We start from the raw sequence: 112,513 nt of genomic DNA, 5'->3' as shown, positions 1-112,513 counted from the left end.
GCTTCCTTCCCCCCCCTCTTCTTCTTCTTCTTCCCAGGAGGAGAGTGGCTAAGCTAGGAGCGCTGACCAACAGATTTCATGGGGCGTGGGCACAGACTTGTACCAGTCGACAGAATAAAGGAAAGGGTCACCGAAGAGACCAGATTAAAGGATTTGGTAGACGATGAGGGCTGGAAGAGGAGGAGCAGGGCTAAGGGTCAAGGGTGTGGCAGCAACGGTTAAGAGAAGCTAAGGGGAGCTAAGAAGCGAGCGGCGCCATCTCTAATCGAGCCTGATTAATCTCACGCTGTGCGTGTCGCATCTTTATGCAGGCGATGACTTTTGAATGGCTAAACATCGCTCAGTACAACAAAAGACGTCTTCATCTGGGGAAGCCACTGCAGACTTTTGGAGCTCAGAGCCTTTTTTAAGACTTTTGGGGAAATAATTAGAGTGTACCTGGGGTAAGATTTTCAACTTTTCAGTCTCAGAAACTTCCTTGTTTTTTCTGGAAATTTTCTGAGAGAAAAATAGTGTTTTTCTAGCAAATTTGTAAGAAAAGTCTTTATTTTTTGACAGAAATGTAATCTTCTTTTTTCATTTTTCTTTTTACAATAATGTGCCTCCCTAAAGATGACACATGAGGAGGGTGATAGCTGCAAGCACAGGTGCTGCCCCCTTCTGGACAGGTGAAGCAGAAAGAAATATTTTTTTTAATTATTTGAGTCATTTAAAATGTATTAAGATATTTAGAAGGAAATAGAGAAACACAGAGACTGGAACCAAAAAAATCACAGTGCACATCACCTAAAAACCCAAATTTGCATAAATTTAAGCTAAAGATCAGCATACATTAACCAGATGCACCAACCAGAGAATAGCAGGGCTTTAAAGGGATTGTCACGGCTGCTTATTCGTCCCCACACATTAATATTCAGAACCTGATGTAAAAAGACTGCAATCCGTGACCCTGCACTCCTTTGGTTAATGTATGTGTCGGCCTGCATCCACGGCTCTTTGTTCCTAAATACAAATATGTGTTAGTATGTGCATAAATGTGGGTTTCACCCCATACCAAAATCCAAATACCAAGGATTTTTTGGGTCTACATGGTGCTGCATGCGTGTGACTAATGGGTGGCGGCTAGAGGAATTGTTGAGGCAGGACGACGACAGAAAAGAAAATGAGACAGAGGGAAAGTGATGAAGACAGACTGGAGACCAGCTCCTCCAGCAAATGTAATTAAATGACTCTGAATCACTCAGGGAGACAGAAACACACACGACATTGACCTTGTTCTTGGACACAGACACGACACTGACATTAAGAAAGAACGAAATAAACCAGCTGCATTCATTTAAATGTAGCAAGTCTGTGCCTGATGCACTGTATTTTGGTGTGATGTGTGTTTTTTATAGTCAATAGTTGCTTTCTAGAGCTTTTTTAAGTCACAGGTTTTCGATATGTGCTGCAAGTGCAGAGGTCTGTAAAGACAAATGCTGTTCCGCACAGACTCTCAGGTCCAATTCCTTTAGATAAAAGATTTCTGAGTTAAACTGATAACATTGTGAGTTATGACTGTCTGTCTCCCTGACTTGACTGATTTTAAAGCAAAGTAAGCTGAAGACTTTTACTCCGTCTGTCCATGTTTCTTTCATTCGTTACATCCCCCCAAAAAATTAGGCAAATTACAAGTAAAGTACAATGCTGGAAGTGTGAATTTCATGCTAACTGTCTGGCTAAACAAGATTACCAGACATGGAGGTCAGTCTTTAACCTACATACTACACGGTATTTGGGCTGCAGCCGGCTGGTGGCCAACTGATTTACCCCCCGTCTCTTACCTCTACTGAGGAGGAAATGGAACAAATGTCTCAAAAAACCTTTGGCTCTAATCCTCAAACAATGGATTGTGCTGTTTGATTTCTGTTGGGGGGATTGATTCAAGCAGTGGAGCTGAACTACACTGAGCTCAGGTAAGCCTCCAGATTTGGATCCACAGTTAAAACATTTCACTGCCAGTTGATTCGTAAATAACCATGTTTACTCAAGTAGAACAAAAGGGGAAGTGGTGTTATTTAAAGAGGAATTAAATGGCATTGAATGTCAGCTTGGTTTTAGTACTCTTTGACAATGATAAAATACAAAACTGCTGAATGCTACCTTGAACACTTTGAACTGCAATAAAGCATGAAACCATAAAACCATACAGCAACCAATTGTGGAACAACAAATAAATGTTACATTTTGTCAAACGCCATAATCAAAATCATCAAGCAAGCATCAAATATAGTGATCAATATTCCAGGCAGTAGAAACCAATCACAGCTCTAAACAGGCAGGGTTTCAGCTTTGATTTTAAGGAACTCAGTGTTTCAGCATCTTTTCAGTTTTCCAGAAGTTTGTTACAGATTTGCTGGGGATGCAGAAACTTATGTGGACGTGTCTTGTCCTGCTGTTTGTTTGCATATCTATCTTTAACGATATAAAACCACGATGTAAACATCTTCGTGAGGTAAAAAGGCACATTTTGTAACTCGAATATAGACACATTTTTAGGTCAACCACAAAGAATGCAACTATCCCGGCTCAGAAAACAAGCAGTCTCTGGGACAAAGCTCTGATAAAACAAAGAGCTTTTCCTCAGTGGGGGGAGGTTGTTCAGAGGATGAGCTTGTGCTGTGCATGTATAAGATGTATAAGGGTTCACTCCCCAGATTCTCCTCCTCTTCTGCAGAACAACGCTGCAATATGAGAATGAAAACTACAGGTACTTGTAACAAAAGCTCTCAGCCTTGTACTGCCTCTGAGGTGAAAGCCTGAAATGCCCTTCGTTCGGCTTTTTATTCAGTGCTTCTCCAACACAATCTTTTTTTGTGTCTATTGTGGCCTGATGAGTACAGGAAGAAGAATGAGAAGAGCTTTTTATTGTGATCCTGTGGGCCAGGATAGCATGAAAACAAAAAGGAAGGAAAAATACTGCAATGCTTACCACGTCTGCATAATGTTTCAATCTGAGTTTTGCATTATGTTTCACTAATTTATCAGAAAGAGCAGTAAAAATGAAAAATATTGTTTGTCACTTTACTCTTCTGAATAAGAAAAGTATCTTACTGAAGCTGTATTTCTGCCTTTATGCCACCATAATGTCTTGGTTTTGTACATTTATCCTCTAATAAGAGCTGAATTAGACAAACAAAACCAAAAATCTAAAACCCTCCAATGTATCTTTACTTAACGGTAACATGTTAGGTTTCACTTCTCTTGACATTACTTTAAGAAAGCCCATCTTCTATTTCTATTTCCACGCATTTGATGTTTATATCATTAATAAAACTGTTTAAGTTTCAGAAATATTGGCACATTATTTCCTTCCAGTGCCACCATCGCATCACTTGGGAAAACTGTGTGTGTTATCGGTCTCTGTGCTGTAAATTAAAGATGTTAAAACAATGCTTGGCAATGAATTATTTAGATGCCAAACAAAAGAACAACACAAACACAGTCTGGTCATGTGAAAAACAGACATGGACTCCACATGCAGCTGATGTTCATCTGAAATTGGATGTAAAAGCCATTTATCGGAAATGCAATTTGTAGACTCATTCGTCAAAGAAACACCGATTACCCTGTAAAAACACACACACTTATATGTCAAAGGTCACTGAAATTGATTCCTATGAAATCTAATGTGCTGACAAAGTGACTTTTAACCACAAATAGCCAACTGACTCTTGTACTATAACCTCAAGTAGATTGTACAGTTCACATGTTTACAGTAAACGCTCCAATGATCCTACAAGGTGAATTTTTTCTTTAATCCAGTTTTGTTAATACTACAAGCTGACAGTAAAGTCTAACCTCTATATATTTATTTGATAAAAGTAAAAGTTTTACTGTTAAAACCAGAAACTCTTGGTATTTACAACATGGATTAAAACGATGTCTTGTCTGACCTCGACATTAAAAGTTCACTCTCAGTCCGCTGTCCAATGCAGTTTTTCAATATGTGAAATAAACTTTTTATTTGGATCGCTGGTGATTTTCATAATATTAAACCAGAGTCTGCTCTATCTGCTTCTATCTTTACATATTATTTATTGTCTGAATCCATAAAATGGGCACAGATAAGTCGTCATAACCTTCATTGGTTAAAACCTCAGGCACAATATTGCATTTCAGCCTTTCGTTTTAGCACAGAGTTTAATCCCAACATTAACAATTCTGCCACAGATTATTTTAGACATCTCAAAAATTCATTTGAACTTGTAATATGGAAAATACATAAATAAAACAGAAAAGTAACATACCCGGTCATGACACTGCAGCACAGTGTGAATCCAACATCTTACATGAAACCAAATTTCTACATATTCGGACCAAAAAAAAGTGTTTTTTAAGACACCAGCAAACATGGCAGGATATGAACCAAGTGACAGCATCTTAAAGGTAGTTTATTTGAATTTAATTGAACCTGACTGCAGCATGAATTAATAATCCCTCTAATCCACGAAGCTAATACTCAATGGGGGCAAAACTAATTCTGATTACATTAAACAAATAAAACTTTGATGCAATGGTTCTGAAAGTAAAAAATCACTTTCTTTAGCACTATTCTAGTAAATAGAGAACTTTAAAATGAGTAAAGTCGAGTAAAGTGGTAAAAATTACAGCTTTGGTAAAGCATTGCATCATCTCTTCACATTTACCTCACAATAATAAATTTTTATACTTAAACTTTGTGCTGAAAGAGTAAGTAATGATGAAAGGTTTCAAATGCTTAGAAAAAAAACCTCTCATTTACTTTAAATGTATTTATTTATTCTTGCTGCAAAAGCTTGTATAATTTAACCAAAGTAGATCCGGTGGAGTGTAATGTAAAACCGACTGTACCTGTCCACAAATCCAAACATTTACAGACATCATATATGTATAAGACATCAGATCTGAGCTACATTAATTACCTCGTGTCAATTGTCTGTCTCAAACAAAGGTAAAATGCAATTAGTTTGTGGTGTTGTAACCTAATTCTTTGCATTGCGGTGGACCGGCTCCACAGCAGATGGTGCTATCAATTATTGAGGCTGTGAAGACGAGCCTGCCCTCAATCAGATTAAGTAGATTATGCCAACATGAACTCCCTCCTGAACCAGACTCAACGTCTAAAATAAACACACAATGAAGATGCACATTCCTCAACATTTACTTTTAATTGGGCCCTTAATACAAATCAGTTTACCTCTCCGTCTACCAAGTAAGGATCCCAGCTTTGAGTAAAACATCTTCAGGATCTATTTGTCTGGTTAGTATCTGCAATACTTAAACGTACTAGTCTTCTTACGCAGTCATAATGGAGTCCCTGTTAACATACCCGGCGTTCCACCCAAACCAAAGCATGTCCCTTTAATCCCATCAACCCACTCCTGAGTGTGTGAAGAAGCTGAGAGAGTGGGAGAAGCCTGCGGCGACTACGACATTGTACCCCTCCACCCTGCTGAGATCTAATTGAAGAAACAAGTACTCGGTACAAAGTGAAGCCCCACAGCTCCCTGGGACATTAATACTCGACTGGTGTGAAAAATACTTGAGAAAAACCTGGGCGATCCGCGGTGTGTAAATCTGAGAAATAGGATTTTCGGTGTGGGGGTGCAGAAGAAGAGGAAGCACATTTTAACAGCAGCTTACTCTGCATTTGAGGGAAGGTTTAGCAGCTGCCTGCATGATGAATCATCTGATCTACAAGCGTGGCCGGCAAACTGAAAAACGACTCAGCAAATTTCTTTGTTTACTTCAACTTTGGCTGACTAATTATTGCATTTATATCTTTTGAGATTAGTTACATTTCTTTACACTGACATAATTTGTCTTCACCAAATTTAGAAAATGTACATTTTCCATGCTATAATTGTACATTTTGAAAGAAGTTTTCTACAATAAGGCCTGTCATTCTCCACCAGTATTACCAACATTTCTTTGCTTACCAGTTTAATAGAAAATCTGCAAGTTGCAGCACATCAAGTCAAATTTATATTGTTAAAGCTCACATGTGACAATAAAAAAAAGTCCTGTGCATTGTGTTTCTACTTAGACACTTTAACCATAATCATAATCTTTTCTTAATTCCTGCTGATGGCTTGACTGACTTGGATTATAGTCATTAGCATCATGTCTGTACTGCATTGTGGACCCAAGCAGATGTGCCATGTTTCTTTTCCAGTCTTTTAGCAGAATTTTGAAGTGTTTTTCACTCAAAGCACCAATTGTTTGAATGAGAAGAGTGCTTTAGTTGTTCTGGTGTCAGACCGCAGAAGCTGCTGAGGACAGCTTCAAGAGATTTCCACCAAAAATAAATTGTGAGTTTCAAAGTGTGAGGTAAATTTAGGTAAAGGTAATTTTATTTATATAGCACATTTTCAGGAACAAGGCAGTTCAATGATTTAGCCTCATTCTGTGTTTACAACTGGAAACAAAATACATTTTAGACTGTGATGCAACCATCTAGAACGAATTTGAAATTTATTTTTGATGGTTGCATCACAAGTAGACAACTTTGAGTGCGTTTGAAGACATTTAGCAGGACATTTCATACTTTGAAATAAGTTCAGTTTTTACCAATTGAATATTAGCTAAAATGAATAAATACTTCTTCATATACTCATTCTTATATTAAAAAATGAAGAAATTTTGATGAAAAAGTCTAGCAAAGCCTCTGGTGTTAAGGCATCCAGAAGAAACATGTGAGAAACCGGATTTCTTTTTGAAATACATCCAGGTATTTATATAAACTGTTTAACTCGACGCTGTGGGACATTTTTTCATACTTGGCAATAATTCAAGTGCAGAACTCCTGGGAAATCTTTAAAGTTCTCTCCACCTGCAGGATTTGTGAACCTCATAACCATTACAACTTCATATTTCTGTCCAATCGTACAATATTTGTGAAACACTAAAAGAAAAAAAGTTCTTCTTATATATAAAGGACAAGCTACAAGGACAGAATTATGTCATTTTGTTCTTGCAGAATACCTGGCAGAGAAAACACATTTCTCTGTCTTTCCTTGGATTATGTTTTCTTGTCTTTCCCAATCTGAAAAGTGGTCTGTAGAAATGGGCCTCTGTGAAAACGCGCATTACTAAGAAGAAGTTTCTAGAAAATATAATCTGTATAAAACTTCAAATACAAAATAGAAGTATGTTGGTGCATTTATTTTATACTGTCTGTTAGAATTGTCAATAGCACAATTATTACCCTCTCTAATTCCAGACACTCAAATTGTGGGATTAAATCACTGCAACAAAGACATATATTATCTACAGCCAATAACTGTGCATTCAGATGAGATTTTTTTCTCTCACTAAAAGCTCTTTAATTTTAACATTTTCCAACTGAATAACGTAAGAAACTCAGACATTATCTTTTGATTGGTTGGGGTTGTGGGACACAGAGATGTGAGGGAGGAGACTGAGTGAAGCATCTGTCCCTCATATTCATCTGCTTACTGGTTAGAAGACGACCAAACCGAATCACAGAAAATCAGGAGAGGTTTTTCTCTTTATTCTTTTGAGAGTTATACCTAAAATAGATGCGAGGAAAGGAAATAAGATGTTCCTTGAATACTGCATGAGATTAGTGAATGTATTATTGAACAATGACAGAAAATATATAAGTTCAACCCTGGCTAACCTTTCATGTGTGCAATTGAAGTGAGTGAAATCCCTGGCTTGAAATGCAATCAAAGGAACTTTAAGTCACATAAGGTTGACAAGTGAACTGTTTTCAAATACAACATAAACGCCTAAAACAAAATTTCTCAAGGTGATTTTCTGTCTTTTATGTGTTTGGTTCAGAAAGTTTTGGCTCATTTGCATGACATGATTTCTGGCAACAGCACAAAGTGTTAATAGTTTAACAGGCTAATAGCTATTGGCTTAGAGGAAAATGCTAATTAGTCCATCTACAAGCCAAATAATGTGCAGAGCTGGAAAAATACAGAGGAGTGTAATTTCTCCTGTGTTCATTCTGCTGATTTTCTAATACTTTTTGCTACTCATCATTTTTGTTTAGGCATCAAAGCTTCTAGTAAGTCAAGACTAGAACTGTAGTTTGTGGAAAACATTATGTGAGAATGAACTGGCTATTCTTTTAAATATGATCTATTTTTACTGTTTAATTTATCTTTATGTTTTTAAGCTATTCAGCAAAACTGTTTAATTTGGTGGATACGATGAAAAATGCTGGAAAACAATAACGGCGTGCAAACATTTAAATGATGAGCTAAATTGTTCATATGTATTGTTTTGCTTTTTGAACTTATAATGAGAAAAAAAAAAACTTTAAATGTTCTCTCTTTTTAAGTTGGGGATAAATCTGAATCTGCAATCAGCACCAATGGTCTCCTGCACTAAAAAAAAAAACACCAAATCTTTCTAAAGATTTTTGTCTAGTTTCTACTGAAAAAATATTTGCATTTGAAATAAGTCATAACTAACTTACAAATAACTTTTCAGCAAGATATTGGAGCTTGTTTTTAAATAAATAAGTCTTGGATATAGATTTTTTTTAAAGTAATAGTTTCACTGGCAGATTTTTTTCACTTATGGAAAACAGGCTGTGTAGAGAAAGAATATCTGTCTGTCTGTCTGTCTGTCTGTCTGTCTGTCTGTCTGTCTGTCTGTCTGTCTGTCTGTCTGTCTGTCTGCAGTTGAGTCTGCCACATTATTACTGTCAGTCTGCTAGCGCTGAGTGGTTTAATATAACTGAACAGCTCTGTTGTGGCTTTAACTGTGTTGTGGTCAGAGTGGGAAAACAGAGTCAACATAAATTAAGTCCTTCTTGTCGCCCACTGACTTTAACCGGTGGTTTCTTTAAGTCTCAATTTAAACTGACAGGCTTGTTTACTGCGGCCGCCCTTCGGCTAAACAACATGGACTTCTGATCCGGTTAAAGGATTGTGTGGGGGAAACGGACCCAAACATCACCAGAAGATGTCAGGGGGTTTTACATCGGTTTGGTGAGATGCCTGCTGTTTTGTACACCCTACTGTCAAATAGTATCTGTCAGAGTGTTGGAATTATTCGGTCTGATTGTGGAAGATGTGACAACATAATAATGTTCTAATGAGAATGGTGAATGTTGTACACCGTATTAAAGTTTTCTCGGCAAACAAATCCAAGAAGTTTGCTCCTTAACAATAAACCATTGTTTATTGTTAAAACAATGAATGAAGCTGCATTTGGTCTGTTGCTGAAATTCACTTGAGATGCAAAAATAGTTTGGGCATCAACTGTGACAACAGCAAATCTTTTTGTCCTACTAAGTTTCACACCAACCCTAAGTTGCTGATCCATAGAGAAAAGCATTTTTATACCAAGAGGTTCTACAAACTTCTAATTAGTAATTATGAGTTATTATAGTTTCCATAAGTCTTTTGTGCATTTATCAAATCCTTCTCAAAATTTGCAGAACGTTGCATTTATCAACAAAATTTGCACAAACATTTTGATCAACATGACATCAGCAAGTGGAAATGTAGGAAGAAATTGAGAATTGCATATAATCACTTGCATGGAAGTACACAAGTATTTGTAATTTGTCCACGGAAATGAGCAACAACATTCTTGGTGTGCGCAAGAGAGAAAATGATTTGGAGATTGAACACATAGTTTTGAGAATTTCAATTCTGTTTTGAGAAATGCACCAAAGCGACTGAGAAAATCTGCAGTTATTCACTCTGCATGTAAAGACCCACTGGTCTGGTCTCCATGTTGCATCCATTTACAGTAACATTATTTTCTAATTTCTGTTGTTAAAATATAGTTTTACCAAAAGTAACAACCCCTATTTACTCCACTTACATTCAATTAATGTAAAAAAGTGCTTTTCACTCACTACAAGCTGACTTTTCTTTTTTACACAAAGTAAGCTAAAGTCATTAGACCCACTAAATGTCAAATTACATATTTTATTCATCATGTATGCATATTTCTCTCCATGTTTCCATCCATTTCTTCTTCTTTTCTGCAAACAAGCTCTGAGCGCCTCCAACTCCCAGAAGGCGGCCAAGCCCAAGGAAGTCGGCTTTTGGAGGCGGGGGGCGGGGTGACGGTGGTGCTGATGGGGGTGGAGGGAAGAGTGTGAGGAGAAGTGCTCTACCAGAATGTCAACACCCACACACACACACACACACACACACGCACACACCTCTACATTATCACACACACACATGCATGCATAGCAGATAAAGCAGACATCCAAACACCATACCCATCACCACACACACACCAACTCCTACATGCTGCTGCTGCCAGGTTTTCCACACACACCCCCTCTGAGGCGACTCCACGGTTTAATTGGTGTAATTATATTTGCATGCACTCACACACCCAAACACACGCACACTCCATCACAGACGAGTTTTAATCGGCAGGATAATTGAATATGGTTGTCCCTCTTGTGCCCTTAAGGACTCATGTATATGGAGGGTCATGAGCTTTACGTTTACTCAGAGAAACAATGGCACAGCTGCAATCAGCTGAACTGCTGATAATGAACTTTAAGTACTAATTTACTTAATGGTCTAACGTGGTGATTTGGAGTCGTATTTTATGGCGGAACAAGAGAAGTACACTCAGAAAACGATCATTTTGTGATAATTTAGGCTGGAGGCCAAAGTTTTTACACACTTGTTCCCATCAAATCCTCATTTGGATTTTCATTATCCTTTCAGATAAACAGACAGCTTTAAAAACTGGAATAGAGACATGTTAATTAGAGAGAAACTAATAAAGTCTGAGTCTGAAGTAGTCTTTCTAATTGTGATTTACAGTGATTAATAACTTAATTATAACTAACCAACTGAAGATCGTTCTGTGAAATATAACTGCAAATTATTTGCATAAAATCTGCCTATTCTCACATTTTATGGTTGAAAACATCTAGGATATTCAAAAGAAATGAAGCTTCACAAGCTGAAATGTCTAACTTGACGCGCCATTGGCTGGCATTGTCAAAGCAGCCAATCCAGGAGCGCCGTTCATTTGAGCAGGTGCTGATTGGCTGAACCCCAAAGAGTGGGAACAAGAAGACTGTAGATGTAGATTTTCTGCTGTAATACATAACATTTATAGTTTCATTTAAATACTATTTGGTTTGTTGTTGAGATGCAAAAAAATATGAAACAGATCAATGATTATACAATGTTTGGCACAGTTTATTTGGGAATCTACTAACCTTTTGAATTCATGTTGAATGGAAATATTTATAGCTGATTACTAATTATTTTCAAGCAAAAAGATGCTCACTTGCTTTTAGAGGAAGTGCAGTACTAGTCAAATAAAATGGCAGAGAGTTTTATTTACCTCCCGCTCTGTTTTGTAGAGCGATGGAAGGAGAAAAGCTTTCAGTATTGAAGGTGATCCCTCTCAACCCTTCAGAGAGCTGTTTAACCTCCTGCCATCTGGAAGACATGATATCGACAATAATGTGCAACAGCTTCAATCTTCAGCCTCCAACTCAAGATTTGACATTTCATTGCATATTTTTTTAACTATTTGAATAAACAATGATCATCTTATCTCATTAAAATTTGCCCGTCTTGTCCACCTCAGAGTTAAATCAACGTGAATTCTCTGCTTTAATGATCATCATGTCGTTTATTGTTTTAAGCTTTTTGTCTTAACCTCTCCTATTTCTTCATCATTTTTCTCCTCTTTCTCTTTCTCCTTCTGTTTCATTTATGAACTTGTCTCACCCACACCATCCATCCACCCCTCCCCCCGGCCTTCCTCACCAGGTACTCCTCCAGGTTTTTCCACACACACCAAACCCCCTCGCCTATGAAAAATGAAATCTGATTGTCCTCCATCTCCATCATTCATTCTCTCTTCTCTCTCTCTCTTTCTCACTCTTCATGGTGGAAAACGTGGAATCTGGATCTTTTGTTCATCCGCCGCCTCATGTGGCCTCCTCCGGTTGCTATGGCAACCCGGTGTATACATTCTGCTCCGGGAAAGAGAGAGAGAGAGAGATAGTAATGGAGGAGAGAAAGGGATGCAGAGGGATGACAGTCAGGAGGGATGGATAGAGACCAAAGAAAACAGGATGGCGATGGTAAAAAAAAAAATGGAAGGGAAAGAAATGTAGATAAAATTCACTACAAGACTAAAAGAAAGACAAACAACAACGTATTCAGAAATTCAACAATTTCTGAATTAAATGGTTCAGTGGAACCAACTTCAAGCCAAATTTGCAGATAAAGTCAAAGCCACCCCAGCATTTCTTAATTTTAATCAGATACAGCAAAGAAGTGCAAAATTGTAATTTAATCATTGTTTTTTAATCATTAATCATAATCAAATCATTTAAAAATACATTGCTGCAAAGGAAACAATTCACCCTGGTTTTAAAATGTCTGCGTAAATAACTATATGAGGACTTAACACCTGGGAAATTCTAACAATTTGTTTACCAAAGCATAATTTAAAAAAAACTGAAGGTGAGTGAGGAGAATTTTAATTTCTCCTGGGTCTGAATTACCATTAAAATATAGCAGAAAACTTTTATGTATGGAAGCAAAAAGAAAACAGTAAGTAAAAACTCCAGGGATGAATCGATACTGCATCAGAAAGGAGAAATTAACACACAGAGAAACAATAAAAACCCATCATCCTCGTCATGGTAGCATCTTCCTCCACCCAGTTGTCTGTGTTTGCCGTCTTAGAAATTCTGCAGGAATCCAAACCCTGCAGACAAGCTTCCATCTGCCATCTTGGCTCCGGTCCAGCGCTGCTCTTTGGGGCCAAAATGGAAGAAATGCTTCCAAAATCACTCAAACAAGACATGTTTCATTACATGGCGAGGCATATTCAGCACACGGCCAGCAGTGTATCATAACTGGGTGGTGGTCTACCCAGCAGGAGGAAGTTGGTTAAGTTGTATTTGGTCGGTTGTGACAGCACAGACAACATAAATAATGTGAAAATACAAACAATTTATGATGTAGATATGGAAACTGTCTATAGAATTGAAGACTCAATTCAAATCAGTCATCTTTTGCAGTAGACAAAGTGTTTTTGTCAGCAGATGATTGAAAGGCTTTAAGTTGGTGCAATCAAGACAAAAGATGTCTTCACTCTCGCATTGATTTACTGCCTCATGAAGATCAAAGTTAAAAATCAGAAAACCAGAAATTGTAGGATGTAGAAATCTCATGACACTACATCTTGCTAAGATAAGATATTTCTCATCAAAGCAAAGTCTGTATCGAGGTCCTTTGTGAGCTTCTTACTTCATCTGGTTGTTGGTAATTCTAATTGACCGAAAATAAGAGAAGTCTGGTTTGATTTATCTTCAGTGAGGAAAAAAAGTGTGTCTTTTTATGCAACGCATGTAAACATTTGATTCTAACTGTACACGTAGCTATAGTCTATGCTTAAGGAGCTACACTATATTTAAGTAAGCTTCCTCTGCAGCTAATCTCTCATGTGTCCCATCGAGGACACATAATATTAACACTACTTGACATTTCTGTGGTGCCACAAGATGAGGGAGCAATTACTGTGTGGCCTTTCTGGTTTGGTGTTCTGAGAGCATGGCTGGTGACCTGCTTAGCAGCAGACCGATTGGCTGAGCTGGAGGCTGATAAGCGAGCAGAAGCAGTGATGAACAGGCATACAGGGAGGCTGACAAGATATCACTATCAGAGCGATTAACCATGCCAAGCGCACATACATGAATGAACATCGAGAAGAGCAGAAGGATCATTACATGATACTCTGATCTCAGACTAATGCAGACTCCTTGGCATCTTTCCATCTCTGCTGGTAGTTCTCCATAAAATCAGCCTCTGCTCTGTGTCTATGCATAAAATTATCCATTTCTCAAACTGCCAAAATGAAATCTTAGCTCTTTAAATTAAAATGAGACTTTGCTGAATGTTTTCCTGCCATTATAAAATCTGTGTCATCATTATATGTCCACCGTTCAACAATTGTTTTAGAATGAATTACTATTTGGCCACTGAATACCCATCTTGAAATAATCTGACATGTTTGCTGTCTTTTTGACAAAAGCTAAAAAGAAACCTGACTGAAGCTACAAAGGAGAGACAGTGCAACACAGGCAGCCCTGAAGCAGCCCAAAGGCAAGATCAGAACTGAAAAACCAAAATGAAAATGAGTCAATGTGAAACAACAGAAAGAGGACGGAATTAGAAAAACAGAAATAGGTTGGCATGGTTTAAAAAGATTTACTTTTCATACAGAAATCTGCCTGAAGCATTTCACTGCCATTTATGTTTGTAATCACTGTGTAAACATAGTGATGATCTGGCTTCTTGTCCTTAGAATAACCTGCATCTCCCCCTCTGACCATTGAAGATTGCTCCATTCTTTTGTTTTTAATTGTTGTTGTTTTTTTTAGCCATTGTCCTGCTTTGCAATCTAAGTGCACTCGAGTTTAAGGTCACCAGCTGATGTCTGGACATTCATCTTCAGGATTTTCTGCCAGAGAGCAAAATTCATGGTTCCATTAATTATATGAAGTGGTTTAAGTCCTGAGGCAGCGAAGCAGCCCAACATCACCTCACAACCATCAAATACAGTTACTATTTTATTCTTAGTAGTGCAGAGAATCTTTACACAGCGTGTTTTGTTATTATTGAATCACGAACCATGACTTTAACTGAAGTAAGTGGGGTCTGCAGTGCTTTAGATGTCTTCTAGGTTCTGTTATCACCTCCTGAGTGAGTTGCTAATGAGCTTTTGGAGTAATTTTGGTGGACCAGCTGGTTTCATTTTATTTAAGTGGCCCTCACCATGGTTTTCTGGAGTCCCAAAAGTTTAGAAATGTCTTTTTTAATATATATTTTCCAGACTGATAAGATGTGAGCCAGTGTGTTTACCGTCTGTCCTGAACTTTTAAACATTTCAGGCATAATGTGATGCTTCTTCAAATCTTTTAGCCTACTTCATGTTGTCAGGAAAGTTCTTTTTAAGAGATTTCTTAATTCTGTTGATCAAGTAACTACATTTTAGCCAAATATGCTCAAAAATCAAATTTTTGTGATCACTCACGTTATATTTTTCTTATATTAAACACAGTTTAAGTATCTAAATTACTTAACTGCAACTAAAGAGAAACAATACAAGACATCTGACTTTTTTTAAGCAGCAACCAACAGAAATTGTGGGAAGAAATCAATTTGCTGACAACTGTATGTGTCAGGTTATAAAACAAAGGAGCAATGTCCTTTTGTAAACCACAACAGATTTTTATTCAAACACAATTTGCTTTTTTAGTGCATTTATTTTACTGAAATCTAAGAACAAAATAAAACCCAAACCTGCAAAAGTAAAAATGCAACAGATTCAAAACCTAATCTGAGCAGCATAATGTTTACTTTTACAGACAATGCTAACCCTGTTTGTCTCTGACGTGGTTTAAGCAGCAAATACAGCATACATCCTTACCAGGTCAGAGGGATTATGCTTTATATTAGTCCCATGTCCAGTGTCTGTTTAATCACAGATTATATGTGATTACATAGCCCTCATAAACATCAGAATAATCCCTATAAACGTGGTTCTTCTAACATGCTATTGTTAGATGCTATTGCATCTAACAATAGCATCTAACAAGTCAGCATGTTTTCTTCATGCCTGAGATGGATGCAAATTAGTTTGTACATAATCATGGTTTAAGTAGCTGCACTTCAGACTGTGACTATCTAAAACAATGTTTCCTAACCCTGGTCCTTAAGGCACACTGTCCTGCATGCTTTAAGTATTTCCTGGCTTCAGTCCAGCTGATTGCAATTGATGACTGATTAACAGGCGTTTGTCGAACTGCAATCAGTTGAATCAGGCACATTAAAGCAGGGAAACCTCTAAAACTTGTATAGTAGGGCTTGAGGACCAGGGTTGGGAAACACTGATCAAAAAGAACAACATGTTAGCATCCGATCATTCAGGGTTCAGTCCTGCATGTTGGATGTAAATGTGCATCTGATCATGTGAAGATATGCTGCACATAAGGCAACATGTGGATGTGAGTTGTTTTGTTCACGGTATCAGCTGGTGTCATGGGATGCTCTCTCTGTGAGAAGATTGTCACATATAATAAAGATGTGTGTGAGTGTGTGTGTCCTTGGTGAGTAATCTACCATCTGATGGATTACTGCCTGTGGACTGAGATTAAATTTGCTAAGCAGGAGTTGATCATGTGGAAAGACAGATTACAATCAGCCTGCATGTGTGTGGTCTGGTTCTGTTTCTGCTTCACATAAAAGACAGGACCAGACACTGAATATTATACTTTGCAAATGTTGGTTTGCAAAGTAACCAACATTACTTTGGTTGTTGGCCTGTTTTTGTGAATAAAGTTGCAGAATTTGATCAGAAATAAATTATCTAGATTAATAATGTGAACTTTGTGTCTGAAGGAAGTAATCAGACTGAACTGACTGGAAGCAGCACTTTGTGTAATTCCTAAAGTTCACTTTTGTCTCTTTGTAGACCTGAATATCCTCTTGCGAGACAAAAAAGACTGTTTCTATTCTATTCTACTGAAGGAAAAAGTACATCTCTGTCAATGACGCCATCCAGTTGGATGACAAGGTTAGACTCTAAAACACTGAACAGAAGTACTTTCTGTGGAAAGTGAAACAAAGAGTATGCATGAGAAACAAAGCACATAAACACACCCAAGAGGAGATTGTAGTCAAGTGCTTCATAACAGAATGGAAAATCATCTGGAAGCATATAAACGGATGACGAAACTCAAAATGCAGGCTATTTTAGTGTTGCTTTCTTGAGTATTTACACTGTAGATTGCTTCAAGGATTTACCAGGCATATAATTTAGGCTGCAGAAAATTGGACTAATCTCTGAAAAACTAGCATTTTACGATTCAAAACTCCATCAGAAAGATTTTTGAAAAGGGAATCACAAAAAAAAACTCGCATTTTATTTTTATTTTTTCCCTGCTTCACAATTTATCAACAGAAAGTGTTGGAAAATCATCAGTATCATTGTTCTCAGTAGAATAATAAAAAAAGGCTTAATTTTATTCATTTGGTCCATCTGCAAATGCTTTTGGACCACATCCTGCTACCGGCTGAAGCCTCCAAATCACTCACACTCTTATCAAAGCCCACAAGCAATGATGCTCAAAAACGCAGCCCAGAAAATATTCTGAGAAAGAACATTTGGTTTCCAATTTTTTTACAAATCTAACAACAACCACATGGACACACAGAGAAGGACTGATAATCAGATGCAAAATTTTGCAAGAAAATTACCATCAACAGCATTTATGGATATTTTTCCAACACTGAAAAGAAAATCATTAATAGTTTTATTCATTTATGACTAAAAGGAATTTCTGGCCATTTTCAGCAAATGTTTCCACCCACTTTCTCCTCTCTTGCCAAATATCTCCTTCACTGTCTGTTGCACACTGAAGTCAACACAGTTAGGTCTGACCTTTAAATACACTGTCAGGTTTTTGTATTGTCTATATTTCATTGTTGAGACAAACAAAATCTGAAAATGCCTGCGGGCTTCTTCTCAGAACCTCACAATCAATGCTTCCTGACATTTGGAGGGGGAAGGGTGTGTGCATCACTAAACATGCTTTCTTTGTGTGTGCTGGAATCCCATCATATACATACACAGGCTGGGAAAAATATGTTGATTACTAATCTTTTCATCAAACATATTTCACCATAACACATTTCATTAAGGTGGGAAAAACTGGTGAAACTGTCTAAAAAGGCCTAAAATGAAATTGTCTTTTATAGCAGCAACAAACTCAAACACTGTAAAAAGGATAAAAATATTACCTTTCATTTAGCACATTAATTAAGTGTTCAAAAATAGTTGTTTTTAACAAAATAAAAAGTGTTGAGTTTTTTTCACCTCAATAAAATTAAGCATTGTGCAGTTTTTTTTACTCTGTGATGCAGTTCTCCACAGAGAAGGCTGATTAGGTGGCTGGTGAACCACTTTATTGTTCATTTGATTACATATTTTGTATCACTGTCCTGAAAGACTTAACTGTAAAAGTTTCCCATGGCCTTCTGAGAAGGAAAGACCCGGAGCATGACAGATCTTCAGTAGTGTGTTTTTTCTGTTTATAGCTCCAATGATAGTCCAGTTAGCATTGATCAAACTCAACATGTTTATGTTTGTGATAGTAGGATAGAAATACCTTTATTTTACTGTAAATGCCTCACAAACTACTAGACAAAGTATAAATCGTGTTTAGTGATTGTTATGGATATTTGGTGACCCTAAGCTGCTTCTCAGTGCTGCAGTCCTCAGAATTGAACTTAATTTTTTTGTTTTGCTTTACCATTAAGATTTAAATGCAGATTTAAATGCCAGGAAAAAAGGGAGTATAACTAGGAAAATTAATTTATCGTATAGATATGTAACTGGTTTAGGATATTGTACTGTTTATGTAATATCTGCAAACTGTTGGAATAATAGAAAAAAAAATTGTTGGATTTTTTTGCTATTTCTTTTATTTCAGGGATTTTTACACATGTTTACCAAGCACACAATAATTGTGGAGAATGTTGTATAAACCTTTCTTTAATCCAACTACTAAACAAAATTAGTTGACCAAAAAAAAGTGCATTATGTGAGTCATATATTAGTGTTTTTGCCATTTCTAAGTAGAGAAACCTTGTGATAACACAGAATCACAATACACACAAACATTCTCTGTTTAATGCAGAAATCAATACACATCTGAACTACAAATGGAGGGTAAAATGTATGGAAAATAAAGTGAATCAGATTATTGACTGTATCTATGCAATACCACCGAATCAATAACCCCTTCTATAGTCATAGATATACATGAAGATAATAATTAAGGCAACAAAAAAGCAGCATAATCTCTATATTGATGTAAACCTCCACAGAAAAAGACACTAAAGGGCTTTCATGGTGACCTATTGGGAAATTGAGTAGGTCTTCTGAATAGTCAATAACACAAAGAACTGCAGAGGAAGCAATGTCAATATGAACTCTGGGCTGCACAGATGTAGAGAATCTGACGGGTCCATGATTTCCTCAGCATGGTCACCGCTTCCTGCTTTTTGTCTTGGATTCCTTTTTGTGAGGATGTTGCTTCTTTTCCTTGTTTTCCCTCTAAATGAAAAATGTTTGTTGAAGGCCCTTTCAACCAATTATCCACCAGGCATGATTGGATGTCAGTCTGGTAAAGGCCACTTCAATCAGCAACATCCCATTAGCTTTTGTTTGCGGTCACAACCCTCATGACTGCTGCTTGAACTGTTGGCTATTTATGTCTGTGGCGTCCTGCCTGTTGTGGGTTTGTCACAAGAAAAGCGAATATTGTTAATCTCCTTGATTTATTGTGATTATGCAACATGATGATTGCAGGCTGTAGTTTTTGATGGTTTATTCATACCAAACACATGACATCAGGTTAGCATTTATTTATGAACATAATGGGATAGTTTTGAATGTTTTCACTTTGCAGTAGCAGAACTTTATTTTACTTTTTAGTAAGATGACACATGAGTGCTGTAGCTCACCCTGCAGAGTGCATAACTGTAAAATAAAAGAAGACAAAATGTCAGGTATCACCTGTGCCACAATTGAGTCTTCTATTGATTGTTTCCATGTTTTTTGTGGAAATAGGCACAGTAGGAAGTTATGGCCATAAATCACTGCAGGGTTATAACAGTGAAGTTGGAATCTCATTTAACTTCACCCAATTTTAATAGTGTTTCAACATGATCGATATTGCAATATTTGTTACATTTTCAGATGTTTAGCCATGTCAAACAATGCAAATTAATTGAAAAACCCGTTCACCTCCTGTGGTGGCGCTGCACCAAGAACCATTGAAAGCAACGACGCAAAAACCTCAGAAAAAAAGCACTCAATGCCTTTTTCTCAAAATGTAAAGAAAAAAAAGTGGCATTAGATTTTAGCAGTTATAGGATTTCTCTTCAGTCGTTGGCAAAAGACCATGAGCCATTTCTTCCATTAGCACTCGAATGGTGCGTTTGTTTTAGTTGAATTTACCCAGAATGCCCTCCACTATAGTCCCCATCCTGCTTTTGGAGTGGTCTTTGGTCCACTTGACATCTACATATTCCATTCAAACTGTGCCAGCGCTCACGTCAGCCAAACTAAGACTGAGGTTTGCAGATGGACCGGAGTTCAGTTGGCATTCACACTTCCCCAAGCGAACCGAACTTTCTAGACAAACAAACCAAAGTTTGATAAAAGCGGACAAAACAGGTCCAGTGTTAATTCACCTTCAGTGTCCAGATAGTCTTGGTATTATTCACTAATCTCTAGTTTAAAATGCAAAATAATTGCATTGGTCAAACATTAACTGGATTGCCTAAGAGAATTATTAGCTAAATTGATGGTCCAGGCTTTGACTGGGCCATTCTAAGATAAGTTTTAATCTAAACAATTTATTTTTAGAAGCGGTGTTCAGTTGAAAGCACAGCCTTATGTCTAGCTTGTTTTCTTCTGCTATGTTATATATTTACCATCCCCACAGCATAATGGTAGCTGGTGAACCATTTGTTCTGAGGTTTCTAATTTGTGATAACAGTTTGACAATTTCTCCATGTGATGCTCAAAACTTGGGATATCATTTCATAACCTCAACTGTCCTCTGAACTTGTGTTTCTTGATCTTCACGACAATGTTTGCTCTCTGATATGTTCTATCTCCTAGCAAACATCTGGAGATTTAAGTGATGCTCTGAGTATTTCAGAAACTGTAGATCTACTGGTATTTTCACACAATCTGTGGAAATTTATGTAAACTTCTGAGTTTGAAGAATTTAATTAACAAATAAAACATTATTCTGGCATTTGGCAAAAATAATTAGTTCTGGAAATTCTAGCTGACCTGAAACAGAAGAATTTGGTCTGATTAACATCAAGCCATGGCAAAAAAAAATAAATTATTTTTTATTTGGGGTAAACAAACTTGGTTTCAACTGTTTGCTGCATGACCTGATATAAACACAGCTGTATTCTTGTCTTTCCTTTTGTAAAGGGTCCTATAACTCTCCCCAGGCTGTCCTCTGCATAGGGTAGGGTTAGGAAGAGTGGCCTGTTAAAGGTTAGGAAGTGCTCTGGGCCTGAAAGGAACAATGAGAGGAGGTCGGGGTGCAGGGTCCATCTGAGAAAGTTGATATTGTCTTTGCTCCCCTGTCATCTCACCCTTTGTCTAAAAATGTATTTTTATTGGAACAACAAGTTCATTTCACAGGATATAAGAGATTTAATGACACAGTTGTTGATGCACTAAAGAAACATTGGTCAAAGTAAGAAAAATCTTTCATTCCTAAGCCTGATTGTACCGACTGCACTTTTTGATGTTTCTCTTTGGTCTTGCAATCAGATTAAGTAGAAGCAGAGGAAGGTTCTGGTCTCTGGTCTAATACAGAAAACATCTGTAGTGAGTTCCTGCATCAATGTGATCAGTCTCCAGCCTTCAAAAACATTTGGCATTTGGATAGACGCTTGTTTTGATACTAACCCGTTTCCTTTGTGTATCGCCTTTTGCAGAACTTCAGATATTTTAGAAGTTGGGAAAATAAGTAAAGATGACAGTGGATAGAACTTGACACATAAAGAAGCAACAATTCTTTCTAATGCTAAGCATTGGTTTTGTTATTTCTACATCACAATGCAGCAGCTACAGGAAGGAAAGGATGTGTTACTCCACCATTCACATCTGATTCTGCAGCATGTGTAATGTGAACTTCAGCTGAGCCAAGCTGTGACAATATTTCAGACATGAGAGTTGCCACTCAGATATTGTCAAATGGACGCTGAACATGTTTGACACCACTACAAAATTGACCACTGCACTGAACCCCATTTGAAACCTCATGGTTATTCCACCAAATCTTGATTTGGTGGAATCAATATTTGAGTTAAAACATTAGTAGTGTTTGTAAATTAATATAAACAATGTTCATTTTACTCAAACATAAACCTACAAAAAGTAAAATCAGAGAAGCTGATCATTTTAAGTTTTCTCTTTAATTTTTTCAAGAGCTGTATGTGCCGACAAGAGAGCTTAAATTATCTTAAAGCGATCTGCAACAGGTTAAACAAGTTGACCTAACTGTGTTGTAATTTTCCTCTTAATTGAAAAGTTGCTTATGATACATACAACTCATAATTATAATTATTATTTGTATCAGGTTCTGTAAAAACAGATAAAATCTAAATCTTGCGATGTGGAGGGGTCACTGTAAACTGGATTACTGTAAACTTCTGAAATCCACATCACTTAAAGATTTAGACTTAAAAATATATTGGTGTTATAAGTGCTCAAATCTATGCAAATATGTGTTTTTCCAACATCAGACACAAAACAAAAAATAATGTCATCTGTCTAGACAGTCACATAATCACACAAAAAAATGCACTGACCCCCAAAGCCAGTCAACTGAGAAATGTTGATCCTTTTTAAGCCCCAATGCCCAACAGCAGCAAAAAGAAAACAAATGAATAGCCAGGTTCAAAGACCTGTTTGTAATCCTCCTTCTTAGTTCAAAACACAGTAATTATCTCAATCAAACAAACGCTGCTTTTAACTTACGTAGGTTTGCTCCCCAAAAATCATTGCGTCTTTAAGGGAACGTTTAAGAGCCATTAATTCTAAGTAACAATTACATTGTGTGGGACAAACCATCAATACTGATATTTGGTTTTCATTAAGCAAATCAAATGTGAAAACGAGAATCTATTTCAGCCTTTCACCCTGTGTTTAGATTTCTAACAGTACACCGTTATCCCATAAGAGCCCCAGCTGTGCTTCCCCAGATTGGATCAATGGGGTGGATTTAATCCAGAGTGAAGGCATTTGATGTGTGACAGGCCTTTTAATCTAAATTAGATGGTCAAAATCATGTCACATATGGGTCAAGGGCATCCAGACAGTGGGTGTTTATAAAGAGATTATGGAAAATAAAAAAACACTACTTTTAACTGGGAAGATGCAGTATTTCAGCATGTATGACAAAAACCTGGCAACACAGAGGAATTCAGTGCACAGTTTAAGAAATTTAAATTTTTCAATAAATTCTTACTTTAGAAATTATCACTAAGTGTTATTAAAATTGTGATGCTCTACACAAGATGCTCTTGATTTTACTCTCTTGCTGTAAAATTTCTATGTAACACTAAGTACAGATAAGAGATGTTTTAATCTCATTCAACAGTTGAGATTGAATATAGCAAACAATCCGTCATCCCCCATTTCCACTCCATCTACTTTCATAAAAACACATGATTAACGAACCTCAAGAAAAGGCTTTGGTATGGAGCTAGGACTCTTATTTATCCATGGACTGGTTGAGCTTTTGCCAGATTATACTCCCAGGAATTACTATGCCAACACCCTTCCTCCTTTGGATAGGTGAACTCAGCCTTAGAGATAATCACTTAAACATCCCAACAGGTGTTGCTGTTTTACTCTTATAACATTTATTATATAAACCAGAAAATATGTTGTCTTTAACGAGACTGCATCTGGTCAGCAAGCCCTTTTAAAGGGGCAGTATTATCTATTTTCCAGTTTTTATAATAAATCGTTTGTTAATCTTATCATTTCTGTATTTACAGCCTTCATGTGGACCAATCAGAAACTTTAACTTCTTGTCTTTCTTTCCTTTAGCTTGAATTAAAACATATCCATCCACATGAAGAGAAAAAAAATTCTACATCAAATAGTCCAAAAAGAAAGCTGCTGTTAATGGATGTGTGTCCATCCTTATCGCTCTGATGGCTTCGCCTCAGGGAAACAGCCAGCACACACCAACATGCAGCTCAGAGTCTGCTAATATGTTCTGTTGGGCAACAGTGACATCTGCTAACTCTATCCCTGGGTCACTGATGGTGTGATTGTGTGAGTGTTGGGAGGTCCAGCTTGGTTTGACCCTAAGACAAGAGTTTAATCCCCAGGGAACATGCCTGGCGCTACAAACACCACCTACATAAACACACTGCTGGCTGATCATGAGACACCCCCCTACCGAGTGGGAGCTCGTTTGACAGCTGACAGAGAAGCTCTGAGGTGTACAAGTTGGTATTATTGTTTTTTCTTGTCTCTGTGTGAGTTTGAGACCCTTCATTGCCTGCTCAGTCAGCTGCATGCCTTTGATCGTTCATTATTTCTGCTTGTGTGTGTTGCTGTGTATGCTGCAGAGGGGAGCAATAACAACGATATCACTTCAGACTCAATAAACCTCTCTGTGCCTCCCACTGGGAAAGGAGTGGTGGGAGCACAGAGAAGAAAACAGGGGTGTCACAAATGAAAGATAGGTGTGTTTGTGCCTGTTGAGAGATGAGTGTGTGAAGGAGGGAAAGGGGAGAGATTAAAAGAAAAGAGGTCACAAAACTAAAGGGCTATTCAGTGAGAGGTGGGTGAAGGTAAATGAAAGCTGAAGAGAGCAGGAGAAAGATCAAAAAATGTCTTCCTGTGATCTGTTCTTTCTCAAGGAGTCTCTGTGTATATTGGAAACATTCCTGCTGTGATTCTGTGTACAATAAACAAAGACCCCCTGTTCAGAGATGAGAAATGCAATCATTATGGACTTGATTTAGGCTATTAGTTTTAAATCATCCTGATTAAAATTAATTAACAGTATTATTCTGTCAAAAGATTGGACATAAGCTACTCCTGCATATACTACAGGAGTAGCTTAAAAGGAGAGATTAAGTCCTTTTAAGGAGAATATAGAAATATGAAATAGAAGATAAGCATTTTAAAAGGTCATCAGTGACTTTTTCCACTTATCTTAGCTCTGATAAGATGTTAACTAGCTGTTAGCTTGACTTTCATAAGATGTTAGCTTGATTTTCATTAGATGTTAGCTTGACTTTCATTAGATGTTAGCTTGATTTTCATTAGGTGTTAGCTTGACTTTCATTAGGTGCTACCTTGGGTAAAAGTAACTGTTAGCTTGACTTTCTTTAGGTTTTAGCTTGACTTTCATTAGATGTTAGCTTGACTTTCATTAGATGTTAGCTTGATTTTCATTAGGCGCTACCTTGGGTAAAAGTAACTGTTAGCTTGACTTTCTTTAGGTTTTAGCTTGACTTTCATTAGATGTTAGCTTGACTTTCATTAGGTGTTAGCTTGATTTTCATTAGGTTTTAGCTTGACTTTCATTAGATGTTAGCTTGACTTTCATTAGATGTGAGCTTGATTTTCATTAGGTTTTAGCTTGACTTTCATTAGATGTTAGCTTGATTTTCATTAGGCGCTACCTTGGGTAAAAGTAACTGTTAGCTTGACTATCTTTATCTGTAAAGCAACTTTAAGCTGCATACCGAATGTAATACTATACACGAATGTGTAGCAGCATTACTTTACATCTCTTAAATTCTATTTTTTAAATTTTGAATCCTGAAGATCAATAAATAATGATTTCCTAAATCTGTAAATATCCACTATGTTTCCTTCATTTCCCAATGTTCCTTTAAGACTCCATTCCTGTCCTGTCTGACCATTATTCACAATTTCTCCCTTTCAGGCTCATATGTTTTGCAATTCATTAATACATGTTCCACATTTTCTTTCTTTCCACATCCTTCATATTTATCATTATTTTTCCTCCCTATTAGACATAAGATGTAATTTCAATAAGTATGACATACTCTCAATCTCATCATTATTATTTCTTCCCTTCTGTAATATCTGAAAAAAGGAATATTTTTAATTAATACAGACTTTTGTACTTTATAAAAAGATCTTCCTTTTTTAGCCCATCAAGTCCTATCAGGGGAAGCTGAAAGAGGACAATTCCTCATAAAACAATGATTGTTTTGGCCACAGGAGTGGTAATCAGGCCTACCTTCTTCTGAAAATGACTTTTTTTTCTGTCCTCTTCTTTCCCATTTCTGCTCTCCCTCTATGCTCCGAGTGTTTGAAAAAATCATCTGAAGTTATCAGAAATACATTGCGTTACCTTACCAGAAAAATCAGCATTTACTGCTGTCTTCATCAATTTGTCCACCTTCCCTGCTTTACATGCTGTAAGTAAGCCAACCAGAAAGCAGAGATGTAAAAGTGTGACCCTTTCTGTCGTGCAAACTGCAAGGATTCTCAATTCTTTGCTTCCTGCTTTAATGCTCTATCTTCCATTTCTACTTTCTCTCCTCTCCACTTTTTTTCCCCTTTCTTCCTGCGCTGAGTCTTTTATGCTCAGATCAGAGAAGCTTTCCACTTATCATAGGAGTCTGGAGAGGCTTTCTCCTAAAAGCTGGCATTATATGCCTGATTTACTAAGGCAGACACACAAAGAGCGCTCTATCTCCCTGTCTTTCCCATCCATAGGATATCCCCCTCTCTTCCTTTTTTCAAATGTATTTTCCCCATACTGAAAATAACGCCATACTCATTCCATTCTGAACATACACACACACTCCAGCATATTGGTAGGCCTCCGCTCTTGTTCTGTCACAATGGGATTAGTGGTGTGATTCCTCCACTCCTTTTAAGTGGGCGCACCACCAATCCACTTACGATAGACTCCACTGAATACTGAATGGACTGAAGAGGAGGGGAGGAGAAAGAAAGAGAAGTGCTGAAAGGGGGAGAAATAAAAAGGAGCTAAAAGAGGAGGATGGAGAAAAGAAGTCACTCATGGTTAATCCTGAACTATTTTAAGATTAAAGGCAAAATGTAAATCAGAAAATGAAGAAAGGCAAAAAAACAAAAGAAAAAAAGCGAAGGATAAAAGAAAACTGGCAGCACACTTCTTGGCAGAGTTGATGTATTGACTGCAAACCTGTTGCCAGGGTGACCAGAGGCAGCAGTGGCCTCACCTTCCCCGTTGTGTTTCACACAGTAATGTCATCAATTGCTGGCGGTGCCGGTCAGGACCTCAGCCAATTGGACAAAGGCACTGTAGGGCGCAGAGTGTATTTTTAAAAAAATATTCTTTATACTCTTTCAGATTCTTCTTGCCATCAGCTGCTCTCTCACTCACCCCCATTTGTGATCAGCCTGCTTTTCATTTTTACTCACTTAAGCCAGTCAGCAGGCAGCCTGACAAGTTCGGTCTTCTGGGTTTTCTTCTCTGATGAGAAATGAAGTTAATTTTACCGGCATGAAGAATAAGTGACAGCAGGATAGTTTACAGTGAGTGCTAAAATCTTATGCAGGAAGCCTCTGAAACAGGAGCTGTTTTCTGTAAATGTGTCAAACTCAAATCTGTCCTGCCGTAGTTTTAATGTGGCCCTCTAGATTCAAGACTAAACACTAAGTGTGCTTAAAAATGTTATTAATCAAATCAGTGCAGTTTTTATCTGCTTACTGCCAAATTACATCAATCAGTCCCTCTGGTCTCTTAACAATTATAGTGGAAATTCACACAAAATCTACAAATGATGCAGATTTTTCTCAAAAATTGTCAAAACTTTCTTACTTGTACTAAAACGTTGCCTCAACCTGAATTGATGTCAGATTATAGTCCATCATCTATACCTTGGTTTTGGAAAGAGTGACCTTCAAAAGTGACCCAAAAAAGATATTCTGTTGGTCGTGTTTTGGGATTTGTTACAATTATTAATCTTTTTTTTAGGATTTTTCTTTTGTTCAGTTTTCTTCAGTCCTAATTACTTTTTAATGTAAAATCACAGTAAACTATGATCCATTTAACCATTTAATTTTCTTTTGTTTACCTAAATGGACCAAGAGAGGCAGTAGAAAAGCTATCCACCTACTAAGTGGCATATTGTGGGTGGATAGCTATTGTAGTAGCTTTCTAAACCACATAAACTCACATGGGGCAACATTTTCAGATTTAAAAGAAAAGCAGCAGTGGTTTGCTAATCTGCTAATACTGGAGCTAATTTATGCAGATCATGTAATTCTATTGAAATGCCATTATTCTATTCCACTATAATGTTTGTTTAAGTTACCAATAAATGTGGCACCAGCTGTTTTGTTTTAAAAATGGGCTCTAGATGTTTTATACTTTATCTGCAAGACTGTAAAGGTCTTAATCAGTCACTGAACTCACAGACAGTGAAGGGAGATGTTTCCTTTTTGTTTTTCACTGCTGCCCTTTCCCTCTCCAGGGATAAATGCCCTTTTCCAGTTGCATTTAGGACTTCCCAGTTAGTCTTTATTTGCTGTCAGAATCTGAAAATATCTTGCCAGAAGACATTACCTTAGCCTGATAACCTTCCAAAGAGTCCTAAATAAAAGATTAGGAGGTTGATTTTGTTCCCTTTTGTATACATAAAAACATTATTTGTTTATTAATTGAGAAAAACTGAATTATTATGGAAATGAAAAATTAATAAAAAGTTCCTCTCTTTGTGTTATGTGTCACCTTTGGAGTTTAACGTTCATGCTCACAATCCCCTGCTTCTTCATTATCCCGTTTCACTCCAATATGTCTGCATTAATCCTGTTTTTGTTGTATTTCTGTGTGTGTGTGTGTGTGCGTGTGTAGGCGTGTGTGTGTGTGTGTGTTTTCTGCTTGCTGTAATTTCATTTCATTGTGATGAGTCTCTCTTCTAAGCCATTACCTCGTGTTTCTGCCATCCTTTTGTCACAAGGGAGACGAACAGAAAGTGCTGTTGTGCTTTCTTTGCCCAAAGCTGCTGCCTGCAAGGACGCTTTGTAGCTGATAATAGCTTTCTGCAGACAAACACAGACATGAGTAGATTAGAAAATATAATTTTTAGGTTTGATGTCAGTTATGTAACCTGGGATGTGTGTGTGTGGGTGTGTGTGTGCGTGTGCATGCATTCTGTATGTGTAATGGCGAGTGTGCAGCAGGTCAGTGAATGGAGCCTCTGAGGCGAGACTGATGGCTAATTATTCTGTTGGAAATTGGCAGCATGTGGAGAGTAGGTGAGATAAATGAAGGGCCAAACTTACACCAGAGGAACCGGCCTTTCTGGAACCACACTTAGTGCACAGATTTGAACATCTGTTTTAGAAATTTGCAACTCTGACATGCATATTATATGCCAGCCACCAACTGAAGATGCAAAAAATTATCATCTAGGATTTTTTTTTATTCTGCATACCATTTTTAACTCTGAGTACATCTGCTCAGAGGAATCCTGTCTTCCTGCTTGAAAGTTAGCAAAAGGAACGTCATGGGAACTTTCTCTTTCTTGCTTGCCTGTCATCTGCTTATATTTATAGCATTTAGTATGAAAACTAGCTAAGTTCATGCTAAGGATATAAAACAAATAATTTCAGCAGTAGGAAGTACAGCATTTAGTCAGATTTAACTCTGGTTTCAATTTCAGCTTTACAGGCACCTCTGAAAACACTAAAAGTGAGACTTCTGTAAGTCTGCATATCATTGCAGGATGTCTTCAGAAAACTTTTTATTTAAATATATTTATACATTTGCTGACCCTTTTTAGATGTAAAACCAGCCATTTGTGATCATAAAAATTAATAAAAATGAATGTGTGGTTTGGTTATAGCAATTTGTAAAAAATAAGTTTCAAATATTACTTTCTTACTCAACTTTGTAGCCCAAATATAATCATTAGGCTCCAAAAACATCAACATTGCAGGGATTTAGGTTCCTCTCTAGATAAATTTGGCCATCTATGTAAATTTGACACACTTTCAGGCATCACCTGGTTGCTTCACATTCTTTAACTCAGTAGAGGCTGAATTTTTAAACAAATATGTTGCTCAAATAGTCAAAACATTGAAAATGCTAAAATAGGGAGAGAAATTAATTATGAAATGCTGAACAATCATAAAACAAGCAGCCAATGCAAAGCATTTTACATGGTTTGTAGATACATTAGAGGAGCTTTGATACTTCAAGGCTTGAATCTGTAAAATTAATTTCTGTTTGCTGTCTGTTAAACCTACATTATTATATTATTTGCTTTACAAATCACTGCAAGAGTGTATGCATGCTGCAGTCAGGAGATGAGTAAGTAAAAAATTAATTGGAAAACAGATTGACTGTCTTTTTTTGTCTGCTGGCGTTCTTTATGCCAATTCCACAGATCCTTGTATATTCATATGCTCAGCCAACACAGCAGATCTCATAGACAAGGTCCAGTGAGCCAAATCAGAAGACTTTTAAATAGAAATATCCAACAAATAATCACTCAAGTAACTTCCTTTTTTTCCTGACTTTATAAAAATTACTAGTTGGACTTACAGTTGACTTTGCAGTCCCAGTGGTTTGCACTGCATTTTAATAAATATTCAGACTTTCTGCAATCCATATAGAGGAAATGACTGGCCAGACACAGCCTATCTTGGGAGGTATTGATGACTGGAAAAGTGCTGGAAATAGTGCATGAGCTGCACAAAAACACCCAAAGAAAAAGCCAAGATCCATCTTTTTAAATCATTTAACCAATATTCACTCATGTTTGTGTCATGCGGTTGCAGTGCTTTCTCTTGCAGCGCAGTTGGCAGAAGAAATTATATGAAGAATTATTATATATATTTAGAACTGTTTTCACTTTGCAGATCTGAAAGGTTGAACAAAAACAGCATCATGTGATGGCGCATCAGCACCCAGCTGCAATCAGGGAAGACTGAGTTCAGATGAGATCATACGACTCAGTCCTCTTTAAAAATGTATAAATCTGTTGTTTTAAATTACTATTAGTGCTGACTATTGAGTAAAAATATTTTTAATTTATTTATATTTTAAATTTTTCTCTGTTTTTTATTTACATCCTTTTAAACAAAATATTTCAGACCAGATAATAATCACAGACAAAAGTATGCAGAAATTACCGTGTAGCTTACCAGGTTTTAACTGCGTTTAAAAACTGAGTTTCAGTGAGATGTTTAATAATAATTAGCATGGGAAGTATTGTCAGTAATTCTGGGCATTTAAGGATGCATTTGAACATATTTTTCCAGAGGGCATGATCAAACAGCAACTAACTTTAACAAGTTTCAAAAACAAGAAGTGCGTGCACAAATTACAAATCCCATTGATTTTTTTTTGTCGTTTCAATCTTGATTACCTTGAATAATTCACCATCGAAGCATATCTGAAACAATAAAAAACAGTCATTGTTGTGGTTTTTAAGGCAAAAAGGAATAACAGTGAAAAAAACTTTCATTATTTTACCAACATAAACATTTAACAAGTACTGATAGACAAGCTAAAAACTGATGGGAGAAATTTGTGAAGCACTGCTAACTCCTCCAGTTTTTGCAGCTGTTTTGCACCAACTATTTGTTTATTTTAATCACTTGATTCAGTATTCAGATTGCCCTCAATACATGCAGTAACAAACCTTCCCCTCATACCCAGCTGATAACATTTGTTCCTATTTTTGCGTGGTTGTCCTCTGTGCAGCATCAATACAGAAGATGCAGAAGTGATCAAAGAATTAAAAACTATTTCCTCATTGTGAGCTTCAGGTTCTCCAAACTAAACACTCAAGGCATTCCTTAAAACTTTAGGAGCAACAAATGGACTGAGTCCTGCAGGAATCATGTTCAGAGTAGCATTTCTGTGTGAAGGAGATTTTTTAAATGTATCACAAAGACTGTAAACAGTAGTAAGATAAACAAAGAAGACAAGCTTGCTGCATGTAATCTATACAGCAATGTAGACTTCAACCTTTGATACAATGATAGTTAAAAAGAAATGTTTGGGGGGTTTTCGACCAGGAGAATGCCCTGGGTTTTTGCTTTGTTATAAAGAGAGCCTTGGTAAATTTGTGAATGCTGTGACATGGCTGCTGAAAGGTTTTTTTCACAAACTTAACTGTATTTTGATTACATACATATAAACAGACAACAGTTCACTACAGTGCTGCTTTGGTCTCTGGTCTTTTAGTGTAAATAATGTTCAAGTTCGGTCTCTCTCTCTCTCGTGATTGAAGAATTACACATCCTCCCACTCACACACACTCATGACATCCAGGATTTATGATTAAGACAAAGACCCAAATCAGTTCTCCATTAATGACTGGAAAAACTAAATGTCCAATCAAGTGATTTTATTCATTCTTTTTTTTTTTCTGTTTCTATGACAACTGAGACAGAAAACGTTTGAACAACAGTGAAAACTGAAAATAATGTAGTCCATTAATACATACTTCATCCACTGCTAATCAAGAGCATGGTAATGGAGCTTTGACTCCACCATTTAAACGTTTGGGAGCGAATGAAGCAATGAGATGATAAATAGTGTAATTTAACATGGAATGGCAGCCTGAAGTAGTCGTAATTTAAACCTCATATAAATATTCGTTTCAATGGTGATGAAATTATCTCTGTTGCAACTAGATCATAGAAAATGGATTCTGGGTTCTCCTAGTAATGTCAGTAATATATGGGACCCAATAGAGAGGAATGAATTATTCAGAAATGCTCCTTTTGTAATCATGTTGTTGCAGGCTGTATATTCAAATTATTCTAATAATATCTTCTTGTTATGCAAAATTATTTCCAGCAAGATTTCTGGATCATTTCGAACTGGAAGTAGCTTTCATCATTAAGTTATGATTTAGGAGATGGTCTAAAGTTTAGCCACAAGGTTTATCCTGATTAAACAAATGCAACAAAATTGGGTTTTGTTTTTTGTTTTTTTTTTTTCCTACTTCCATTAACCCAAGAACAATAATACCACAAGACTAACATCTTTGAAGAGCAAACTTTAAAATAAAAGAACTGAAGAAGACATTCACCACTGTTTTTGTTTTTATAAGTTACTTCATTAAGCCAAGCTTTATGGTTACACTTATTCTGTAATTTGAATCTGATGTGTGTTATGGGTGAAAGGGTAAACTGTAAGGTTGAGGAAGGAATGAGCATCTGCTTCCCAAATGAGTTTTCTGTTAATCAATTATATATTCAGGCAATGTAGGGCAGCCTTTCTGTGGTGGAAATTCCCTGCTTTGAAGCCTTAGTAATACTGAATGAGGACAACAGGCCTGTTGGAGCAAAGGGTGTGTAGAGATGGGCTTGTTGGTAGTAAAAGGAGCAAAAAACCTGGGTCACTCAAATGTGATTGGCTGAAGTACCAGGAAGTAGAAATAGACAATAAAGAAACTGTCTGGTCTGGTTCAAATACAAGATGAAGCCTTGAAGTTAGGAATAATGTGTTTGACATTTTTCTCTCCCATAATTTTACATTGAGTTTTAAATTTTTTTTAGTGCTGCATATGATTAATGAAGAACATAACCTGATTTGTTAATTTGTTAATTAGTTTGTCCTGATGTCGGTGGCATCTTGATGCCACTGCTGCTCTGTTGACAATAACTTGTTGTCAAGTTATTGACAGCAAGTTGTTGTTGGTTTCAACTTGTTTTCAACTTATTGTTTTCAACTTGTTGTTGAAAACAATACATATATTTGAGTCAAAAATTACCATTCAATCCTTTTCCTGTGTGCAGATATGTGTGTATCGTTCTGTGCTTTGTGATTTCAGCTCCACGGAAGTTTCCATCTTTGCTGAGTGCAACAAATTTTATTTTTCTTACTTATAATGATTTTTATTTTTGTTATTTTTACTGGCCAAGACTGCCTCCACACGTGACGAATCTGACTTCTGTTTTTTGCATTATCACTTAAACAAATCACTTCAGAAGAGTTAAAAAAGGATGAAGGAACAATATGTAAATGCATTTGTAGCTAATTTTAATTTATTTATAAAGAAGAAAAAAATATGTTTGGCTTGGCAGTGCAAAAATACTTATTTTATTTCTGACTACTCTGACTGAGGTGTTCACTGTTTTCATCAGAGACGGCCTGGAGGAAGAAACTGTTTCTGAGGCGCCAAGTTTGGAAATATGAGTTCTGCAGTGCCGACCTGAAAACAAGCAATTGCAATTGGTTGCTGACGTAGTCTTGGACTGCTACTCCAAACATAACAATAAGAAATCCCACAAATTTGGAGTTGAAAAAACTGCAGAAATGCAAAAAATATTGACAAACCTGAATTACTTTTATATCAGGACGCATAACTGAAGAAAAGTAAATCTAGTCCACAGACTACCATGCTCACACTCAAGAACAATGTAGAGACATCATTTCATATTGATGTATTTGAACTGCGACAGGAAGCTGGAGTACCCAGAGAAAACCCATGCATGCACAGGGAGAACATGCAAACTCCATGTTCAACTGCACCACTGTGCAACCACTTATTCACATCAGTAATATAAAAAAGAGAGATAGCTTTATCTCTTCTTCAGCAACTAACCTGGTTTTGCAGCAATTTTGAGTTAAACTTTAATGCTGCCTTGAGAAATCAACAACTCAAACAATGTTCTGTATTACAGTCTCCCTTCTCTTTTCTTTTTCTTTTCATTTGTTTTCCACTCTTAAAGAAAGAGTGCTCAATTGCTTATATCCACCTGCTGAGCTTCCTCAAAGGAAAAAGAAAAACCTGAACTCCATCATTCATGAATCTTGTGAGGAGGGTTGAATGTGAAGGCAGCCATTTGGAGAGCCGGATTTCCATGACAACAGGTCACAGGATTAGGATGAAGAGCCCAACATGCCAGAGAAATTTTCAGAGCACCTTGATTCAGCAAACCATTTGAGCTTAAAGGAAAAGAACAGATGATGGAGTGGAAACAAAGACATTTGGAGTGGTTGAAAGGATCAAGGCAGCAAAGAAGAAAGCTGCACAAAATTGTCCTGGAGATTGGTTAGCCCTACTAAAGATATATATAATTGTTAATTTGTACTATAATAAAAATTGCCAAAATTTTTAGATTAAAAAATTTAACTGAATTTTGGATATCAGTTATTGCTGCTTAGGTTATAACTTTTCTATCTTTATTATTCAGAATGTAGGATTTTTTTTAATCACTAACCCATAACCTCCTGTTTTCCAAGGATATAATTACAGAACGGGTCAGAGCCCCATTTCCCTTCAAAATGGGAAAGAAAGGAGAACATATCATTGCCTAACTCTATTATTAAAGAACTGAAAGCAAGTCATCACAACAACAACATTATATACCATCTACATGCAAACCAGTTGTTTGTGAGTGATGTGAGGAAACAACAAGTATTTTTTATCCTAATATCACCAACAGAAAAAGTCCAAAAAAATTTGAAAATGTTGTCTTTTAGCAGGATGAGAATCCAAAACATATGGACAAATCAAATCCAAAGCAAACCAATTTCATTCTCTCAGACCCACTTATATAGAAACCTCATAAACACTCACACCCACACACACCCCGCACCACCACCACCCCACACACACACACAAACGCACGCACCCTTACATGCAGAGAATTTCATGATAAGGTATTTTTGGTGCCAAAATTGTGCAAATTATTCATGGTCTATTAATCAAAATGTGAGGCTGCAACATTTTAGTGCCAACATTTGAGTCATGAAAGGAATTCATTCATTCAGTTGGAGAGGGAAGAGAAACACCTTGAAGCTCCTTCTTCAAAACCAACATGCCTACAAAAAACTGTCAGCTGCAGAAATAAATTCAAGGACTCGTCATGTGCCTGGAGGAGACTGGCAGTAAGGTAAAGGAAGACCATAACATGTTAAATTTGAGTTCCTTTTGCTTCATCTAATCTTTCTGGGACAGGAGGAGCAGCTCCCTTCAAAACGTACATCTCCCGTTTCAGGAGAGAAATCACCAGATTTGAGCAGATTGAATCTGGTTCCAGCTGTGACAGTCTGACAGCTTCGCTTTTACATACATAGAGATGCATGGATCTATTAATATAAATCTTTTCAAATCCATAGAAAACTGACAGGTCTTGGAAATGTGGTAGTGTGTATGCCTGATTCATTTGACACTTTTAAAACTGTTTTCAAATATGATTGAAGCCTCTCCATAATTAGTTCCTCCTCCGTTCCTGATCAGAAGTGACGCTGTTCATCTCAGAACATCTGCTTATTCTAATTGGAACTACAAAACAGTACCACTAACATCTGGCTCAAGTAATGTGAAAGAAATTTTGCAAATGTCCACGTCTATATCTGCAGGAGCTGCAAAAAATGGTTAAGAAACTGGACACGCTTGTCACACTCAGCGCCAAATGAGTCTTTACAGATTACAACTGGCGTTTCTACAGTTTCCCTAAAGATGTTTCTGAGAAAGAGAAAGGTATTGAACTCAATAACAGGGAAGAGACAGAATCAATGAGAAGTGAAAAAAAAAGTACAATGAAAGACAAAAATCAAACTAGTGAGGGCATCAAGAGGACAACAGTTAGTATGAATTATTCTCAAATTTGATCCTTAAAATACAAACATTCCACATGACTGTATATTTTGGACCATCTGATGATGTAATTCTATAATATTAAATGATTAATGTTTTGACCAGGCATTCATTTGAGTGACCTTTTTGCCAAATACTCTATTTACTCTCACTTGCGTAATTTCTGGGATGGCTGTTACTTTTTCTTAAGTAAAAATATGTTGAAGTAATGTTACTCGCATTGAGGACATTTTGTGGGTTCTCTAGCCACCTCTGAATGGCTCACCCTGCAGCCTGGAGACGACAGAGTAGTGTCAGAAACACAAGGAGGGATCAGTGACATCGTTACCATTATGTAGTCAGCTCTATTTTCCTCATGCATACAAAAGACAGCAAGAAGAAAACATGTTTACAATCGCAAACCATGTCCTGCTTCCTTGACGTCTTCATCACTTTGGTCAACAGTTCTTATCAGTTGTAAGCTTGATTAAGAAGTGAGGTCAGTGATGTAGTCATCAAGGCCAGAACAGACCTTTAACACCATCAATCAATTGATTTTATGTTCTGATTTGCAGCTGGTCAGCAACTTACAGCAAAAGCTTCTAGAAAGAAAATAAGGCAAACAAATCCTCCTGGCTTAAAGGCATTGGCATGTCAGTCCACTTCAGCTGGGTGAATCTGCTCCCTCTGCAGCAGCTTGTCCCTTTTCTGACAGTGGCACAAGGAGATAAGAGCAACAACAGGGTGAATTGTTGGAGGAGATGAGCCATGCAGTCCTGTTACTGTACAGAGCCATACAAAGGAGACAACCAGGAGGCGCTTTCTGACATCTCAGCATCACATATGGTGGTGCAGGGCACAAAGAGGAGCTGTGTCCTTTGTTTCCTGCATCTGCAACACGAGATCAGAAGTGACACTGTTTGGTTTTACATCTGCAAAACTTCTGGGATGAAATTATACCTTTCAGTCTTCTTTTACCATTATGAGGCAGTCTTGAATTTAAGGCACATGTTTCAAAAAAGCAAATTATATCAATTTATTTAGTGATAAACTGAAATATTTTGTGAAATATTTACTACTTTCACCAAATTCTGATCTTGTGTTTTTATTTCAGATTTTGTATCATGTCAAACTCTTATTCAGGTTAATTAACCCTTAAACTTTTCATGCAAACTTAAACGCATTTTCTTCAATTTTATGATAGCCTAACTCAGTGTAGTGCTTAACTGTGAAAGTAGAATATGCATAGTCTTTGTCCATGTTTAGAGATCATTTGACTATGTGTGGGTGAAAGTTCAACTGTATGACTGTTTTTAATTGGTAAAATACGTCTTACTAATAAAGTGCATCACTTGGAGCCACTATAAGCATTTGGCATGCCGAGGTAAGATAATCTAAATAAACACAGAGAAAGCATTTGCATTGCATAAAGTGAAATTACATAACATTACTAATGGTTTGTTGCTGTAACATTGTAATACCACTGGTCAAAAATTGTTGAACTAGTACATATGTTTGGTACATATGGCAAGAAGGGAGTCGTCGTTCAAAGAAAGCCGTACGAGTTTGCCCAAAGATCTTGTGGGAGATTCAACAAATTGGTAGAAGGAGATGACCAGAAATTTACTTTTTGGTCAGTTTTGGTCTTAGTTTTTTTTTCCTTCATGCAAAATCTATTGAAGAAATGTAACTCTTAACGTTACACTGATCATGCTATCTCGGTGGAGAAACATGGTGGTGGCAGTATTGTTCTGTAGGAACCCTTTAACTTCAGAAGAGAGTTAAATGGTGAGTCAGAGGCAGCAAAATACTTGGGACCACACAAATCTTCTATATTTAAAACCTTCTACCTCAGAGTTACCTACTTGCTGTTAGTGTGTCACATTAAATCCCAGTAAAATACATTGAAATTTATGATTATCATGTAATAAAATGGTTAAAAGTTCAAGTGGCAGGATTACCCTTTTAAAGCACTGCAAAACTGGTTCAAATAAGGTGGATGTAAAATGTGTGAAATTATATCAGGAGCACTAAAATGTCCAAAAAATCCTTTTTGATCACACAACCTGTCATAAAGTTATATTCTGTTAGTTAATGGGGCCATGGGAAGGACAAAGGATGAACCAAGTTGAATCATGTCATGCAACTGACACCACTTACCCAGGAGATAATCATGTTCTGCCGAAGATGAGTCATGTATGCTCTCGAGGTCTCTTGTCCTCAGGGATTCCTGTTCAGTTGGTGCATTAGGAACACTGACTTATTGATGAAGCTGCAATCACAAGACCATCAGGAGCTTCCTTTGTTCTGGAGACAATCCTTTTCAACTGAGAGGAACCTCCCTTTGGAAGGAAGAAGAAACAGTATGAAAACTATGATGAAACAGGAGACGTCCCTCGATGATGCTGCAGTTTAATCAAAGTAAATCAGCCTGACTCCGGTATCATAAATAGGAAATAAAAAGGTAGTAACATCAATAATTCCCATCATCTACATATTAAGAGAAGAGAAATGTTTTCTGGCTGCAGACCAGTGAGAGTTCTCCGTTTGTTTTCGATCTGAAAGTGGAAATGTACTCAGAACTTCATCATCTTAATAAGATTGCAAATTGATATGTAGTAGTTAATTAAATCTGGTAGTGGGCGAATGGTGGTTGATGTCTACATGTTGAGTTTGTAAAAGCTGGAAGAGCACAATAAATGTAGCCACTAATACCCATTTGCTTTATCAAATTTGTGAAAGCTAATTTTAGCTCCATCTTCTCAACAACTGAAACAAGTAGTTTGCATACACTCATCATGAACATAAATGTCACACCAATTTAATTTAACCAATGATACAACTTCAATTATTTTAAAAACCAACGGATAGAGGCAGAGGTTTAACGCTGATGGAGATTTTTGGTGTGCCACAAAGGATCAAAATTCTCCAAGGAATACCAATTAAATACACACACACACTTTTTATTTGGTACATTGTGTCTCCTCTTCGGTTCAAATTTAATCACATGCTTTTTAAACCATCAACGAGCATCTGGAACAAATTTGTCTGAGTATTAGCAAGTCTTCTAGGCAGAATGCGTGGAGTTCCCTTAGACTGGTGGGTCTCCTAGTTCACTTCCAGCCTTTAAGCCCAGACTATGAATTCAAAAGGGCTAGCCAGGGGTCTCAAACTCCAGTCCTTGAGGGCCGCAGTCCTGCAGTTTTTAGATGTGCCACAGGTACAAAACACTGGAATGAAATGGCTTAATTACCTCCACCTTGTGTAGACCAGTTCTCCAGAGCCTTAATTATTCTATTCCGGTGTGGTGCAGCAGAGGCGCATCTAAAAGTTGCAGGACTGCGACCCTTGAGGACTAGAGTTTGAGATCCCTGGGCTAGACTAAACCCTCTTAGAAGACCATTCCAATAGCTTCGTGTTAGCCTTTTTTTAGTCATTACAAAACTAGTTAAGAGATCGTTTTTGTAAATTTTTTGTAGATTTGAGGAGAAGAAGGGTTAGATGAAACCCTATTTCCATAATGGGAGAAGAAGTGGAGGCTGTAGATCTTTTATAAGTCTGTTGTTGAGATCTCTTACTGTCATCTGTTGGGGCAGCAGCATCAAGGATTTAAAAAAGTTCAACAATCTGGTAAAGAAGGCTGGTTCTGCTCAGGGGACGACAGTTTGAACCTCTGGAGATGATGATTCAAAGGATTCCTCATAAAAATCAACGCTGATCGTTTTCTTCATGACATTGTCTTGGGAAAACAATGTCTTTACTCAGAGGGTTCTTCAGATTCGCTGTAATACAGACCGCTACAAGAGAGCTTTCCTGCCAGCAGCCATCACTATCTACAACAATATAATAATCCTTTGAAGACTTTGAATTAATATAAGTTATACATTTAATTTCCCTTTGTGATCAATAAAGTATTTTGGAATTTGAATTTAATCAAATTTGAAAGTTTCAACCGCCCTGAGTCGATTAAATCGAAGAATTTGGAGATTGTCCACCTCTGGCAGCAAAACAGTTCACATCATGATGCTACCACCACCATGCTAGGCAGTTTGTATAATATTCTTAGTTGTAAAGGAGATGCTTGACTTGCCCAAGCATAGTTCTTGTCACTATGAGCAAACAACTAAAATGTTCTTATCTGAATGCAAACCTTCAGGGATTTGACTTTGGGCTGAAGGTTTGTTAAGAGCTTGAATCTTGGTGGTTCCACAGTTGTTTCTAACCAGCATCCATTCAACTGTGGGCAACACTAGGTCCTCATTTAGACATTGGCAGAGTGCTGGCACATCTGAAGAACTGTAGTCATTTCATCTTATAAAAAAATGGGTCAAAAAGACATTTAAAATGTTTCTACATCTCTAAGTGCTCTAGATTTAAGCTCTATAATCTTCTGTGCTAATGCTGTCATTAATCTTAAAATGTTTAGGGTATGTAGAGCTGTAGGAAATGTGATGACGCCTGCAGCATACAGTGTGGTACTTAATAGAGACAAAGTAGAAGTAGAAAGATATTACTGGGTCATAATGAACATCCCGTTGAAGGTGTGAAAATAACATGAAGTCATATTATTATTAATGGGAGATATCAATCTGTTTACATCTGGTCTACAGCCAGTATTATTTGCTACTAGTATGAATCATCATAAACCAATAAAAGAACCTGCTTCCCTGCGTAAACTATTTTCACACATCTCAAAAGACTTAAAAGGTTTCAAAGCTCCAAGTCAAATATTATTTTGGGATTGATTAATTTCTGTTGTAGAGTTACAGCATTTTTAAAAAAGTTCTTCATATTAAAATGTTGTTCTCAGCTTTAACATATTTACAGCATAACTATATTTAAAGATTAATTCTTTAAAACCAATTTCATAATTTCATATAAACCTTTTGTAATTTCTTTATTAGACCCTTTAGGGTCTAATAAAGCGATGGAGTTGCTGACATCTTGTTGACATTGTTGTGCCTGGTCTTTTTATTCCTCAGTCGAGTGGTTTGAACTGCAGTTACTTTTATTTGCTGGTTGTTGGAAACCAGCAAACAAAAGTAACTGCAGTCACTTGGAAACAAACCACCCACTTCTGTCTGCTGCTGGTCACTCTGGAGTAGCTCAGCGTTAAAGTCGTGTACTTCGATTCCCAAGAGCCTCTTTATTTCGAGGTAGGAACTTATCAGAAGTAGCCAAACAGAAACTTTTGTGGAATTCAGTTTTTCTGAACCGTTGCCTTAGCAACCAAGGCCTTTCCCTGGAGGATATTCAGATTCTCGACGGGGAAGAAATACCTGTCTCAAATGTCTCAAAGTCAAACACAAGGCCACCAGATTTTGGCTTGTGTTTTCCAGCAACAAACAGCCAGTAGAGGGGAATAATTAGATCAACACAAATATTGCTAATTACTGGAGATTTAGAGAGAAGATAAATTTTGTTTGAATGCTCTGTTAAATCTGGCTCACAGCCAACTTTGACCAAAGATCTAATATTTAATCTTTGACCACTGACCCGACTTTGTTTTGGCAGCCCTATGTATTTGATTTCTTAGACTTCAAATGCATGCTGTACACTTTGAGATTCCCCTTTTTTATCTCAGCCTTTTGACACACTGTTTCTTATGAAAAATGAGTGCTACTCACTTCTAAAGGTGAGAAAACAAAGGATAGTTTTGTTTTGTACCAAGTCTTGTCATGTCTTTGAAGAATTTGTGTAGCTTTTGATGTGGTCACACTGAATAGGACATATGTAGTATTCTTTGTGTTGGACTTTGACAATACAGGCTGCGAGTTTTGCCTAAACAAAATCACAACATATTTTAAATTTCATTCAATTAATTCAAACTACAAAGTTAAAAATTTCTCATAAATAAAAAACTTCTCTCACTAAACAAATAAGAAAACATCGGCATAGTCAGAAGTCATTATTTGTAAAGTTAAATAAAAAGAATGGCATCCATAGAATCTAAAGTTTTATCTACCTCTGTGGAAAAGAGCAGCTTTAAGGACAGGATTAGCTTCATATCACAGTAAAACCCCACAGTAAACAAATCTGGCTTTGCGTTCCAGAAACACGAGCAAAAAACATTCCAGGAACTCATTTTCCCACCAAGATTAGTTTTGAAACACAAAGAATTAATCTCTACATTGAAAATATACACACACACACATTTGTCACAACAGGAGTTATTTAAGCACTCACAGAGAGAACAAAGTCCTAATCATTCTAGTTTTACATATTTTGTACATATAAAGTGTTTGTTTTTTTACTGTATTCCCAGAAATGACTGGGAATACTCACCTGTCTCCTGCTTTCCTTTTAAATTCTTGAGTGTGTTAAGCAAACCTTTGAAGTAGTTCAAAGGCAGATTTTGTTTCTAAATGACTGTAGCAGCAAAGGGGTATTGTATTGGTAAATATTAGTGTTCATAATTAATTTTCCCATCTAGATGTGTATGTCAAGCAGACCATAACTATCATCCCTGTGAAAGGCTTGTTTTTGTTAGTTTGTTTACATATCTTTTACATAGTGGTTCGTGCTCAATAAATAATGACAGTTGGTGAGAAAACACAGCCCTTTCCCGGTTAAAAGCTCTAAAATAAATAACTCTTATTGCAGCAGAATGATCCTGCATTATAAAAATGTTGAACTTTGGTATATATTTTTTCTACCTCTGTCCTCATGGTGTGCTGTGCCTGGAGTTTGAGTGCAGCTTTGTTTATCACTGTATCAGTAATTTTATTGTTATTTTGTTGTGATTTATTTTGTTTAATTATGCCTCTGACTGTAGATTTGGGTAAATTTAATTGAATAGTAGTTTTCCTGTATCCATGTTGTGCTGTGTAAGTAAATTATTTGAAAGTGCTACTACACTGCCGACCCTCTAAAATCCGTGTTTGAGTATTTGTTCCTGCAAATCCAAGTCTTAACAAGGTGGGCAGAACAAGTCATTTGACAATGCAATGAAAAGAAACAGGTCAAAAAGGTGGTTCTTTTGGGATGTGCTGTGGTGGTGCAGGGGTTTAGCACAACCCATATAAGGAGCCCTTAGTCCTTGATGCGGCCGTCGCAGATTCGATTCCTGGCCTGGCGACCTTTGCTGCATGTCTTTCCCCTTCTCTCATTACCCACTTTCCTGTCAATTAACTATCAAATAAAGGCCACTAGAGCCAATAAAACCCTTAAAAAAAAGGTGGTTATTTCTGTCCATTTTGATTATTTTTCTTTATATTTTGTTTTGAAACATGAACATATTTTTCAAATTTTGTTATAAAGTAGGTCAGACTGGGAAATAATTTTTGAAAATTGATGGTGAAAAGATTCAATACTGAAATGAGGTGTAAACCAACTCTGTATAAAAAGTTGCAAAACTACATTTCTGTCTTTCATCAGCTTCTCACTGGTCTTTAGTCAAAACTACCTGGATAAATTCGGGGATTTTCTAATTTCTTGCCCTTTTTCAAATCCGAAGGAACTGAACCAAAACTTCTGAAGGCGGAAGAAGAAAAAAACTGGCTTGACTTGAAATTATTTTCCTCTAAATCTCTTACATTTTTAAAACTTAACCAGACGTAATATTGAAAAGAGTGCTGGAATTCTAGAAGATGGGGTGGAAAAAAGCAACTATTGTGCAAAATAATCGCTCAAACTACTGGGCAAAGTTTCCACCAATCCCCCAGAGTCAATCAGAGAGAAACGGAGGATTAGCTCACTGTTGTAAAGCTCCCTTTGACCCAGAAGTATGTGTTTGTCACAACTAAATTAGAAAGCACATCCACAAGTGCATTTTATTATTTGAGTGTGAGTTTGCAAAAGTGTGTCGGTGTGTAAGAATGATTAAGCTCCAGTCATATCGCAGCACTTAATCCTTTTTACAGAGCCCTTGAATTTGGGACTGAATGTTCCTCATTCGTTTCAGTGGAAATCCAAAGAGTAAAGGCCGAGTATCCTGCCAAGAATCATGTGCCTGAAATACATGTTAGAGATAAAAATAGAGCATCGCGGTCTGATAGGAACGTTCTGAGAGGTGGGTGAATGAAAGAAAGAGGAAACCTGTAAGAGGCAGAGGCATGATGAGGAAAAGGAAGAAATCAAGAGAGGGGTGCACGCACGCACGCACACACCCACCCCCTCATGTAGAAATGTACAAGGCTTACATTCAAATCAGCACCAGTGGGTAAGAAGGAACATCGGGAAATGGTTTCTGCCAGGTGCAGAGAGTTATCTCCCAAAAACAGATGTTTATGTTCCACATGTCTTCATGACAACTTCATTAACCCCAGCAAAGCATAAACTGCGTTCAGAGGGTTTGTGACCATGCAGCACTTCAATTACAAAATCCCTTGATACCCACTCATATTCATCAGCAAAGTTTTCCTCACTGACACTGATTAGATTTAGATTCTGCAAGCAGATTGTAAGGTTTCTATCTCACACATATTCAGCTGCTGTGAGGAGTAGAAAGCACTTCAGTCAAGTAGGTCAACTATCAGGAGCAGATTTCCATATTGCTCTCTTAGTCTGCTGCAGTGACTGGCCTCTCATTGATCTTTTCCCTCCATTCATCTGAAAAGATGAAAGAAACCAAACAGATGGGGCAGAATAAGATTCAAAAGTACTTTTTTTCCCACAACGCCTTACTCTAAAAAGCTACAGAAATTATTTTTATTTACAAATCAACATAACTGTTATTGGTGTGAACTTTTTTGATGGAATGACAGCCTCCAAAACGTCTTGATGCAATAGACTGGGAGTTAAATCTGAAGCCCCACAGAAGTGAACTGCTAAATCAACGTCTCATCTAATGAATTAGCTTCATAGTTTCTCATTAAGCTATCTGAAACAACGATCCACAACTACACTTGGCATTAATAGTAAAGAAATGTGTATATATTTTCCCCTTTATTGTAACTAAGCAGTTGGAAATCGTCTTTATCTCCTCTTAAATGGTGCCACATTTGTGGGCTGAGCAACAGTGTTCAGTATGTAGGTTGCACCCATGGATAGACTTGCCAAAGCCTCTCTGTGAATGCCAGACAGCTTCTGGTGGAGGCAGTTTGATGAAGGGGGTTGAAATCTCTCTTTCTGGAAAGCCAAGTCTTGTCCTGACTGGAATTAGTGTTATTGTGGAGAGATGCAATGATCAGACACAACGTCCTGCTTGCAGACCTCAACCACCGTAAGTCCTTGTGGGATCAGGCAGGGTGAGCTGTTCATATGAGAGAAAAAAGCCACAGCAGTGTGCGACCAAGCTAGTGACAAGCATGATGAGAAAGTGCCATGCTGTTGTGGTTGCTTATGGTTCTTCCAAACACCAGTCAGGGCCCTGTTTTTGAGTGACCTACTTGGTGAACTTGGTATGTCTGGTTCTTCAAACCAAAGTGATCCAACCCAATAAATGACACCAAGCGAAAGTCAAATAGCAGAATAAACTGTTTGACATTGGCAAAGAGGATTTGGTAAGTTTTTCTTGGGGCTGCCCCACATTCTCAACTCTGTTGTTCAACCCATAAATCCTTACCCATATTCAACCATTTAGAGGGAAATAAACACATCCCCTCACTTTAGTGCTTAATTTAATTAATTTGGATTTTTTTTTTTTATGTATATGTGTATTTGCTGTCAGACTGATTCTAAGTTAGTTAGAGATTCCTAAGTTGTTTATAGCAAAAATAAAACATATTATTTGAAATACTATTTAAAGACAAATGAGAAAATTTAGGAGAAATGTCCATATTCCAACACAACTTACTACTAGATTACAGTAATACAGTTCCGGTGATTGCTGACCTCTATATGAACAATGTACTCATAGCAACCAAGATTGTTTTAGCTAATATTGAAGTACTGAGTATTGCTATCTAAATTTCTTTTCCCATCTTACTTATATTAAGGCATTATGAGGTTTTGTTTTAGAAAAATGTAAAAAAAATAAAGTAAAGTAAAATAAAAGTGCCCTCAAGTTTCCTCCTATTCAAACAAATAAATCAATTTTATTAAATAGTTCTTCAGCATGCAATTTTTATATTGCCACATAGTTCTTCTCAAAACAAAAGTTGCCAATCCTTTGTGCCAAATTGTTTCGTTTTTATTTTTACATGTAAATAAAATATCCCTGCTATCAATTTGATTAAACTTTGCAATTATGTTTTTATTTAGAGATATAGATAGAGAGATATAAATATTGTAGATATTAACTCTTTAAAAGTTTTCTGCTGAATATTGTTTTATGGTAAATCTTTGAAAAGTTTGATCCCTAAGTAATCCCTACCCACATAATTCTCTAAATTTCTTTTTACTGGCTCAAGCATTATATTTCAGTCGTAAAGAACGGGATATAACGTAAAGGTAAGTTTAGTAATGTTACAGAGAGAACCAAATGAGAGGTAAAGAGTTTTCTTTTAATAAATTACAAGCGGGTGTTAGCTGATGAAGCTAATTAGCATACCGTTAGCGCTAGCAAATGTTAGCATGCTATCTAGGGAGATTTTAGGTTTAAGATTGCAGTTAAAACTTTTCGATTTAGTTGCTAACATTTGTTTTTGGTGCTATCCATATATAAAGTGTTTAGCTGTAGCTCATTTAACAGTTCTTCAATTTACAAGATAAAGGAGAAGTAAGTTTATATAACAGTTAGTTTAAGCTAATGTTAAAGCGAGAGAAAGAAAACAGCTAAGCCATTAACTATCAAACCTGATTTTAATAATAACATATAGCTTCTAAGTGTTTATACATTTTAATTGTTGGCATCACCATTGTTTTGTTTCTGTTTTTGGTGCTTTATTTTGATAGAAATTTTTAGTTTAAGGTAGAAAATATCTGCATTCACTAGGTACAATTGAAAAGCTAAACATACTTCAAAATAATTTTGTCTGAAAGTAGAGTAAAATAATTTATTCCTTCAGTTAACACAAAAACCAGTTTAAAGTTACCCAGAAACACCAAAAACAACTTTCTAAAAAAAAAAACAACAACAAAAAAAACGGTTTTCTAGATATTAAAATTAAAAAATGATCTTTGTTAGTTGTATATATTTTAAAGTAGAACTTTTACTCAGCCAAAAGGTAACTATTGTCCAGCTACTGTACATATTATTGACATTGTACCATTAAAAGCAGCAACAGCAAATATTCTGCCTTGGACAAAAAGAGGCATTTATATTGCTTTATTTTTAAATTATGATATCAGGACAAATGTCATTTCCAGTATTTGATGGACACCAAATTTTGTATGCGTTAGTTAAGCATAAACCTTATTTAAGTCTGGTTTGATGTCAACTACATGTAACAACAATGATAAACATCACATAACAGAACATTTGGGTTTAAATACACTGGTATTTGCTGTCAGTTAGTTAAAACTGGGTTTATCAGAGCTCAAATGAAAAAATCTGAAACTGCAGCTGGCAACAGCAAATAAAAACCTGTTTTTGAGGCAATGATGCAGCCATTAATGCAAATCATGAATTGAGTATTTGGACCAAAAATCCCAGCCACAGACTGAGTGATTTTAGCATGCCTACTGTGAAGGTTTTGCATAAACCAGCCAGAGAGACATTAAAAGAATTCCAAAATATAGTCTTAATTTATTACAACAAAATCCCAAAATAATTCAAAAATGATAAATTGGGTCCAAAACTGAGGTCAACATAACAAAGTACATACATGTATGTATTATGCTCTACTGTGAAATTTTATCACCATTTCCCAGCTTGTGAAATTCAACAATACCCGTTAAAATATAAAATGAAAAAATCCACTTCAATCAACAGCTGCCTAATACAGGCATGCCTGCAGAGGCTATAGATCTCTGCTGGACTGAATCTGATTACTTTTTCTTCACAGAAGAGTAAAAAAACAAAAAAAACAAGATGACGCAAGTGGAAGGTGTGAGGGTGAAAGGTGTTTGATGTGGTCGTCATGGGTGGTTCAGTTTGTTACAGAAATTCAGTTGGAAAAAAGATTGTGGGAGCTCAGTCTTTTTGGAGAATATTATCTGTCAGTTATTTTCAGTTTGATCGCTGAAGTGCTTTGTTAGACATGTTCTTAACTGATGATGACACAGCTTGGTAACAAGAAGTAAACTACCTTGAGATATTCTTCATCCAGAGTTTATCCCAACTTGCCTCACCTGGCCATTTATTCAGCTTAGTGTGAATTTGTTTGTTTATGTTTAAACTCTAACAAGCAAATGTTGTCATAGAGACTCAGGGACATATTTAAGGCAACATGATGAAACAAACGTGAAACTTGAATACATAACTACTCTTTGTCAACTATTGCAATAAATGTAACCATGCTTTGGACAAAAACGAATTATATTCCTGCTATTCTTTATGCAGTTTAAATGCTCTCCTTAAATGCACATATATTATCCTTGCAGTCTGGTTAAGATGATATATTATTATATTTTTGTCACATTTTTTGGTGTGTTGTGTACATTGTCTTTCAGTAGCCCATGGACAACAGGAAGAGGCAACCCAGTTCTTCCAGTACGGGGAGTTTGGTCTTTTGGTCTTCCTTGTTTCCCCGTCAAGCAGCAAGGGTCCTGATTGTGGAGGCATTGCCCCCCGGTTGGTCAGACACTTGCTCTGTGGTTTGTGATGCCCTGGATAACTTCCTGTCGCTGGCCTGCAGCCTGGATGGACCCTGCAGGATACCCCTACTCAGCCTCTACGCCATCAGCAGGCAGCAGGAATGTCTGCTGCCATTTGTGGTTAGCGAACATCACAAAAGCATGTTTTCATGCCTCTCTCTCCATTCGCACTCAATCTGGCTGTTTTCTCTTTACAGCAGGTTCGTGGAAATTTAGCCAGGCTGCATTCCTGCGTCGAGGAGCTGAGGTCTATTCCAGGTGAAAGTTGCATCAAAAGTGCAGCCAAAGGAGGCGATCTGCTCCGACAGGCGGTGTTGGACAGTCTGCAGCAGTTTAAGCAGTATATCAGACACACCAGCACAGGCAACCAGGCCTGCAGCAACGCATCTGTGGAGGTACATAAAGGCTCTTTTAGTCTTTTTTTCCTCTGAACTGGAGACTGTCTGGAAAAGGCCAGGTGTCTAGCAAAGTTTTTGCAGAGGATTTATTGAACTCTGAGTGTACTGCTGGCTAGCTTTAATTTCTCAGATCAGCGGAGGAAAACCAGTCAATGAATCATACTTTTGGAAAAGTCACAAGTTCAACAAAAAAGACTTAGAAAAATCTTAGAAAGAAACTTTGTTGAACTTAACTTTTAGAGCTGGAACTGTCGGCTCTGTCCTGAAGGCCAAAGATGTCGCTCTGTCTGAAAAACATTTTGCTCCAGCTCAACATCATGCTGTTTTTTTTCTTACCCTTCTTTGATAAGGACTGGAAGTGAAACTGATTTTATCCCACAAAATTGAGGAAAGGAAGAGGTTTCTCTTTCCTCAATTTTGTTTTGACAAACTTGTAGATAGATTTTCATCGTCTTGAATTAAACTACATTTAGTTTCAGACTTTTATTTTTCAATCCAATTCTGCAGGTCGTGATTTGTGTTTCAAGATGGCGTATAACTACTGAGAAAAAGGAGTTGGAGATGCTGGGGATTGAACCCAGGACCTCATACATGCGAAGCATGCGCTCTACCACTGAGCTACATCCCCACTCTTGCTATCTGAGCATGTAACACTTTCAATACAAATGAAATTTCCACATGATGTAATAATTGCAAGCGGTGCACTGATTGTAGTCTTTCGGATGATCACCAACCTTTAAAAAGCTTGACATTTTGATTTATTTATTTTTGTCTGAAAAGGTGCTAAAAATAGCAAGAAAGTGGCTTTTTGGGCAACAGTGGGATGACTGTTGTTAACTGCTCACATTCGTACTGACCGACCTGGCTGGAAACACTGGCTGTTTCCAGACATTTGCGGAGGTGTAAACGGGCAAAACCATTGTAACTATAGAGTAAAATTATCCTCGTTCATCAAGCCCTGTAACACGCTGCATCAATAAACCATTAGAAGCGCAGCTTATTTCAGTAAACTCAAAGCTCTTGATTGTGATGATGTTTGTATAGATGTTCTTATAAATTGCTAAAATTGCAAGTTGTTAAATGTGGAGTTAAAAGTCAGTTGAAAGATGAACCAGTCCCATCTGTGCTTGTTAAACTTTAATGCTTTACAGACTCCAGACACAGCGGTTTGTGGATCAGGAGTTTGTGGATGACACACTGGGACGTTCTGTTCCTGTCATCAGCCGATATGAATAGCTGCTATTACCAGAAACAGAGGCCTAATAACCCTGTGCATGATTGTCTGCACGCCTGTTGCTAATCTCATACAATACAAGTTTTGATGAAACCAGATATTTACTCGTTTTGTATAAAAAGACTTATGACCTATTTCTCATTTTCTGACAAAAAAACAAAAAATGTTTTCTCTTCAGGAATGGAATAATTAGCATGAAGATGTTTTGGAGTTTTATTTGCTTTCTTCTTTAATTGCAGAAGTTCACATTCATTACTTTAGTATCTAGTAGAGTTCATTTTTAAGTGTCTAACTCTAACAATATCCAGAGTGTTTGACTTCAAACACTGAGAGCAAAAAGGTAAACAGTGTTAAATAAATATATGAGCTATAACTAACTTCTTTAAACTCATAATAATCTTAATAATTTTGATGCAGTTGGTGTAGACAGAATCGTTACCATTTGGTATGTCACAAGTACTACAGCATTTAAGTGTAAAATGTTTACGATTTTCTTTTTTTAAATAGAAGAAAAAAATTATATTTGGAGTTTCTTCTTTTTTTGTTTTAATGTTTTCACAACAAATCTAGTTTGAATTGTTTCTAAGTACGTTGCTTTTAATCGGTTCGTCTCCATGTTTTCTCAGGTTACCGTGGTGACCAGCCAGCCGGGGCGCAGCCTGATTCATCGGTTGGAGAGCGGGCTGAAAGAAGCTGACCTGGTGCCACTCAGGCGGCTTCTGGTTGTTCAGATTGTTGGAACGAATGACTGGAGCCAGGACTCCCACTCACCTGAAGCCACAATGACTGAAGGTAAAACGCATAAAGAAGGATTTTCAACTTGAAAATAGGCAAGATGAGTTGTTTAAATGTTGCTAGCTGGTGCTGCTAGCTGTAAATGTGTCTAAACCTCTTCCATTCACACACACAATTCTGTTTCAACCCATTCATAATGTTGCATTACTAATGTTTTTACAGTTTCAGCATAACTGATATTATCACAGTTGGTGAGATATTCGTACTGTCCAATTATTTCCCTGTTGTTTCACATAACCATCACTCTTCTGTTCTGCTTTACTGACTTGGAAATATTTTCAAGGGAAGGAAAAGTAAAAACAGAATTTTGAAATTGAGTGCATCATGAGATGAGGAAATCATTGAGATGAGGAAGTTTGTTTTGTCCCAAACTTTATGTGATGATAACCATCACACTAATGATGTTGTGATGTTTTTCCTGCCTGACACAGTTTGATCAGAGATGGAGACTTGCTGTCTCCATCGCTGCTTTTTACATAACATCTGAAAGAAATCGGTATTCCTTTGTCCCACTTCTTGCCATTAAACCTTTCTGTTGCTATAACTAGCAACAGCGTTGTTTGGGAGCGTCAACAGCACAAGAGAGTCAACGCAAAACCCAAATCATAATTCTCCTACGACTTAAATAAACCCACATTTTTATTTATTGTATCAGAATATTTACATTAGAATTGCTGAGTTCTTTTTCTCAGTCAGATAAATCAAATTTATTTGAAATAACTGAAGTGGAAAATGGAGATGGACTCTGGGTTTAGTGGAGTTTACAGTTATTTTTTCTGGAGTGGGTGCTGGGATTTTGTTTGAAACCACATCTACCTACATACACTCATACATATATGTCTTTATTGGAAATATTCTTTCTTGATTGTTGATAAGGTATCTTGTAGATGCACTGTTAGAAGTTTAAAGGTTGTAGTGATAGATTTATAGATTTGATAGATACCTCTTATGTTTTCTGTCCCTTTTGCAGGATAGAAGCAGTCATGGTAAAACTGAATTATAAAATAGAAGTCAATTCATAAAGACCAATTTGATTTGGGTATCTTTTTTGTTATTAAATTAAATTTAATAATTTCTGCATTTACCCTGCCTTGACTTCCCAACAACTGGCACCAAGTTCTTGAGGAACTGGCAGTGACTGTCTTACATCCCTGTAGAGCAGTGGTCTCCAACCTTTTTAGTACAGCGGACCGGGCCAAGCCTTCGTAAATTTCCTGCGGACCGGGGGGGGGGTGGGGGGGGGGGGGTGCGTGCGTTGTGAAGATCGAACGGGGCGCGTTGTGAGCTGGCGCATGACTCAAACCTCGGCATCCGGTGTACGATTTTCAAAATAAAAGCTCCTCCATACTCAATACATAGAACGGACATATTTAATTATTTCTTGCGCGGCCCGGTACCAATTGGTCCACGGACCGGTACCGGTCCGCGGCCCGGTGGTTGGGGACCACTGCTGTAGAGGAATTTCTCCCACTCTTCTTTGCAGAATAATTTTACCTCAGAAATGTTTCAAAACCTTTGTGCTAATTTTTTTTAAGCCATTCAGAGGTGGGCCTGTTTTTTTCTTTGCATTGTTGTCCAGCTATATGAAACTAGTTTGCTTGACCTTCAGGTCACAACCTGATGGTCGGACATTCTTCAAGATTTTCTAGTAGAGAAAAGAATTTATGTTTTTAAAACATCAGTTAGAAAAAGGTTTAAAAAATTACCCTCAGGCTTTTCTAAAACAATTTACAGTGCAGCTTTTCTTTCACCTACATATAATAAAAGCTGACTTATTACATTACAATATACTTTTTAGTGCCCATGGTTTGCAAAAAATTATCAACTCAGAATTTTTCACCAAGTGACTGACGTCCAAAAGTAAAAACCATGAAGAACAAAAATGTGAACATTTTAAGAGAACTATATAAATTAAATAAGATTGTTTTTCTTGTGCATGTACAAAAAAAAACTTAGAAGATTAATTTATTGCTTTTAGCGTGAAAATTAGAATCACGATGTCAGTTATGGAAATTTTGTAGTTAGCTTTTTCTTCTGAAAAGGAATCTGAATTGTCACATTCATCCCAGATAAAACCCAAGAATGACGCCAGCTGGAAAGAAAAGGCATTTTAAAAATGTGTGGTGAATCTTTTAGAAGATAAAACATGTGACATTTATTTAAATTGCCAATAAATCTTAATTACAAAATGTGAGTTTTAATTTGAGACGAAGTGCAGAGCATAAAATGGAATAATAAATCCTGCATGAAAAAAATTCTGCAAGTCTTGAAGCCTTGAAGGCCTGCATTCCTGACTACAGACTAAAAAAACTATAAATCCTGGTCCATTGTTGATGTTACGAATCTTTGCACAAGTCATTGTCAGGGCTGGAGGACATCCACAGCAATGCCGTCACACTGACAGGAACACTTTCCGGGGCAACAACAGTGATAAATTTCTTTTGTCGGATTGCCTCCAGAGAGCACTGTGGCCTTGGGAACAGGAGCAAGCTTAAATGATTAATGAGTTTCATTCCAGGCTGAATTTTCTTGGGGAAGCAGATCTTTGGTCTTAACAATTATCTAAAATCACCACTAGTCTGATTTGCTTCATAGATCATTGTTGGTTTCTTTTCCTCCATAGCAGACAGCAATTTAGGAGGAGACCTGATGCATTGTGAGGTGTTTTTGTTTTTCCTGTTAATATTTTAATTATAGCTTCAGTCGAATTGATAGTTTCTGCAAAAGCATACTGACCAGCCATAAGGCTATGAACTCTGACACCTAATGAAAGCTCATCTTGTTTTCTGAAAAAGTTTTCCTGAGAAAATCTAATTCTACCGCCGCAGGTTTGTTTGTATAGTTCATGTCAGCAACAGGCAATTTGAGGCAATTTGATTTAAAGGAACTCAGTGTTTCAACAGTTTCACAGTTTTCTGGAAGTTTGTTTCAGATTAGAGGGGCAGTGAAATTAAATACTGTTTCTCCATGTTTGGTGATTGTTTTCAACAACCAGTTATTACAAGTAGGGGATCAGTTGTTTTTTTAAAATAAGAGTCAAAGTGTTTTGTGCAGTTCTTTTAATTCACGATAATAATCATTTGTGTTTGTTTAAGGTTATATTTGTCATATATCATAATTCGTTTCATGATCTGAAACGTTTGGTTGTGACAGTAAAGCAGAAACAGGAAGAAATTGTAAGCATATTTTATCATTGTTCTGAAATTCATCCATTTCAGCAGGCTAACTAAATCTTGCTTCCTCCTCCTCATACTGTATTTGGAAAAAATGCTTATTCAAAACAGCTTTTCCAAATCAGCACTCTGTCAGATACATTTAATGTTTATAACAGCTACATTTACATTTAGCCCACAGATGAATGTGCCTAATCCAAATTAAAAACACACTCTTTGATCTATTTACGCAGCCTTCATAGCGGGTTATCTTTACATTATGTATTGTTCGTGGATCAGCTCTCCATCAATGCATCCATCAGTCTCACATGAATAAACTTGTTTGATTTAGTTGGAAGGTAAACAGTCAGCACTCAGACAACAGGAACTCGAAGAGAACGGCTCAGATATGTTCACATGCATTTAGAAATGACATTTAATCCTATATAAATTGCTCCTTTTCCTAATTTGTTTGATTTTTCAACATCAGTGAGCTGGAGTTTATAAAATGTATGTCACAACATTTATAAAAACTTTAATGCTGCGACTCTTAACTGTTTTATCCAACGTTCATGTTCAGAATAAACTTTATTTAAATTTTTGGTTAAAATAAGCAGCAGATCCATGTAGTGAATTAATAGCTGCAGGTAAACTTTGACTTTCTAGTCAATGAGTTGGAGATGCTGGGGATTGAACCCAGGACCTTATACATGCAAAGCACACGCTCTACCACTGAGCTACATCCCCTCCTGAAGAAACCTCAGTCATAACTTCCTAATACCTATCTCTGCCAGTAGGTGGCAACATTAAAAAAGAAAGTGAGAATATTGCTATACTGCTTACCCTTTATTTTATATCTGCCTGCTTGCACCAGATTACTGTTTTTTAAGGTTTTTTGTTTTGTTTTGTTTTAAGATATTTGAAAATTTCTGAATATTTTAGTTTTTAGCCACCCCAGTAGTCTATAGCTGGGGATTAAACGCAGGATGTCGTCCAAGCAAAGCAGGGTCTCTGTGCTGGGTCCCATCTCTGTAAACCAGTAATTTGATTGATTACAAAGTGTTTTTGTTCTGACAGATGAATTATGGCATTTATTTTTACTCTTTTACCACTTTGATAACTTCTGAAGTTGGTTTGAACCGGGTTTTATTTAGATGCATCAGAGTAGTTAAAGTTACATACAATTGCAGAACTAAATTATTTAGATTTTGAATAGTCACACCTTGTATCATTTCCCTTTCACTTCATTATAAATCACATAAAATCCCAATGAAATACATTAAAGCTTGTTTTTGCAATGTGACAAAATGTGAAAACAGATGTGAATATGCAAGACAAACAAGGAACAACACATTATAGCTCTTCTGGCACAAACTTGTTCACATATCAACAGAATAGCACAATCTTTTGTAACAGGTTGGAAAGTAAACACATTTACCATGAAATAAAGGTTTCTAATCGTAGAGATTTCCCCTGGTTTCACATATCAGACAACAACACTGCAGCCTTTATTCTTTTACTCAGGGAGTTTCACAACCATTCACACCTTGAAGTGTGATCGGCTTGTTGGCTTTTTTCTGTAACATCCCACAAGGGCAACAACTTCACCGCAGTGTAACTTAAACCAGACTATTTTTGTCAAAATATACAAAACAAGAATTTCTATACCACGATCACAACTGAAGTGGCCTTTTAATGACTTCAGAAAAGTAACTTTTCTTTTGTTTTACTTATTCCATAAAGACATTCAGTCTTTTTTATAAACAGATTTTCCTTAGCTTCATCTTCTGACCATATTCCCCTCAATTAAATTTCGTAAACTTAGGGGAAATGATTAATAAATTATCATGAAATCCAGAGTGCTATTTCACCCTGATGCTTTACCAAAGAAAAATTGTCATTTATGTCTGCAGTTTGTGTGGATTGCTGATCCTAAGGACTTTGGCACTGTATTTAAAATTAAGGTAATCACATTTTATGAAAGCAGTGGTAATCATTAATGCGTCTACTTTATTATAGCAATTAACATGGGGACTTATAGTATTTCTTTGAAAGCTTTGCCTAAAACCTCTTAGCGTTAAGCAGAAGCAGTCACATCTTGGATAAATTTTAAGCTGGCACTCTTTAGGCGATTCCTGGATGTGTCCCTCCATAGAAGCGGATTGTTAGCACATTATATCACCTCTAATCCTCTCTCCTTCCTTTCCATCTCCCTCTTTCATCCCTTTCTTCTCATTTTCACTCCTCTCAACCCACAGCACTGACTCACAGTCACTTCTAGCATATTTTTTCTATCTCATATGGGTGTCCTCCATACATGACTCATGATTATCTCTTTTTCCACATTTTCCCCTCTCTGTCTCTCTGTGCTGAGATGTCAGAGTGCCATATGAAAGTGTGGTCTGAGCCAATGCAATTTTCTCTCATGATTTTTCACTTTTTCTGCAATCAAACCCCACTTCACAGCGTGCACAATTCTCCATCAAGCCACGGCAGATTCCCTCTCTCTTCTCCAGCTGTCTAATTACTTTCTCCTTCTCCACCTCCTCCCGTTTTGTGGGTCTTTTCAGGATAGTTCTTTTCCGTTACGTCTCCCCCTCCTTTCTTTTATTTTGCGGTAAAATATCTTAATTTCCTCTATCCTTTCATCTGTTTTATCTCTCTTGTACTACCACAGATTCATAATGTTTTAACCTAGATTGATTGTGCTTCATTTTATTATCTAGTTTTAGATTTTATTTCAAATTAAACTCCCTATAACCCAAAGTCACTTTGTTAGTCTGAAACTGGAAAGTCCTTGATGTTTAAAATAAATTACAAGCGAGAATTGGTTGTTTCATAAATAATAGAAAAATATGCAGTCACACACCATTTTACTTGGCACACTTGTTCAATTGCTTGTTAAAGCAAAGCAGATTGGCCAATCACATGGTGAAAATGGTCTATTCAAGCTCAAACTGACCATCAAAATGAAGGGGGAAAAAACAAGTGGTCCTGATAGATTGCAGTTTCTTGTTTATAGTTGAAACCAGGTATTTACATCCACTGAATAAAAATGCAAAAAGAGTTTCCTCACTGTCTGAAGATAAATCAAACCAAATTTCTCTTGTTTTATGCTGGTTAGTTGAAAATACGAGCCTAAAACAATCTTTGTTTTAGGACTACACCAAATCCAAACATGCTGTTCTGTTGTCAGACACATTTGTGGAACATTGAGCCTTTCTACCATTGCTCACCAATCAGCTAATCCCAAATAGATTAATACATGTGTATATTTTCATATGACCTCTAGTGTTCCCAAACTCCACTTTGTAAAATCTCTGAAGATTAATGCTAATATTTTTTATATCTTATGTCAGTTGTAGTTTCGGTGAATTATGTTACACTGACAAGATAGCATAAGATTCATAGGATCTGGTTCAAACAATGGGAAAAGTTAGGAATTTATGGATGTTGAACATAGTTTCCTTTGTATGAAGGCCAAGAAAAACACTTCTAATAAAAAAAAGCTGATATAAATCTATTTTCTGAAGACCTATTATTTGTTGAACTTTGTAGATTTAGATGACATAACAACCAAAAGATTATATTGTTTTTAATACTTCAGTTTACTGAAATACAAAGCTGTTTTAGGAAGATTTACTTCCACATTTTTTTAGATGTGCATCCTTCCTTCTACCCACCCCCATTGATTGTCACAGCATAAATTGCACCCTGCCTGACATTATTCGGACATTATCTGAAGGAGTCAAATACGTGGATGCAAATATCCATGATAGACTTTAGCTTGTCAGCTCATGAATGTCAAGTGCTGATGTGTGAATGGGCTACTGTGGACTATTCAATACGATTTTAATGAGCTGACGAGTGTTATCTCCTGGAAGACTAACAGATACAATCAGTTATATCCAACTCTGAAGAATCCAGTTTGATCCTAATTCACAGCAAATCAACCCATTTCATTCCAGTACATCACAATCATGTTGTCAGAGATCCAGTTCACTTTAGACTTTAAAGCTACATGGTCAAACTGAGTTTAATGTAATTATCTCCTAAACTAGAATACAGCTTAGGAGATAAGAGAGAGGCTGAACTATAAGATTTTATAGTTCAGTCTTAGGAAAGAAAGATTCTCTTATTGATTAGTTGTTTTGAGTCATCCAAATTATTAAACTTTTTATTTAGATGTATCAGATTTGATCTCAAGAATGGACAACACTATAACAACTTGTAAAAAGTAATACTTTATATACACCATCATTAGATTCTACGCTCCACTTTTAGCCATGCTGCTTCACTTGATATATATATATAAACTTTTTTAGAAATTGGTTTGTGTTTATTTAGAATATAATGGACACAGAGACGAAAAAGAAAGGAAGAAAGATGGAGAAAAGGTTTAAAGGGAAAGACTGAGATTGTATTAGAGGAGAGAAAGAAACATGAGTCAATACCCTAACAGTCTGCCTCTAAACCTGCGAAAAGAGAAAAAACAAAACCAAGAAACCACAACAATAAATAACATATACATATATTATAATAACAATTATAACCTTTCTGAAAAGTACACAGCACAAGGTAATACGAGATGTTTTTAGTGGGAACTGCAGCCTAACTGAGAGTGCATCTGACAACCCAAGTGTGGAAAATGTTCTTCTTGCCTTTAAACTTAACTGAAGAGAGAAAAAATGCTTGAATTCTTGTGTGTGTTAAACATTACAATGTTGCCACATCCTAATGCTTTGGAGTAGGATAAAGGAAGAAACACTGAAACATTATCATCTCGATACCATGTGTTTATTGTAGTGTTTTAAAATTTCTAAATTGTTTGTTTGGGATTTTCTTTAACCATTTTTGACATCTACTAAAGATGGATGAGCAGAGTTTTTAGGCTCCAATATATATCAATAGGAATTAAGTGAGACTTTTGGTGACAGGCGATGCTGGGCTTTAAAGCAGGATGTACATGCAAAGCTTATACTCCTCCACTGAGCTACAAGCCCTTTGGCATAGGTGTCATCATAAAACATTGAGTGAACTACTGTTGCATTTTCAGTACTTTTTAATAGGAAATCCACTTGCACCATCAAAAGCGCTTTTCACTTGTCAACTTTGCTGTCGGTTAACGCTGGTTCCCACTATTTGATGAATGAATATTTACATCATTACTTGCGTCATCATGTGTTGTCACGGTTACTGCGTTCCAACATCTTTAAGGGACTTTGCTAAATCCACTCCTAAACTTGAACCTTTTTACTTCATCTTGAGTGAATCCTCTTCCTGGGAGGTGCTGATTAACGCCGTTCTTTTGTCCAGCTCCGTGTTAAATCATAATTCCACTTTTCAACCAGCTGCTTCCCTTTCATCTGCTCTTGCAGCCGCACACCGGCAGACATTTACCTCGGATTGGCTTCTCACTCTCATTTGGTTAATTTTCTATCACAGTGAGCTAGTTCGCCACAGTGTGTGGTTGCACAGAGGCAAATCCCTACCCAGACGTGCTTATACACACACACAAACACACTTACTGTATGCTTGGCTAGATATCAGGGAGAACAAGGGTTTTTTTTCTCACTAACAGTAATTAAATTATTTGTTGCGTGCACATTCGGTCAGTGCCGAGGTTAGGCTGTTCACACCTCTGCATTAACAGAACAGCAGGTGGTCACACAGATGGAGAGCAGCGTCTCTGTTTGCACCAGATTTCAGCCTGTCACTGAAACTGGCTGGCTGCTCTGCGTCATGACGAACATCCACATGTCCTCTTCTCACCTGTGTCAACGCTTCAGCTGTCCGTCAGTCTGTTTTGTCTTTTATATTTTCTGCTTGGCACACAAGAAAATATACATTAGAGTAGAATATAGCTTAGGAGATAAGAGAGGCTGTCTGACACATGGTGAGGTGTCAGTCGTAGTTCAGCTGGCAAAGGAAACAGCTTCGATTCGGTTCCTGCTTTACACTGGGGATGGGACAGATGGTTGGTACAGAGACAAACCAAAATGTTTCTCAAAGAGACTGACAGCTATAAAACATCCAGAAGGTGTAGCTTTAGTGTCTGCCTGCTATTCTCTATTTGCGTGAGCCGGTCTATTTCAAGCTCACGTAAATAGTCTTTTGGTTTTAAGATTTATGAGGCAAAATGTCAAAAAATTAAAAAAATCTGAAGTATTATGAGGTTTATTGTTTTGGAAAACTGAAGGAAAAATGTTCCTCTGTTTTCTTCAGGATTGTTATTGAAACTCGCTTTGTCCAAATCTTCTGTCTAACTTCTCTTTTAGTTGTGCTGAGCCCCTTGTTTTACTTATATCAACCTCTCAAATACTAACATACAATCCACTGTGATCTCTTGTTGATTCTTCTAGGTAGAGTTTGTAGACATCCGGTGGTTTCATTAAAACTGAAGTGATTAATTTCCTCTGTTAAATTAAAATACTTTCCATGCTTCTGTATTTTCTGTAATTTTCACCGCTCTCTGCTCCCTCTGTGTAACTCACTCCTCTTTCATGTGGCTTCCTGATATCAAGCATACTTCTATCTTCTTTTTCCAAGTGCGTCAAAGAAGGCAGACAGCTGTCCTCACTTAGTCTCTGTGTCCTTTTCTGCCTTGAAATTCATTTTTTACCAGATAAGCTAAGCTAGTTCATCTCACATTACATTTTACAGTTTACTTTAAGAGCAGAAAAGTAACTTAGAAATCACATCTAAAAGTATTCATATATAAAACGTCTCTATAATCCAGGAGTGGTAAGAATGTTGCTGATGCCAATTTTCTTCTAGCTTTGAGAGAAAAAGAGGATCCAGTACGATAATAAAACTCAAAATTTTCAATACTCATAACAAATTTGCTGTGTTTCTGTGTTGTAGTTCTCACAATTATTCATTATCACCATTAAAACATCAAAAACTCAACAAGAAATAAATATATGTAAATATAGCCCTGGACAAAATTAAGAGGCCACTTAAAATGATCAGTTTCTCTGATTTTACTCTTTATTGGTTTATGTTTGAGTAAACTGAACATTGTTCTTTTATTCTATGAACTACTGACAACATGTCTCCAAAAATCCAAGCAAAAATGTAATATTTATTTGCAGAAAATGAGAAATGGTCAAAAATAACAACAAAAAAAGATGCTTTCAGACCTCAAATAATGTGAAGAAAACAAGTTCATATTAATTTAGAAACAGCAATACTAATGTTTGAACTCAAGAATATTTCAGAAATCAATATTTAGTGGAATAACCAGGAGGTTTTCTATGAGGTTCAGTGCAGTGGGTTCTTAAGTTTTTACCAGAGCTGTATATGAAATATTGCTTGTTGAAAGAACCACCATTGTAATCCATCCGAAGCTGCATTCAGGCTCCTTTATGTTAGTTTCTATACAAGCTACTCAATTAAAAAGAGACTCTCAATATTACTGACAAACTGCTTCAACAAGACTACATTTTGAGAACATTGTGACGATATTCCTCTTATGTTTGCTTAGCAGCTTTTTACGTGTTTCCACTGCTAATTTGATGGTTTGTTTTTGATAATGAGCTCACCATGAGCTTGAGATTATTAATTTCAATTCAGGACTTGGCTACACCACCCACTTCCAGCTGGAAAAAATACGTGTTTGCAAAATTAAAAGATCTTTTTAAACCTAAATTTACATTTTCAAAGCTAAACAAAATGCGATTTTTGGAAGGATTTGAATGTAATACGAGAGAGATTCTATAAACGGCTAATAAACCTTGCAGAGATTTGTTAAAAAAATAAATAAAATTCAAACCTCTTGGAGCATTATGTTACCTTTAAGTAATCAGATAAAGCTTTGCATTATTTGTAAGCAGGTCCCCTTGTTCAACTCTCTCTGAATGATATCTTGTTCTGCCTCTCCTTTGACAGCCAGATGAAAGAGCTTTTTCTTCCCTCATCTTCACGTCCTTTTCAGCCGTCTGTCTGAATTAATGCTCACTGCGACCGCATCACTTTAACAGAAGTGACTCTGAAGCAATTAGGTCACACAGCCGCTGGTGTGGCGAGGGCCCTCGTTTCTGACCAGATGATCAATGTCTTATTTGTCATCATCTCAAACAGCATCAATGCGCCATTCATCATTAATATTTACACAGACAAGCTGACAAGCGAGGACACAGTGGATGTTGTCAGTGTCTTTGTAGGGGGGAATGTTGATGTCAGCGGGAAATTCCACAGACGGCACATCTTTTCTGCTAAAGCACATTTTGAAGTTTGTACTGATTAGGGGTTTGGCCTCAGTGTCGAATAAACATACAGGCACAAGAATGCATAATACAGCAAGGATCACAAGTCCTTTTAGGAACCTCACGCTCCTTTAAAATCTTCACAAAATATACTGTTGAGTTTTATATGTTGCCTACGGGTATGTTTTTGTTGCATTTAATTTCCCACAGTATTACTGCACCTCAACGTTTCATGAATTTCAGTCAATTTTACTGGGATTTTAAAATATTGCAGAAAAGAAAATGCCAATTACGTGGATTTCTATCCACTTTGAACATTTTCAGAGTTTTGTGCCTCTGGTAAGGCACACCACCTCAAGCTGATGTAAAAAGGTTTTTGTGAAATTGAGGAACTTATTTTTAATTTTGGAAATGCTTCCAATGTGATGCTTAAAAAAATGTTGATGGAAATGCTTTGTACAACTACATTTTGCAACAGGTGTAAAACTGTAGAGTATGTCTCTGCTTGCTGTGCATAGAAACTGTAACTTTTGCTCAATCTTCTTTGATTTAATGGTCTGTGAACGAAATCTTAAATCTTGGCCATTCTAAAACATTAATATAATTTTGTTCTAAACCCAGCTTTGTATCTCTTGCTGTATTTTTAGGGTAGTTTTGCTGGAGAATGAGCCTCTTTGCCCAATCACAAGTCTTCTGCAGCCTCTAGCAGGTTTTCTCCCTGCTAAATATGCTAAGTAAATTCATCTTCCATCAACTCCAACAACTTCCATGTTCTTGCTTGAGAAAATCATTCCCACTTTCACCATGTTTTGAAATGTGGGTGTTGTGTTTGCGGGTAGTTTTTGTTGCACACCATGTGGCATTTTGTACATTGGCCACATTGTTTAATTTTGGTTTCGTCTGACCAGAACATTTTCTTTCAAAATGTTCTTGTGAAGCAAACTGTACATCTTATGGCTTTCTTTCAACAATGGCTGTCTTCTTGCCAACTTTTCTACGAAATTTGTGGAGTGCACAGCTAATACTCGTCCTGTCATGCTGTTTTGATGTAGCGTCTCCGTTTCAGATGATGGATTGTTCTGAAAGATGTTCAAAGCTTGGGATTTTGTTTTCTAACCTAACACCTTAAAGCAGTCTTGGACCTTTAATTACCCAAACAATGATAACATTATGGAATTTGCTAAGGTTTGCAGGAAGCTTTCACCAGGATTCCCATCATTATCCCGAACACAGCCCATTATCCTTATCTCCAGTACTTATCTCTGAGTGAAAACATGCTTCCTCTTCTTGTACAGCTTTAGCATCATTACTAAAGACAAAGAAGCTAATGTTAAAACGGCTAATGATCAAGAGGATGAAGCACTTGTCCTAATTCACAGATAAAAGAAAGCATTACTGTGTGTTCGTCGAGGAGAGTGTGAGCTGAGAGGAAGAACACTACCTCTTATATAAAGCAAGTAATCTGATTATCCTCCATTTCACAAGCAAAAGTAAAAGCCTCATAGATAATGGGCACAAACAAATACAGCTGGAAATGTGTATGTGTTGGCCTTTTAGAGATGTGGGTGGTCAGAGCCAAATGCATTTTACCTGTACGTGCTTCTAGAAATAACACTCCACAAAATATATCACATTGGAATAAGCTGAGACTTTAACATCTAAATATTTAATTTGTTCACCAGCCAACTCTTTAACTTTATATGCAATTTGCTGCTGAGCAGGCAGCATAAATAGAGATTGTCTGAATGAGTTTACTGCTTTGATCAGCTTTCTACTGCTGCTGGAAACATAACAATGAAAGAATTTAAAAGTAGGACTGAAACATGATGTTGGATGATGCTTAAATGGGTGATTTTATTTTTTTGTTTTACAATTCTGCTTACAGCTTGACTACACTCTGCTAAACTGACATGTCTAAATATTTATTGAGCATCAGATCAGATGAAAATTTCTTTATGACCAATTGTTGCATAAAAAACAAACATTAAAGATTAGCAAACAAAGGTATTTATGCACAAAATAACCGAAGGGAACTAACAAAATAAAAGAATAATAAAAAAGTACAAATTAAAATCAACACATTTAAATCAAAACAGGACACAGATACTATTTTCAGATGATATTTAGAAAGTACTGTAATTCAAACCGCCCCAGAGGTTAGCAATAGTGTAAACAGGAAGTGTTTAAAATAGAAAATAAAAATTCAAAATACAGTAATTACTCTGATGTTAAAGCAAACGCTTCCCGTTTTCTGTAACTCCAGCATCTTTGGGATTTTTGTCATTAACATTCTCAGCACATTAATTTAGCTCTTAACATGTTGTGACAGCCATGATCCTGTGATGCAGCAACAGTATTCAGTCAGAGGCCTTTTTAGGTTTGCTTCAAGACTGACTGCTACTGGAACATCATCCTCCACAACAACTCTTTGAAGATACTTTGATGAAATTAGTTATATTTAATTTCCCTTTGGGATAAATAAAGTACTTTTAAATTGAACTGAGTTAGTGCTCACTAACAGCGTTAGTATAGATTTAGTGGCACTATGAGCCTTTATTAGCAGGATTTTGGACAGAAAAGTGGCATAATTGGAATGGGGAAGACAAGCAGCAAAGGTCCTGAGGTCAGAAGTCCAACCCTGAACAGCTGCATCGACGACTAATAGCCTCCATCTATGGGGCAACAAACACAGAAGCTCTACCATTCTGCCACACGCAGCCCTGCTTGTTAGTTTTTCTTATTTGAAATGTCATTTGCATGTAAAAAAGAAATGTAAATGCATCTGAAGACGTCTGTTTCTGCATTAATGTTTGCAGGGCTTGAATAATTATTGTTTAATCATGCTTTAAATGCAGCAATTTAGAAAAACATGATTGCGTACAGGAGGCTTCTTACACGTGCAACTACATTTCTATCTCTAATGAGACACTAGCGCTGCCCCACATGCTAACCTTGACATGCGTAGCAGGGCTTACACATGCTAACACATGGAGGAAAACCTCATGAGATTCAGGAACACCATTAGACTTGTAGATCAGGGTTAGGTCACTTGCTCCGGCTCTTGATTTAATGAATGTTTCATCTCTAATCAGTGCAAAAAGGGGGGGACGAAACGCTGAGAATGTGGGGAGAGCGGTTTAGGAAGGCTCCTAGATGTAATTGATTTTTGTTGTTTTTCAATCTTACCTGACTTAAATACACACTATTAACCAACCGAGCAGAGATTGGGAAGAAGATATCCACAGGAGGATTAAACAGATAAATCCCCAGAAGTGAAACCTATAGCCTTGCTTCTTTATCGCTGTCTGCCGAACACACTCATGAGGGTTGACTCCTCTCCCTCTTTAAAGCATCACTTTTCAGTATTTAAACAACTGGGAGATATAAAACATCTCTTTTTTTCCCTTCCATATAGCACATCCTCAGACGCTCGTAAACACAAGCAGACTCGGTGGTCTAATTACGAACATTGCTGACGGTGTGGTCTGTCATCCATCACCCAGCTCACCCATCCGTCTTCCCTCTATCTCGTCTTATCCTCCTGGTTTTTCTCCATGTGTTTATTCCAGCTCCGGTGGCTCTTTCTCGCTACTATCCTTCTTTCCAACTTTACTGACATTATCGTAGAGAGTGGTAATTAATTTCCTCTAACTTTATTTTTTTCTGATCTATATCCCTCTCCCAAGAAGAAAACATAAAGTTTCTCTTTCTTCATGCTAGATGTTTCACTGCTTTAGTGCTGTCAGATATGAAACCATGGTCAGCAGTGTTAGTTTAGGACACAAAAATTATTTGTGTAATTAAAATAAAGTATTTGTTCTTTTTGTTGACTTTTTGTGAGTGTTTTGTGCAATTATTCCCTCTTGGATGCTGTGCAGCTGGAAGGATTACGTTTTTGGTTTTGGACAGTTGTGACAATGTGTAACCATGGTAACAAGGTTTTGTTTTTACAACTGGGAGCAGCTGATTATCGAATCGCAATATAAAATAACCCCTGAACTACAACCCCAAGTCTTAGAGGAGTTTGAAAAGAGAGTTGAAGGATGCAGAGGAAAGACAGAAGGAGGAAGTTCAAACTATCCCTTCCATTTAATTGCCAGACAGAGATTCAAAAAGGTGCAGCAAAAGCAAATGAGGTGGATTAGCAGTGCTTAACTGATGGTATCATTTGGGACAGGTTTCTGTGCGTTAGCATCTTTGCTGCCCAGAAATGGAGGCGTTAGCATATTATGATAGTCATACAGCAACAGTCCTCGGTCAGAGGCTTCTTTAGAGTCGTTGCAAGACTGACTGCTCCTGGACTGACTGCTACGAACACCATCCACAATAACCTTTTGAAGATAGTTGGATGATATGACTTATGACCATGTTTAATTTCCTTTTGGTATATGTAAAGTATTTTTGATTTGAATACACAATCTGTATATTGGATTGCGATCTGAGCTTTGACTAGGCCATTCCAGAACATTCTTTGTTGTTTTTAAGTGAAGCTATTTGCTGTATGTTGGGGCTCCAGAGCCCGCTGCTGCATCCCCACACCATGATGCTGCCAACATGAGATATTTGTGGCGATAATCAGAGTTAAAAAAAACCAAACATAGCATCGTATGTGATGACCATGGACATGAGCTTTCATCTCGTTGGACCAGAGTTAGGTCTACTAAACACCTTTAACGACCTTTAATGAAGAGCTTGCCTAAATCAAAACACCTCCAGCTGCTTTTTAAAATAATAATCAGAAGCTATCAGAAGTGTTATATAACCTTTCTGCTCAAATGTGTGTTGGGGGATCGAGTAACAGACTGCGGGTAAGGATGTGGGTTAGGGTCAGATCCGAGGAATTGACTGCAAAAAGCTCTAAGGTAAGAACCTGGATTTTAAAAAGAGCTCTAAAATGAACTGATAACCACTGAAGCAAAGCTAAAACTGATGTATGTAATATCTATTGTGGGTTAAAAGCTGAACAGCAGCAATGTGGGCTGCTGGGAGGCAGTCAAACTCTTTAAGACAAATAAAAAAGAAATTACAGTAGTTTATGCGATAAAAATGAAAAATACGACTCAAGTTTTGCTCTAGTAATCTAGTAAAGACATTGTCCAGTCAAAATGAGTTCCTAACTTCCTAAGATTTAGCAGAGCAGACAAACCTACAGCCCCAGTGTGTCGTTTAATTTAATGGTTTTTATCATCTGCTATGTTCAATCTTCTTCCCCAGTCAGTCAGTTTGTGAGGACAGCCAGACCAGAGCCATACTCTTTATTTTTTTTATTGATTGACTGTACTGTTGTGTTCTGAAGCAGGCCAAAGCACAGACAGGAACTTGGGATTTCTGTCTGCACTTGTTAACGAATAAATACAAAAACAATGGATGAGGCATGGAGCATGAACCGAGAAACAGAAGGGGCAACGGAAAGATCAGGCAGGGAATGACAGAACCAGAGACAAGATGCATATTTACATTATAAAACATGTTGTGTATATATATTGTAAAAATCAGTTTTTATTGTGACATAAGGAAAGCAATTTTAAGTTAGATTATTTTTTGAATAATTATAACGTCTGGGGGACAAGATTAGTGTCTAATTATTGTGATTTTTAACTTTAAAATTATTTCTTGGAATTCATTCTTATGTAAACTGATTCTTGCACAGCTGTCTTATAAAGTTGGAAGGAATTAAGGGACGTCTTTTAATCCTAAGGCAACTTTTTGACACATTGAAGTAGACATGCAGTTCATTACTTCTTAGCAAAGTTTAAATCTTCCTTTAACCTCTCTGACTCTCACAGGGACCAATCAGAGGAGAACGAGCAAACACAAATCTTCCCCTCAGATGAAGAGCAGAGACGAAGGACTTCTGCAAATGTTGGCAGCTAATCCAAAAAGCTAACAGCACATGATAGATCAGATAGATAGTTCAGTCTACTAAAGGAATTTAGCTTCACATAATTTCATCCAGACGCGGAGAGTGGGGATATTTTCATTTATTTTCCCCTGCTCTGCGTCCAACTTATCCTCCCTTCTGTCGACCTCCTGATCCTCTGCTCTCCCTCTAGCCCCATTAGTTATCCGCCGATGGCTCATTAAGTATTAAACAGCAGGAAAAAGGGGAGGATGGACGAGCCGAGTTTATAAGGTTTCTGTCAAGCCTGCGATAATAAATGGACGCTGGGGATGAAAGCGGAAAAGTTATGGTTAGAAGAAGAAAAAGTGGCCAGTTTGTCCTTTGAAGTAACAGATAAGCACAAACAACAGGATAAAATACATTCTAATAAATTATTTTACATGGAAAACGTCAGAAGTAAATGAAATCTCTGCACACCAGGCATGTTTAAAAGTTTCATCAAGTGATTCTGAAGCCCTGAAATGACACTGCAGAAGATTATTTGGGTTAGTGAGGGTGTCAAATGTTGTTAAAGTATGTTGAATAATGCTGCCATCTACTGGCCATATACAACAATTCCCCTAAGCAACTCTTTTTGATGGATGAACCACCAACTTCCTTCTTATCTGTATTTTTGTCCCTTCTTGGCTGCCATTTGTTTTCTCTGCCTGCTTCAGGGAAAGACTTCAGACACGGCTGCACAGCTTATCAATACAACCTTTAGAAAACCTCTGTCTTAAGCTTTTGAAATATTGTGCACATATTAAACAAATATGTAGCTAGCAATGGTCAACAGCACACATTTTATATATATCCTGTACGCATAAATGATTAAACTATTAAATTTATGAAACCTATCAATTATTCTGTTTCTCTGTAAATTCGATTATTGCATAAAACCAGAGGTATGTAGTAACTGGTTACATTTAATTAAGTTTTTTGGGGAAAACAGTTATTTCTACCTTTTATTTTTACTTGGGTTATATTGTTATTAAGTAGCACTACTCTGACCTAAATAAAATGTCTGTATTGCTCCACAAAACATCTGACCGTGGATGAAATAAACTTCAATTATGTTTGCTTTTTTTCTATCTAATGTTTTCCCTCCACACAATTTTCCATTAAACCCTGAAATGCTGTAATAAGGATCTTTTGTGCCTTACCATCCTTGAAATGGGTGTCGATGTCATTTTTTTATCATCTGTAAATCAGAATTAGGGGAAGTGAACACTCAGTGTGTGTGATTTTGACTTTTGAATTTAATTACCGGAATAAGTGAACTTTTTGATGATGTTTAAATTTACTGAAATACACCTGTAGTCAGAGACATAGATTTCACTTGTTGGTCTCCAAAATATCAATAAAAAAGCATTCCAATAGGAATGTCGTGTTATTTGTTTTGTCACTTTGATATATGAATCATTGAGGCACAAAAAATGTCCCAAACTGACGAATGTTGTGTCTATAACTGTCAACATAGCAAAGACCCAATTTTACATTAGAGCTTATAGAAACGTTCCTACCAACAGTTTCTCATAAGTAGATAATGTGGTCCCTATTTCTTGCAAATATTGGAGTAAAAATAAGTGAAAAAGCAACAAAACTCCAAAGATAAATTCCTAAATATCACCAGAAGGTCTGGAGAATTACTAACGTTTAAACGACTTTTTCGTTTAAACTTCTTGCACAGAACTGTATCTTGCAGCATATCAAATGGTCTGGTCTGATTTGATATGATTTCTTTGTGTTTGTGTCTCTGCAGACTCACTGATGTTGGGGACAGAGGTGGACCTGCAGCAGGTGGAGAACAGCGTTTTCGCCATGGAGACGGTGTTAAAGGCGTGGCTTCAGGAGCAGGGGGGAGAGAGGGAGCACCTCCACCTGCTGCTGCCCGGGTCCTCTGACAACCCGCTTCCAGGTCCGACTCAATGACCAGCACTCAGAACCGCACAAACTCAAACGTTAAACAAACTCAGTGAAATGTTCTGTCCCACCTGTGCAGTTTGTGTCAAGTGTGACATGCTGGAGCGTCTGATAAGCCCCGCCCTCATCCCCATGACCCCCAGCCTGGGCGTTAAGACAGAGAGCGTTCGAGACTTCCTGCCGGCGGTCAGGGGCCCCGGAAATCAAAGCCCGACTCCTCAGAGGCTGAGAGTGATCAAGTAAGTGAAGGAGAGAAAAACAACAAACTCTGAGCCTCAGGATCTTCAATGCAGACTTCATATTGGTGCTTGAAGTCCTTGAAAGTGCTTGAATTTTGGAAAGTGCTTAATATTCACACTGCACAGTTTCGTAATAAAGTGCAATCTAATATTTGTTTAAAAACTTAAACTGGGAAATGTTATTTACTTTTGAAATCGAATATTTTCAAACACCTAATAAAGACAGATTTTTTTTTCTCACTGTCTGAATTTAAATCAGGCCAAACTTTTCTTGTTTTGGGTGAGTTATAATTATCAAAATTATTTCTATTTGCTAAATGCCAGAAAACATAGCAAGACAGTTTTTGTAACTTTCTTTGTATACCGTGTTTTAACATTTAATTTGAGCAGGAAGGTCATGATTTCTTGACTAAATGACTTATTGACTTGCAATAAAGGTTGACTTTCTTTCACTAAACATTATTGAAATTTCAAAGCATAAAATTTTGTTACATTTTAGTTTATCTTGTCCCTATCTTAAGTTAATAATAGCAATAAATTATGTCATGTAATAGTAAATTTAAACTGTATTTTATAATTAATTTGTATTGGCTTATCTCCAAAGTGTGGGGCTGGAAAAGTTTGAAAACTCATGGAAAGTGCTTCAGTTTTACTGTGGGAAAAGTGTACAAACCCTGGAAATACATTTTACTTTCTGTGGATTCTTCTTTTTAATTTCATCCCCCCAAAAACACAACATGAATGTCCTCTTTCCTCCTGTTTCTGCCATGTCCACTCTTCCTAATTTTGTGTCTGGCTTGATGAAACAGAGGAAGAGAGGAAACACCCGAGCCCTTTGCCGTCCGTGTGATGAAACCTCGCTCCAGTCAAATCTCTATGAATGCTTTCTTTCTGACTGCATGGAGCAGTGGAATATTTCTTAGATGAAGCTCTCATCATGTTAGAGGACGCTTTGTTCTGCTCTCATGTTTGAAGCGTCTCAGAACGAGTGAAGCCAAGTGGAAACACTTCACAGGGGCTAAAAGACATTTTCTGGACTGAGTTGTTTATGTCCTCCATGTGCTTTACATCCTTTTGTTCACGTTCTCCTACTTCTGGAAGTGGGAGAACACAAGAATGCGTTAACAGCCGAGACTGAAAACCATGAGATGTTTTTGTGAAGTTTTGATTTTGTGTTTTCTTTAAAAGCAAACACAAAATGAAACACGGGTCCTTGAGAAAGTAATTCTAATTTTTCACATTTTGTCCCATTAAAGCCACTAAATTCATTGCTTTCTAGTTAGATTTTATGTGATGGATCAATACAACTGTGTGTATAATTGTGAAGTGGAATTAATTTCCTATTTCATTCTTAATTTAGGTTTTCAGCAAAAAATTTTCTTTATTATTCCTTCATTTAACTTTGATTGGCTACAAACTATTTTCTGCTTCTTAATGCAATGAAATCAAGTTGTTGCAATTTTATGTTGTTTATGTAAGAAGTGAAAAGTTATTTATTTATGATCTGCTTCCGACCCCCAAATGGAAGTGAGTTTACTTAAGTGGTTATCTCTAAGATTCTTTTTCCCTAAAAAGTTTCTCAATATTTTCAAAAAAATCCTAATTGCCTTTCATTTTATCTTAAAAGTGACAAAAAAAAGAGTATAATATGATTTCTTTCTTTACTTCATGTAACTAATAATTATGACATACTTGTTATATTAAGGGCATTGTAAATAAAATGTATTATTATTATTGTTATTATTACTTGTAATTATTTTATATTTTTAATAAGACTTAGTTATGCTCAGATTTAATCCAAATTCAAGAATTGGATCCGAAAGCTCTAATATTTTATATTAAAAAGCAGCAAACTTTTACTTTCAAATCTAACTGAACCAATTTGTACTGTATTTAAATTGTTAGTTTTGGATTTAAAATCAAATATTTTTCCTTTATTTTCTTTTGTTTCTCATATTTATGAGTATTTACTATACTGCTGGTTTGCGTACAACCGAACAACAGATACTTGACTGGTGTTCAAGAGGTGATGTCATCGACTCCTGTAAACACACAAACACACACTCGCACACAAACAGCACCACAAACTGATGCACACTTCTTCTAAGTCAAACACACCTTTGTGCTTTCACAGCAGAAAGTAGAAACCGAGTTGTTTGGAGTGACGTAGGCCTGTTTCCATCAGTTATCCTGATTTGCATGGCGTTTGCATTTTTTGTGGAAGTGCAGTTACGACATGTAAGTGTGTCTGTGTTCAGGAAAAAGTGTTTTACATAAATGAGTCAGTTAACCTACAGTTAAGGAAGTTCTCAGAAGAAATGAAAACTTTACGCAGTGAAGGACCTCACCTCTGCAGTGATGACGGTTCACATCAGGAGTATTTTTAGCAACATTTAATCACCAAACATTTCCGAATAAAGGATATTGATGAATATTGCAGCCATTCAAGGTTCCACTACTGATTCTGGAGCATTTACTGCATGTTTTCCCTTCATCTGTCCCAGCACATTTCCTATCTAACTTCTATGAATAAAGGCCACTAGTACTATAAAAAACAAAAACTTCATATTTCCTTCAATCTTTTATGCTTATAATCCCAACTAAGACTGTGTGTTTTGAAGGGTCCTGCATGCAGACGGAGTGTGTGAGAGTGTGCTGTACGGGCTGCCGCTGGTGATCCGGCCCACCACCTGCTGGCAGCTGGACTGGGACGAGATGGAGACCAACAACAGCCTTTTTCATGCACTCTGCCAGACACTGCGGGTGTGTAAACGATCTAACACTATTCTCCCACTGATGGCAGCGAAATGTATCCAGCTGTGCAGAACAAAACTATTAACGCTGTTGTTGCTCTCAGCCAAAGGTTGAATTACTTAGAGACTATTAGTTTGAACATTAATAAAGTATTTTTTAATTTGAATTACACCTAGAATTAGTGTACATTTAGCTATGATGCCAATTCGAGCCACCAGGCACTTAAGGAATGAAACAACGCTCAGTCTAATTGGTGCTGCCATTTGTCAAACATGACCTACAAACTTAGCCAAAATATATGTTTTTAAACAAACTTTGATTTTTTTCATCATTACAGTGTTTTAAATACTGCAAATTTCTCTTTTTTGTAATATAAAATCGGTTTACAAATCGAATTTCAACATGTGATTTTGAACAGCACTTGGTTTTCATCTTACAGTGTTTCGAATGCAGCTAAATACTGAAACATTTATTCACTGTACTGTGCAAGAAACTTTCATTCCCTGTCTCACAACATGTACTTCTGTAATTGATTACTTTTACAAAATTTTATATATAATCAAAATCCATGTAGAGAATTTACCATTGCTACAATTAAACCTAAATTTGAGATACAGATATCTCAAATTTAGATTTATATATTTTGGATCTCAAATTACATATAGATATAGATCTATAAGTATAGATATAGATCTAAATCCATATCTATATATATACATATATATATAGACCTTGGTACAGGTCTTAAAGTTCATTCAAAAAAGTCTTAGAAAGTCTTACATTTGAGTTGGTGAAACCTGCAATCATCTTGGTTCTGTTTCGTATTTATTCATTGTGTTCCGTTTGGTCAGCATGGTTTTGGTGGTGGAAATTTTCCCATGGAGGCAATTGTTGCTGAGTTTCTTTCATTTTTCTGAATCATGATTATTTGAGCTCAGCTAAGGGAAGTGAGGCCTCTCATGCTTAAGACTTTGCTCCAGGTTCCTTTGTGACCTTGTCGCTTTTGTCAGTACATTTTGAAGTCATTTTTGTTCCCCAGCCATTTCAGAGAGCTTTGCCACTGTTCTCACTGGGGGTCATTAAAATCCTTAGAAATGGCTTCGTAGTCCTTTCCAGACTCTGTTATATTAATGATTTTGTTTCTTACGTCGGCCAGCAAGGCGAAATGTGCTGCAAACACAATAAAACATGCAACAGGAAAATGCTTCAATCACAGGAAATAGTAACAAAATAGAAAATTTTCCAAATAGCAACAGGAAGTATTAAAAGCTGCAAACTTCCTCCACAAAATGAAAGTGCTCCAGACCACTAGAGGGAGTGTGGAGTAAGTTAACTAAATAAATATGCTGCTGTTGCATAATATTGTAAAAAGACAGCATGTTCGATAAAGACATGAAGCATGGTGTGCCTTTTCTTTCTTCCCCTACGAACTTTATACTGGTCATATATGACTTGGTGATCTACGCCACCTAGTGGTCTGGAGGACTTAAATCTTGTGCAGCAACTTTTGCAAAGTTTTATAGTTTTGTTTTTGCTATTTGCGGCATTTTCATCACCAAAATTAAAATTTCACAAATAATTAATTGTTTAGCATGAATCCATTTGACACATGGTGCACCAATTCTCCATATTTTTTTGCCCCACACTAAAATCCGATTTCTAATGCAGTATTTCCTTCGTCCATCTTCAGAATCAAGACTTGTTCCTGCTGCTGAGGGTGGAACCTGATAAGAAATCCCCAGCCGGAGGTTCAGGTCTGTGTCTTAAAGACAAACACACAGTTTATTACTTCATATCTTCACAACATCTTATCGTACCTGTTACAGGTGTATATTCCCACTACATCCTCCAGCCGTCTCCATCTCTTTCCCTCCTCCTGAAGCCCGTCGCCTCCAGAGAGCTGCTGCTGCCTTGCTCACTGCCCGTCTCAAATCAGGACCCCTCTCCTAATGCCATGCAGAGCATACAGGTTCAATAACATCTGTTTAATGGAAGTTGCACTGGATAAAACGTATTTGTTGATTTTGTAGATTTTATAAAAGCTGACAAAAATGATGCCCTTCTTCTTGTTCTGCAATGCTGAAAAATTTTCTATTATTATTGAAAAGATTATTTTTTAATTAAGTACATGAAAATAGTCAACAAAAATCTGTACTCTTCCTTCACACACACTTCATAGCAACATATTCAAAGACTAAAGAGTTTAAAACTGAATGTAAAACTTCCCAGTTTATCAATACTTTTAATAGGTATTTATCTGGTAAGATTTTCACAGCTTACATGCAAAAGTGAATAAAATGTGAATCTTTTCGATTTATATATGCATTTGTCCTCTAATTTAGAACTTATTCATTCCAGTAGGGCTAATGAGCTGTGATGAAGGAAAATATTCTTCCTTTAATAATCATATCATGTATAAATTAAATGTTTATTTATCTTGTATGTCACTTTGTGGCTGTTGAAGACACTTTATAAATAATTTTTACTTTAAGAAATATGTAAATTTTATTGGAATTTGTGTTTATAGCTTTATAAAACTTATTATTTAGGTTAGACTAAGCCCACAGTTTCTAAATATACATACAGGCACATTTTAAAAGGATTTTGTTTTGGTTCCTGTAATGTTTTTGTGTTTTCTGTGCGTCTCAGGGTTGCCTCTCTCAGCTGGATGAGGACTTTGTGTTGAACCCTCTCCTACTGAGCAGCAACCTGTACCAGCACCTCCGGAGCAGAGCGCTCCTCTCACAGCCGCGATACCCGTACAGGTCGGCCGCCTCATCTGCTCCCGCAATAAAATCCACCTTAAACGTACACTGAGAGTGAGAAAGGGGCGAGAAATGACAACATGAGGGGTTTATCATGCATCTCTTTCTCTTTACTTCAGGCTTCAGTCGGCAGCCGCCCACAGAGAGCAGCAGCAGGCGGCAGAAAGCAGCAGAAACGCAGGCGGCCGACAGCAGCGGCAGGTAAAGGCCAACAGCTGCTCCTCATGGAAATAATAGAGCAATGGAAATGTTGGCGCCGAGGTTCCAGAGCCATTACACATAAAAACTAGGACAGTTTATATTTAGCCTCTTTTAGGATTACTTCCTCCTCACTTCTTTAGTTCCTTAGTGACCCACTAGAGGGCGGTGCAGAGTTCATACAGACAAGACAAAATAAAGTCCATATAAACAGTAAAACATAAAAGTTTCTTTGTGTTCTGGTTTGGGTAGTCAAGTACTGCAAACTATTTTTATTCTTTAATTTTGACCTTTGAGCTCGGATGTTGTCAGACCTAAAGAGTAACATTTAGCATAATCAAGTTGAATAAAATGCAAATTAATTTCCTAATGTTGTTTTTATTTATATTGTTAAATAAAGATGAAGCTATTTACAGCCACCAAATAAAAACAAAAGAAACTCCACAGGTTGACTTATTTTTAAATCCACTGAACTAAAACCAGTAGATACAGACTGGGGTTAATACAGTTTCATATTCCCCACTTCACATTCATTTACTTATTCTACTTAGTTATTTTGTTAATTTCAATTTTTTATTATTCATTTAATAAATTTTTTATTTATTGGATTTATTTATTTTTTGTATTTTTTTCATTATGTGGTTTAGTTAATTTAATGCATTTTTTATTTTACTTATTTATTTTTTTTACTCATATATTTTTTTTAATCCACTTACTGATTTTATCAATTTATTTATTAATCTATTAGTACATTATTTATTTTGTCCCTGAGATCCAAAGTATAACTTATCTTCTTTTTAAGATAAATGAAACATGCTAAACGGTAAAACATTGGTATTTAATCTTTATTTTTGCATTAAAAGTATAAAATGGCCCCAAAGTTAAAACTCTAGAAACTGTTCTGCTGTGATGATGCATGCGTTTGGACTAGAAGTCACGCTCGGTTCTAAATCTTAAACATTAAGACAGAAAGTCCTGTTGAGTCAAACTAATTCTCTTTGAATCATTCTTTTATTGTATTTCAGTATTTCCAAAGTGACTCATAACCGCCAATAAAGCACAGTGACAGAGCAAGCCTGTGGTCAGAGTATTTGAAAAGCAAGATTACTTAAAATAAAAACAGACTTACAACAAAAGTGATACGTCTCAGATTTAAAAATACAATTTCTTAGAAAAAAACTTTCTATTTATTTATTGTCGTATTTCCGGTGAACAGTTTCAACGGCCAGCTCATGGTTTTGTGGCGACAGCAACCCGGTGATGTCGTAGATATCACCATGCTTCGACTCCTACACCGTCTTTCACACCGTTAATTGTTTATTCAAACTAAACCCATTTTCCAAACGGCCTCCTGCTTGAGAACTCACACATCAAGCTGCCATTTTATTTCGTTTTGTCTGCAGAGGCCGACGGCGGCCCCGCAGTATCATCGCCGCAGGCCGTGTGACTCATCATGGCCGATAAGCTGCTGACATGCAAATAGTTCGCTTCAGCGCAAGACAGTGTTCAGGGCTCTGTTTTTTATTCGTCTTCGTCCTATTTTTATTTCTTAAATTAGTTTAGAATCTGCTTAACCTTGTTTTTGCTTTACACTATAAGAATAAGACATTTACTTTGCAAAAATAAAGATTTAAAGTTTGAGAACTATAACATTTCAGTTCTAAAAAAAAAACAAAAAAACTACCAATCTAAAAACAAATCGCTTTTATTCAAAGGAGATGAGCTGTTTTGAAATGCTTTTCTAACAAACCAGGAATCTGTCTCGACAGACACTGAACTGATTGACATACAAGAATTATTCCCACACATTTTTAGAATTTCTTTTTAAACTCTATATTTTTACCCAATTTTTAACCCAAAATTGGATGGAAGGATTTTTTGCTAAATATTTTAAGCTCAGTCAGGCACCAGTAACATCCACTGGTTGATCGTAGGTGTGAAAAAAATTTCCATTGCAGTTTTGAATCAAGTTTGATACGGCCAAAAAAAACGCAACTCATCCTAGCACAAAAACTTGAGTTTTTTCAAAATGACTCTGCTTTATTTTCAAACCGCCTAATTGCAAAATGTTATGGTCAATGGGAACACAGCTAGTGAAAACGAGGAGAAAATGTTCCCTCAAGAACGGCCTTCAGACTCCTTCAGGCTTTTTCTCACCGACGTTGTTATCAATAACTCTGTCACAATAACGAGTTTTTCTGGACAATAAATTGTCCCAGAAGTTATTGCAATAAACAATAATATTGTAGTTTTGAGACCATTTTTAAGTGGTATAATGGTAATAATGCACAAACAGATTCTCAAAGATCAATAAACTTTAAATTCTAATGACTATTTAACTGAAACTGGAAGACATTTTAAATATCCAAAATAAACAAACAAAACAAAAGAAACAACAAATAAAATTAATTCTGAAGTTTCTGTAAATAAAATTGTCCTTCAAAATAAAAGGGCCAGTTGAGACCAAAGCAACAGCCTGACAACTTTGTCATCCAGTTTTTGGTAGAAAAATGATAAATCATGCAAATGGAAATTATTGAGCTTGTTTTCGATTATTACGACAGACTTGGTTCTAACATCCACGATCTAAAACTCAACTCAGCTTAATTCAGTCCAACAACACTTTACCATTCACAGCTACAAATTAGATAAATATGTGTGTAAAATGCATCAAAAATGTGTTTCTTGGTTTTGAGGTTTCCTCTGCATACATGGACACAATGTGTGTGTTGTTTCACTTCAGCCTCCAAACCGCCAGCTTGGACCCAGCAGCCGGGTCAGGGCCACCGTGGCTCCGCTGCCCTCCGCCTCCTCCGGCTCCTCCTCCCTGCTGGGACCCCCTCCGGCGAAGGCCTCCCGCCCCGCGCTGCACTTCCTCAGCAGCGGTCGCCGGGCCCCGGCCCCTCCGCTGCAGGAGGAAGACAGTGATGACTGTTTGATTTTACAGTAAGAACAATGAATGGTGAGTGGAAGAAAGGAGTCAGAGAGAAAGGGAGAGGTGAGCGCTGCGCTGCGCTGCAGAGGGGTTTCCCTGCATTAGCAGCAAACCTTAGTCAGCACAAATACACCCTCATTTGGCTAATTGGGCTGGTTGTAAAACATACGAGCACCCACATGGCTCTTAAAGTATTTAAAGACGTTGTTAAGAAAAAATAAAAAATGCTTTCATTTGAAGCTTTAGTGCCTTGGAAATTTATTCATGGCCTTTGAATTAGTGGAAACCACAAACGCTTGGTGTGTTTTATTGGGATTTAAGGTTACAGAGCAGAACTGTGAAGAGGGAAGGAAAATGATATGTGGTTGTCATTATTTTTCTTAAACGGTGAAAATCTGAAAAGTGCGGCGTGCATTTAAATCCACCCAACCATCCAAGCAAAACCCTCAAGCCACATTATGCTTTAAACCTTCAAATTGTTGTTTGTGATATAACTCAAGCTCTGACTTTGGGTGGAAAGCCCCAGTGAACATCAATTGTCAGGTCTGGGCTTTGACTAGGTCATCTTAACATATAAATGATCCAAACCAAGTCCTGTAACAGGCGTTTTGGGACAAGGATGCTGCTTTGTTTGTTTTTATTTTGTTTGTTTTACGCTCTCAAACTGGACTGTAGTTACTAATGAGGTGACATTTAAAGACAGCTGGTTTTATTTGCGGATTTCAGAGTAAAGGTGGCAAGTACCTGAATTACACACTACTTCTGAAAACTTGCAACATGACAAAAAGTGAAAAAGTTAGAGAGGGTTTTTATTCTTTTGTGCCAGATTTGCGACTGCTTAAAGTCTACAGCAATCAGAACATCTTTAGTAGGAACTGAATTGAACTTGTCAGAGGGTGAGCTGGTCCCACGTGCAGAATGCTGAGGCAGCACATTTCAAAACTGCAAACCTACAAAGAGTGAAAAACATGAGATGAAGGGAAGCAGCAGGACAACGAAGGCTTCCTTCAGTAATGAGGAGGAAGAAAGAACAAAAGTTTCCTCATGTAGGCAGATTAAAGCTTCTAGATGTATATAAAAAAAATCACTTCCTGCTTTTAATTTAAGACCCCCTAAAAGATGAGAGTAAACACATCAGACACACCATGTATGTACAGTGATGTGTGCATGAAGCCCCATAGACAAAAACACACACAAGTGCGCGTTTCTTTTCATTTTGGCCCTTGAACCCCTAGTTTGAACACAGCGTCTCTGTTATAAAGCAGCAGACAGAGGGGCCTCTCTACTGGGCCCCTCCCGCTCCAGGGGGGCCACAGCCTGCAAGCAGAACCAAGTAAGTGATTAAAATCTCCAGCATGAGACTTCTGTGAAGCGGCGAACGTAGAAAAGGAAAATTTCCGTGGTGCTTTTGGCCGGGCGGTAACTTTAAGTCGATGAAGTGGCTTCGTTTACGTTTGCTCTCATTTAGTCGATGAATCACGCTCTTACGCAGATTCCACTCGGTTGAACACACGTCTGTCGTCACTCGTCTTAATTTATTCCTCTTCAGGAAGCTGCATCATCCTCACACACAGACACTCACACAGAGTTAATCAGGATCCCGCCATTCCGCCCCCTGCTGAACCTTGCAGCACCAATGAGTGACTTGCATGACACCGCAGCTCCTCTGCGTTCACAAACCCAAACCACAACGAAACGTTTTGTTCCCAGAGGCCTAACGTTCGGACCTTAGCAACTTTCCGCTGACGTTTCACCCTCCTTGTTTTCTGCGGTGTCTTTTCTCTCTTTACCTTAAAAAGCGGAGAAGTTGAGTCAGCGTGTGCAGATTTCATAAATTGGTTCGGGCAGAACAACAGCAAGCCCCTCTGTCCGGGTTGAGGGTTAAAAGGTCAGAGCTGGAGGTCCTTCTGTTTGATCCTAACGCTGTCAGACACACTTCACATTTAAATAAAATCAGAGGACAAAAGTGTGCTTGTTTCTGTTTCAGAAGCTGTGGCAGGCGTTCATGTTGTTCTTCTGTTACATTTTGACTCGTTAATGTTGCAGTTCAGTGTTTGCTTTGAGTTTAATTGGTTTCTTTTGTGTGATTTTAATGGTTCATCCATGTAGAAAACGAACAGTTCATCTTTTTACTCAGTTCTCTCTGCTGTGTGTCTTCACTGTGTTCTATATTTCTTATCTCTGTAGCATTTGGGTTACTAAATAAAAGCAACATTTGTTGGGAACTTTATCAGCGTAAAATCTCTGTGACATTAAGTGACTGGTTAGAAGGTCAAAGGTTAGAGCATTTGACCTCCTAACCTTTAACCACCCACTGACTTCTTAACATTCAGCAACATCAAACTCAAGATCCTGATGGCAGTGAACGTTACTCCCAGTACCATACTGCCACCACCATTATAGTTCACCAGTTACACCAGTTAGTGCAGCAGATAATTTCATATTTCAGCAAAATCTTTCCTATGTGAATAGAAGAACTTAACGTGGCACAGATGTTTCCAGGTGCTGGACTTTCTTTTTTTTAATAAGCGTTGGTCATTAACAGTTCACGTTGGCGGCCATTTTTCAAGATGATCGTCAAGGAGGATTTATTTTTGCACTACAACTGCCAGCAATTACCACAGATGAGTACCCTTAGTGTCAAATCATACATAATTAGACCCAGAAAAATTATATATTTACTGATAACTTTTACATTTTCACAATGGCCACCGTGGCTGTCATGGAGAATTCATTTTTGCACTACAATTGCCAATTAGATGAACACTAAGCTGCTAAATACATTTAAAAATCTGCATTTTTAAAATGTATTTAGAATTTAAACTGCTAAACTCACAAACAAATGGCAGAAGCTAATGCTAAACCAATAACACACAAATATTAGCAGAAGCTAATGCTAAGTTGATAACAAACGCATGCTATTTGATTCCAACCTACATTTTTAACGGCCGTTTGTCTCCTAACATAATCAAGAGGCTCAATATTTTTTGCTAAAAATTAATTGCATTCAAAAAGATACAGCAGCTGAATCTACCCAGAATTTTTCATACATCGAGACGAGGATATATTATCTGCTCTAGTTTTGTACATCTGTGTATTTCATGATTCTCCGATAATCTTTTTAAATCATTCCCGAAACTCCTTTTACTAAGAAAAACATTATTTTTCTCCAACTAGTTTCCACTGTGATCAACAAAAATAACTTTCTGCATTCACACCGTCTAAAAGAATGGTTCTTTTAACTCATCTATATCTGTTCTGGGATAATATTAGTTCTGCGACTTCCTGCTTTATTCTTAATGTTCCATTTCCTTTTTTGCAACAATCTGCAGCAGCGGCAGAATTATGTTTTAGCTTCTCTCTGTCTCTGTCGCTTTCCTGCAATTGTCCACACATCTAGGCCACAGGAATCGGACAAGCATTCAAGAGTCACAATTCAAACTTGGGGAACAAGAAAAAAAAGATAATAATCCTATCTCTTACCAGCAAAGCTGAGCAAGAAGAGGAAGTTCATCTCTGGGAGGGAGGAAGTGAAGAGGTGAAGTCAGAACCTTGCAGGGACCAAACAAGAATTGTTTGAAAGAAATGAGAAACATTTTTCAAGTCTGAATTGTCTAAAAAAAATCCTAATTCTTCTTTAATTTTTTTTCTTATACCCAAAACTAACACATAGTTCAAGCTCCAAAACAATCAATTTTATGTTTTTGCACTGCAAAAGTTGTAAATGTTGCAGAAGTTGTAAATGAGTAGACTTTTGCAGATAAAATCACTTTACTGAAAACAAAAGACTCAAATAATCCTCTTCCTCCTGACGACTCACTTTTGTGCTTAAAACCTTGTAGTTTACACACACAGACACACACAAACGCACACGCACGCCCACAGACACCACACACACACGTGCCTTTATTTTTAGGTCAGCAGAGCGATGACATGCATGAAGACCCGTCATTTCCTTCAGGTAGTTCTGAGAAAGATCTAAGGAGAAATGAGTAAGATTCTCTTTCAGACTCATGACTGTATTGGGGCTAGCCCACGCTAAAAGCTAAAAATAAACCAGGGTGGTCTTCACGCTCAGAGGGGAGGAAGCCGTACAGTTTCGGGTGTTTCTGAACGTAGAACGCACAGATCCCTATCAGGTGTTCAAAAGTGAAAGGGGTTCTTGCTTTGCCTTACCGCAGAGTTGAAACAGAAGGAGGAAATACATCCTAGCTTTAGCTAAATGTTTGTTTTATGTGCAGAAGTGCAGCTGACAGCTGTCGAAGTTCCTCAACACGAGAAGGAAGTCCTTCCTCAGAAGCTTGTCTGAAGCTTTGGATCTGAAAAACCTGCGTAAGGAGCAAGAGTTTACTTCAGGCTGGAAAGGAAATGTCTTCAAGAATAAATCATTTTGACTTTACTCCTTCCCTCTGGTTAAATGTCTGCATAATTCTGCCTGGATCTTTGCAGAATCATTTAAATTGTTGGATTGTCTAGTGTGGATGGACGTTTGGTTTTTTAGTCAACAATGTTACACAAAAGCAAACATTGTCTGCCTCACAGGGAAGCACACACACACACACACACACACACACACACACACACACCAAGCACTGATCCAGAAATTCTTTAATCTAGAAGAGAAACAAAGCAAAACAGATATTAATAAAAAAGTATTTGTACCACTAACAGATTATTTTGCTTATAAAATGCTAAAATGTCTTGTTATAAGTAAAGTCTGCCAGTGGAACCAGAACTTTTATCAGTATTAAGAAATTATTTTCTTAAACAAACTGAAATATCTTACTGAAAAGTTACTTGTAAGTTATTTTTGTCTTATTTCAAGTGTACTAAAAAGTTGACCAAAAATACTAAAGATTTTGCAGTGAAAGCTTTACATTCCATGATCAAACTCCACGTTTAATGTGTTCAGTTTACACGTAACACTGATTTTAGATGAGTTCTTACATTTGTTTTTGGGTTTTTTTTGTGGGCTCTAGTGTCCCTTATATGACAGTAGGCTGACAGGAAAGGGGGAAGGACAGGGGGGAAGACATGCGGCAAATGTCGGCCAGGTCCGGGAATCGAACCCGCGACGGCCACGTCGAGGCCTCCAAATGTGGGTGGCACTGTCCCCTACGCCACCACAGCACGCCCCAGATGGACTCTTACATGTGTGTCTTGTAAAAGAAACGTCTCCGCCACACCTTACCACTGTTGATGCGAGTAGCGGCCATATTGAAACACAAAGTCCAGCTAACTCTGTTTCCCACTGGGAAACCCGACTTCTGCAAGCGTTCCAGTTGATTTTTCCAACTGAGAAGTCAGAATTTCCCAGTTCCAAGTACAACTGGAACGCAGTGTAAAACTGGGACAGCTGGTTGGAAAGCCTCAAATTTACTAACTTAAACAAACTTCTTGTCAGTTTGGTGGAATCGCTCCATCTTTGCACATGGATGCAGTTTCTCAGAGGCGTCTGTTTTGGAGCAGCAGCTGTTTTTCTTGGTCACCAATGATGTTAAACGTCCACTATATTTCAAGGTGACGAAATGAGACATAAACAACCCACATGCTGCTGGCATTTATTTTGTTTTTCTTCATCACTGTGACTCCACCACTCCTGGTGAGCTGCAGCATCTTAGCCATAAAAAACAAATATCTACTTGCAGAACGTCAAGAGCTGAACGTCCTCCAACACCGCAAACATGGATAATGCAAAGACGTTCGTATTTCAGCTCTAATTGTAACCAATTTTCAGCGGTTTACACCCCAAACACAGATTGAAACTGGTTTTGGAATGGATGAAGGATCAATATTTAGAAATCATACAATTTAAGTAAATGTTACCAGTTCTCCTGAGAAGCTAATCTTGTTGGGGTGTTATGGAAACCTGAGCGGACGAGACAAAAAGTTCAAACTTGTTCACTATCACATCACTTTTTAAATGTTAAAGCAGAATGAAGGATATGTTCCAGACTAGACTGAATGAATTTTACCGTTTTACTGAATTAAATTTGGTAAAGCCTTCTTTTATATCTTGAAATTGTCTTATTTTTCTGTCGTGGAACCTTTAAATTAACCTGATTTTTGTATTCTTGAGTCTGAAAAAAAAATTTCTGTTTCATCCTGAGAAATAAAGCCAATCACACCTACACTAGTTCAGAGTGCAGCGCTTTGTGCTTTATGGTGGGTTAACGGGGCAGAGGTCACTTTTCACTGAATGACTCATGACTGGCTGACATGATCTGAAAGGCACCTGATTCTCAGTTCACCAGGAAATCCTCTGAATGAAGCAAAGATCAAACTGTTTAGCTTCACTTCCGGACAGGTTCTGCAGCAGAGACAGGAAGGAAGAGCGCATCACATTAGAAGAACCATCTGTACCGTGGAAAACGGCGATGGCAGCAGTCGTCTTTGAAGCTGCGTAGCAACATGCACCTCTTAATCTGGAGGGTTTACTGACAGACTTTTTGCTCTTCTTCCCTCTTTAACTGCCCTTATTTTTTACAATTTAACCAAAATTAAGCATTGGTCTATTTGTCTTAGCAAGTTAAAGCTTAATAAAATAGTAAGAATTAAAAGAAATTTTTTAAAGTCTTTCAGTCCAGACTAAGGTCACTCATGGTGTTTGTCTTCAAACAACTTGTCTCTCAGATGGCATAAAGGGAGTTTATAGATCATGTTTTCCCCCTCTGATTGCTTGTTGTCATTTCACCAAAGTCCACCTCTGATTGGCTGACCAGTCCCTCTTGATGGCTCATTTCCCTCCGCTGCTGACATGCTGCACTGTGGTCAAAGACACACTGCAAAAACAGTCTAGTAGTGCAAATATCTTAGTACACTTCAAATGGGGCAAAACTAACATACAAGTAGCTTTTCATCAAAACTATTAGACTGTTTTAAGTCAGTAGTTCCTTAAAAAGTACTTGTTCCATTGGAAAATTATTTCTCTTAAAACATGAAAAACGTCTTGCTATGAGCAAACGTCACAATCTTCCAGTAGGGATTTGTGATTGATTTATTTAGCACAGCTGATCTGGAGACGAGTTTAGATCAGTTTTTCCCCTGAACATCGAGGATTTCACTCTGACAAGACAAGTCAAACTAAGAGAGCTTCAACACGGAGAGAAGCTTCCAGATAACAAAAAGCATCGGCCCGGCGTTTCTGCTCCTATTTTGGTTTTTACAGGGCTGGTGTTTCAGTTCAGGTTTCCAGCTCTCAACCACAAAACAAAGAAATTAAAAAAAAATGAAGTCTTTATCCACCACACATCCAACTTTCCTGTAATTTAGTCAACAACACAGACATGCAGCTTTAGGACATTGTGAATATTCTTCCTTAGCACTGACACTCATAACGGTATCGCTGTTATGCTAACAGCAGTTTTACAACCTTTAGGTGTGAATTAAGAGATGCACAAAGCAAATGAGTTATTTCTAGTCAAATTATAAGTGCTTCATCATCAAATTAATGGCTGAACTTTAATTTCTGGAGCAACGCTTGTGCATTATTCAGAAAGTGGCTGTCAGACAGAAGCAGTAGAAGTTTCCCTGCCTCTTGTCGTTGCACCGACTCTTCTCTTTCTGCTAATCCAACATGACCTTTAAAGAAAAGCTGCAAAGTGAGAGACAGCGTCTGAAATATTAAAGGTTAGAGGCTGTTTGTGTGGATGTTGACACCGCCGTTAAAACAGCCTCGCCCACACATCATGATCTTGTCTTTTACTGCAGAGGCAGTCCACACTTTAAAAAAATAAAAAATAAAAATGGACGAGCTAAATTATCAAGGCCTTCCTCTTAATTTGATTCCTCTCTAAGAACAGTGTGAACCAGCTGAAGTTGATCTGAAACTGTTAAGTGGGTTGTTGTTTTTTTTTTCTTTTTTTATCTGAGCTTGCATAAAATTATCACATCAATAACTCAAGAATTAAAAAAAAAGATGTGGCTGGATTTGCTCAACATATTTTCACTTACACACTTCAGCACAAAAGGCTTATTTTCACACCTAGATGTGCCTAAATTCAGCTCATGTGCGAAGTGAGCCGAACTGCTTGGCGCAAGTTTAAAAGGTCAGACGAGTTGAGAAGAAGTTTGTGCAAAAGGCAGAGGAGGGGATCGTTGCAAAGGCGATGTGAGCTTTAGACGGTGAGGCCCTAGTCAGTTAATATGAGACAAAATGAAACTGAGAAGTATTGAATGCCAAAAGTGGTGGAGATCTCAGAAATAAATAAGCCAATAAATTAGTTTTTGACGTCAGATTTATAGCAAAAGTATTCTGCATATTCCAGCCATTTTATAGCACAATCAAATAGAGCTGGGCAATAAATCAATAACAAATTATACCCCGATAGACACGTGATCAATATCAACAGATAACACGTGGTAGAATATTTAGTATTCAGTATGTAGTACACTCACTGAACCCTGGTGCAGAACCGCACGGCCTTCTGGGAGATGTAGGCAGAGGAAAGGCTTTAGTTGCTCAACCACTTAAGGCAGCGCTTCTCCAATCCAGTCCTCAGGCCCCCCTGCTCTGCATGCTTTAGATGTGCCTCTACTCCAGAGCAGCTGATTCAAATGATTGCATGACCATCAGGTGCTGCAGAAGCCTGTTAATCACCACAATATTCCATCCAGGTGAGTGGCAGCAGGGAAACACCTGAAGCATGCCAGGCAGGAGGGCGTGAGGACCAGAATTGAGAAACACTGTCTTAAAGCAAGCTAAGAAAGACTCACTCTTTGGTAACCTAGCAACTTACTCATTCTTTGGTTACTTAGCAACAACCTGCTGAGTGGCGCAGCAGCAGTTTAAGGTTTTGTCACTATGCCTCATAATTGCTTAAAGATAATCAAAAGAGTGAAAACAGTGACTGAAGCAGGAAAAGGTCATGTCACCAGTTTGGCGGTATTTCAGATATTCAAAACAATAAACTAATCAATAATTATTGATATCGACTGATATGAAACACTTATGTTTGAGCCATATCGTCCAACCCTCCAGTCATGTAACAATCGTGTGTTACCGTCGGTTGTTATGAAAAGGCTTTGTACATCAAACACAACTTAAAAGAAGTTTGACTTTGTAATTTAATGTCTTGAAATTGGGCCTCTGTCTCTTTAAGAAGCTCCTTTTGTTAGAATGAATAAAGTCCCTCGTGCTTGTGGTTACGTAACTCCTTCAACTGATCAGTAAGTGGCAAGAAATGATGTTGTTTTATTGAATAATTACATCGGCTGAAACCATTTTCTAAAAATTTCTGTTCATTTTTCTTTTAAATGGCCGAAGCAGCAGGTTCAGTTTGTTCTTTGTTATTTAACAAGTCTGAACAAGAACAGAAAACTGATCAGTTTCCAGGTCACATTTCTTCCTCTGTTGCCTAAAAATCTAAATTTGTAAAAAAGAAAATAAAATAAAGTAATAATACAATCTATATTTAAATTCATAGAACATTTGGTGGCACATAGTCCAGAAATATATCAAAAATTAGATTTGTTCTGTTCTTTAAGTCTCCACATCCTCTTAGTTCAATCAGGGTTTTAAGCTCTGGATCCATTTGATTTGTTTACTTATTTTTACAACTAAAATAAAGTTACCAAAACCCACAAACTGTCCTTTAAATAATCTGCGTTTAGTGTCAAATAATCCAGTCCAGATTTGACAAATCCCAAGTGTTACTGCTTTTAAAAATGAACCGAACTGTAAATATTTGAGGTAAATTATTTGTGCTCAAGCGTGCAGAACTTTACAAAAACCGCAAGAAAAACAAAACAGAAAAATCTGAACATAGAACTTTATTATAAGTTTTCATACTACTTTTATTTTTCCACACATGCTCACATCTCAAACTCTGCCGGGATTTTATTTGGCAGACAAATTATTGCATAACCGCGACGTAAAGGGAAAAGCATGCCTTGTTATCAGTCTTTTTGAACAAAGAAAATTCTGAAAAGTGTGGCATGCAATTGTAATCAGCAGACTTTAATCAATTCTGTTTGATTTAACGGTGCCCTTAAAAAAGTAGCACAGCCAATTGCATTCAGCAGTTAGAATAGAAAAAGTCAACTTGTGTGTAATTAAAGGAGAACATTATCTAGCCTCTTGAAGCAAGGTGGTGGCAGCATCATGCTGTAGGAATGGTTTTTAAAATGGATGAGAAAGTGGAGTTAAATACAGAATAATCCTTGAATGAAACCCGTTAGATGCAAAAGCTTTGAGACTAAACAGCTAAAGCTTCAGTGGCTCCATAAGTGTTACACTGGCCTAGTCAAAGTTCAGACCTAAAACATAATAAGTATCTGTTCTGTTCTGAAGAGACAAAAAGAGCTAAATACATATTTTTGATTCTGGAGGGTCTGAATACGAATGTCCTATTTTTAAAGTTTTATTTGTAAAAATAAACGTAATCTTTGCATCATCTTCCTTTCATCTCAGTTACGAACGCCGTCGCTGGTTGGATTCTCGCGGTATGAACATCAAAAATGAACGTTTGAGCTACCTGCTGAGCATAAAGCAGTAAAACTGCAACAACAATAAAACAATAAATCTAGTTCTTTAGCAGACGACTCGGTTGAGGTAGAACTGCCGTCAGAACTGAAGTTGCAATTCTATTATTGGCACTATATGGTGCTTTTATGACCATAATTTGCAAAAAAAAAAAAAAAAAAAGTCTCCATACTGAAACACACAGGACCTGCAAACGTGTAAACAGCTTGTTAGTCGTTCCAAGAGGAAGTGTTGACGCAAATGAAAGAAGAAAAAAAATGCACACAGTCCTCTTTACCCAACGCTCCTTTTTCCTCCCTTGATGAGTTCAAAGATAGTTTAATGAGAAAAACAGAAGCTCTTTTTGCTTTCTGTTTTTCTTCCCTCTCTCTGTCTGAGAGAAGCAGAGATGTAATCAGTTACTTTTCCGGAGCTGGAAGTACTCTAGCAGCAGGTAAGGGAAAGAAAAAGGGCAGAAATAAAAAGAGAGAGAGAGAGAGGGCAGTAAGTGGGACAGCCTGTACCTGTTAGTGAGCCAAGACGACACAGACAGGTTCATCCATCCAGACAGCATTCATCTCATTAAATCAGGAATCTAAAACTTTGTTTTCCTTCATCTTCGTCTTCTTAACGGTGTCACTCTGCAGTTAAGATGCACAGCAGGTCCGACACAAACCAGCCACCATTATCTGTCGCCTCAGCAACCAAACAACACAATTAGAGGCAGAGAAGGAAGGAAGAAAAGTAAGAAAGAACGTCTTTGTTTGGGTCTTTTTTCCTTCTTTTTTTGGAGGCTACGTTTTTACGGTGTGATTAAGTGGTTGGAAACAGACTGAAACAACAAAAACAGAGCAGAGGAAGAGAAGTGAAGGATGAGGTCAGACTGTTTTCACTGTCCCGGTCGCTCCATCACAGAAAAGTCCTTTTTAACACGAATAACAGATTCTGATTGGACCAGAACACCGAGGGGAAGAAATTATGACCAGTTTAATAACTCCGTTTAGAGAAAAGAAACATTTAGAGACACTTTTATTATCAGATACATTTCCAGACAGCACAGCTGTTTGTGACACGTATACACACAGACCGACACATTACCGGGGACTGATTAGTTTCATATTCAGTTCATCTAATCTATCGACAGACACATTCAGGATTCTTGTGCAGAAAGTTGCTGTTGGGTCCATGCATGTTTTGGTAATTGGATTATCTCACCATTAAAAAAAAAAAAAAAAAAAAAAAGTGGATATTTCATATTTTACTAAATAAAAAAAATACTTGATTGAAATTTGAGGTCTAAAAGCAAGCAAAAATGTTATTCTGTTTAGGTTTTTATAGTATAAAAATATATAATGTTTTTTTCATGTTTTAAAATAGTAAAATTTATATACATATATTTCAAGACAGTGCATTTTCTGTTGTTCTGTATATTTTATTTCAGAAAAAAAAAATTCAGATGGACACAAAAATATAAAATCTGGACAATAAAATGTATCTTTTTTAAATTCTTTTGTAGCATTTTTTAAATTATTATTATTGCTTCATGAACTTGTTGGGAAAATAAACAAATGAAAACCAACGTCTTCCCTAAATGGCGAGTGACGTCACCGAGTGATGCACATGTTTTACTAGATCAGGTTATGGAGTGGAGAGTGTCAGGATATGAAAAACAGGCCAATTTATTGCTTCTTTTTACCCATAATTTCATCTGTTTAATATTGATAATATATTAAAAATGTTAAATTTTTCCTCTGTGCACCATCGATGATTCACAGTTCAGTATTTGCAGATCTTTTGTGAAAGGTGACTCAAAATTACTCACCGAAAACTCGTCCATTTGTAGACTTATTTTCTTAAAATATGGAAAAATAAAGTGCAGCTGGGAGGCTGAAATAGTCAGACTCAATGCTACCTGACACGCTATTGGCTGGCTTCAAAAGCAGCCAATAAAGAAGCTTCATTCATTTTCCTTCATGCTGATTGGTTGTTGCTCAAAGAGTGGAAATAAGGAAGACAGTAGACGTTAGCATCTGCAGCAGTAATAAGACGGTTTCCACTTGAAGCATATTAAGGCATATTTGGTGTTCGAACAACTAAATTAGGTATTTTTAGAGGGAATCTGAAGATTTTAACTGTGGTGGTCCTTAAATGAAGGTAAGTTAAACTCAAACTGAATGTTTTTATGGGTTTAGACTGTGATACATATTTTAAAAACATTTTAGCGCATGTCGCAAATACTGCCCATTACTTTACACGTGCAACATTAATGTAAGTCATATATTTCTCGAGCCCAAGGTGTGGAGGGGTTTTGGGTTTTTTTTGCTGGTTATTTTTGTTATTTACTACAATTAATATGAAAACACATATTTAAAATTCTGAAAATCCCCTGATTATTTTCCAACATGAAACAAATACGGATAAACAAGAGTATATAAAATAAACACATTCTTTAACATTTAGACAAAGGATAGTCAAAAAGAAGAATAAATAAATGTATTGCATGTGAGATTGATGTTGAAAACAGTCAAAAATACCATGTATGGCCAGTGATGTCAAAATTTCAAAATATAAGAAAGTAAGGCAGTGGTCAACTCATCTCAATGATTTTAAGTTTTTATCATTTTAAATATGGTTTAAAATGCTTGCAATTCCATTTAATATTTTATATTATAACCCAATTGCTTTTTGTTTTGCTTTTCATTACTGGGTTCGGATTAAAATCCAACCAACAAAACATGCAGAGAGATTCTGACCCATTTTGTGTTTCCAAAGCCCGAATCCGTCCTGTTTTTATTCCCCCGATCCATTGGGGGAGTCCAGAAAAAATAACAAAGAGCTTTCCTTTCGTTGGAGTCGAAGATCGACTCCTGACCATCACATTCTGTTTCACATTAAACACAGAAGAGACGCAGTGCAAAAATATGTCTGTCTTTTTCATAAGCACAGCAGGAGTTTGTAGGAAAAGAGGAACCAGGCCGCTTTCCTTCTCTCAGCTTGTTAAAGTGAAGACAAATCCATTCGGGTTGTGTGTGTTTGTGTGTGTGTGTGTTCCAGTGAAGTGGCTGGCTCCGGCCGCACTGTGGCTTGGTATGCCAATTATGGCTTTGCCCATGCAAACACTCTCCCTCTCTAAGACACGCACACAGGGTGGCCCAGCGATCACTGCACGCTACATTTCAAATCGCACCCGTAATGTGGCTTTCTCATAGTTGTGAGCTAATCTCCTCCGAACCAGCTGACCGTCTCAGATAATTGTTGCAGTCCGCGCGGACGGAACCAATGTGAGACGAGAAAATCCCGAGGCAGCCGCGCAGCGTTCTACTCTGAAGCTTCTCTCCGTTTTTCAGCAAGAGAGAGTAAAGATTTGTTTTTGGTCCGCGTTTTACAGGAGCGGTCAAATGTCTCCCAAGTTGTCATAAATTATATCAGGTGCCCTGAGCGGAGCCTGGTGGTTCTTATCACACCACACAGCGGATGGAGGAGGCTTCTGTTTCAACACTCTGCTGTACAGCTCCTTCCCGCCTCCGCTGGAGCTCCACATGCTGTTGTTGTTGTTGTTTACGTTGCTACCGGAAACGCCGTGTTTCCCAGCTGGAAGAGGCACCGGCTCCTTCCGAGCGAAAGCGCTCTTGCTGGGCTTTGGAGCGGTGGCGGGTTTGGGAAACTTTGGCGTCGGAGGTTGCGGCGTTCCGCGACTTACGCCCAGCAGCTTTGGAGAGTGTTTCTGCAGCTCCGTCGCCTTCCCGTGGGAGGCGATGCTGTAAGTGACGTCCAGTCCTGGTGGAGGCCTGACCTCTTCCTGTCGCCTCTGAGGCTCCAACCGGGCCTCGTCATAAACGGTCATCCCAAGGCTTACGGGAAGGCTGCTGCTTCCTTTGGCGCAGCCTTCTGGCTCGTCATATATGTGGTCCGCAGAGGGCGCAGGAGGGGGTGAAGCCCCTTCCCCATGACCTCCTGGGGGTCTTTTGCTGCTAATCACCCCCTTACCGGCGCTTCTTCCTCCTCCAGCCGACCCGTTCAGACTCAGTGCGCCCGTCTTCTGGCTCAGGTCCACGCCGATCTGGTCGTACAAATGCGAATACAAGTCGGGAACTTTCTTTTGGTTGCTTCCCGTGTGGTGATGATCCCCTCCGCAGGAGTCGTCACCAACAGGTCGAAGGCGTGGCATTGGCACCGGCGGCGAGGTTTGGTTCTGACCTTTGATGGTGTCCACTGGGTCTGAGTAAAGGCCGTCACAACTGGGAACAAGCAGTCGCACCGAGTCTGCTGGCTCAGAATAGAGACTTGTCTGTTCATCCAGCGGGGCTACAGTTTTCCCTGCCAGTCCTCTGGGAGCTGGGGGTTCTGGTAAGCTCCTCCCTTTGTGTCCTCCCTGCCCTCTTCCGACACCGTCTCCGCCCTCCCTCTTCCCAAGCACTCCGTCAGCCGAGCCCGGCTTGCTGCCGCCGGAATCGCCGTCCGCTTCCCGACTGCTGCAGCTACTGCTGTCCCCGCTTCCCGTCGCCAAGCCGGGAACGCCGCTCCGAATGTACTGGAGGGACAAAGGGCAGTCGGGGTCTAAACTTTGGGGTCCGCTGAGGTGGCGCTCCTCGGCCTGGGCCTTCTGAGACTGGATGGCCAAGTCAACCAGTGTGAAGATCTCATTGCCTTGTTTTGTCTCGAAGGTAAAGTTGCCAGGACCGGAGTCGCAGCGGCGTCCCGCTTCAAAAGAAAACATCACCTGGGGAAAGAAAAGACGAAATTAAGTCAGATTTATTATGCATTTTTTGCACAAAATCATTCTTAGATAACAAGATTTTAGCTTTTGAGCTTCTTTCAAAATCAACTGTTTTAGGGCGTCTTGTCACTTTAAATCCAAATAAGCTGCTGCTGACCACACCCCCTAACACAATGTCGAACTCAATGAACTCATGTAAAAATGGCTGCAAAACAGATGCGTCAATTATATTTATTATTTATTTTCTTTCAATTATTTCAGGGGTCAATTATTTTTGTTGCAGCAAAACATGACAAGCAGAAGTGGAGCCTCCTGCACAAACAACAATATTAGAGCAATATTATAGTTGGTAAGTCAACAACAAAGCAGTTCTCTTATCCAGCAGCCACTGTACAGTTTTTACAGCAGTAAAACCAGCTTATCGAGTGTGCTGGAGCTCCTCTGGGGTTGCTAAGCAACGCCATGGTGCTGATTGTGACTTAACAATCGGGAAGTTTTTGAAACGGCTCATTTTCCACACACCAATTGTTGCTATATAGAGGCTAAACTTTAAATCCAAAGAGTATCAGGTGTTTAACAATGAAGTCAGAGGAAGAACAGACGTAGCAAGCTCTTAAAAAGAAAACAATGGGTCAAGGAGATATCTGAAGTTTCTTAAGACTGCAGAAAAGCGAGAGAAAGCAAGACTTTCATCAGATAACAAAGAGGCTTAATGGAGTTCAACAAAGTTGATGTTTGATCCTTCAAACAAACTTAGTCATGTGATTTTAACTGAGTTTCTCATTAAATAGAATTGTGAAATCATGTCTTCTGACATTAGTGGAATACTGACAAAGTTTTGCCATATTTGCAATGGAAACAGTTACTGTCCTCCATGTTTTTGGCATTTCCTGTCCTCCATATATCTGACTTAAATGAACTGATGCCCTCCTCAGGTGAGAATGCATGTGAATTAGGTTTGATGAAATAGGGGCAAATCTGAACCATGAGGATCACTACTCTCAATATACACATTGACACTGCTGTTTTTATAAACATAATCATGCTGGTCATTAATATAAGATACTGACATCTCATGCACATGGTGTAGCATCACGTCTGCTACTGATATAAATAATTACTGGTTGCCCACAGTAAGAAGGCTTTAAAACTTTCCCATAATGCAACTCTTAAAGTCAACTACCAATTGGCTAAAATTGGTATCGGCAGGTCAAACCTGTTCAAAGTTCTAATCAGTCAAGACACACTTGTTATAAACAGACAACAAATAAAAACTTTGTGCAGACAAAAACAAACAACCAGCTTTAAAGGTCATCTGTCAGTTTTAGATCACATACTCTATCTTAAAACAATGTGAGACAAAAAATGACCACAAACGGGAGTGCTAAATATAATCTGACCACATCTGTGCTATTTATGCTTCCTCCTTATGATCACTGCTGCAGCCAACAAGCTTCCTCTAAAAGTTTTCTGACTTTTTTGTTTGTTTTGTTCAGTTTGTTTGGTGAGGCACTCACCCGGTCCCTGCCATATCTTCTCAGGAGCTTGTAGGGCCACACCAGGATGTTCCTTTTTGTCTTGGGCTCCTTTATAAGCAGCGCTTCGTTTTCTGCTTTCAGCCAGTAGCTTCCTGCGAGCCCGCATCGTTCAGATGCATCGGTGCGTTGAACTGTCACCCAGAACTCATTCACTGTCAAGCGATAAGGTCCATTAGGGATCGTGCTGGAGTTTCCAACCAAAAGTCGTAAGACTAAATTGATCAACGTCCTTACCCTCCTCCCTGGAGTAGTAGATGAGGTTCTCAGACATCTGCAGGTCCTGGGGTCCTCCATTACAGTCTGTTAGGCTGCTGCCGGTCCCCCCCTGTATGCAACCAGAGAGAAAACATCACGTTAGTTATCTTATTACTCCACATTCCCATGAAAGAGTAAGCTGTTTACTTCATCTTCTTTACTCCACAGTGTGTATGAAAATATGCCAATGATAGCCACTTGGACAATAAGGATTCCTCTACACCAGCCCTGCGTAGGCCACTGTCGTTTGCCTAGAAAGTTTGGTTCATTTGGGGAGGTGTGAACTCTAATCAAATCAAAAAAGCAAACTGAAACTCCACCTAAAAGCTTAGATCTTGGTTTACTTGAAGTGAACTCTGGTGCGGTTTGAATGCTCTAAAAGCAGGAAGCAGACTACAGCGCAGGGTATTCTGGATCAATACAACCAAAACAAAACATACGAATTTAGCGCTGGTGGGAGAAGTAACTTGTGGTCTTTTACCAAAGACCAAAGAGAAATCCGACCAAAGAGAAATCCGACAACCGCTAAAATCTGACAACACTCCATTTTTGTTTACATTTTGTGAAGAAGGAAGTTGAGCTCACGTCTTCTTCAAAGGCTTTTGTGTCGGTTCCTTCAGTGGTTCTTGGCGAAGCCAAGAAGAGAGGCAACAGGCTTTTCCAAAGAGTTTGGACCGTTTCGAACAGAAAGCAAACCGGGCCAGTTGAAGATGTCATATTGGTCCCAAACCAATATTACATTGGTTGGAAAACACTGTAAGTGTGGGCAACACAACCAATAAGAATTTTCAGTAGTTCCTATTAAATTAATTTTCTGTCTGTGTTTGATCACAGTAAGCCTCAGAGACTAGAGAACAAGAGATATCAAACAGAGCAGAAACATGCAAAGGAAGTCCTAAAAAACATTTCCACCTATGTCTTAGTCACTCGGTGCACACACTATTTCCTTTAGCAACCAAATGAGTGAACTGGTCATCCTGTTTTCAACAAAAGGTGAGAGCAGAATGGCAAAAATACCTGAAAAGCAATGTCACACATGGTGTCCATCCAGTCCTTCGCATTGTTCTTCTCTGCCGCAAACACATGCGTCTTGTCATTTGTTTCCACGCAGAAAGCCGCCATGTTGTCTTTGGGGCAGCTCTCGGTCAGGGCAGGCAGAATGGAGATGCACTCCGACAGTCGGATGATCTTCTTGTCCAGCTTCCTAGTTTTCTCGTTGGAGCCGCTGACCGAGCTCCCGCCGGACCCTCCTCCACCTGATGGAGAGTCGAAGAACTCGAGGCGGGCGATGCCGTTTTGGCTGGCAGGGTAGAGGACGAACCAGTTTTTCTTCCATTTCTGATGGGTGGAAAACAAATAAGGACTCAATGAAGAAAGTATTTAAACAATGCCAGGTGTCAAAAGAGAAGGAGGCACTGTTGGACTTCAGTCATTCTCTAAAATGTACCAGTGATCTGGTGTATGGAAGGGTATAACTCCAAGAAATGTTATCTGCCATCAGGAAGTCACTCAGATAGTTTTGTTTGATCGGGGTCAATTTTTTTTTTTATTATGTGGCATTAACAGTCACCAAACCAAAATAAGTTGCAAAAGATATTTCAATTTGAAGTCAACAAAAAATAGGGCCGTGAACCTTTAGTATTTGTGAGAATTAGTAAACCACAACCACCTGTGAAAAACCGAAATTCAAAATGCAGCAAGATATCATTAGTCTTTATGGTAAAAACAGTCCAGCACTTTTTCTCTACAACTGACTTTTTTTTTTTATCTGTAAATGCTGATACAACACAAAACTTCATTTTTTGCTTCCTCTGCCCAAACAATGGAAAACCAGTGCTTTGTGCAAGCTGGGTTACTTTAAACCAAAACTGAAACTTACAGATCACACTGTAAAAACTCTGAGGATGTGAACAGAGGTAGAGTCAGGAGTTTTCTTCACTCAGAGATAACGGGTGGGCGAAATAATATAGAACAGACCACAAACAATGGGGGAACACTTCAGTTTAATCTGAACATATCGGTCTGAGTGATAAGTGGGTCTTTCGTTTGCTGCCTGAGGCTTAATGTAGGAGGCATGTGGTGATATATCTGATGTAACTTGGCATTTCTTTTTGCACGTTAACAGTTGTTCGAATCAGCAGACAGAGACCACTCTCAGAATTAGTCATTCTGCACTCAGCAATTCACCTACTAAAAATCAAAACTGGCTTTAATCTGGAAGTTTAAACCAGCTGGAAATCATAACGACATTTATGTCAATATGAATAGAAAATATATTAGCTACAACATTAAATAATGTCACTGAACACTGATCCAGAACCGCATAGCATTCTGGGGGATGTAGGCAGAAAGGCTTTTTAGCTATTCAACCTTTTACAGCCAGGTTGGTGCCATCAACTAACCCACTCACCCTGGTTACCTAGCAACTCACTCGCTCTTTGGTTACCTAGCAACAACCTGTTGCAGCAGCAGTGTCAGGTGCCTCAAAAATGCTTAAAAATGAAAACATAAAATGAGTTCAAGAGGAAACTGTGGATAAAACAGGATAGGTCACACCATCAGATTGGCAGTATTTCAGATATTTAAACCAAAAACCTAATCAATAATTATCAATATCGACTGATATGAAATCCTTATATTGTGATAAGTTTTTCAGCCATATTGCCCAGTCCTAAAAAATATGATTAACATTTAGATATATTTTTCCTTTTATTAGTTCTGTGGGGGGTTTTGTTTATAACCCATAAAAGAAAATGTATCTTTCATCTTCATTTTCCCAGTTCTGTTTTTCTCTCTTTTAAAGCTGGCTAATAGAAATAAAATGGTGATTCTTTAAAAATGACAGCAAAATTTCCTACTGTAGATATTCAGTTCAGTTCAGTTCCACTTTATTTTGGTAAATTATCAACATTACACACAGAAAACAGAAACAAACTACTACTTTACAAACCCATAGTTTACCAAAACAGGAATAGACTGAAGCTAAAGCTTATGCTTCATCGTCAAACATTATTGTCTTTCTTCAAATGATCAACTGATGCAGTGAAGCTAAAATGGCTCTTTGGACTATATTGTTACTACCAAGCCTTTCTTTATGGGGACAGGTCCAGTTCTTGGGTTTTACAAGCTCAGTAGCTCCTGAACGAGTTAAAAACACGCCACAGTCAAAACCAGCTGAAAGCTTTATCTTTTTCATCCTGAGGAAACAACAGCTAACAACGATCACTTCCTCCGAGGGGACAAACAACAAGACACTCAACCCTGAACAATAACGCAGGTGGCAGGAGTTTGTTTGCACGTGTTTAGCGCCAACAATAGCCACAAAGACAAAGCATCACACTGATATACATATCATTATGGTATAGAGGTATGACACAGCAGCTAAAATGAATAACATGGATTTTGGGAAAAACCCTTCTTAGTCTAGCAGCAGTTTGCAGTTCCAACAGGCTGTGCTTTACTGCCTACATTAGTCACAGAGTTCAGGTTTGCCCCTACAGTTACTAACGCAGCAGGATGACAGTCAGAGAAAGAGAGAGAGAGAGGAGCTTGTGAGAGGAAGGTCAGTGGGTTTTTTTTTATAACCTTTTGACCAGCTGGGAAAATCCAGCTAAAAGAGAACAAAATGTAAAACAGCTGCAGATCCTCATATGAGCTCCAATCAGAGGGACGTTCCCTTTTCTCAACTGTCTGATAATAGCTAACTAAAAGGCCTCGTAAAAACGCTTCTGACCTTCATTGTGTCTCAAAGGGCTGTTTATTCTGGGTGATTACAGCCATATATGTAACTGAACTAAAATACTGTGAGAAAACGGTCTAGTCTAGATATCAAGACTAGTTATTTACACTTTTCTGTCAAGATGTCGGCTAGAAGCAAAGTTAAAAAGAAATAGAAGTGAGCTGGTGTGAAATTGGCAGACTAGACTTCAGATTTATTCCCACCCAGAACCTCGACGTAGCTCTGCGTACGTCTAGGCCTGTCGCAAAACAAATTTTGCTGGTTGATACAAGAAAAGACAAAAAAAGATTAAAAAAACAACGGCTTTATCCAATACATCGAGTGTTGGTTAAATGAGTTGGATAAAGAGGAAGTAGTGTAAACAATGCTGTTACTAGCTGCTCGTACAGTGCTGTACTCGTCATCAATGGAGCCTGTACTTTTGGGCCGGTTTCAGGTTGACGTAGTACTTATTGTGATAAATTATGATGTTGTTTCTAGTAAAATATTCATAGCGGCATAATAATGTAGGTTCGCCCTCACCACGACTGATAAACTTTAACTTTGTAAAGAACCCGTGACACTGGAACTGGCAGATGATTTAAATATCCAAAATAAAACACAGCAACCAAAAACTGTAAATTAAACAGAAATAAAAACTGCACACAACTGAAACCATCAATAAAATGTATTATTACGTTTCTGTAAACAATATTGCCCTTCAAAAAATATTAATAAGAATGGAAATTATAGTTATTTGCTCCATCTCCCACTTCGTCGGCCATTGTTACTAGAGCAAAAATCTCCCCGACCCGTCCTTCAAATCCTTTTGAGGAGCTTTTAAATTTGCAATCGGCCTTCAAATGGAGCCTTTGCAGGAAGCAGCACTCAAATTTGGACACGCCATTAGAAACTTTACGAGTTTCTAAAATTATGTCTCACCTTAAGTATACAAAAACACATTCCAGAGGCTGATTAAGTTACACAGAAAACAACTACATTAGATTATTTTAGCCAGAGGAGGTTCTACAAGCTACTGAGCCACGTGTTTAAAATATTTCCGTTATGGCTTTTTTCTTGTGTTGTAATTTCCATGCTAACATGCGTAAAAATACCCAATTAAATCATGCAGGAAATGTCTAGAGATAAAATGATTCTAGAGACCTTTTATAAGACCGTGTAGTAATAACCCAACAGAAAGTTAGAATAAAAAGGAGCAAAGTCTTAAGAGAGACTGAGTTAAAGGTGAATATTTACATCCTGACAGCAGGTTCTGGTGTTAGATGAACTCTTCAAAGCGGTCATCTCTTCACTATCATTCATAGCATGAAAATAAGCATCATGTGAGTCGGTCTAATTACAGAATTACGCTATTTGCATGAAGGTCCAGGTACAACTATAGCCACAGGGTGTTGGCAATGAAACACTTGATCTCAGGCTAATATCGTACAACTTTATTAATCTGATGCTCTGGTTTTATTTTAATACTTATGAACTTTCACCAGATGAAACTTTCTGATCTACTAAAACAATGTGTGGCTTCTGCCTGACAGAGCTTCACTCCAACTCAGAGGTGGTGTCCAAAGAGAGGCGCAGGGGCCATGTAACGCCCTCGAAATGATTTCTGGTGGCCTTTGACCAGCAAACAAAAACAGCACACATTAGCTTTTCCAGCTGGAGGTTAAAAATAACGTATAAGAATTGAAGGTAAAGCATAAAGTATTGATTGTTTAATCAACCATCTTTACCTGCTTTTAATACACCACTTAGTAAATCGGACCACAAACATCTAGTGACGTTTTCTTTTGGTTTTGGTAGTAAACTTGGTTAAATAAAGCAGGAGTTTTTAAAATATGGTCAATTTTGTTTGATTTTGTTTTAAACCAGACAAATTTGCAGGTGTTTATGTTTCCAGGTATGATTTACAGCTCCCTTTTCTTCACAAATAAGACATCTTGACTTTATTAAAATATTGTTATATCAATAACTCTAAAGATTAATCAATTATCAGATCAAGCATTTTTAAGGCTTTTTATACCATGTTAGAAATTCATTAAAATATGCAAATAAATATGTAATGAAAAAATATAATAATTAAATTAGAACCCATTCCTATAGTGAATTTGACCCAGGTGCGTTAAAAGTATGTCACTTGAAGAGGTTTGGCTTTAGCATATTTACAGACAAAAGTTTTTTATTCTAAATGAAAAATGTATATTTATTTTGAGCAGCTTTGGCATAGTTACTGCTCTGAATGTGTTGGTTTATCAGCAAAAACAAGACTGTGTACTCCAGTTAACTATTAATCAACTACGAAATTAGTTGAAGATTATTTAAATAATCAATTAATCATGTTTAATTCGATTATTCGTGATTAACTGGTTTAATCACGAATAAGAATTGAATTAATTGTCTCAGCCCTACTTTTAACTTGACAATTTTTTCCCACATGGCAAATAGTTTGGATATGTTGTCTGATTTTCACCTTCACAGATAAGTTTTCGTTTTTGTCTGCAGGCTTTGAAGATCCTTGACGTAAATATGCTACTTGTGACATTTATAATTAACCAGAACAATATCTGTCGTTGTGTAGGTGGGCACATCTTTTATTAATCTCATATGCATACACGCACTGAGGCCTCATAGATAACTGCCGGAGAGGACAGGATATATGTGGGATGGTGATTACCCAGGATTCTCTCTGCTTCCTTCTTCTGCATCCAGGTGCGGCTTCAGAAAAATGCTAATGTGTAAATACGTCCATCTGTCCGTGCTGTTGAGCGCGGACCATCTGGAGTTGCTTTCACGCAACAGTTTTCTCGTACGAGGCGTGACGTTCTGAGCCGTGTTGCAACGTGGTCCTAAAGTGTGTGTGAAACAGCTGGTCCATATAAGGTAACAGAGCATTGCACTGAGTGGAAATTATGCAAAAAAGATCATGGCAGAGAGACGGAGAGAAACTTCCTCACTGGTGTGGCAACAACCAGTTGAGTTTTACAGAAACAAGCGAGATGCAGGAAAGCTTGAGTGGCTTCCTTTATATTTTTGTTAAAGTGTATTTGGTGGTTTATGAACATCTCATAAAACATTCATAATAACATAAAGGCCCACAATGCTCTGAATAACACCACAAATTGATTTACGGCTCAACTTGGCTGCCTAAAAATACACAATAATGAAACCCATTCCCGTACGAGCTGCGTTTGTTATTAGAATATCACTTTGTGCGTGCATGCAGAACGACACCGCCACTAAAACATCCCTCTGGTTAAACACAACATCATCTTTATCTTTCACTCTAAAGAATAACTAAGCGTGAGTAGACACAAAGCAGAAAACCAGTGGGCCTATTTGAAAGTGTGAAAGTTTATTGGACAGTATCTGGTTGGTAAAAAGCGATGGATTAAAGAGGCTGTTTGTGAAGTGGGTTTCTGAGGAAGGGAAAGGAGAGAAACTGCCTTGACTACAGAGTGAATGAAAACATGTTTCAATTTGACAATCATCTGCTGAGGCGCTCTCAGCATGAATAGTCTTGCGTGTCCCTTTCACCTCATGGCACATAAGACCAGAAACTGCTTGTGCAGAAGAGAGAAATCTGTATTTAGAGAATGCAAATGCCCACAGCAGATCAACATGGATTAAACATCCGTGCAGCATTTCCATCCCTAACCATTGGTACATTTTTCTGCAGAAAGTCACTCCAAATTACTCACAGAAAATTAGCCAGCAGCGTATCTAAAATATTTTTAAAAACTTAAGCTTGGGAAACTGAAATATCCTACAGGTGCAATGCTACTTGACTCGCTATTGGCTGGCATTTACAAAGCAGCCAATCCAGAAGCACCATATTTTCCTTGTCACTAATTGGCTGTACATACATACATGAAATAAGGAAAACTGTAGATATTAGCTTCTGTGGTAGCGCTAAGAGTTTCCACTGTGCTTACTAAGACATATTGAGAAATATTTGGTGTTTGAACTATTCAAATACAGTGTTGTTAAGTGTTTAAAGAGGAAATCTGGATAACCGTTAAATAGACGGTGTGGCTACATCATGGAGTAGTAGATAAAAACAAAAACCATGAATGTGTATTTATGTGACAGCACTAACTGGAGCAATTCTATGGTTCAGATGTGGCTTAAAAACTTACGTATTAACCTTTAAGTTGAGATAGGGCAACATTAGATCATAAAAATAAATGTGTTGATGATCTAATGAAGCAGAGAAAACGCTTTATCATCCAGAACGTGCTGTTTGTTGCTGTTCAGTCCTGTACATAAGCATCAGTTTTTGTTTCATCGTTTTTCTTCAGTAAACTGGCCTTTATGTAGAGCAATTTACATGGGGGTGTCAAAAACTGAATAAAGTTTGGTTCACCAGTCCAGGCGGCTGAAGCAGATACACATTTTTCAAAGTCCGGTCTTATAAAAAAGACTCAAAAAACATTAAATCATTTGCAATTTTCCAAAAAAGGAAACAGAAAGCATAGTCATCTTTTCTAATGACTTTCCCCACCCACAAAATTCTGTTTTGTAGCAAATAAGACCAAAAACATCCTGTGAGGTTTTACTCAAAAACAGACTAATATATTAAACTTGGTGAAATAAATAAAGAGTATTCATAGAAAGACTGACTCATAGTCTGGGACTGGGAATTCAAACAAAGAAATCTAAATGAAAAAAATGTCAAAACTTTTTTCAAATTTGAAATAAAACTACTTAGTTTCATTCAAATATTGAGTACGCAGTTTAGACAAAAAAAATTATTACATTTAATAAATTAAAAATAACATAATTTTGTGGCCCACGACTACAATCAACTTGACACTTTTGGCCCCCCGTATGCTGCTATACGTGTTGCCATATATTGTGTTTTGTTTCCTCATTTCATCATATCAGATTTAAATTGATGTTCCATTAACAAGCTTCAGTAACAACAAACAAGAAAAGTGATTTGTTTTAATTAGGAGAGCTGAAGCCGAGGCACAAACCTCTGTGAAATGGAAACGTTGATATTTAACTTTTTCTTGGCTCATTTATTGAGTTTGTGCTGAATAGTTTGACCAAAATAAGCACAAAACTTCACTTTAAAAAAATATTCATCACAGCCCTATGACTTTTTCACATTTCATTACAAAAACACTGCTAACTTTTTATTTATTTTATTTTTATTTTTTGCAGGGAAGCAGAGCATAATAACATGGAAGTAAAACAATGCAGGTAAAAATCTGAAAAGTGTGGGTGTTGTTGTGTTCAACATTCCTAATCCAATATTAACCTATAAAAAGAACTTTCACAGATATTTTTGGGTCGCTTAGTTAAATTGTAGAGAGCCTGAGAGAATAGGCTTTCAAGTCTTACCACAGATGCTCAACAAGTTTTCGGTCAGGACTTTGACTAGGCCATCATTGTACACTATACTGTGGTGTACCACTCTTTTGTTGCTCTGGCAGCCTCTAACCGTTTTTCTTTGGGTGCTGCTCTACATTTAGCTCAAGATATTTTTCCATTAGCTTTGACCAGCATAAGCACAGCATGATGTTACCACTGCTGTTTCTGAGTTGTTTTGCATGTAGACAGTAAACCACAGAAGGGAGTTTTTAAAACTTTCTTGCAACGCTGAACGTTTTTTTTCTGAAACTCTTGCATCAAGGCGAGATTCAGAGAGTGCAGGACTAATAGTGGAAAGATTCTCACACCTGAGCTGTGGCTTTCTGTAGCTCCTCTAGAGCTACATTTTAGGTCTTTCTATGATGAATCCTTGACTGCCCAGCCAAGTTTGCCGTTGTGTCATATAGTCTTTCCATTTTCAGACACTCAAAGTTTGGCATTCTGCTTTACAGTCTCATTTTGCTTTAAATTACTCCACATTTTTATTCATCATCTCTAAAGCTTAGTGCAGGACATACATTTTTAGGCTGAAACAGAAACTGTGAGGAAAAACTTCCCTTACGGCACCTAAACGTCTCTTAGACCCAGGGCCGGCCCAAGCCTTTTCATTTGAGGCCCCCATACCAACAAAAAATATTTTTATAAAAGTTATATACCGCAGCTTTAGCAAGTTTGACATCTTATATTTGTCCAACCTGAAAGGAAGAGATTAACCTGCAACAACTATAAAAAATAATATAGAAATCATTTTCCATGTGTAATAGCATTTAGTTTGTATTATTTTATGCTATTTTAAATAAACCATGCTAGCTTGGTGCTCTTGGAGGGCATTTAACGTGCACATGCCTTGGGCCGGCTCTGCTTAGAGGTAAATGACATCCTTCTTCCTAAATCATAACAGCTTATAATTATTTGACCACAAAAAGGTACTTAGTCATTACCATAAATGATCTGGTGCTTCTTTCTGCAAAGTTTGACATTAGCATCTCGGTGGAGGGCAAAAGAAGAGGAGGAGACCTGACAGTAAAAACCCAACCAATAACCTGAACTAATGTTGTATAAATCTCATAGCCTCAGGGAATGTATTTCTGGCCAAGCATGACGAACATCCCGGTTGAACCTGTCTGCTGCCAATAAGGAGATAAAGTCAAAATCTCAGCCAGTGTTTGGTCGACAGCTGCAAGCAGGCCGCTGAAAGCTTCTGCTAGCTGCAAGTCAACAAAACACAAGTCCAAGCAGCGTCTAACATGCGTGCGGTAGAGCCAGGAAAGCTGATGCAGATACTCCGTGGTAAATCTGGGGAACAATCACTTTGCTCTGCAGCTCAGATCTGTATCCAGAACCAGAGTCTGGATGACAGCTTGGCAGGTTTACAGGCTGTAATTACAACAGCAACTTTAAAAACAGTCATCATTTTAGAGATTTATTGTTCCTTTGGTCATTCCTGAGGAAAATTGGTTACATTCAGTTTTATTAAGAAGCATCAGCATGAAAGAAAGAGCCGAGTACAAAGCGCTAGGGTTAAGTTTATGATTAGATAGTAAAGGAAAATTAGATTTCTCCCCCTTTTAACATTTCCGTGCCACTGTGTGTTGACTTATGCAAAATCTCAATAAAATACACAAAACATCTAAGAGTGTGACAAGTTTTACAAAGCAATGTGTTGCTAATTCTCTCCATGTCAAATATTGTCACCTTCCTAACATAATGTCCTATGTAGGATAAGCAATACTTTGTATTATTTTCTTGTGCCTAAATCACCTTTTGAAAAGAAAAAACTTGTAATTTTTTTAAAATAGTTTTTTTTGGGCAAAAACTGACAAAGTTAGGTAGGCGATATGAACAATATTCATCACATTTTTTTATGTGACAAAACATGAAAAAAACAATATTTTATCACGATATTTTGTGGTATTAAGATAACAATAAAAGTGAGGATAAGTCATTATTTGTGACCATTCTTAGTTAACTGTTTGGCATTAGCTGTATTAAATGTGTGTAAATTGTTGCTATTCTGCTAATGTTGAAAAAACACAATTATGGAATTGCTATGTTTCCAATAAATGAGAAATTAAATGAAAGTCACACGTAAATAAGCTTCTTCACGCAAAATGTCATCAAAAATCATGGTGGCAGTTACTTTATATAAAAATACTCCTTTTTTCAAAACTGCCTCATTGTACAAATGAAAATGTATTACATTTTCATTTGTAATGCATTTCTTTACGCTTCTTTTGGACAACAGTTGCATAAAGACGTGATATTTGTATCAGTAAACAACACAGAATAAATGCATTTAATCCTATTATATGCTTAGCAAACAGTAGTAGTAAAAATAATAAATTCCAATTTAAAAACAATAATATAACAATAAATCAAAATGTATTGCAGTAAATGATAAACGACAACTATCACATATTGTGCTTTTGCTTTAAAAGCAAACAAGTCAAGGAAAAACCCTTGTTTAAGTTTTTTTTATTAAACCTTTCTTCCCCATTTAGACTTAAAATCTCTTTTTCCAAGAGAATCGTGGCCAATCTCTGGCTTCCAGAATGTCTGCACATGGTGTCTGCGAGCTTTATTTGTTGCATCTTGGCGACCTGCAACAAGTGCCACAACTTCCCACGTCACAAAAAAAAAAAGACACAACAGTCTGAAACAGAAACCTGGCTCTTTTTCTGTCACATTTTCCAACAGAACACGTGGGAATCAGCCCTAGATGTACATATAAATGTGTGTGTGTCCACTGACTGTTGTGAAGATTGCATAACTCACCTCATCAGACCTCAAACTAATTTCAACACTTTCAGAATAACCAAGGTTCTGCTTCCTGTTCTATTTTTTCTGCAAGCACTCGTGCGTTTTTTCATAGCCTCCACCTACCCCCTTCAGCAAACTTCTGTTTTACTCAGACACAGAAATAATGCGTGTCCATTTTCTATAGAAAACACACTATAAAAGACATTGAAAGTGTTTCTTGGGAGCATGAATATGCATTGTGAAGTGGTGATTTCAGAACAGGAAGCATGGGGCCAGAATGTTTTGTCGGTTCGTGTCATATGACCACCAGACACAGAGAGACGAGGCCAGACAAAGACCGTCTCACAAGTCTGAACGTCTGACAGGGTTGTTATCTAGCGGAGAGACTAAACTGGAGCATGGATGCCAAAAACAGGAAGGCACAAATATAAGTCGAGGTGTTTATCACCGGGGTTTCACTCTGTTGGTTTGCTGGCTGCAACAAGGTGTGAGAGAGCTGCTTTCAGAGTCAAAGGTAGTTTGATAAGTCGTGCGGATGATCGCAATCAACACAAAAACATGCTTTCCCTGATAAACAATAAATCAATTACTCGAATGATGATTGTTTTTCTATTTTCTCTCTTTCTAACAAAAATTGGTGCATTTGTCTCAACTAGCCTCTTTACTGAAGGTCAATGTTGCTTAAGAGACTTCAGTTTCTGTATTTATTGTTTTGTTTATTTTCAATATTTAAACTGTCTTCCGCTTACAGTGCTACATGTTCATTAGAATTTAAAGTTTACTCATGTTTGAGATTGCATTATTATTTCATTATAACTATTATATTACTTGAAAATGCCCTCAAAACAACAATATTATCATTTATCCCAATAAACTTTGGGACAATTTTTCATCCAGTAAAATTAGTTATTGTGACATGCCCAGTTATCCCTCTTTCCAACGGGTGCAATAAGCTCTTGCAAAGGAAAACATCAAAATATAGTTTAGGTCAACAATCCTTCAACGGATAAAGTCGTAACAAAATAACAGCCAGTTGCAGGACATCTACGGTACGTTGAGCAACATCACAAGCACAGTGGACTCTACCTATATCGGCTGTTAAATGTTATACAGCAGATCATGTGTTATTGAAGTGCTGACCTAATGTCTGAGGAGATAAAAAGAAATCAGAAAAAGGGAGACATTTGTTTGTTGAGTTTGTTTCAACCTCAGTAAAAACGCATAACAACAGGCTTTTTGGTAGAATAAGTTTGATCTCTTAAGTTTTCTGCTAGTGGACCATCATTTGATTCAGTGTAAGAACTAGAGCCTGCAGAATACTGAGTGTTGAAGTCTGTCTTTGAACGCCAATGTCCTACGGTTTGGTCCAATAACTGGTATGAAGGCATATCAAGGTTTAAAATTGGAGGACCTGGCTGCCTTGCAGCCATTGAGTCAGCCATTAATTCGTCTGCAGAAGTGATGAGAGCAGATGTCTGCCTGCTAAACCTTGACCCCAAACTGGGTCATAAAACAGAACCTGCATGACCCAGTAAATGGTTTAAAGGCATACCTACATCTATAAGTTGTTTTTTTTCGCTCAGCTTAAAGTTGCTTTAATGGGATGCCAGAGAATGTGCTGAAGTTGAGCATTTGGAGCAACACTAACCCTATTCCATCTGTTGCTGGACACTGCTTGTCAGCTGGCTGAAAGTAAAACTACTCCACTTTTCCTTCACTTAAGATATTTTTGAATAGTTACAAAATATTTCTAGCGACAAAAACACACATTATTAAAGGAGGTTTAGTCAATTTTTTGTGTTGATATTGTAAAAAAGACAAAATGAAGCATAATTTACTCATCTTGAGTGAAACTCATGCCTTCTCCCTGCTCAGGAAATTGCATTAAACTGCAATACGTTGCATAAGGGTTTTTCCTTTTCCTCCTATGCGTGTTCACAGTGTTTTTACTCAGCATCACAACACAATAACAAGGTTAAATCGGTGACCAGCCAACCTATTAACAAAAACATGTTATTAGTTTAAAACTGTGAATGTCATCTTCATATTTTCTGTGTAAATACGTAGAGGTTCTGGGTTATTTCTAGGTGTGTAATGAGCGTTTTGCTAAGAAATAAAACCATTTAATGCGTCAGTAGAGATCTGCATTATCAGCCACACACATATTAGTCGTTTGCTCAGTGGAAGTAAATAAGTAAACAATAAAACTCTCACCTTCCCAAACTTTTGATGCTGCACGTAGAGCTGTCCCTCTTTAACATGCGCGTCCATGATCCCACACTTTTAAGACCAACTTTCCTCCAGGGAAATCAACAACAATGACGATTCAACTTGAACTTGGTCAAAGAAAATCGCTTTTTATAGATATATTGTCGGTTTAATTATCTACAACTGCGACTTCCCTCTTATTCCTCACTTCCGTCCTTCAGGCGTTTTAAAAAGCGGTTTTGTAAAGATGCGACAGTGTGAGGCGATGCCATGGTGAGGGCAGAAAGAGAGCGGTCCAAAAGACACCGAGCGGTTCCGTGAAAAGTTCAGTACTGTCCGTGTAAAGTCAGCTGCTCGTCTATCTGTTTCTTCTCACTCCGCCAGTGAGGATGGAGCGGCAGAGCGCCTACAGCTAGCTTAAACACAACCAACCCCTTCCTTTTGGATCTTTCAAAATAAAAGCAAATCGTGCTGGCGCGATATGCTAGCCTTTTTTTTATCTGCGCTTTGGTTTTGGTGCTGGTCTAGTGTTTTTGTATTTAACCCTGTTTCTTAAAATAAATAAATAAATAAATAAAGCAGTTAAAACTATTGTTCCCATTTACTTTGTTTTCTTTGTTTTTATTTTGCTGGTCCGGTGCTACTGTGTTTAGCTGTCTGTTTGTTAACTACTGACCTTTGATTGAGTAACTTTTTGGGGAAAAAAATACTTTTAGGAGTATTTTTTACTATGCTTTACTTTTAGCTGAGTAATTTTATAATGAAGTATTGCTACTCTTACTTGAGTGATTCAGTGTACAGCTGTCCTGCTGATTTAATTTTGGATTAATAAATGAATAGCAAAAGGTGTTTAATAGTTTAACAGCTAAAACGGGCACTTATGGGTTATTCATACTTCTAAATAAAGTTTTTATCTTTAATGCAAAGGTGTATATATTTTTGTTATAGTTTTTGCTTAATTCCTGCTCTCAGTATGTTGGTCTTTCAGTAAATGGCCTCTTTGAGAGTTCCATTTAACAATTAATCGATTATTTCATTAATTGATTCATCACAATTAATTCCATTAATCATTTCAATTAATAGTAAAATATGGTGCCAAATAACCTGTAACAGCATAGCAGAGGGATAGACTCTTATTTTGAAGTCTTTGCTTACATCCGGTATCCTCTTATAGCGTGGAATTGACTTTTCTCTCTGCCTTTAGCAGCAGAAACAGCACGCTCCTCTGCTTCCCTCCACCCACCTCCTCACTATTGTGTAACTTCTTCCTTGATTTCACCTCTGACACGCTCACTTTCCTACCTCATCGTTCACCTAAACTCTAATTATCTCTGTTTCTTTTGCTTTCTATTTGTGTCGAAACGAACCTCGAAAACTCTTACTTACATCCGATGATGATGGAAAATTACCAGCAGGGTATAAATGTTACAGAAAGCTTAAAGTTTTTTTTTCCCCTTTTTGCATAATAATCCGTTCCCCTTTTTCTGTAGACCTGCTGTTGGTGCCAAAATAAATACGTTTTCACTTCAGAAAAATTGCAGGAATTTTAAATTAAGCAGTGTGTGTTGGCAAGTGGAGCTGCCCAGCTAAATTAATATGTTGCAGATGCCTCCTGTTCCTGTTGGCTTGCAGAGTAGCCGTGCTGTGTCTCCAGTGGTGATAAATCTTATTGACATTATTCTGACACTGGATAAGGATTCTTGAACAATGAGTCCCAGTCTCAATTTGAGGCCAAAATGTCTTATTCTGTTTTTTTGTTTTGTTTTTTGTTGCAGTTTAATTTTGCAATAACTTAACCAACAAAAGATAAACTCAATCGCTTTGCTGTGAAATTATCAAATGACAAGGTCAGTGTATATAGCAATAAAGTATCTGAAAGAGAGGTTGGAAGATAGTGCAACGCTACACTTTTGCTAATAAAGGGTCAGGAAGTGGAGATTATTGGTTTTAAACGCCTTGGTACACTTAAACATTAAAAAAAATATATTTCCAGTTCCATGCAGATTCTGGTTATAAAAAGTCAAGAAGGTGATTTTTTGATTTGAGAAAGTTGAAAAGTTTAAGTGATTAACAATATATATATCAATAATATATTGAGTTTCCTCTCCTTTAATACAACATTTTATTTCCGTGAAGCATCTTAACAGACTAAATTAGGTGATCAATCAGGTCAAAATCATTCTGGAATAAAGCAGCTCACTCTCACCAGAAATAATATATAAGCATAAGAAGGTCTATAT

General features: G+C 37.5%; 2 protein-coding genes, 2 long non-coding RNA genes and 2 other non-coding genes across 13 annotated transcripts; 1 reads left to right on the top strand and 5 right to left on the bottom strand.

Moving 5' to 3' along the window:
- Positions 1 to 26,832: 26,832 nt before the first annotated feature.
- LOC122820183 lies at positions 26,833 to 48,301 on the bottom strand. Of its 2 annotated transcripts, XR_006368738.1 has the most exons (5): positions 48,236 to 48,301; positions 38,325 to 38,506; positions 28,545 to 28,656; positions 26,996 to 27,085; positions 26,833 to 26,911 (listed from the first exon to the last, which is right to left on the bottom strand). It is a non-coding gene; the product is annotated as an uncharacterized LOC122820183 (long non-coding RNA). The 2 variants fall into 2 exon arrangements; XR_006368739.1 differs by lacking the exons at positions 26,833 to 26,911; positions 26,996 to 27,085; positions 28,545 to 28,656 and adding an exon at positions 36,617 to 36,872.
- On the top strand, positions 41,223 to 83,553 carry LOC122820181 (meiosis 1 associated protein). Of its 7 annotated transcripts, XM_044097392.1 has the most exons (13): positions 46,367 to 46,496; positions 48,600 to 48,863; positions 48,941 to 49,138; positions 51,002 to 51,167; positions 70,173 to 70,328; positions 70,413 to 70,572; positions 73,194 to 73,335; positions 75,017 to 75,080; positions 75,153 to 75,295; positions 75,976 to 76,091; positions 76,211 to 76,292; positions 79,033 to 79,251; positions 83,466 to 83,553. In XM_044097392.1, exons 2-12 carry the CDS (start codon positions 48,606 to 48,608, stop codon positions 79,237 to 79,239), a joined length of 1,692 nt encoding a protein of 563 aa, XP_043953327.1. In that variant the 5' UTR covers positions 46,367 to 46,496; positions 48,600 to 48,605; the 3' UTR covers positions 79,240 to 79,251; positions 83,466 to 83,553. The 7 variants fall into 7 exon arrangements, with proteins under 7 accessions (XP_043953330.1, XP_043953327.1, XP_043953329.1 ...); XM_044097395.1 differs by lacking the exons at positions 46,367 to 46,496; positions 83,466 to 83,553 and adding an exon at positions 41,223 to 41,320 and having other exon boundaries at positions 79,033 to 81,432; XM_044097394.1 differs by lacking the exon at positions 83,466 to 83,553 and having other exon boundaries at positions 48,603 to 48,863; positions 79,033 to 81,432.
- On the bottom strand, positions 49,698 to 49,769 carry trnaa-cgc. The gene has a single exon. It is a non-coding gene; the product is annotated as a tRNA-Ala (tRNA).
- On the bottom strand, positions 54,998 to 55,069 carry trnaa-ugc. The gene has a single exon. It is a non-coding gene; the product is annotated as a tRNA-Ala (tRNA).
- LOC122820184 lies at positions 78,770 to 88,025 on the bottom strand. Its single transcript, XR_006368740.1, has 3 exons — positions 87,622 to 88,025; positions 82,708 to 83,552; positions 78,770 to 79,197 (listed from the first exon to the last, which is right to left on the bottom strand). It is a non-coding gene; the product is annotated as an uncharacterized LOC122820184 (long non-coding RNA).
- A 3,588-nt stretch (positions 88,026 to 91,613) lies between these two features.
- On the bottom strand, positions 91,614 to 110,785 carry dok1b (docking protein 1b). Its single transcript, XM_044097390.1, has 5 exons — positions 110,280 to 110,785; positions 97,214 to 97,534; positions 96,176 to 96,266; positions 95,921 to 96,093; positions 91,614 to 94,406 (listed from the first exon to the last, which is right to left on the bottom strand). The coding sequence occupies exons 1-5, from the start codon at positions 110,334 to 110,336 to the stop codon at positions 93,081 to 93,083; spliced, it is 1,968 nt and encodes a 655-aa protein (XP_043953325.1). The 5' UTR covers positions 110,337 to 110,785; the 3' UTR covers positions 91,614 to 93,080.
- Positions 110,786 to 112,513: the final 1,728 nt, after the last annotated feature.

This window comes from Gambusia affinis, linkage group LG18 (genome assembly GCF_019740435.1).
Source record: "Gambusia affinis linkage group LG18, SWU_Gaff_1.0, whole genome shotgun sequence".
Taxonomy (NCBI): Eukaryota; Metazoa; Chordata; class Actinopteri; order Cyprinodontiformes; family Poeciliidae; genus Gambusia; species Gambusia affinis.
The sequence above is the reverse complement of the archived record's forward strand: the minus strand, read 5'-3'. Positions and strand labels throughout refer to the sequence as shown.

Bases quoted from the DNA above. Each gene is read 5' to 3' on its own strand.
- LOC122820181 (XM_044097392.1), top strand. From the start codon at position 48,606: ATGGACAACAGGAAGAGGCAACCCAGTTCTTCCAGTACGGGGAGTTTG. The intron at 70,329-70,412 runs GTCCGACTCAAT...CCACCTGTGCAG, and splicing joins CTCTGACAACCCGCTTCCAG to TTTGTGTCAAGTGTGACATG. The intron at 70,573-73,193 runs GTAAGTGAAGGA...TGTGTTTTGAAG, and splicing joins CAGAGGCTGAGAGTGATCAA to GGTCCTGCATGCAGACGGAG.
- dok1b (XM_044097390.1), bottom strand. From the start codon at position 110,336: ATGGACGCGCATGTTAAAGAGGGACAGCTCTACGTGCAGCATCAAAAG. The intron at 96,267-97,213 runs GTATTTTTGCCA...GGTTGCATACAG, and splicing joins TGTGTGACATTGCTTTTCAG to GGGGGGACCGGCAGCAGCCT. The intron at 94,407-95,920 runs GTGAGTGCCTCA...TTCTTTCCCCAG, and splicing joins GAAGATATGGCAGGGACCGG to GTGATGTTTTCTTTTGAAGC.